This window comes from Quercus robur, chromosome 11 (genome assembly GCF_932294415.1).
Source record: "Quercus robur chromosome 11, dhQueRobu3.1, whole genome shotgun sequence".
In the NCBI taxonomy this organism is placed as follows: domain Eukaryota; kingdom Viridiplantae; phylum Streptophyta; class Magnoliopsida; order Fagales; family Fagaceae; genus Quercus; species Quercus robur.
The window spans coordinates 42,827,801-42,971,979 of record NC_065544.1 but is presented as its reverse complement, the minus strand read 5'-3'; the positions used below and the strand labels follow the sequence as shown (position 1 = coordinate 42,971,979).

The 144,179-nt window shown below is 34.1% G+C and overlaps 8 protein-coding genes, 1 non-coding gene and 1 pseudogene across 11 annotated transcripts in view; 5 read left to right on the top strand and 5 right to left on the bottom strand.

Annotated features, from left to right (window-relative positions):
• Positions 1 to 2,322, bottom strand: part of LOC126704597 (late blight resistance protein R1-A-like) — a 4,070-nt gene extending 1,748 nt beyond the window's left edge. For both annotated transcript variants that reach the window (XR_007648230.1, XM_050403623.1), the window contains exon 1: positions 1 to 2,322. This exon is cut by the window's left edge. Coding sequence is in view for 1 of the 2 variants with exons in the window: in XM_050403623.1 (XP_050259580.1) it covers positions 1 to 2,186 (2,186 nt within the window). In the remaining variant the exon portion in view is untranslated.
• A 24,740-nt stretch (positions 2,323 to 27,062) lies between these two features.
• LOC126704600 (toMV susceptible protein tm-2-like) lies at positions 27,063 to 30,410 on the bottom strand. The gene has a single exon (XM_050403625.1). It carries the CDS (start codon positions 30,171 to 30,173, stop codon positions 27,288 to 27,290), a length of 2,886 nt encoding a protein of 961 aa, XP_050259582.1. The 5' UTR covers positions 30,174 to 30,410; the 3' UTR covers positions 27,063 to 27,287.
• Positions 30,411 to 35,909: 5,499 nt separating this feature from the next.
• On the bottom strand, positions 35,910 to 39,509 carry LOC126704602 (4-hydroxy-3-methylbut-2-enyl diphosphate reductase, chloroplastic). The gene is made up of 10 exons (XM_050403633.1): positions 39,183 to 39,509; positions 38,432 to 38,628; positions 37,875 to 38,054; positions 37,641 to 37,772; positions 37,440 to 37,514; positions 37,244 to 37,349; positions 37,037 to 37,131; positions 36,501 to 36,686; positions 36,278 to 36,364; positions 35,910 to 36,121 (listed from the first exon to the last, which is right to left on the bottom strand). The coding sequence occupies exons 1-10, from the start codon at positions 39,457 to 39,459 to the stop codon at positions 36,056 to 36,058; spliced, it is 1,401 nt and encodes a 466-aa protein (XP_050259590.1). The 5' UTR covers positions 39,460 to 39,509; the 3' UTR covers positions 35,910 to 36,055.
• A 5,199-nt stretch (positions 39,510 to 44,708) lies between these two features.
• Positions 44,709 to 54,237, top strand: LOC126707718 (protein TIC 62, chloroplastic). Its single transcript, XM_050407583.1, is given in 17 exon segments — positions 44,709 to 44,920; positions 45,901 to 46,018; positions 46,114 to 46,186; positions 46,271 to 46,322; positions 46,468 to 46,644; positions 47,767 to 47,848; positions 47,966 to 48,038; positions 48,127 to 48,237; positions 49,860 to 50,012; positions 50,714 to 50,847; positions 51,709 to 51,912; positions 51,988 to 52,002; positions 52,311 to 52,357; positions 52,360 to 52,492; positions 53,231 to 53,428; positions 53,794 to 53,877; positions 53,982 to 54,237. Coding segments are annotated over 16 exon segments (1,800 nt in total). The 5' UTR covers positions 44,709 to 44,745; the 3' UTR covers positions 53,849 to 53,877; positions 53,982 to 54,237.
• A 1,658-nt stretch (positions 54,238 to 55,895) lies between these two features.
• On the top strand, positions 55,896 to 59,768 carry LOC126706365 (uncharacterized). Its single transcript, XM_050405783.1, has 7 exons — positions 55,896 to 56,060; positions 56,145 to 56,241; positions 57,405 to 57,543; positions 58,477 to 58,559; positions 58,706 to 58,840; positions 58,952 to 59,056; positions 59,423 to 59,768. The coding sequence occupies exons 1-7, from the start codon at positions 55,975 to 55,977 to the stop codon at positions 59,549 to 59,551; spliced, it is 774 nt and encodes a 257-aa protein (XP_050261740.1). The 5' UTR covers positions 55,896 to 55,974; the 3' UTR covers positions 59,552 to 59,768.
• An 811-nt stretch (positions 59,769 to 60,579) lies between these two features.
• Positions 60,580 to 60,653, bottom strand: TRNAN-GUU (transfer RNA asparagine (anticodon GUU)). Its single transcript has one exon. It is a non-coding gene; the product is annotated as a tRNA-Asn (tRNA).
• Positions 60,654 to 68,572: 7,919 nt separating this feature from the next.
• On the top strand, positions 68,573 to 78,825 carry LOC126707585 (probable E3 ubiquitin-protein ligase ARI2). Its single transcript, XM_050407303.1, has 8 exons — positions 68,573 to 69,013; positions 69,614 to 69,646; positions 69,738 to 70,014; positions 72,435 to 72,915; positions 75,188 to 75,736; positions 75,816 to 75,976; positions 77,985 to 78,496; positions 78,684 to 78,825. The coding sequence occupies exons 1-7, from the start codon at positions 68,897 to 68,899 to the stop codon at positions 78,116 to 78,118; spliced, it is 1,752 nt and encodes a 583-aa protein (XP_050263260.1). The 5' UTR covers positions 68,573 to 68,896; the 3' UTR covers positions 78,119 to 78,496; positions 78,684 to 78,825.
• Positions 78,826 to 90,649: 11,824 nt separating this feature from the next.
• LOC126706604 (uncharacterized) lies at positions 90,650 to 97,072 on the top strand. Of its 2 annotated transcripts, none has more exons than XM_050406139.1 (11): positions 90,650 to 91,189; positions 91,616 to 91,688; positions 92,051 to 92,134; positions 92,710 to 92,826; positions 93,278 to 93,697; positions 93,846 to 94,249; positions 94,814 to 94,913; positions 95,028 to 95,087; positions 95,168 to 95,254; positions 95,486 to 95,614; positions 96,188 to 97,072. In XM_050406139.1, exons 1-11 carry the CDS (start codon positions 91,104 to 91,106, stop codon positions 96,485 to 96,487), a joined length of 1,860 nt encoding a protein of 619 aa, XP_050262096.1. In that variant the 5' UTR covers positions 90,650 to 91,103; the 3' UTR covers positions 96,488 to 97,072. The 2 variants fall into 2 exon arrangements, with proteins under 2 accessions (XP_050262096.1, XP_050262097.1); XM_050406140.1 differs by lacking the exon at positions 90,650 to 91,189 and adding an exon at positions 91,238 to 91,456.
• Positions 97,073 to 106,084: 9,012 nt separating this feature from the next.
• On the top strand, positions 106,085 to 117,261 carry LOC126705058 (plastid division protein PDV2-like). Its single transcript, XM_050404015.1, has 6 exons — positions 106,085 to 106,507; positions 111,379 to 112,032; positions 114,717 to 114,841; positions 114,961 to 115,075; positions 115,483 to 115,599; positions 116,955 to 117,261. Exons 1-6 carry the CDS (start codon positions 106,280 to 106,282, stop codon positions 117,090 to 117,092), a joined length of 1,377 nt encoding a protein of 458 aa, XP_050259972.1. The 5' UTR covers positions 106,085 to 106,279; the 3' UTR covers positions 117,093 to 117,261.
• A 12,069-nt stretch (positions 117,262 to 129,330) lies between these two features.
• LOC126705057 (probable mediator of RNA polymerase II transcription subunit 26c) overlaps positions 129,331 to 144,179 on the bottom strand; it is an 18,419-nt pseudogene continuing 3,570 nt past the window's right edge.

The following is a 144,179-nucleotide window of genomic DNA, read 5'->3' as shown; positions in this document are numbered from 1 at the left end:
CATAGCCCCTTGGGCAAGCATTTTAATCTAGAATTTCTCATGTCTAGCGTCTCTAGATTCCAAAGGTTGCATACGGATTCTGGAATGTCATGAAGCTCACTAGATGGAATGCTCAAGTACCTCAAAAGGGCCAGGTTTTCAATCTTCTTGGGGATTAAGCAACAAATGCCCATATTCCTGAGCTCTACCACCCGAACCAACTTGTTACCTTCACATAGCCATTTCAAGTAGTAGCTTGTATCAAAAGGACTCTCAAGCTCCCCAAAGCCTATTAAAGAACGACTATATGAAGGCTCACAAGGTTTGGAAGAAAGTTTTAGATGGTTGGCATGGTGAATGGAAATTCGACGAGATTTTCTCATGGGTGAAAGGTTAACATCTGAACAAACCTCAAGAAACTTCTCTTTTGTGCTCTCTGATATACAAAGGTCTCGTAGAAGATCATGGATACGACATGTTTTGACTCCTCCATCTAGCCTTTTTGTTGCAACTTGAATCAAGCTCCGATCAATGAGTTCCTCGAAGTAGTCTTCAGCAACGTCTTCCATATTTCTGTTGCCAGTTTGCCGTATGAATCCCTCAGCTTTCCAAAGTCGGATTAGCTGCCTCACAGGTATCTCAAAGTCTTCCGGATAGATACCAAAATATAGAAAGCACGGTTTTAGGTGTCGGGGTAAGTGATTGTAGCTTAGAGCCAATATGTCTGTGCAACTTGATCTATCCTCAGTCAGATACGAATTTACATTGCCGATATATTTTGACCAAGTTCGATATGTTTTCTCCTTATTTGCCAAAAGACCGGCCAAAACCACAATAGCAAGTGGTAAACCCTGGCAACTTTTGACAATTTTTTTCCCAAAAGTTTCAAGTTCTGGGGGACATGTAGCTCCCCGAAACACCTTCTTAGAGAAGAGTTCCCAGCTTTCATCTTCTTTAAGAAATGGGAGTTCATAAGGGGAGTTAGGAGGAATACTATTATTAAGACTACTTGCATCTAATGCTACTTCTTTTATGCGGCTAGTGATCAATATTCTACTTCCATTCAAGTTATCAGGAAAGACACTACTCACCTCAGCCCATAGTTCAGTTTCCCAGATGTCGTCCATGACAAGTAGGTACCTCTTGTCTTTCAAGCATTCGAGCAGCACACTTTTCAATTCATCATCATTCATATCTTGCCATCCTTCCCCATTCATTCTGTAAATATCTCGCACAAAATTCAACAACAAATCAATCAATTTATCGTCTCGTGAATCTTTCAATATATTTTCTTTTATGTCTTCCTCCGCCTTCTTCGTCATCAAGAACTCAAACAATGTATTTTTGCATTCTTCATCTCTCATTTCCTTGATAACTTTCAAGTCTTCAATTACTGTGCCCTGAAATTTAGTCTTATCCGAGCTATAAATAGCTTCCAAACCGTGGAGTAATTCCTCTTTCAATTCGGCTTTCAAGACAAATCTTTTCAGTTTTGGCCTTGGTGTCACACCCTTCAAAACTTCAAGCAATACCTCTCTGATTCTATATTCTTGAGAGACATAAACCCAACCACGGAAATCAAAGTAATTTTTAATATGATAATTGTTGTAGATCTTCCTTGCAAGGGTAGTTTTACCTAAGCCACCCATGCCAATGATTGAAACAACAGTACGTTGCAAATTCCCATCCATAAGCTGCTTCACCAATGCCTCAGTGTCATGACCAAAGCCCACCACCTGATCTTCCTCTACATATCTCCTGCGTCTGTTCAATATCTCCTCTGCTTCTGCATCTCCTCCAGATGGTTCAGCTATCTCTATGCCGTACTTGCTCCTGTTGTCGTAAATTTCCTTGATGACGTTTTTGATGCTCTCTATCTTCTTTGCTACCATGTGAAGGGCGCTTGCTCGGTCAAAGTAATGAATTACCTTCCTCAGTTTGCTTCTTTTCCTGTGTTTTGTCTCTGTCACGATGAATGTATCAATAACATCCTCAGCCTCATAGGCTACGTCCCTTATTTGGCTTACTACTTCCTTCACCAAATTGTCATGTCGTTTCCCCTCAGAATTTTGGAGGAAGATGTTGATCATTCTCAGCTCGTTGTGAAGTAACTTGACTTGATCTTCTACTCCTCCAAGCAATTTTGATTCTTGGGTGAGCAATTGAGTCAGGTTCTCTAACAGGAAAGTCACAACACTGTCTGCCATATCTGCTTATTTTTCCTCCCTAATTGTGAGTAAAACACTAAAAGTTGTATAACAATAACAGATTTTTTTTTTCCCCTCACTGGGAGAGGGCTGTTGGGAAGGGAACTGGGAGAGTCTGGAAGGATAAAGGAGAATATTTTCCTTATCTAAAGTCTTAAAGTCACCATGAGAGTCTTTAACTTTATAAAAGGACAAGGCAAAAGCAATGTTACATAAAGTTCAGTGTATGTGTTTGGATTGCGCGTTTGGCATCCACGTTTTTTCTTTCTGCGTTTTTTTTTTTTTTTTTTTTTTTCCAAGCCACAGTTGTTGACCAAGTCTTCCATAAACAATGCTTCCGTGCACTGTTTACGGAGCCACAAATTACACTTTTTAGCAACTTTTTCATTAAAAATGGATCCCACGGTACTATTTACACATTTAAAAATTATTTCGCTACAGTGTTTTCAGTTTCAATTTTCAATTTCAGCTTCAGTAAAAATAAGCTCAATCCAAACAGACCCAAAATATATCTACAGATCCTTCTTATTCTAACCGGGTTTTTTTGTTACAGGGCTGTTCCTACTGTTGCGGGTAGCCTTTAGCTTCTTTTAATGAAATTTCCAGATTACCAAAAAATATATCTACAGATCGTTTGCTTTATTAAAATGAAAAGGAAAAAGCAATGTTACAAGTAGTAAAGTAGCAATGATAAGCAAGTAGAAATTAATTTGACCCATCTACCTCTCTCCTCCTATTTTTGGATAACTGAAGTATACGAGTTAAGACGAAACTACACTATTAGTCCTTGAAGTTTATCTTGTGTGTACAATTAATCCCTTAAGTTTCAAGTGAATGCTATTAGTCATTCATGACCAATGTTAGTCCTTTTATTAATTGTCATTAGTTTAAGGATAAAGCTTAGCTGCAAAATTAGTTGTAGTAGACTATAACTTTACTTAATATCTTTTTATTGGAGGTGAATTTTGATTCTTGAATGAGCAATTGAGTCAGGTTCTCTAACAGGAAAGTCACAACACTCTCTGCCTGCCATATCTACTTATTTTCCCTCCCTAATTGTGAGTAAAACACTAAGTTGTATAACAATTACAGATTTTTTTTCCTCACTGGGAGAGGGATGTTGGAAAGGGAACTGGGAAAGTCTGGAAGGATAAAGGAGAGTATTTTCCTTATCTAAAGTCTTAAAGTCACCATGAGAGTATATTTTAGTTTCATCTTTAACTTTATAAAAGGAAAAGGCAAAAGCAATGTTACATAAAAGTCAATATGACTATAGATCGTTTTCTTTATTAAAATGAAAAGGAAAAAGCAATGTTACAAGCCGTAAAGTAGCAATGATAAGCAAGTAGAAATTAATTTGACCCATCTACCTCTCTCCTCCTATTTTTGGGTAACTAAAGTATACGAGTTAAGGCGAAATTACACTATTAGTCCTTAAAGTTTACCTTGTGTGCGTAATTAGTCCCTTAAGTTTCAAGTGAATACTATTGGTCACTCAAGTTTTAAAAAGACCAATGTTAGTCCTTTTGTTAATTGTCATTAGTTTTAGAATAAAGTTTAGCTACAAAATTAGTTGTAGTCTAAGGCTACAAAATTACCCTACTCAATATTTTTTTATTGGAGGTGAATTTTGACAAATCTACCATTGGATTACATCTTCTTCTTATATCTCCATACTTGCAAAATTTCTAGAAAACTAAAGATCAATAGTTATGTCATCAATAAATTATTTAAATTGCAAGTTTTTGTAGTTTAAAATTATGAATAAAATATAAGCTTATAAATCATATAGTAAATAATATCTGAGTAATACAAAATTTGATATGTGTATTAAAAGCGTAAAGAATATGCAATTCAATGGTTAGATTTTCAAAATATGTGGTAATATTTATTTTATTGAGTAAGGTTATAACCTTAGGTTACAATTAGTTTTGTAGATAAACTTTGTCTAAAAATTATTTACGTGGCTAACGGAACAATGATATGACATCTTCTTAACTGATGTGACATTTTTTTTAGTATAATTCCACTTGATGAATTTAATACAGTTTCCACATCATGAACTCATTAATTATTATCTAATAGAAAATTTAATAAAATCCTTCATTTTAAAGTTGAATTTATTCAACTATGTGTTGGCTTTATCCCGTACCAAATTTGCTTGTAATTCAGCATTTAGAAACCCTATATTTAGGTGAGAATAATGTAAGAGTTGTGTGTGAGAGAGTGTGAAGATTTGATCAAGAGTGTGTAACAAGAAAGTGACTCGCAACTGACTCACAAGTGGTGACTCACCAAAATGAAGCACACCTGTGAAGCATGCAGGAAGATGAGGAGTCAGGCCAACTGGATCACTACAGGACAAAAAGTACAGTCTGGCCTAGTCTTGTAATTGGCTACTGGAACTCGCGACTCATCCCAATCTTAAGTGGCTCACCAGTGCACCCTATTTTGCTGAAAAGTAACTTTTCACATTCCATCTCATACCCTACTATAAATATACTAATACCCATGAAATGTAGAGAACTTCCAGAAAGAATTTTGAGAGAGAAACCCTAGAGAAAAACAAGATTGATTCATCCACAATCTTATATATTTGATTCTCCAAATTTCTCTACTCTCACCTTCTCCATTGCCATACCCATAAGAGGATCATAAACCAAATCCTTACCTCACCAAATTCAGAGTTGTGAGAAGGTTCTTGGTGTTTGGGAAGCAATTCAAGGGAGAACCAATTCATATTGGTTGATGCAATGAGTTAATTGCAGGATCTAAAAAGCTAAAGAAGACACGGTTTGGCGTAACCTTGTTGTTGCAAGAAGCTTGGAGGGCTTAGGTGCATTGGGTAGATTAGGCTTGAGGGTCTATTGCTATTCATGTATCCCAACTGATTTTCTAGTGGATTATTTACTGCTTGGAAGGCGGCGGAGAGATTTTTCGCTGAGTTCTTTGGTTTCCTCTTCAATAACACATGCCGGTGTTATCTTGTATTTGCATCTCTCTCTTCCTTACTCTTAGCTTTTAATTTCTGCTGGTTATGAGTAATTAATGGCTTAGAGTAGTTTGCTAATTTGGGTATTGCTTATATTTCATATTCCGCACATATATTGTTTGAATATAAGCTTGTATTGAAAATTTGTATTTGGGGATCTAAACATTCACAAGTGTTTTTACACTAAGTGTGTTTTCAATTGGTATCAGAGCGGGTACACTTTGACGGATTTGTATATCCTTAGTGTGATCCTAGACCCCTTGTAACTATGGATGAAGCTATGGAAAAGGCTATGTTGAATTGTGGTGCAAATGTTTGTGATAATGACTCTATGATTATTTTTAAAGATTGTCCTAACAATGAACTCCTAGAGTTATTAAAAACAAAGAAACATGCTAGAATGTTTATTTACATGATAAAGTATCTTGAACACAAGAACCATGTTTTACACAATAGTCTATGTGAGTCAAATTCATTGATTGAGAAATATAAAAGAAGAAATAGAATATTGTGTGACAAGGTTGATCACCTTAAAAAGAGAATTCAATCTAGTAAGAGAATAGAAAATTAAGATGATTTTCTTTTTAAAGATCAAGAATGTTTATCTCATGCTTGCTTGTTTGTGCACACCGCTATGAAAGTATTCAATTCTTGTTTATGGTATCTTGATAGTGGATGTTCTTGTCATATTACAGGAGATAGATCACTATTTAAGTCTCTCAAAAAGAAGGTTGGTGACTATGTAATATTTGGGGATGGAAGGCATGCTCAAGTTCTTGGCAAAGGAACTATTGAGATACTGGGGCTACCTCTATTGAAAGATGTTCTATATATCATAGGGCTTAAGGCGAATCTCTTGAGCATCACTCAAATATGTGATGAGGACTTTCTTGTTCAATTCTCAAAGAAAGGGTATGTGATCATAAATGAAGTAGGGATTTAAGTCTTAGAGGGATATAGGACCACCAATAATTTCTACGGAGTGGTTCCTATGCCAAATATCTCCTATAGGAGTGCCTAACTCAATGTGTTGGGACTTTGGCATCAAAGACTCGGCCATGTAAACTTCAAACAAGTGGCGAAAGTGTCCAAACTTTAAGCCGTTGTGGAGCTCTCAAAATTTGGGAAGGTGGAGAAGACCATTTGCGGCGTTTGTCAAATGGGAAAACAAATAAAGGCAAATCATCAAAAGGTGAATGTGATCTCTACATCACGTTGCTTAGAGCTTCTCCATGTAGATTTAATGAGGCCCACAAGAACAGAAAGCTTAGTAGGAAAACAGTATATTATGGTCATTGTCAATGATTTCTCAAGATACACATGGGTGGAATTTCTTCGAGAGAAATCGGAAGCATGTGAGAAGATGGAGACTCTTTGTAAGAAGCTTCAAAATGAGAAAGGAGTACCAATTGTCAAGATAAGAAGTGACCATGGCAAGGAGTTTAAGAATGCAAAATTTGAGTTTTTTTGTGAGAAGAATGGGATCAAGAAAGAGTTTTCAATTCCTAAAACTCCTCAACAAAATGGGGTGGTCAAAAGGAAGAACTAGGTGATTCAAGAAATGGCAAGAGTTATGCTACTCAACAAGCAAAATCCTCAAAAATTTTAGGGGGAAGCCATGAACACCTCATGTCACATTGGCAATACAATATTCTTCTGAGTGGGAACAAAGAAAACCACATATGAAATTTGGAATGGGAAAAAGCCAAAAGTGAAATACTTTCGAGTCTTTGGGAGTAAGTGTTACATTCTAAATGATCAGGAGAACCTTGGAAAATTTGATGCAAAGAGTGACAAAGATATCTTTCTCAGGTACTCAACCACTAGCTGGGCATATAAAGTCTTCAACAAGAGAACAAAAATGGTGATGGAGTCTATCAATGTGGTTATTACTGATGTCATAACAAACGTACCAATTGATGATAGTGGAGAAGGAACAAGCTCCAAAGAAGCTATCGTTGAGATTGAAGCCCAAGGTGTTGATGTGGAAGAACATTAACTGGAAAGAGAATCTACTCCCGTGAACTCTAGAATGGAGACAAAACCATTGTCTAGATCCCCAAGCCCTCTCACCCCTCTGGAAGTTCATCCTCCTATCTCTCAGAATGATGACGTGTCCACCTCAAAAAAGCCATCATCTAGAGTAGTTAAAAATCATCTGAAAAGTAACATTATCAGTTCTCTAGATGAAAGTCTTCGTATTAGAAAAGGGGACATGCTTGTTGCAAACCATGTGACTTATCATTGCTATCTTGCTCAATTTGAGCCAAAAAGGGTAAAAGAAGCTTTTCAAGGTGAGAATTGGGTGGATTCAATGCAAGAAGAACTAAATCAATATATGAGGAATGACATATGGGAACTTGTCCCAAGGCCCAAAGACACTCATGTCATTGGCACCAATTGGATTTTCAGAAATAAGACCGATGAGGATGGTGAGATAACAAGAAATAAGTCTCAGTTGGTGGCTCAAGGTTACACTCAAGTGGAAGGAGAAGATTTTGATGAATCCTTTGCCCCTGTGGCTAGTTTGAGTCTATTCGCATCCTTTTGTCCATTGCATGTATTACGGACTTCAAACTCTACCAAATGGATGTGAAATGTGCCTTTCTCAATGGGTTCCTTAATAAAGAAGTCTTTGTTGAACAAACCAAAGGTTTCCAAGATCCTTACTTCCTGGATCATATTTTGAGATTAAATAAGGCACTCTATGGATTAAAACAACACCTAGAGCATGGTATAATCGGCTTACAAATTATCTCTTGGATAAAGGATTTCAAAAAGGGTATGCCGACTAAACATTGTTTGTGAAGAAAGATGAGAACTATCTCCTTGTAGCTTAAGTTTATGTTGATGACATAGTATTTAGAGCCACCATAGACGCCCATGCTATAGAGTTTTCAGAAGAAATGAAGAAGGAATTCAAAATGAGTATGGTGGGGGAACTTACATTTTTCTTAGGTCTTCAAGCTAAACAAAGGAAGGATGGTATATTCATCTCTCAAGAAAAATATGCAAGAAATTTTGTCAAGAAGTTTGGACTAGATTCCAAAAAGCATGCCTCCACTCCCATGAGTTCATCTACCAAGCTTATTCTTGATTCTTCCAGGGTAGAAGTAAGTCCAACTTTGTATAGGAGCACCATTGGAAGTCTTCTATATCTCACTGGAAGCAGACCGGACATTGCGTTTAGTGTAGGAGTATGTGCTCGTTATTAAGCAACTCCTAAGAAGTCTCACTTGACAGTTGTGAAAAGAATCATACACTATATTAATGGCACTCCCGAGTATGGCCTATGGTACTCAAAAGAATCTAATGATTGTCTAGCTAGTTACTTGAATGCAGATTAGGTAGGAAGTGTTAATGACCAAAAGAGCACTTCGGGCGGATGTTTCTATCTCGGAAACAATCTTGTATCATGGATGAGTAAGAAGCAAAACTCAGTATCTCTATCTACAACTGAAGCCAAGTATATAGTTGCTAGGAGTTGTTGTACTCAACCTCTTTGGATGAAGAAACTTCTTCATGACTATGGGATTCCTCAAGAAATGATGAGTGTGTTCTGCGACAACACTAGTGCCATAAATCTTTCCAAGAATCTTGTTTAGCACTCAAAGTCCAAGTACATAGAGATTCGCTAGCACTTCATTCATGATTTGGTGGAAAATAAAATTGTATGTGTTGAATTCATTCACACAGACAACCAAAAGGTGGACATCTTCACCAAAACTCTCAATGGTCCTTGATTCGAATCTCTCTATAAGACCATCGGAGTCAGTATCATTCCTTGAAACTAATGTGTGTTGTGTGTTTTACATATCTATCTTGAATTGTTCTTAATTGAGTGAAGTACACACTACTTTGTTGGTTTCATGTTTTTAATGTTTTTTGCTATTTAAAGGCTTTGGTTGTTTGTTTGATTTTGATCATTCTTTACTTTGCTTTGTGTCAAAAATCCAAAAACACATAAAGAGTATAAAATCCAAAAAGTTTGATCAACGGTGTTGTGCATTGTCACATGCATGTTTAGCCTTGTACCTCCGTACTAATGGATTTGTGCATTAATGAGCTTAGCTTATTCTCTATGAACATGTATCTTTGTGGGAAACATCTTGACATTCATGTGATTGTTATAAATAGATCTTCAAACTTGTCATGAATGATTAATCAATAGTTTTTTGTTCTTGAGACATGCGTAGAATTGTGCCTATATCTCTTCCCACTCTTTTTTTTTTTTGTTTTTTGCTTAAAAGCTCAACTAATGTCAAATCTCGAAAAGAGATAATGAGCTGAAAAAGTCATTGCACAAACTAGTATTTGACTAGGAAAAAGGGAAAGTGACACGTATTGACTATGTATGGTGACAAAAGCCAAAGGCTTACTCATCAAATTTAAATATCAAAAATTTCAAGCATTGATCTCAAAAAGAGATGTCAAGATAAAAATGATCAAATGTTATCAAAAGAAAAGAAACCAAATGAAAAGCTTCCAACTCAGTGTAATCAAGTTTATGTGGGAGGTCATATATGTTCATTTCTACAATTGAGATAGGTCACTCTACTTAGTGCTAGTTGTGTATGACTTGGTTGAATCGATCATTGAAACTTCACATTAAACTAAGGACTATCTCATAATTGATACCCACTCACATCACACATGTCTATGTTCAATGAATGCCTTATTAATTTGGGTGTGATTATAGTTGATTAAATGTGATGTACATACTCAAGCATCTGTTGATCAAACCCAAAAATATTTTTAAGTATTTTAGTTGTTTTTGAAAAGTACTTTGATTTGAAAAAAATTTCACAAAAATCCAAAAATTGCAACTCTACATTTTTCGCGACTTACTCGCGAGTCATGCTCAAGTTGTGAAAAATTGTGCTCAAGTCGCAAGTTCAACCTAAGGCATTTGCGACTCACTTGCAACTGTTTGGTGAGTGTAAGTCCTAGTCACAAAAAAAGACTTAGAAAAATTTTTCAAAATCAGGGTTTAAGGGTTTTTGGCTACTCACTTGACAACTCATTTGTGAGTCAGTTGAGTCACGAAAAACGCGTGTTTTGCACAAATAGGGTTAAAAATCAGACAATTTTTCAAAACTTTTCACTTTTCCTCGCATCACATGTTTGTCCCTTTGTCTTCTCCACCTCTCCCTCTCTTAAAACCACCATTTTCACTCCAAAAACCTCCATTATTCTCTTCAATCTTCACTCCAAATCCAGGAAAAGGTATAGGCTTTCACTCCTTTTTACTTTATTTCAAGTTTAAAGCATTCTATTTCATGAATTTGCTGTTTTTGTTGAGATATTGAAATATTATTGAAGAACATGGGTTTTTGTAGTTTTTGATGAAATTGATATATGGGTTTTGTTGAGAATTGTAAGGTTGAATTTAATCAACCATCTTGTTGGCTTTATTCCGTGCCAAATTTGCTTATATTTCAGCAATTAGTAACCCTGTATTTAGGTGGGATTTTTGTAAGGGTAGTGAGTGAGATAGTGTGAAGAAATGCTCAAGAGTGTGCAAGAAAAACAGAGACCCGTGACTGAATCTCGCGGGTGACTCACGGCTACAAGCCACCAAAAGCTGCACAGGCGCCAGGCATGCCAGAAGTTGAAGCGTCATGCTAGTTGGAGCAATACAGGACAAAATAGGACAACTAGTCGTTCAGTTATCTCGCGGCTGGAACTCGCGACTCAGTCAAGCCGCGAGCCAGCCCTGTTTTGAAAAACCTGACTCTTCACATTCCATTCTCACCCAAGTATAAATACCTCTCATACCCACGAAAAAAAAAGAGCTTCCAGAAAGAATTTTGAGAGAGAAACCCTAGAGTAAAACAAGATTGATACATCCACAATCTTCACATAAAAAACTCTTCAAATTCCTCTACTTTCTTCCTCTCCATTGTTAAATCCTTGAGAAACTTTTTACCAAAACCTTTTTCTCACCATATCCATTACTATGAGAGGGCTGTTTGGTGTTCTGGGAAGCAATTAGGAAGGAACCAATTTCACATTGGTTGATACTATGGTCAAGTAGCGGAATCCGGGAAGCTAGAAAAGAAATAGGTTTGGCGCAACCTCGTTGGAGTAAGAAGTTTGGAGGGCTTAGATACACTAGGTAGATTAGGCTTGGAGGGCCTATTACTGTTCATGTATCCCAACTACATTTTCTAGCAGATTACTTACCACTTAGAGGGCGGTGGAGAGGTTTTACGCCGAGGGTTTCGGTTTCCTCTTCGATAACACATCGTTGTGTTGTCCTTATATTTGCATTCGATAACACATCGTTGTGTTGTCCTTATATTTGCATCTCTCTTTTCTTAATCTTTTCCTTTTATTTTCTGTTGTGGATGTGATTTTAATTGGTTTAGATTGTTTACCAATTCTGTTTATAGCTTGTTTTTATTTTCCACACACTTATTGTTTGTCATAAAGCTTGAATTGGTATTTTTGTTATTGGGGGTCTAAATGTTCAAAAGTGTTTTATACACTATTTGAACTTTCATTTGGAATCATAGCGGGTACACTTTTATTGGTTTCATTACCATAGTGTGATCCTTGACCCCATATTGAGATGGACCGATCTCAATCCCTAAATGCACCTCCATATTTTGATTGTAGTAATTATGCTTTTTGCAAGGTTTGCGTGAGAGCATTTTTATGTTTCATTGATGAATCAGTTTGGGATGCTATTGATATAGATTGGACCAGGCCTGAGGAAGCCAAATCCAAATGGGATAAGGCAGCACTCACCGCATCTAATGCTAATAGTAAAGCACTTAATGCGATTTTCTGTGGTGTGTCTCTAGATGAGTTTCACAGGATTTTTCACATTACCATTGCTAAAGAAGCATGGGAGATATTGGAGACCACCTACGAAGACACGAAAAAAGTGGAAGACACCAAGCTGCAGATGCTGACCACTCGATTTGAAGAGCTCAAAATGAGTGAGGATGAGTCCTTTCACTCTTTCTATAGCAAGCTGAATGAGGTGGTTGTCAGCAAGTTCAATTTAAGGGAGAAAACGGAGGATTCTAAAATAGTAAGGAAGATCCTTCGGTCATTGCCGGAAAGTTTTCGTGCCAAAGTGACAGCGATTGAAGAGAGTAAGGACCTTGATGACATCAAAGTCCAAGAGCTGATTGGTTCTCTTCAGACTTATGAAATGTCAATGCCCACTCAACAGAAGAGCAAATCTTGCTCTTAAGACCATTAATGAAAAGTTTGAAGTCCATGACTCATCGGATGAGGATGTGGTTGACAAAAATGTTGCATACCTTGTGAAAATTTTCCAAAAATTCTTGAAATTCAAGAATAATGATAAATTTGGTGATAAAGGGAAATTTGAAAGTTCAGGAAGGGAGAAAAGGGAATTCAAAAAGAAAGATGGAAAAGAATCTCAATCTACACAATGTGTCACTTGTTTTGAATGCAACGGGCATGGACACTTTAAGAAAGAATGTCCGAATTATTTGAAATCGAAAGGCAAGGTGTATGCCATGACACTGAGTGACTCGGATTCATCCAACTTAAATTCTGAGGAAAGCTGTGACGAAGAAGGGAATTATTCTTCTTTTATGACTATTGCCCATGTTGAGTCTTCAAACGAGTTGAATTTGCTTGTACGAGAACTTGGAGAACATAGTGATGAAGAATCATTGGGGGTTGTTGAAGAATCAGATGCTGAAGAAAATGAAAGCACGGCTAATCTTCAAGAGAATTATAACTCACTCTTGGAGAAGTCGGGTGAGTACACAGGGTGGCTAAGGCAGCTGCGAGAAAGATGAAAAAGGCAGAGGAGGACTATAAAAGTCTCCTAATTCACTATAAGGAGGCCAAATGTGAGATAGAGACACTGAATGGTAAGCTGTCAAAAGCCTACACAAAAGTGAGATTTCTTGAGTAAGAGGTTGTGCAAGCAAATGCCAAAATAGAGAGGGTCTCTACCAATAAGCTAGATGATGTTATTTCATCTTAAAAGCATTTTTCAGACAAATCCGGGTTGGGATATACCGGAGGGAGTAGTTCATCTGGAAATATCACCAAAGAAGTGAAGTTCATAAAGGCCAAAAAGCCATTTGAAGTTGACCCTACTGCTGAAAAGCCCAAGATGGAGGAGAAGAGGAATGTGGAGAACCAACGGATGTTGAACAACCCCCGTAATCAATCTGTGGGCAGGTTTGAATCCCGAGCCAAGTCTCATCCACGATCATAAAGAGGTCCTAGATCGAACTATGTGTGTCATCACTGTGGACTTCAAGGGCATACTCAACCAAATTGTCAAAAACTAAGAGCAATGAATAGTGCAACTGCTCCAAGGTCACAAGGACATAGAAATGACAGGAGAAATTAGGCTGGTGAACCATCAAGAGATCAAAGTGGTGATCCCGGAATGATGGACGTAATGAAGATGATGGGTGCTTTCACCAACTGCTTGGAAAGCTTCACATGAAGGTTTGAAAGCCCTATCTCTCGTACCCAATCCTATAAGGAAATCACCCCAAATGCAAGTGACGTGTAGGTGAAAAGGGGTACTCATGCATAAGCATTACAACATATCCATGCATCAATACTTCCTATGCTTTGTGACTTTGTTTGGTTGTTTGCTTATTGATTGTGTGAGTTGAAATTTGTTTGTTTGTTTTTGCATTCTATCATTCAAAATTTTTTTAATGTTGCTTTTGATAAATCTTTTCCTTCTTTTGTGTCAAAAATCCAAAAACCACATAAAGTAGAAAATCAAAAAGTTTAATCGACATTGTTGAGTTTTGTCTCAAAATTTGTTTTACCTTGTACCTTTGTGCTAATAGCTTTGTGCATTTATGAGCGTAGCTTGTTCCTTTGCACTCTTATCACTATGGAAGACATCTTGAAATCTATGTGACTGTTGTAAATAGATCTTTAAACTTGTCATGGACGATTAGTGAATGGTTATGTTGATCTTGAGACATGCAGAGACTTGTGCCTATATATCTTCCTACTCTTTATTTTTTTTTTTTTTTGCTAAAAAGAGCTCACCAAATGTAAATCTCCAAATGTAAAGAGATATTGAGCTGCAAAAGTCCGTTGCATATACTAGTATTCAACTAGGAAAAAGGGAAAGCGACCAAAAATAAAGTTTATGATTTTTCAAAAAGCCAAAGGCTATCTCATCAAGGTGAAATATCAAATATCATTCTCATAATGAGAGGTAATTATTTCAAAAGGATCAAAAAGATCTAATGTTACGATTGAAAGTGGAGCCAAATCTAAAGCTCTTAGTTATGTAATCAAGTCTTGTGGGAGGTCATATATGCATACTTCTATAATTGAGATGGATCACATGATCTAGTACTAATTATGTATGCCTTGGTTGAATTGATCATTGAAACTTCACATTAGACTAAGGACTATCTCATTGTTGATATCCACACACAACACACAAGTTTATGTTCAATGAATGCCATATTTATTTGTGTGATTGTACTTGATAAAATGTGTTTTCACGTGCTCAATCCTTGTTGATTCAAACACTAAAAGATTTTTGAGTATTTTAGTTGTTTTTGGAAAGTATTTTGTTCTCACAAAAACTGAAAATTTCAAAAACAGTGTTGTCCTATTTTGGCGACTCAGTCATGGGTCAGACAAGCCATATGCCACAATCGCGAGCTCGCGGGTTAGTTTTGGCGACTTGTTCGTGAGCGAAAGGTCCAGTTGCAAGGGGTACACAGAGATTTTCGCGGCTCAACTCGCAACTCCCTCGTGAGTGAGACTTCCAGTCGCGAAAAACACTTAGCAAATTTTTTCAAAACTTTTGGCTTTAAGTGTTTTGGCGGGTGATATTGGCGACTCTCTGCCGACTTACCTGAGTCACGAAAAACGCGTATTTTGCACAGTAAGGGTAGTTTTTAAAATCTTTTTCAGTTTTCCTCCAATTTTTTGTAACTATTCACTTTCTCTTTCGACTGAAACTGACCCAAACACTCCGTGTCACTCTCTACAAACTCCATTCTTGCTTCATTTCTTCTCAAATCTTCAAGAAAAATGTATGGGTTCTCACTTTCTCACTCGGTATTTCTTGTTTTTTGAGCTTTTTCCTCTTGATTCTATGTGTTGATATTTTGATTTGTGATGGGTTGGTGTTTCGGTGTTGAGTTTTGTCCGTGTTTGGCTTGTTGAGGCTCTTGATTTATGTGATCTTATTTAGGTTGCTAGATTTGTTCATTAATATTTGTCTTACTCTATGCTTAGGGTTTGTTGACTGACTTATACCCATTTTGCTTGAACCCACTTTATTTAGTTGTTTCAAAATGATTGTGTTTTATTTGTTGGGTTATATTGATTTGATTCTGTGTTAGTATATCTAGTGTGTACTTCTGTCTTGAGTATTTTGTGTCATTTCATACTCATCAAAATATATGTCTCATTGACATATGTTTGTCCTTTGGGTGATGTTATACTCTGCAGCATTAGAACTTTTCTGCAAAATGTTGTTTATTCTTGAGTGTCTACCAATGGGTACACTCATTTGAGTTGTTGGTTTAAGATTGGAGCCTTTTCCTCTATACCTGACTTTTAAGCCATCTTTAGTCTTATTGCTCTACACTTATCTCTTTATGACACTAACAGAGTACTGATTTTTTATATACATGTACTGTGCTTTGTGGTTGTGGCCTTTTCTGCTTGTCTATAGATGGCTCCTTCATCCCTAAAGAAGAAAACACCTACCAAGAAAGCAGATAAGAGAATGAAAATGGACCATAATCTGTTTAGGTATGTTTCCCATTTTGAGAGATACAAGAATTTTTCTTAAAGGTAGGAATCATGCAAGAAAGGTATGTGGATTTGGAGGATTTGAGAGACACCTTATATCCCTAATTATTTTGAGGGGAGAGGATGGGAAAAGCTGCTAAGTGATTTACCAGTTATGTGTGAACCCTTGATTAGGGAGTTTTACTCCAATGCTGTGATAAGGGAAGATGAGTTGAGCTGCTGGGTTAAAGGAACAGAATTCACCTTAGATGCACATGACATTGATGATGTGCTAGGTCTTGAGGGGTTAGAAGATCATGAGTTCATCAACTATAAGGATGGGATGCTTTCTATAGAAACTGTACAGAAGAGGATTGGTGGACAGACATAAGGGAAATGCCTTAATACCACAGCCTTTCCAGTGGACATGAGATGTCTCACTATTATCATGATGTTTAACCTGTATCCTATAAAGAAGTTGACTACAATTAATAATGCCAGAGCTATTTTTCTGATAGAGCTCAAAGAAAAGACATTCATTGATATCAGCTCCCATATATATGATACTATTGTGGATGAGACTAGAACCACTTCTAGCCCTAAACTGATCTTCCCTAGCTTACTCATGAGGATTTTCAAAAAGAAGAGTGTTGCAATCCCTCGTGACATTAGTCCCATGTCTACACCTTCAGTAATTAACAAGCAAACCTTCAAGAGAATAAGTGTTCATCTTCCAAGTGAAGAAGATGAAGGTGATGAAGGAGAGAATGTCCCAATGGAGACTGAATCAGAGGCAGCAGGTCAGGCATCAACTTTAACACCCAGAATGAGAGGCAAAATGATTAGAGCATCAACTTCTTCAGATATACCTCTAGATGCATTCCAGGTCATCCTGGAAAGACTTGATGGACTTAGAGAGGTCCAGACCGAGCAGTCTGAGAGGATAGCAGCCATGCAAGACCAGCTTAATATTCTCACAGCAAAATTTGACAGCATCACCACATATCATGAGCAGTGACTCTTTGGCCATTCCAGTCAAAAAGGGGGAGAAGTTTTTAAGATTCATGCAGCTCTTGAGGGGGAGTACATTTGAGGGGGAGCAGTCAAAAGCAGTAAAAAATAGTGTTTATCTTGTTTACTTTGTTTATGTTTATAGTTATAGTATTATGTTTTGGATAATTGTTTTTATTATGGGTTTGATACTCTGTGGTTATGGTTTATGTTTCGTTCAAACTCATAACTCATGGATGGTTTTGAAACTTTGGTACTGTTTATATATTGATGTTGTTTTTTCAGTATATAATTTGTTTGTACCCATGTTGCTTTTGTAAGTTTTTAGGGTTTGTTTTCATAGTTTGTAGGCTTTATGGTTTGTACCATGCTTTATGTAGCCTTTATGCTTTGTTATATCAGTACTTCTAACTAAATATCATGTATTTTCTTTTAAGTATTGTCACTCTTGTGCCCTTATAGGATTGTTCCTAGATGCATATACTTAGTGTATTATGCATTGGTTGAATGTTGGGCATATAAGTGATTTGTATTGTTCTTATTAGCTTGTATGTCCAAATGTTCATTCCAAGTGTGAATGAGCATTGTGGTCACTACCTTGTAGTGACTGCTTATTTGATCAAGCCATGGTTTATTTCTTAACTCCATCTTTGCTTGATCACATCTTGCCTGCTTCATATGCATTTCATGTTTTTCTGCATACAATGATCATGGTGTATTGTTGTGTTTCAAGAGATTCATATTCATATGATTCAAGAGCTTCACAGTTTCTAAAGTTAAGTGTGAGTGAGTTTTGTTCAACTATTCCCAACTCACATGTTAAGTCTAGAGTCTGTTTTAGGGTTTTGTCACGGAATAGCCAAAGGGAGAGATTGTAAGGTTGAATTTAATCAGCCATCTTGTTGGCTTTACTCCGTGCCAAATTTGCTTGTATTTCAGTAATTAGTAACCCTGCATTTAGGTGGGATTTTTGTAAGGGTAGTGAGTGAGATAGTGTGAAGAAATGTTCAGAGTGTGCAAGAAAAACAGAGACTCGCGATTGGATCTCACGGGTGACTCGCGGCTACAAGCCACCAGAAGCTGCACACGTGCCAGCCATACCAGAAATTGAAGCGTTATGCTAGCTGGAGCACTACAGGACAAAATAGGACAACTGGCCATTCTGTTATCTCGCAGCTAGAACTCGCGACTTAGTTAAGCCGCAAGGCCAAGCCGCAAGCCAGCCCTGTTTTAAAAAACCTGACTCTTCACATTCCATTTTTACCCAAGTATAAATACCCCTCATACCCATGAAAGAAAGAGAGCTTTCAGAAAGAATTTTGAGTGAGAAACCCTAAAGTAAAACAAGATTGATACATCCACAATCTTCACATAAGAGACTCTTCAAATTCCTCTACTCTCTTCCTTTCCATTGTTAAATCTCTGAGAGGCTTTTTACCAAAATCTTTTCTCACCGTATCCATTACTGTAAGAGGGTTGTTTGGTGTTCTAGGAAGCAGTTAGGAAGGAATCAATTTCACATTGGTTGATGTTATGGTTAAGTAGCAAAATCCGAAAAGTTAGAAAAGAAATAGGTTCGACGCAACCTCGTTGGAGCAAGAAGCTTGGAGGGCTTAGGTACATCGGGTAGATTAAGCTTGGAGGGTCTATTGCTGTTAATGTATCCCAACTACATTTTCTAGTGGATTACTTACCGCTTGGAGGGCGGCGAAGAGGTTTTACGCCAAGGGCTTCGGTTTCCTCTTCGATAACACATCGTTGTGTTGTCCTTGTATTTGCATCTCTCTTCCCTTAATCTTTGTCTTTTATTTTCTACTGTGGATGTGATTTTAATTGGCTTAGATTGTTTATCAACTCTGTTTATAGCTTGTGTTCATTTTCCGCACACTTATTGTTTGTCATAAAGCTTGAATTGGTATTTTTGTTATTGGGGGTCTAAACGTTCAAGGGTGTTTTATACACTATTTGAACTTTCAAGAATGATATTATAATGCTTGTTTTTTATGTTTCTGTCAAGATTATTACATGCTCATGCATTATACAATGTTTTGTGTTGTGGTGGGCATACTATTTTGTTGATAAAATGTCTATTTAGATGTTTTTGTGTGTAATTTTGGACTTTGTCGAGTACAAAATTTAGGGGTAATCATGTTTCCATGTTTGGAGCAACTAATGGTTTTGTATTTCACACTTTACCCCTTATATGATTTCATGCCTGTTATATGCACACTTTTCCATATGATGCACACACACAAAATTTTTGACATGTTGTGTGTCTAATACCATGATTATATCATACTTTTATGTTTAGCATCTTCACATGTCATTTTTTTGAATTTCTCTTTAAATTTCAATTTTTAGGGTTTAATTCATAGTTTTTGTTTTTGGTACTAACTTGTGTCTAACCGAGTTTATTGCCGTTCATCGTGTTCTGTTTTTGTGGTCTTCACTGCTATGTTTTGTAAATGACTCCACGAAAAACTGTTGCTTAACGTGGTGACAAGAGAAAGCGCAATGATGACAGATTGTTTCGCTCCCCTCAACATTTTGAGAGATATGCCCTTCAATTCAAAACAGCTCCAATCATTCAGGAGAGAAAATTATATCTTGATGATCTCAAAGAGTCCTTCATTCCTAACTTTTTTGAAGGATGGGGCTAGGATAAACTTCTTGGCGAATTCCCCGGAATTTGTGATCCTTTGATCAAAGAGTTTTACGCTAACGCAACACTCAGAGAGGAACACAAAGAGTGCTGGGTTAGAGGTCATGAGTTCACCCTTGACATTGAGGACATTGATGCTATGCTTGGATTTGAAGAACAAAATCATGAAGGGTCCACTCCATTCAAGGATAGAATGCTCTCTATAGAATCTGTGCAACTTTGCCTTGGTAGCCATAAGGAAGGAAGAAGCCTCAACGCAGCCTCCTTTCCCCCGGATTTGAGATGCCTAGCATATATCATGATGTTCAACTTGTATCCGGTCAAGAAGTTGTCAACCATCAACAATGCTAGAGCCATATTCCTCATGGCGCTTCGTGAGAACACCTACATTAACATTAGTGCACACTTGTACAACATTATTGTAGAGTCCACAAGGATGACCTCAAGATCAAAGCTTATTGTTCCAAATTTTATAATGAGGATTCTTCATAACAATGGTGTGGAGACTCCACAACACATAGGCCTAATGCCTCTAACTCCTCCCATCAACTCTCAAACAATCCTACGAAGTAGGGTTCGACTTCCTGGAGATGAACATGCTTAAAAGACTAAAGAAGCACCTCTTGTTGATACAGAGACTGAAGTGGAAGAACAACAACCTCTTCCAACATCATCGTCATCAGTTCCTCCCGATACTTTTCAAATCATACTTGAAAGGATTGATAGTCTTCGTGATGTAGCAGATGAGCATTCCAACAAACTTGTAGCTATCTGAATGTGTTGACAGCCAAGTTTAACAGCTTTACTCACCAACCTTAGCCCTTTAGCCATTCCAGTCAAAAAAGGGGAGTAGTATGGTAGCTCTTAAGGGGAGCCTATATTAAGGGGGAGTAAATAGCATTGGTTGCTAGTTGGTTTTATGGTTTTATTATGGTTTTCATAGCACTTTGATTTAGTACTCTATGGTTTTAGTATTTTGTTTTTAAAATACTTGGATACTATGGATACTTGGATATTTCAATTATTTAGACTATGTTTTTTATGTACCCTTGCTTATGTAGCTTAGTACTTTTAGTTAATGTCTTGCATTTTCTTTAGTACTCTTGTGCCCTTGTTGGATCTTATATCCTTGATGCAACTTAAACCTAATGCTTCTTGTTTTAATGTTCTTGCATCAGTTGAGTGTTAGACATGTAAATGATACTTTGCATTGGGATTATTTGCTTACATGTCTAGATGTTCATTCACCATGTGAATGTTCATTGTAGTCACTATTTATAGTGATTGTTCTTGCCTGGTCAAGTTATGCTTCATTATCATTTTCATACTTGCTTGATTGTATTGTGCTTGCTCCAGATGCATTCTAAATTTTCCGCTTACAATGAACTTAATGAATGCATTTTGTGACATTGTTTTTAGGAGACTTGTTCGTACAGTTCAAGAGCTTCACAGATATAGAATTAGGTGTGAATGAGTTTTGGCAACTGTTCCCAACTCACATTTTTAAGTCCAGAGTCTGTTTTAGGGTTTTGTTACAGAATAGCCAAAGGGAGAGATTGTAAAGTTGAATTTATTCAACTATGTGTTGGCTTTATTCCGTGCCAAATTTGCTTTTAATCCAACATTTAGAAACCCTATATTTAGGTGGGAATAATGTAAGGGTTGTGTGTGAGAAAGTGTAAAGATTTTATGAAAAGTGTGCAACAAGAAGGTGACTCACGACTGACTTGTGAATGATGACTCACCAAAATGAAGCATACATGTGAAGCATGCAAGAAGATGAAGAGTCAGGCCAACTGGATCACTACAAGACAAAAAGTACAGTCTAGCCTAGTTTAGTAACTGGCTACTGGAACTCGCTACTCATCCTAGTCGCAAGTGACTTGCCAGTGCACCCTTTTTTGCTGAAAAGTAACTTTTCACATTTCATCTCATACCCTACTGTAAATACCCTTATACCCACGAAATGTAGAGAGTTTCCAAAGAGAATTTTGAGAGAGAAACCCTAGAGAAAAATAAGATTGATTCATCCACAATCTTATATATTTAATTCTCCAAATTCCTCTACTCTCACCCTCTCCATTGTCATACCCATAAGCAGATTATAAACCAAATCCTTACCTCACTAAATTCAGAGTTGTGAGAAGGTTCTTGGTGTTTAGGAAGCAGTTCAAGGGAGAACCAATTCATATTAGTTGATGCAATGGGCTAATTGCGCGATCCGAAAAGCTAGAGAAGACACGATTCGGCGTAACCTTGTTGGAGCAGGAAGCTTAGAGAACTTAGGTGCATTGGGTAGAATAGGCTTGAAGGGTCTATTACTATTCATGTATCCCAACTAATTTTCTAGTGGATCATTTACCGCTTGGAGGGTGGCGGAGAGGTTTTTCGCTAAGTTCTTCAGTTTCCTCTTCGATAACATGTGCCGGTGTTATCTTGTGTTTGCATCTCTCTTTCCCTTACTCTTAGCTTTTAATTTTTGTTGGTTGTCAGTAATTAATGGCTTAGAATAGTTTGCTAATATGGGTATTGCTTATATTTCATATTCCACATATATATTGTTTGAATATAAGCTTGTATTGAAAGTTTGTATTTAGGGGTTTAAACATTCACAAGTTTTATATACACTAAGTGTGTTTTCATTTGTTGTTCCCATCCTTAATCCCTCTCTCGTCTTCGGTCTTTGCCCAATCTACAATGGTCACCTCTCAATATACCATCACTATCAATAAAAACGATCTAGGTGAGATCCACTCTAAAAAATCAAGCCTAAGTGATCCATATACCTAAAACTACCAAAACTACTGATGTTAAAGCCAACAATGGTTGGCTGTGAAAAATTCAAGTTTCAATATTGTTGCTGTAGTGTAAGAGAGAAAGTGGGAGTGGGGTGGGTTTAGTTTAGATTATCTTTAACTATAACAAATACAATTGTGTAACCATGGGAGATTCAGATTTGAAATGCCCTAATTAAATCAAAAAAAAAAAAAAATAGGACATTTAGATTAGAATAAGATTTGAAAGGAACTAATTTAAAGCTAAAAGTTTTAGGAAAATTGTAGGTATATACTTTGGAAAAAGGTTTTGACCGATTCATATAATATATATATATATATATATATATATTAAAAAAGCTATTCATCACACATTGATTTCAATAATTTTATGACCATTTAAAGTTTTAAAGTCAGCAAATGTTTTAATTTTTGGCTAAGGACAAGCAACGAGTCTGGCTTTATATATATATATATATATATATATAGAAAGAAATAAAAGTTTTAGACACACATTTTTATTTTTGAATTAGAAAGCTGCAAACTTTTTAAAAACAATTTTCTATTGTCTTAAACACTTACCATCTATTGCTTCTTACTACTCACAAAAATATTCTATTTTTTACAAAATTTTCTAGGAATAGAAAGTACTATAGAGAGCTTATATCCTACGAGCAGTGTAGGCTCGCAAGAATAATCAGCAAAAGTGGCTGGGCTATTGTATCCTGGGAACAACATGCAGAAACTATTTGTCTAACTACATCGGATATACCATAGACGGCACGATTTGTCTCAAGACAGTGACTTGGTCCACGCCTCATCTCTGCCCCCTCTTTTGGTAAAATCAAATTGTATAATTTCCAAGGAAAATTCATGTATCATCTCTCCTTTATTTCCAACAAAAAGAAACTAAAACTTGGCAAGCTCCTTTCAAATTCAAGCATATGAAGGCCAAGTATAAAATTGAAAGGCCTTATTAAAGTTGGGTTGTGAATAATCTCATTGGTGATCCAAATCCTCTCATCCGAAAACTGTTTCCTCGCCTCATAAGCTATCTGAAGAGCTCGTTCAACACCCCCTGCAAAAGCCATACGCTTCTGCCAATTTCACAATAACATTTCCCCATTTATACTCATATCCATTCTCCTTCAAAGTCTTTATGATGTCACTTGAAATTTTCCACACAAAAATATTGGGCCCATTTGGTATCCCTATTTGAGCAATATTTTTCACATTTCAAATACACTTACACACATTTCCACACACTTTTTCACCTCACACATATATCAAAAATACTCAAACAACGTTACTCAAACTCATCTACTAAACACCCCCAATTAGCACACAAACCAAAACTCCCCAATCAAAGCACCAAAAAAGTAACATAAGGAAAATGCTGAAGTCACTACAATGATCAATGCCACATCATAGCATAATAAATATTACTTTTTTTGTGTTTAGAAGTTAGGAAATCATAAATTCACAGCAACATTTCTCAATGAATGAAATCATAAATTCCCTCTTCTTTTTTATTTTTTATTTTTAGATAGAGTTTCAATTTATGACGTCCGCTTCCGATGATAACTCTTTATCATCAGACCAAGACATCAATTAGTTTTTGGTGTAGACGAAGATTGAATCTCAGATCTCTTATACAACCATCAAAGACTTTACTAGTTGAACTAACTGAAACTCACCATAAATTCCCTCTTCAAAGCTCATGATTATATAAAATTTATGCACAAAGTGATAGCTATTAAAAATTCAAACCCATGTAGATTTTATAAGTACGCCTATCAATGAAATTCGCGCTTAAAATAACCTACTTTCTTTCTAAATCATTTTCACTAATAAGAAACACAATTCGACAAAATTAAATAAAAAGTTTCCATTTTTAGAAATTTCTTGATTGTTTTCTCGGGAACCAAACGGAGGACAAAATTAGAAATTTAGCTCAATTTGATATGAACTTTTAGACCGAGAGACTGAGATTCACTGGTGTAATCGTGGTTCATGAGCTCGAGAGTCTCTTTCTTGTGACCGAACCCTTTCCATTATAGTTCTTCCTGAACAAAAAAATCTGATCCCAACCACAAATTTGAAATTGAAACAAAACAAATAAATAAATAAAATCAGTTCTTGAATTATATATTTTTTTCTTCTTCTTCTTTCTTTGTTCTTTGGATAAGAAAAAGGTAAGATTAAGTTTGATCATCACATTATCAACGGTGGTGATGGGTCGTAGCCGTAGCGTAATAAGCGCACCAACGGCGGTGATGGTAGCAGCGTACGAACTCAAAAACGCTTCGAATTGGTGGGACCAAATCGACGAATCTCCTCTCTGGCAGGATCGTATTTATCACCTGAATTTATGAGCAAAAAAGAAAAAAAAAAAAATATATATATATATATATATATACACACACACCTGAATTATGATCAATATACATAATAATGTTATATTTGATCATTCTGATCTAGCTATGACTATAATTTACGTTCGAACACCTATTATATAATCATGAATTTTGCTTTTACATTTAAAAAATGACTTAGTAATTTTCAAAGTTGTACTGACATCTTTAGTAAAGGCGTATTTCCTGCATCAGTACTTTTACATTGGACTTAAGATGTGTTAAATTGCTCATTTTCTTTTCAATTAATAATTTCATTTTGGATTGATAATGCAATTGTTGAAACCATGATTCCAATTTAATACATACTCATCTGTTCCACTATTTTCTTTCTTGAACAACTAAAAGATTTGGGCCTTACAAGATGGAACTACAGTTATCATTGGAGGAAAAATTAATCGAACAAAGGCTGAATTTCCAGGGGAGATGAACAGCTTGCTTGATCGGGTTCCAGAAATAGTTGAATCATCTCGTTCCAAGGAACCTGATAAAGTTAGTGGGATGATAGATGCAATTTTAAACTTTGAAGTAAAGCAGAGAGTTGGCTTGAATACAATTACAATCTGACGTCCAGCTCACAAATTAAGGGCACCACTCCATCCCAATTGAACTAAACTTTTGGCACAGAAGTTGCATTCATTTTTCTAAATGTATAGTTGCAGGCCTTTTTCAGCTCATATTGCAGATTCCAAGGCGAGGTTTTGAGACACAAGTTTTAAATAGTCTTTTTCCGCTGAATCGCATATCCTCCAACTATTTCACTTACCATACATACATGATGTAAATTTCAGACTGAAAAAAATGTCATAAACACAATATTATTCTTTATTGCCTCTAGGTCTACATTGCTTTATTTTTTGTGATTGAAGGGATGTTGTTTGATAATTCAGACTCTTAAAAAACCGATATTTTATCACTGCCCTATTTTTATCAATAACTTCTGTCTTTGATTGCCAGATGGTTGATAAATTTCTTTCCTCATTTGAAGTACTTATATTATTGAAGTCAAACGTATAATTTTTAGTATTTGATAATTAAGTATTTTTCAATGGGTGTTGTGACAAGCTTGTACTTGAGTAGTAATGGGTGCTAACTGGCTAAAGTTTGACAATTGCAGAGAAGTTGTGGACTAAACGTAGACGTGTACAACCCCATTGTATGATCTAGTCAAGCCCGAAGTATGCTATATTATCCTTATTCAGGTTCATTCATATATTAAAAAACCTAATCCATTTTTTTAGTGCAAGTAATTTGTCTATCAAACTAAATCACATTAATTACATGTATTTCTCTTGAATTTTTAATCCTCTATCTATATTTTTTTCCATTTACTTTAACAATTAAAAATCAATTAACAATTAGCTGTAATTTGCAAATCCACACAAAAGGATAATTAAAAATAATAACTTTAGGCATAAGCAGATTTCCAGTTCTGGAGCCAAAACTGAGATGAGAAGCAGCCCTAGTAAATGATAATGTGGAACAACTCAGGATTGAGCAATGCTTGAGAAGTTAACAATAAAGTCATCAATAAAGGTCTGTGATTACATACCTATTATATTTCAGCATGCTTGTGAAACATGCCCTAACATCCTCAGAAAAAAAAAAATTAAAGTACCTTCACTTTCCATCATATGGTAAGTGGGGCAAATTACACAGAGCCAAGAACTAAGAGTCGGGAATTTCAACAACTTTGTTGTACTAGAATTATGATTTTTCTCCTGTGTGTGTGTGTGTTAAGATGTTCCTCATTGACATATCAAGTGAGCTAGCTTTTTGCACTTCTTTATGAAAGTTCTAATTCCATTCTTTTTTTGTCTCCTAATCAATGTAATTAACTACTTGGTCCATAAATTATTTAGCCAAGAGCAGATAGAAACAAGCCTTGTGAGTTGCAATTGAAAATTTTCATGCTTGATTCACACATCTGCAACGGGTGTTACACAATGATATACATAGTAACATAAGGAAAAAGATTGTTAAGCATTGAAAAAAAAAATGACTAAGAAAATAGTGCAATAATAGACATCCATAAAAATAGCATTATGGCAGAGTAACTTGATTGATTCCACCAGTTAACTAATAATTACTAGTTTTTTAACATATGACAAATTCGTTGACGCATTGCATTCCCTTTTAAAGATATCTTTGATGAATCATCTAGAAGACAACTAACATCCATATTTCAGAACCAATGTCTATCACTTGGATTCAACTTTCCTTTCCAACTTCTTGTAAAAAAATAAAAATAAAAATAAAAAAAGCTTAAGAAATTAATATAACATAATTGAATTCAGACACAGACTAATTAAGCTTTTCAATTTAGTAGTGTCCCAATCTCAAGATTATACCTTCCCCCAAACCAAAACGGATTTATCACCATATGTCCATAAACAAAAAACAAATACAAAAGCAAAACAGTAAAGGCTTAAGTTACCAGCTAGGATAATCAGGGAAGAGAGGAACACTGATCCCTCAGGCCAAAGAATAGCACAACAGATCAACTACTTTTCTCAATTAGTTGTTGGGAATGGGTCCAGACTCCAGAGGTGGATAGACTTGGAGCTTACATCCATCCCTCATCTGCAACTGTTGAAGCATGTCTGCCAATTTTGGATCCGGATGTAAAACTTCCACATCCCTCAAGGCACTCGAGCACCATAGTTCGTCCAGGGGAATCACAAAAAAATTGCAACACTCGATGACCAAACGTTGAAGCCTTGGCATTGCACCTTTCTTCATGTTCCATATCATATCAGTTACCTTTACCATTTTGAAGACTTCGAGTTGACAAAAACTACTTTCATTGCAGTCGAGGTAGAAATTGGCACATCCAACTACTTTGAGTATTTGAAGGTTGGTAAGGCTACCCAACACTGTCCAGATAGATACAGAAACAACTAGCACATCCAGCAAGGTTATCTTTGTTAGGATCAGCTGGAGTGAACTTGGATTTGAAAGATTTAAATATTTACAAATCTTCAATGTCTGTAGATGACGCAAGGGATGGATGCTTGACAAAAGCCCTGACTTTACCTCTCTTGAAGAATACAATCCTAATTTTCTTAAATTAGGAAATCTGGCCTTCGCCAAGAGACTCTCAGTGTTGTGATTTAAAGCTATACCAGTAAGGACTTGAAGATTGGGTAAAGCCGCTTCATTGTCGGTTATAGGTAGAGATGTTGGCCCATCCAAGTAAAAATGTCTTAATTTTTGTAACTTCCATATCCCCTTGGGCAAGCATTCAATTTTAGAATTTCTCATATCCAACGTCTGAAGATTCCAAAGGTTGCATATGGAATCTGCTGGAATGACATGACGTGCACCAGATGAAATGCTCAAGTACCTCAAAAGATCAAGGTTTTCAATCTCTTTAGGGATTAAGCAACAAATGTCCATATTACTGAGCTCTACAACCCGAACCAACTTGTTATTTTCACAAAGCCATTTCAAGTCATAGCCTTTGTCAAGAGGACTCTCAACCCCGACAACCCCTCCAAAGCCTATTACAGAACGATTATTTGAAGGCTCACATGGGTTGGAAGAAACGTATGGGTGGTTGGCAAAGTGGATGGAAATTCTTCTGCGTTTGCTCATGGGTGAGAGGTTAACATCTGAATGAACCTCAAGAAACTTCTCTTCAGCACTTTCGGATATACAGAGGTCTCGTAAAAGATCATGGATACGACATGTTTTGAATCCTCCATCTAGCCTTCTTTTTGCTACTTGAATCAAGCTCCGATCAATAAGTTCCTCCAAGTAGTCTTCAGCAACATCCTCAATATTTCTATTCCCAATTTGCCGTATGAATCCCTCGGCTATCCAAAGTCGGATTAGTTGCCTCACTGGTATCTCAAAGTCTTCTGGATAGATACCAAAATATAGAAAGCATGGTTTCAACCGTCGGGGTAAGTGGTTATAGCTTAGAGCTAATATGTCTATGCAACTTGTTCTATCCTCAGTCAGATATGAATTGACATGGCCAATATATTTCGACCATGTTCGATGTGTTTTCTCCTTATTCGCCAAAAGACCCCCCAATACCACAATTGCAAGAGGTAAACCACGGCAACTTTTCACAATTTTTCTCCCTAGAGTATCAAGTTCTGGAGGACATGTAGCTACCCGGAACACCTTCTTTGAGAAGAGTTCCCAACTTTTATCTTCATTAAGAAATGGGAGTTCATAAGGGGGAATAGGATTACTACTATTAAGACTACTTAAATGTACTGCTACTTCTTTTATTCGGCTAGTGGTCAATATTCTACATCCATTCGAGTTATTAGGAAAGCTAGAACTTACCTCATTCCATACCTCAGTATTCCAGATGTCATCCATGACAAGTATGTATCTCTTCTCTTTCAAGACTTCAAACAGCTCACTTTTCAATTCATCCTCAGTCATATCTTTCAATTTTACTCCATTCTTGCTGTAAAAATCATGCACGAAACTTGACAAAGATTTTTTCAAATCCTCTGTTTCTTCTTTTTTTTTATCGGTACAACCATCTTCCACTTTTATGCTTTTCCAGAACTTAGACCATGCCTTTGTGAATTCTTCATCATTCATTTCCTTGATGAGTTTCAAGTCCAGAATTTCTGTCCCTATCAATTTTTCCTCATTCAAGCTATACATAGCTTCCAACCCATGGAGTAATTCCTCTTTCAATTCAGCTCTGAACATCACTTTTGGCGGTGGTGTCAGTCCCTTCAACATTTCAAGCAACAGCTCTCTGATTTTATATTCTTGAGAGACATACACCCACGCACAGAAATCAAAGTAATTCTTGACATCGTTGTTATTGTAGATCTTCCTAGCAAGAGTGGTCTTACCCAAGCCACCCATGCCAATGATTGAAACAACGTTAAGTTGCGAACTCCCTTCAATAAGTTGGTTCACCAATTCCTGTGCGTCATGATCAAAGCCCACCACATGATCTTCCTCAACATCTCTCCTGCGCCTGTGCAGTATCTCCTCCGCTTCGGCATCTCCTCCAGATGATTCAGCTATTTCTATGCCATACTTGTTCTTATTCTCGTAAATTTCCTTGATGACATTCTTGATTCTCTCTATCTCTTTTGCAACCTCGTGAAGTGCGCTTGCTCGGGCAAAGTAATGGAATGGCTTCCTCAGCTTGCTTCTTTTCCTGTGCTTTGTCTCTGTCATGATGAATGTATCAATAACATCCTCAGCCTCATAGGCTACGTCCCTAATTTGGCTGACTACCTCCTTCACCAACTTGTCGTGTCGTTTCCCTTCACTATTTAGGAGGAAGAGGTTGATCAGAGACAGCTCGTTCTTGAGTTTCCTGACTTGATCCTCCACTCCACCTAGTAATTCTGATTCTTGAATGAGCAACTTAGTCAGGTTCTCCAACAGGAAACTCACTACACTGTCTGCCATGTCTGCTTATTTTCCCTTCCTTGTGGCTAGAAGTAGAACACTAAAACGTGTACAACAATTACAGACTTTTTTTTTAAGGGGAGAGAGATTGTTGGGAAGGGAAAGTCTGGATGGATGATGGAAAGTTTTTCCTTCTCAGTCTAAAGACACTTTGAAGAGTTTATTAGACAAAAATTCTTAGCATGAAGTGGAATTTGTGAAGAGCGAGCATTATGTCAATTGCAATTCCAAGGTCCTTGAAAAAAAAAAAAAAAAAAAAAACAGAGAGAGAAGCATTATCCAATGTCCTCTCTCTCATAGGCCGGCTATCTTTTACTTTCATCTTTAAAAAGAACAAAAGTCAGTGCACAGTTGTTGACCGATTTTCATCTCCACCGTATGGTAAGTGGAGCTACATATTTTAATGTCATGATACCAACTTATTTTGGCATATCGTTTTAGAATGTTTTAGGATGTTTAAAACATATATTATACAGCATTAAATTATCAAGAGTAAATTACTAAATGTCAAATGATACAAATTATTTAGTTTTAAGTCTTAACATTAATTATTCTCAACAAAAAAAAAAAAAAAAAAGTCTTAACATTAATAACACTTCACACGGTAAGAAAATTTATAATAAGTCATTACTCACACAATAGTAATTAATAAAATAATATTTTACTAATTGCTATTATAAAGCCTGATATAAATTAATGAAATTGATATAGTGATTTTTAAAAAAAAAATCTAAATAAAAGGGATTAGATTGGTTAATTTTTTTAAAGTTTCAAATTTGAGTTTTTTTTTTTTTTTAAATAAATTAATATGTTGAAATTTGGGATTAGATTCGTTAACCACGAAGCTTCTAGGAAGTTGCACTCCCACCTACTACCCACGTAAATCGACACCTAATATCACACTTCAAAGCCTTTTATCATTTTCAAGAATCAAGAGTCATCTCCACTCCCATCTACTATTATTAATGTATTGTCTCTTATCTCTTTGGAACTTGAGATTGGATTTTTTTTCTTTCTTCTTCTTCTTCGTCATCTCATCGACTCATCGTCTCTTTCTCCTTCTCTAGTGTTTTTTTTTTTTTTTTTTTTTTTTTTTTTTTTTTTTTTTTTTTTCTAACAAATCATTTGGTGCACACACATTTTCTCTCTCTTGTATATTGGCATTTTTTTTTTTTTGGATAGATACGCCCTCGCTAGAACTATCAACTGAGCTAGTTTTCGTCCTGCTTGTGAAAATTCACATTGCACTTATTAATAAATAATTTAAAAAAAAAATTTTAATAAACTGTTTGTTTGGAAGAGTAGAAAAGTAGAAGGATAAAAAATAAAAATAAAATAAAAAAGTGAGAAGATAAAAAAAATTTTAATTTTCCCTCGTGGTGTTTGGTTTTAGGTGGAAAAATGAAAGGGTAGAAAATGTAGTTTATATAAATTTACTTTTATGTCCCTATTAGATTAAAAAAAGAACAAATTATAAAATAAAATAATTTTAAAAAAAAAAAAAAACAAAGAAGGGATTAACCAAAAAAACAAAACATATAAAAAAAAAACGAATGAACACGACCAAAAAAAAAAAAGAACAAACGAATGAAGTAAAAAAAAAAAAAACCAATGAAGGAAATTAAATATTAAAAAAAATGTAGCAGTTGAATAGAAAATGACAAAACTAAAAAAAAAAAAAAAAAAAACCAAAAACAAAGAAGAAACCAAGCAAAACCCATTTTGCTGGTCAAAAAGAAGCAAAACCCAGTTAACATTGAGCAACAGCACACCTGCATATAAGTGTTTTAGTCCATAACATGGCAACCGGTCTAGTCATGTCAGGGTCAGGTCGAGTTAATCAAGTTGCAATCTAAACAGGTTGGGTTAAAATACGAGCCATTCTAACGGGTTGAAAACATGTTGAGTCAATCGGGTTGCGGGTCGGACAAGTTTAGGCTGACCTGTATTTTCAAATGAAAAAAAATAAAACTTAAAAAAAATGTCAAATTTTTAGAATGAATGAATCAAATCAATCAAAGAAACGAATTGTATATAATACCCTTTTTTTCATTAAGTGGGCACCTACTATTATTAGACTATTTGTGTTATTAGTAAACATGTAAAAGAAAAAAAAAACAAAAAACAAAAAACCAAAAAATATAAAACTTTCCATATCTTTCCAATTCTGATAGTTTTGTACATAACTAAAATTCTTTACACTCATAATAACAAAATCTTCCATGTTAATAACTCATAGACATAATGCTTATAATTACAAATTTACAACTTGAGAGAGAGATAGATTTGAAAGAGCACAAAAAGTATATATCAAGTTTACACACTTTTAATTCAAAGTTCACTAATGATATGGACTTTTAGACTTTTTCTTTTACTTTAGTTTTGTATTGTGCTAGTTAGACTTAGTGTTAGTAACTTAGTCTTAGTATTTAACTTAGTGTTAGACGTTTAGTAGTGTAGACGTGTAATTATAAATGATTTTGTCTTTTGTATTTTTTTCCTCTACCACTTAGTATTTAATTTAGTGTTAAATGGTTAATAGTGTAGACGTGTAATTGTAAATGCTTTTGCCTTTTGTATTTTTTTTTTTTTTTCCTCTACCATTTGGTATTTAACTTTGTGTTAGACGTTTAATAGTGCAAATATATAGTTGTAGATGCTTTTGCCTTTGTTTCTCATAAAAAAATAAAAATAAAAATAAAAATAAAAAAAAGATGCTTTTGCATTTGTATTTATTTCCAATTAATTAATATTTTTTAATAAATAGGGGCATGGCCACTGCCACTAGTGGCTACTAAATGGCTTAATAGTGTTTGTGCAGTACTTTATGCATTTAAGATTATACACCTAGCACCTTGGTAAACATTTTAGTAGACCTAAAGAGAAAATAGTTGGGTCCCACCAGTTTTTTTTCCTCCCTTTCCTTCAACCAAACACTCACAAAAAATGTTTTCTCTCCTTTTTTTTTCCTTCCTCTCTAAAATCCACCCAACCAAACATAACTTAATACTAGGAAATATTAAAAAATTATCAAAATTTTAGTTATTTCTTTCTCATAAAAAATATTTTACCTCTGCAAATATTTTACCTCAAAACAAACAAAGCGTTAGTGACTTAGTTTATCATTAGAGCATTGCAAAACAAAATTCCTTCAAAATATACTCAAATACTCATCTCTCTCAAATAACAATATCTCTCTCAAAGCGTTAGTGACTTAGTGTAGCACAAAAATTTTAGATGGATGATTACACTGCACAATATTGTGAGTGTCTATTATATGTTCAAAATGCTAAAAAATAGGCATGATTTATATTAAGCCTCCATGATAATGCTAGTGTGAAAAGAGCAATACTACACAATCGCATATCCTAGGTGTAATGGTCACTCCACAAATACAAGTATTTGTAGGGTGTGCAGGGCAAGGGCCACAGTTCAAGTCTTAAAGAAAGAGCTTCACACACATATACATTATTAGGTTAGAATAGAATTTCTATCTTAAAAATAAAAGAAATAAATAAATAAAATAAAATAAAGAAGAAGAAGGAGCAGTATCACTATATTAGGATTTGAGAATCTCCGGTATATCACCTTCAATTTAGTTTCTATAGCAGCATAATAAAAGCCAATTAATTGCTCACCACAATCTTCATAACAAAGAAAGCCAACTCAAGTAAATATTTTTTTTATAGACCTGATTAGTTTGAGTTTTTGTAGAGTGGAAGGCAAGAACAAGCTAGGATTTTTTTTTTTTTTTTTTTTTTTGAGAAAAAGCAAGAAACGAGATTTAAGTCTTCAAAAGAAAATTTTATACACATATATACTTAGATTATGCTAAATTTTGATTTCTATCTATATAAAAAAAATAAATAAATAAAATAAAATAAAATAAAACAACAACAACAACTACTACTACTACTATAAGGTTGTTACCCCATCTACACCGCGAGATCTACAACATCAATTACAGCAAAATAAAATGAAAAGAAAAAAGGTTGCTAATCTAAGAATACATTGTTGTCCATTAGAAATTGAAAGTAACCTAAACAACTATCGTCAAGAGCAAAGAAAAATTGTTGATGAATGATGTCAGTGTCGAATTGGACAACCCATAAACAGAGATCGACAATTACTGTCCATAAATCCAAGCACCCATGGCCCACCAAGACCCTCCAAAAACCCAACAACCCATCTACAACAAATAACCCAAACACCACCTAGAAGACAAACCATATGTTCCTTTTTGTACCAAACATATAACAAAAAGTAACATATATACACAAAAAATTACTGTGAAATATCGCATATCTCCATAAAGGAAATCATAATAGAGAAAGTCACCAATTATAGATCTACATTATAGGTAGTTGGAAAAACAAAGATTCCAAAGTATAAGTTAACAACACTACATAGGATAGGAGATGCATATTCAGTAACAATACTATAATAGACTAAACCCAATGGGTTGATCATAAAAAATAAATAAATAAATAAATAAAACCCAATGGGCTCCTCATTTAACAATTTTAGGGCCTCTCGTTCAAAAAATAGGGATCTTTGTCTTTGAAAATATTTGTCGATTATATCTAGTGATTAATTAATAGTTTTGAACCCAAACAGAGACAGAACCAATAAAATAATCCTCTAATTTATTTAACAATTTGATAAATAAAAATATAAAATATTATGGACAGACAAATGTCATCTCCATTGAAGTAATTAACAGTTTGGGAGATAAAAAAAATGTTCAAAACATCTTAGACCTTTGCAACATGAGGTGAAGGGTGTTGGCCAGCAACACATAAGTCCATAACCAGATTGTCTGGACCGAAATGAACCGAATCAACCAAAGTGAATCAAAATAGATCGAAGTGGACCAATGATTACATTAATATTACATTCCTAAAAGTCTAGGGAAACACTCTTAATGTACATGTACATGTACATTTTGCCACAGAAGCCAAGTAGTAATTAAATTAATTTTCACAAGTACCAATGGGTAAGGAATGGAATTCAATCTTGACAAATGTATAAGTTATATCAAAATGTGCGGTAAGATAGACTCATTCCTATATTCCTGCACGCACGTTAAAGTGCACTAACATCCCCAGAAAAATTACATCACTTTCCATCATGTGGGGCAAAAATTATATAGACCAAAGAAATTAAAGTCAGACACCATTATTGACTGATGATTTTCAAGGATTTGGTTATTTTCAACTACTTCACTGTACTACAATTTGATCTCTCTCTCTTCATTGAGATGTTTCTCGTGGACAGCTGTATCTTGGCTAGATTGCTAGAAGTATCAATTGCACTAGTTTTCGTACATTTTTTTTCGAAAAGTTCAATTGATCTGAAAGCAACTTGGACATATTGTTTACACCAAGTGAAAGTAGGTAAATTGAACAGAAGTTTCGAGCAGACCAAGAAGCAGACTTCAGTGTCAAAACAGATGACAAATTCACCAATGCCCTACACCCTCTTTCTAGTAAACGTCTTCGAAGAATCAACTTGAAAACATAATTACCTCTAGATATCACGTACACAAGTAATGCTAGAGGCTTTTTTCACAACTTGGTTTGCAAGTTGCTGAGGTGAGTATTACAAAATAATTTTTACATGGCTCACCACTGACTGACATCATGTTTATTGTGCACCAATCACAACATACCACCTCAGTAGTTTTGAAAATTTTTGGGTCACTAAGCATATTAATTAAAAAATTCAAAACATGACAGCCACAATAACCATAACTTTCAATACAACATAAAAATTTGATGGTACATTGGGACTGCATAACATAGATTCTTCAATTATACTCCTGTTTAGTTGTATGGTTACACTGACGCTCTGGCAAATGTATACATCTGAAGCTAAACTAATTACACAAGTTGCAAGGCCTCTTCACGTTTGATGTCAAACACTTTGATAAGGGCATCCTCAACAACCTAGTTAAAATCCAAAAGGACATTATTATATCACTTCTATAGCCAATATCATTAAAAAATCAGCATAGCATATAATGGCTGGGAGTTACCCTAGCTTATGACAAAGGATTGCCATGGTAAAAAAAAAAAAACATTCTTCTACTGTAATAAAATTACCTTATCTGGAGTAGAGGCACCAGATGTTACACCAATTGTTATGGGACCCTCTGGTAGAAAGTTTTCTTTCTCAACCAACTCCCCATGCTATTGCCCAGTCACATTGAAACAATTCAAAGACAAGTATTTAGAGAAAACGAGGGGGGGAAGAGAAAGAAAATGAGAAAAAGATTTGAAATTTAATATCAATTGAAACATTGGACCTCTATGCATTCATACTCACATTCAGCTTATATGCAATTTTGTTGCCAGGACCTATTCTCTTCTCACTGTCAATCCAGTATGAGGGGATTCCACGCTCTTCTGCAATCTCTTGTAGGTGCGAGGTGTTGCTTGAGTTCCACCCACCAATCACCAACATTAGATCTAACTTTTCCTCTACCAGCTTGTACATTGCATCTTGGCGCTCCTGACAATGAAACAAATTACTAAATTAGTTGAAGTCCACCTGAAAAATCAGAAAGCCTGGACATAAACATATTGGGTGGCAGCTGTCTCAAGGCAGATTAGCTTTTGGCTAAAATGCAAGTTGGTTACGCTACACAAGGGCATATGAGTGGGTAGATGAAGGGCTGCTAATGGGTGTTAGGAGAACATCTTCTCTCTTCCTTGATTGTATTTTAGTACAGCCAACAAGGAGGATAAGGTGAAGGTGATCATACGAAGAAAGATTACATATTCTTAAAATTGTTGAACACAACATTTTAATATAATTTTAATGGAAAAGCAATTCCATGCACCAAGAAAGGAGAAAATTACTTGAGTAGCATCACAAATGGTATTGAAGCTTAAGAAGTGCTCATTAATATTTTCCACTCCATACTTGCGCATCATTGTCCTTTCTACTAATTTACCTGTCAAATGATTGTTTTCCTCTTTTTGGGTAAGTGAAAACTATATAAAAATATCACAAGTAACAACTTCTTGTAAAAATAGAAACTGAAGTAGTTTAAGTGCATAACTAACCAATCTCTTCTGTTTCTCCCTTGAGCATTGTTGTCTGATTTGCAATGCCAAGCTTTACCAGGTCACTATCTGGATCAAACTCCTTTGAAACTGCATATTTAAATTTCTGCAGGCAAGCCAGTGATTATCACTAAAACCTTGCATTATACCAAAAGTAGTTGACATTAAAGCTCAAATCAGAAACAAAAATCTTTACCTTTAGAAATTCCTCTTTGGTTGAGCTAGATCCATTAAGTTCACCCCCAAGAATGTAGTCACACACATACATTGCCTGCATTCATTAAAAAGTTCATAGTAAAAGCATATTTCTTGAACAAAAATGTATGTACAGTTCTACACCAAAAACAATGAAATATAATAAAACAGAGTAAAATTATTATCTGCATCTTGGACATACTTCTGTCATATTCTTGACAATAATATACTTCCCAGCAAAAGATGCAGTTGCTACTGTTTCCTCATGAGCATATTTACCATGAATGATTGAGGTGTAATCTCCTTTCTTGTGCTTCTCAACAGTATTCCAGACCTACACACAAATTTATTAAGTATCATCTGAATATAAAAAGGAATACTATTTTTTTTTTTTTAAATGCATGACAAAACAGAGGCCAATGTCTGCAAAAGGTACCTTAGACACCCATGGGCAGGTTGTATCAACAATTTGTACATTTTTGTCACTCAAAGTCAACATCTCATCCACTGCAGCTCCAAAAGCAGGCAAAATAACAACATCACCCTTATCAACAACTTCAAATTGCTTCTTCCCTTCCTCAAGGGGAATATTCTGCACTTCCATCTCCTCCAAACGCTGTGATAAAGACATAAAACTTCATTAGCAAAATTAGTTAAGACCAAATATAGAACAAATACCATATAAACCGATGACAAACTTCTCACAACATATTACACAATATCCAAACTTAAGGAAATTCCCTGAAGTACCTAGAGAAAGGACTATTTTCTTAAAAAGTCTCTTATTATGCAGTCAGTAAAGTAGTAAACTCATGACTAACATAATTATCAGCTATATATAAAACACCAAGTAGTTTCAAAAGGCATATAACCACAGTTGACTACTTCCATTTTTCTCAAAATTCAGCACCAGAAAACAGCAAAAAGAAACAAAAACTTGGCAAGTTCCTTTCAAATTCAAGCGTATGAAGGCCAAGTATAAGATTGAAAGACCTTATTAACAGTTGGGTTGTGAATAATCTCATTGGTGATCCAAATCCTCTCATCCGGAAACTGTTTCCTCGCCTCATAAGCAATCTGAACAGCCCGCTCAACACCCCAGCAAAAGCCATACGCTTCCGCCAATTTCACAGTAACATTTCCCCATTTATACTCATATCCATTCTCCTTCAAAGTCTTTATGATATCACCTGAAATTTCCCCACACAAAAATATTAGCACACAAACCAAAACTCCCCAATCAAAGCACCAAAAAAGTAACTTAAGGAAAATGCTAAAGTCACTACTATGATCAGTACCACATCACAGCACAATAAATATTACTTTTTGTTGTGTTTAAAAGTTAGGAAATCATAAATTCACAGCAACATTTCTCAATGAATGAAATCATAAATTCCCTCCTTAAAGCTCATGATTATATAAAATTTAAGCACAAAGTGATAGCCATTAAAAATTTAAACTTTAATTCAACCCCATGTAGATTTTATAGCTTTCAATGAAATTCGTGCTTATTATAATGAAATTTAAGCTCCATATAAGTAAAAAATTCGCGCTTGAAATAACTAACTTTCTTTCTAAATCATTTTCACTAATAAGAAACACAACTCAACAAAATTAAATAAAAAGTTTCCATTTTTAGAAATTTCTTGATTGTTTTCTCGGGAACCAAACGGAGGCCAAAATTAGAAATTTAGCTCAATTTGATATGAACTTTAGACTGTGAGAGAGAGAGAGTGAGACTCACTGGTGTACTCGCGGTTCATGAGCTCGAGAGTCTCTTCCTTGTGACCGAACCCTTTCCGATTATAGTTCTTGCTCCTCGTCAAGTTCTTCCTGAACACCTTCGCGTCGAAATCGGAGTCCACGGCCACCGACGCCGACGAAGATGAAGAAGAATCATCGGCGGTGCACTTAACGGAGAGCGGCTTTCTGCAACGGAGAGCCGCGGGTCCGGCGAAACTTTCCGGCGAGAAGAGGTCTGTGCGAGTGGGAATTCGACACAGTTGCAGAGAAATCGCCATGGTAGAGAGAGAGAGTGGAAGTGAGAGAGAGAAAAAGGGGTGGTGCGCACGATAGCAGAGTGATTGATTTTAGGTACGCAATTTCGTTTTATATTTATTCACAGCCACAACTCTCTCAAAGTGCCAATCAAACTCACTCGTGTTTCATGGCATTTTTAAAATATTTCATGGTGTTTTTTAAATGCGTTTTTGTGTGTCTCGTTTTTTTCGTGTTTTCTGTGTGTTTTGGCTTGTTGTGGGGTTTATATGATTCCTAATCAATCGATCACAGCATTTGGGTATTTGGTGACATTTGGTGAAATTACGGTGAGTAGTATTAGTTTCTACAATAATTTTGCAATAAATTACAGATAATAAATTATTATAGGTCAGAGTAAACTAAATTGTTATTTTTTTTTTATCAATAATAGTTAATAACAATTTATTATATAAATATTATAAGATTTGTTGTGCAAATGTTATAATTATAGCATTTCTCTTGCACTGTGGGGCATGTTTTTTTCATGATTATTTGTTTAGACTTTTTGCCAAGATTATTACAAATGTGAGGATTTTGTCTTTAGTAGGGGGACAAAAGAAGATTTCTGTGGCAAAATATTGTTTATAGGTTTTTTTTTGTTTATGACTTATGACTAATACTGATGTTATTTGGTGGAACTTAGGAAAAAGAAATAATTTGGTAAAACTATTGTTGGATTAAGGAGGTTTTTTTTAATCTGAAATTAAAGAAGAAGAAAAAGGGTTTTGGTGTAGATTCATCAAACTCACATCACGTGGCGGTAAAAATAATCCGATTAAGGAGTGATTAAGCATAAGAAAAAATTTGACACTGTAATTCAACATTTTGAATGCAGAATTGACAATATAATTTGGTATTGAAAATGCCAAATTACAGCAGTTGCCACATGTCTATTACCCTGCCTGAAATTAAACTTGTGAAGGAAAGATAGTTAGATAAAAAAGAAAAGAAAAATCATTAAAAAAAAAATATGTGAAGGAGGTCTGCATTAGTCGGTTACAAACTAGCTAGAAGCCTAAAACTAGAAGCCTGATGGAAATAAATATGTGGTTGAGGTCTTCTGATCTAATTAAAAAAGATATGGGTATCAAATACTAAAATATTAATATAGCAACTTTGTGGAAACTAAAAGAAACTACGCATAACCTCTTTCAATTAAAGACAATGGGAAAGCAGCAAAACTTTAAGCTTAAAGCTTAAACTACATAGAAGATTCCAATTTCAATTCCAATTCAACCTTATACTTAAGCTTTTGTCATTGCCTCTATCCACACACCAAAAAAAAAAAAAAAAGGCTTCTCTGTCCGTGCCCAAAAATAATCAACGGCACTAACAAATTGGCGGCAAGTAACGGGTACTTTATTTCGAGTAGGAGTTAAGATCCGTTTTGAAATTAATAAACTAAATTTTGAAAATTAATACATTTTAAATGAATGGATAAAATTTCTAGACTGTACAATGGAGTTGGTTAATAACTCTAAAATATCCTAATATAATACTAACATGATGAATATTGAGTAGAAGACATTTATATACTCATATTCTTGGGTTTTATATGGGTATAGACTATAGAGAGTCTATAGACCACAAAAAATAAAAAAAAATAAAAAAAATGAGTTATTTTTTGACAATATAATAAAAAGAAAGGTAAGGCTTTCAGTAGCCCATCAACCGGCCCCTTCTGACTCTCAATCCTCCACCATGCACTCAACCAAGATGCTAATTCACAAAAAATTATACGAAATATTTGAAAACCCCTCTCTTGGACATTATTTAAGCAACTCGGATTTCTTTCTGTATTTGTGGTTGTGGAAGGGAAGTAAAGAATATCTGAAGGGAGTATACCGGTTTTTTGAGAACATATGTGTGGGGACACAAAATCTTTAACGGCCCATCAACGATGTTGGGCTCGCACACGGAAGGTCCCCCACAATAATATTTGTAGAGAGTGGGCTTGAAAGGCCAGCGTTGGGTCACAGGGCGACATTTCGGGCCGGACTATAGGTGAACCGATATGAGATAGAGCTTTGGGCTGGATATTCTGGCCATCAATCTTGTATCTAGGAGGGTTCGGCTCCTCGGATCATGTCCGAGGAGCGATGGTGTTGTCCCCGGTTACCCGTCGGAGGGGTTTTTATGTGGAGTCCGGCGTGTACTATCCAGACATTCTCGTTCCTCAAGTCTTTCTCCAGAAGCTAGATGGGAGTCCCCCCCTCTTTTGGTCACATAACATTCTCTTTTATACTAGCCTACGTTCGTCGTCCTTCGTCCACGTGTAGGGTCGATCTTTCCAGGGCAGATATCTGTCCCATCAGTCTAATCCCTGAATTGGGGGAGATGGTCCATAAAGCCTAAAAATCCGGCTCTATTTGGGGCGGTGTCATGTCAATGAAGGGTATTAAGGACTATTTCCGTGAGATATTTTCTGATCTTTCAAGTTTGCTTATATCCCATTCTCGTCAATGGGCTTCTGGGCTTTCCGAGGACTGAGCGGTCCTCGGACGTATCTTTGAACCACATCGGACTCACTATTTTTGGGCTTGGGCCCTGGCCTCCTTTAGTTTGGTGACCTGTGGACTCCCCATAAGCGAGCGAGCCGGGCCCATAGACCATTGGGCCCCACAATATGCTTTTGATTATAAATATTATATTAGACGGAAAAAGTTTACTTTTTTTTTTTTTGGTAAATGATGATACATTAAACAAAAACTAAACAGAACTACAAAAATCAGGACAAACCCTATCGAAAAACATCCCATTGAGGTCATCCTCATACACAGCAATCATGTCCACAGGCGGACTATCAAATAAAGAGAAATCAGGAATCTAACTGAAACTCATTCTAGCAAGTCTGTCAGCATAGCGGTTAGCTTGGCGGAAGCAATGTTTAATCTGAATCTGAGACATGTGAGAAACAAGCAGTCTGCAGTCATCCAAAATAGGGGAGATAAGCTTGATGCTGAATCCGTTGTGCTTGCTCTAAAAAACCCTTCCTTTGCGAAAAAGTTTACCTCCAAATTGATTTGGAGGTAAATTCTTCCAATCCAATAAATGATGATTAATAGAACCATTCACATGTTCTTTTGGTGACATTACTTAATTAATAAAAGTTTGAAGGAAAACTTTGTCCTTCTCAAAGACGATGCACTTTAACTTTTCCACCCATTCATCTTCGATATGAAAATGTGTTAAATGCTCATTCGTTATTGATATCAATTTATGTTTTATGTATGTCTATTATTGTTAAATATATGTGATTTAAGCTTTTAGAGATTTTTGTAAGCAATTTGAGCTTTTGTGTTTACTTGTTTTGTTTTTCATACGGTGCACATAATGTATTCATACATATTTTCAAGAAAGACAAGTATTGTTGTGTTCTAACTTCTAAGTGTTATTGTTCCTTCAATCCGTGTTCATTACGTGGTTTTTTAGGATTGTTTGTAACGGGTACAACATATTTTTATTTGTAATTAATGTCATAATTTAATTTGTAATTAAGTTTTGTCAAAAAAATTGCCAGATATTGTTAGGTTTATAGGTTGGCAGATTCCACTTGTAATATTAATTAAGTTTATAATTAGTTATTATAATTTCAAGATTAAGGCTGCGTTTCAACTAAAAAGATTCTACGAAAAAACAATTTACAGCATTACAAGTGTTTAGATCAACTAAAAAACCCGGTCAACTTGAAATCATTTTCCCTTTGATTGTAAAATAGAGCTGATTTGGTGTAAAATGAAATTCACTTTCATTTTCCCTAATTTTATTTTCCTCCTCACTCATTCGAACCAATGAGAGATTTGAGTTAAGTTGAACCAAATGAGAGTGACCAATCAAACCAGTCTTCGCAACACACCTATAAGCCAATCAGACAATCGTGATCCAGTCAAGTGACCTACCCATGAATCGATCGGACCATCATGACTACCCAACCACTAACGCCAACCACTATGACCACCCACCCAACGAGATCTCATTAGTACCTCTAGATCAAACTACCGAATTTGTCATCTCTGCCTCAAGCTTGTCTTCATTGCCTCCAAATTGAACCATCAATCTACTAATTAACCTCTCTCTCTCTCTCTCTCTCGTTTCTTTGGGTTTATATTGGAATTTTCTATTATAATATTTGTTTGGAAGTTGGGAGAATGTGAGAAGCTAGTAGAAAATGTGTTTTTTAGAGCATTTTCAAAAATACAACCAAACACCTGAAAATATTTTCCAAAGCATTTTTTTAGAATGCAACCAAACAATTAAAAATATTTTCTTTTTCAAAAAAAATTTTCACTTGAAAATATTTTACACTGAACCAAACCTCTCTCTCTCTCTCTCTCTCTCTCGTTTCTTTGGGTTTATATTGGAATTTTCTATTATAATATTTGTTTGGAAGTTGGGAGAATGTGAGAAGCTAGTAGAAAATGTGTTTTTTAGAGCATTTTCAAAAATACAACCAAACACCTGAAAATATTTTCCAAAACATTTTTTTAGAATGCAACCAAACAATTAAAAATATTTTCTTTTTCAAAAAAATTTTTCACTTGAAAATGTTTTACACTGAACCAAACACAACCTAAGTATCAAAGATGCAACTCAAAAAAAAGAAGGAAATAAAGACTTTGATTGCCATTCGATCAATTCAATCAATTGAAGCATAGTTTCTTTAGACTTTTAGTTACAACTCAATCAACCGAAACTACTAACCCTTTATTAACACATTAGGACTCTCTAAATATATATATATATATAAATTTGTAACTCCCATAACCTTTCATTTTACTAACACATTTTAATCCAAATAAATAACATAATTATAGGAAAATTTTGACTTTTATTTTTCAATCAATAAAATGCCCTCTCTCACACACAAACACACACACACACACACTCTTTTTGTTAGATAAAAAAACTAGAATTTTTTAGTATTGAATATAAAAACATGGCTCCCTTGAACTGTCCAGTGCTCAAAGTGCACTACTAGTCAGTAGTCACTCCTCATTATCGGATTGGTGTGAGTGTGGCTCCCACAAAAGAACCTCAGCCAATCAGTGAGGAACAAATTTGCCACCAAGCTGATAGTAGCTGTTAATTTAATATATTATTACCAGAAACCGGAACAAATTTGCAGTCGGCATGGCACCTTCTGTGGGACCTATCATATCCACATGGAGTGGACTGAGTGTGCCACAACTGCCTAGCTGAAAGAGCACCAGAAGATTGATTAATATAAAGTTTCTTTCTTTACAATTCTTCAAAGACATTGCCTAGCAATGGAGAGTTGCTCCCTACATTCACAAACTGTAACCACAGTTCCATCTTCCCCTTCCCTAAGTGGGCTCATTGAAAAACCTTTTGTACATGGTCAGCTCATCAAACTTCCCTATTCCAAGAGTTACCCACATGCCAGAAAGCTAAAAATTTTTAATGTCAGAGCTCAAGCCTCAGGTACGTAGTTATCTTCCCACATTTCATTCACTTGTGAATTGGGTTTGTTATTTCATGAACAAATGGGCTTCCTTGCCCTTGAATAAGTTGTCATCATCTTTTTTTTGATGAATAATGTGGCAATCGTCTTTACTTGTTTCACATCCTGTGTGTAGTACTTCTCAATTGACCCCTATAAAGTTGTTTCCTATTGATCCAATGAGTTCTGCGGACAAATGTTCTAGATAACATAGATTATATTGGTGGACAGGTAATTTAATGGCAGTTGAGCATTATGTGAAGTCATAGTACAGGGAGTGCTGACCTCTATACATTCTGCTAAGATGCAGAAGAATGGTCATAGTTTTTAAATATTTTAGGGGAAGTCTCCAACTTGACTAAGTAGGGTGTTTCTATATCATGTCAATGAAGGAGGTCCGAATGCAATTTCCCTTATAAAAATAAAAAAGAAGAGAAATACACCTCATGTGGTGTAAGTAAATAAGCATATGTAATGTGCAGATACAATGATGTAGTCCATATGAAAATTGGATCTTTGTGTGTGTGTGCAAGAAAAAATGAAAATGAATAGAAGATTTGCTTCTTTGTTACTTCTGATGATATCATTGGAAGTTTAAGCAATGGGCATCTGCAAATATGCACTGGTCAACACACAATTATGCTTTTGTGTTGCTGAACTTGATACATACTTGATATGTGTTTGTGTTGTGCATAAACACAAACTGTTAAATGAACTGACAGAGTTGTAAGTGAAGCATAAGTGATGCAGATCATGCTGCTGCAAGTTCCTGTAACAATATTACTTGCAGTTATGTGACTTATGTCTTTAACCTACATATGAAAGAGAATTATTTTGCCATTTCTTCTCTCCCCCCCCCCCCCCCCTTTTTTTTATCTAGGATGTGCTGATGTGCCGAAACTAAACATTATCATTTTTATGTATCATCCATTCCTATGTGTAATTCTTGTTTTTCTACAAGGCACAACAAAGGTCCAGTCAGAGGCAGTTGGAGCAGTGTCAAAGAAAGAAGATTTGAAAGATGAAAATCTTGTATTTGTTGCTGGAGCTACTGGTAGAGTTGGTTCACGAACAGTGAGGTTACTTTCTGCTTCTAACTTCACTCTTAAGTAAAATTATTTTTCAACTTGATGCCTGGTATTTAAAACTATTAAGCTGTTGTAATCTTCTTCAGGGAGCTTTTGAAACTAGGGTTCCAAGTCAGAGCTGGCGTGAGGAGTGCTCAGAGAGCAGAAACTCTTGTGCAAGTACAAGTTTGATTGTTAATTACAATATTCTACTACCTTTTCTCTAAAATATATTGGTAATGAGAAAATAGTAACTTATTGCAGAGTGTTAAACAAATGAAGCTAAATGTTGAAAATGCAAGTGAAGGAACTCAGCGTAAGAAAATAAAGCTTTGAAAGTTTCACTTTTGTCTCTGTGTTGTTGCTATTTACTTTTCAAAATTTGGGCAGGATATGAAATTGCCATTTAATAAGATATGCTCTTATAGTAAATAACAGGTTGTTTTTGGTCTTTAGCCCAGCTGTAGAAAAGCTTGCACTTGTGGAATGTGACCTAGAGAAACGAGATCAGATTGGTTCAGCATTAGGCAATGCATCAGTAGTCATATGCTGCATTGGTGCCAGTGAGAAGGAGGTCTTTGATATCACTGGACCATATCGAATCGACTACCTGGCTGCCAAAAACCTTATTGATGCAGGTGAATGAAGATGCCGCTGATCATAGCTTTGCATGAGCTAAGTAGTTTGGGCTAACACCCACCATAGTTTTGCAAGATCAGGCTGAAATTTCACAATATATTATTCTGTAAGCCCTAAAAGAAATCTATGGAAATAGAAGAATTAAATGGCCTAGAAGTACTTGAATCACAGGATTTTCTAATTAATTATATTTAATAAATCTGATATAAAATTTTGGATTTTCTCTTGTGGAATTATGCCTACATCAGATATACCAGCAGGACTAAACAATTGACATTCTGGCCAACTTGTGCATAATTCTCACTTGACCATTTTGGGAAAGATAACCTTGAAACCATAGTTAGTTTTAAGCTGCATGAACTGTGTATTGTTAAGCCCCTGGTCATGAATCATCATGCTCCAACTTGGCTTGGCCTTGAGATGGAATGGGCTTCTGAACTCAGGCAGGGCCAAAAAAACAGCTTATAGTATCTTCTTTTTGGGGATGAAACCTAATTGAATTATATATATGTTTATATATTTATATGTACACACATAAATACATTTGAATATGAATGCATACATGTATATGTATGTGTTTGCTTAGAAGGTATTAAGTGAAAATTTCATATTTTAGAAGAAAGGACTAAACTAAATCTATAGGAAAGGTTCTTGATTCAATTTCTTTTTTGGACTGTTAAACATGTTGAGTTTTAATTAGACATCATTATTTCATGTAAGAATATATAAAGTTTTAATTAAAAAAATTCTCATACAATATTGACTGCTCTAAAGATTTATGACTTCTATATAAAAATGGTCTCTATAAGATATTTATCGCTTTATTCTCATTTTATAACATAATTTTTGCTTCCTTAAAATTCTTAACCTCTATTTTGAATTTAAAAGATCTGAACATTTTTTTTGTTGTTGGGGGGGGGGGGGGGGGCAGGTGGGGGAGAGGGAGTTCAGGCCCTGCTTCTTTGTTTTTTTGAAATCTATTGTTTGGGAAGATGGGAAGGAAAATGCAGTGTCACTGTGTCAGTTGTTTTTTCATTTTGAGAATGAAACTTGATTAACCAATTATATTTTCTTATAAGCTTGAAAATGCAAGAATTTTGATTACTGCTTTTACTATGCAGCAACTGTTGCCAAAGTTAAACACTTCGTTTTACTTACCTCACTGGGAACAAATAAGGTTGGGTTTCCTGCTGCTATTCTGAAGTAAGTCGTCCTCATATTTTGCAGTATGTTGCTTATAGTCATTATTAACAAAGAGAATTATATATACCCCTCTTCATTAGGTTTCTTATATTGATTGTTCTTCTCTTCTGCTTGTAGTTTGTTTTGGGGAGTCCTGATTTGGAAAAGAAAAGCGGAAGAGGCACTACTAGCCAGTGGACTTCCCTACACTGTGGGTGTAAACAATATTAAGTGCAGATAAATTTGTCAAACTATGGGCGTTTTTGTTGTTCAATTACTAATTTAATAGTTTTCTTCAGATAGTGAGACCTGGAGGCATGGAGCGGCCTACTGATGCTTACAAGGAAACTCATAATATAACCCTCTCACAGGAAGATACTTTATTTGGTGGCCAGGTGTCCAACCTTCAGGTGCTCTTTCTATACATTTTTTCCCAGTTTGCAATAATAGTTTAGCCTTGAGCGCAACTCTTAAAATGATTTTTTTTTTCTTGTATTGATAACTCGTAACATTGTTCAATTCATTCAGTATTCAACAAGTCTTCTTCTATGTGAGTGAAGAATGACTAAAAAGGTCTATGAATGTGGTCCTGCCAGTCAAATAAATATTGTACGGGTGATAGCTATGTTGCCATACACTTTTACTTTCGAGGTTTGAAAATTCTATACCTTAAGTAGAATCACATTGCAATGACCATTCACCTTATAGGCTATTAAGCTCAAATCGCAACAGACACGACAAAAATATGGAGTAATTATAAATAGATAGAATTTTGTGATTTGGGGTTAGGAGGAGCGCATTTACACGAACAAAGGAAATAAAACATTCACACAAGATGGCAAAATTTATCATTGTCAGCCAACTTAAAGCTTATGAGTTATGTCCATGGGCTACTCTTAACCAAAATCTACTATCAACGATACAAATTTCAGCTGCTCTCAATCAAAACTCAAAAACAAGATCAATGATTCACCACCCACTAGATTGATGAAGAATCTCTCCAAATTCTCACAAACACAAAATAATTTACAAACATCACAAAAAGACAAACCAACAATCCAAAAGCCCCAATACATCCAATAACTCTTTCTCACACAATAAACAAACACTCAAATTATTCTTCAAGTAACCTACTTCATGTTTCTTATAAGAGTTTTCTCTTCTCCCCATGTGGGAGGACCCCCTTGTGCCAAAGCCACCAAATCCCTTGCAACAATGCCTATTTGTAAGACTTCAATTCTTTTCCTTAATGGGCAAGGAATACCCAATTACTTCTTCAACAAAACAAACTCTTTCCTTCCATATCAAGGAGAATCATTTTCTTCCACACCAAGGAAAAACATTCCTTCCACACCAAGAAATCCTAAACCAAGTCTTATTAGGAATTTGAACAAATTTCTAGCATTGAAATTTATGTTTATTTATCTGAGCAGGATATAATTGAAAGTGTGTCTGGTCTTTACGATGTTATTCCTTTCTTCTCTTGTTCTTTTTTTATTTTATTTTATTTTTAAATATTTCTTTTGCTTTAGGAATTCAAGAAAATAATTGAAATTGAAGGTTTGGGTCATAGTATTTTTAAAATTTTCTGGGGAATATCTTGAATTAAATTTAAATGTTGAGCCTTTTCAAATTGGAAAACTCAACTCAACTGATATTGAATGTTATGTTCATTAGGAAGAAAAATTTTCAATTATTGACAAAATAGTGAAACAGAAAGATCCAATGCTAAAGAGTCATATAATTCTTCACATACTTAGCGTCATTTCCAGACCAAAGAACTTATTGCAAGTCTAAACCTGTGACTTTTTTTTTTGACATTGCATCTGTTTTATGTATTCTGGATGTTCCTTCTTACTACCCATGCATGTGATATTCATATACTGCATTGATCGATCGCTCGGTACAGTGTCGTGTCATATTTTACTTAAATTTTCAATATGCAGAATTAATCTTGACATCCACATCTATATTTGGTCAAAGAAACTTGTCACTTTCCCATCAACAACAAAAGCAACTTGCATTGATGCAGGTGGCAGAGCTTATGGCAGTCATGGCCAAAAACCGCAGCCTTTCATACTGCAAAGTAGTGGAGGTAATTGCAGAGACAACTGCACCATTGACTCCCATGGAGGACCTTCTTGCAAAGATACCATCTCAACGTGCTGAAATTTACTCACCAAAGGTTATTTTCTTGCCTAAGTGAGTGAAAACACTTACTGTATTCCATGGACATCAAACATGCTTGAAGGACTTAATGATTGGCTTGAGCTACTGAAGTGAAAATTCAAGCTCAACAGGACAATACTTTTTAAATTTGACTGCTAAGGGTAATCTAAGCCGAATGTGTTTTATAATTTAGCATTTCTACAGTATTACTAGAATTAGATAAGTCATTAACTTGGAGGGCTAACCCGAACTTTTTTTTATGGTTTTGTCATTAGTGATATGAGAACTTTCACCTTTCTCTCTATCCTAAGTCCTAACTCTAGTGCCCAAATGGTATAGACTTTCTGCTACTCTTCTTTTTCAAGCATTGCCTTTTGAACTTTTGTGAAAAGGAGAAAGTATTGAAAATCCTGAAGCAGAAATGGCTCCTCTATAGTAGCCTCTACTCCATATTCAGTCAGGAGATGATCAATATACTGGGCTAAATCCATATTAAGATGATGGTATAGGAATCTTAATGGACAGCGTGGATCAGAGGTCCAGATTTTACTGATGACCTATGGCTTGGGGGTGGGGGTTGAATCATAGACGACTTGCCTTGACTAGAATTGATGAAAGATCAATCAATTGATTTACCTCTCTCATTGGATAGCTCAAATGAAAACTATTGCTAAATACTTTAAGAGCCCAATTCAAAGTTTCTTCTGGTTTCATCAGGAATCAGGTGCTGCAGGTGGGCCTGGTTCATCACCATCTAAGACTGTCGAGTCCAAGGAATCAAGCACTCCCATCAAGAAAGATCCTTCTGTTGCAAAAGCATTGGCAACAGAACCACTCTCCCCTTATGTTGTGTAAGTATATATATTTCATCCTGCTTATTGTATATGGAATATGATATATCAGTAAGAAAGAGTGAGTTGATCCAAGTTGAGGGAAAAAAATGTAGAGGAAGGCCTAAAATCACATTAGTAGAAGTAAAAAAATGACTTGTCAATTAAGGGAGTAACAGAGAGTATGTATGACTTTAGATAGAATAGAATGAAGAAAAAGAATACATATGGCATATGGCCAACCTAACTAATCTATCGAGTTCCATAGCCAACCCCACAATTTTGGGACTAAGGCTTTGTTTGTTTGTTTGTTGTTAGCAACCTCTTATTTATCTTGTCTTCCCTTTTGCCAAAGCTATGAAGACTCAAAACCACTAACGTCCCCTATGCCAACCCCAAGCACTACTGCCAGTGCCACCAAACCTATTTATGTAGATGCTAAACCAGAAGTGTCAAAGTCCACTCCTTTACCGGAACCTGCAGGAATCATCTTTGAAAAAGAACCTACTCAGACTGAAGTGAGGAAACCAAGGCCTCTCTCGCATTATACATGTTAAGCTCACATACTTGACATCATTTATTCTAGAACTTCTCCTTTTTCTTTGATATGTCTGTTTGACAAAAGAGATTGTTGGATGTCCCAAAAAAATTTATTAGAGTCATCAAATTATTTTTTGCCACCATTGAATATCATCTCAGAGGACTATATAGAGAATTTTCCATAGTTAAAAAGATTGAGATATCTTTGAACATCTTTTGCATTTATACCAAATGTATGTCAAACAGTGTTGAACTCTGACCACTAAATTAGTTTGTGGGTCATAAAACACATTTCTTGTCATTGTTTTTATTGTCTTTGTTGTTTCTGTTGTTATTTTACAGTTATGATGATCTGAAACCACCTGTATCTCCTACTCCAACTCCACCTGTTGTTCAGAAAACTATAAACATTATCAATGATGTACTTTCAAAGCCTGATACTTCAGATACTGAAACAAGTGCAACAGGGATGAAAACTGGCACCACTGAGACAAAACCTGCCCCAGAAGAACGCCCAGTTAAAAGGCCTCTTTCACCTTATGTTGCGTAAGCCATCTCTGATACTTTCCTGTTGAATGATATACATGGGGCAAATTCTTATGAGCTTATTTAATTTGATAGTTATGAAGATTTGAAGTCTTAATGGTTAAATGATTAAATTCACCATCTACTAGTGATTTAAGCTTTCAGGATAAGTGGTTATTTATCTTAGTATCAGAGAAGTGATTCTAAGGTCAAACCTTGTCTCCACTTTACCTCTTATTCAAAAAGTTAAAAATCCCACATGTTGGACCTCACTTATTAAGGGAGAGTCCATGCCCACATATGAGAGGGAGTGTCAAAAATTAATTAATTAAAAGTTTCTCTTTCCTATTAGTTTAAGTTGATTCTTAAAAAAATAAAAAAATAAAAAAGTTTTTGGTATAAGTGGTAGTTTATCATACACCACCTAGCTCTCCATCCCCAGCACAAAGTGGTCCCAAAGTAACATCTAAGGTGCCTCAACACCAGTACAAGTTGTTTCAACATCTACTGGAGGCAACTACGTAGCAAAGACCATTGTGACTGGTGTTATTGAAAAGGTTCCTCCACAGAGTTCAACTTATCATGATTCACCCTACCCTGTGTAAGTCTATGATCACTGTAATTATAAAAGTAATCTGCTACTATATTCTACACTTTTAAGGATGCAGTATACAGTTTGGTAGTACAATTCTTCTTCTTTAGATCTCGTCTCCTTTTTGTTCAATCTATAAAGTGGAGGCTATACGTTTAAGGTCCATTACTCCATTTGTTCTTTTAAGACCATTACTTGTTAAAAATGCATGAAAGAGGATTGCAGTCTACCAACAAGACTTAGTTAAAATATTTAAGATATAAAAGCAAAGACATAATAAATCCAGACTTTAAGCAAATTAGTTACTGATACTTTATCTTTTCAGATGGCTTCTTTGTGCAGCATATAGACTAAACAAGTGGTTGTGATGATCCTCAGTGATTCAAGATTAAGATGATACCTATTTGTTCCCTTTAAAACATAGGTTTTACAGAAATTTCCCCTGGTTGTATCCCCCTCCCCAAAAAAAAAAAGTCTTCTGCTAAATTATTTGCATCTGCCTAAAGGTTGAAGTCAATATTTTATTATCATTTCTAGGATCCTTAGTCACTGGACAAGCTGTCAGAGTGATTAAGTTTGTGTCCAGATTTATGCTTATAATATAAATTCTGTTTTATTTTCTTATCAGCCATGATGAAAAGCCTTGAACTCCAGGCTGTGGTTTGATATAACCTTTTAGTGTATTTTCCTTACATCTTACTCTTTCTTTTATGATTCCTGCACATCATGTGCACACTTTGTTTTCAGATATGATGACCTTAAGCCTCCCACATCACCGTCTCCTACTGTACCAACTACATCACCCCTTCCAACATTGGAGGTAGATGGCCATTACAACATGGCTAATTTGTCAATCAACAACATAGCTCAGTCTCCAACAGAAGATAAACCAAGGGAGCAGCATCACACAGGACCAAATCCAAGTCCACTTTCTCCTTTTACTATGTGAGTTTTACCTGGTTTTCCATCTTTTCTTTTTTCATTAGAAATGTTTCCATGAAGGTTGTGTGAGGGGAATTGATTAGACCATTCCACTCTGGAAATATTTTTCCAAAGCATAAATTAATACAAAATCCAGGATGTGATCATCCCAGTTGCACATAAAGGAATAAACTGTGTACTTATTTTCAGATGGACCAAGTTATTGGTGTTCACCAGAGAAAATTTTAGTTATTTAGATTTAGACCTATACATTTGGATGGTCTAAATTTGCTTGCTTTCAAACACAGTTCAAGTTTAGGTCACGGTCAATTTATGCAATCAGGGGAATAGTATATTGTGAACTGATCTTTTTTCCAATAAATGATCAGGTATGATGACTTGAAGCCTCCAACTTCCCCAATCCCATCCCCAAGGAGATCTTAGAGAAATAACTGCCAATCACTTTCAACAAGGTAATAATTATAAATTTCTGAGACCCTTTTTCTATGAATTGAGTATACATCCTTTGAAGCTAAAGCCCTTATCACATAAGTGACTGAGTACATGACTGGAACAGAACCATTGAAGTATATCGCAATGTTGCAGTGTGGAGTCTATACAGGTTTACTTGTAATTAATGAAGAGGCAAGCAACTGAGATTCCGGGAGTAGCTTCTAAGGATAATTCTTGTTAATGCCAACATTAATCCTTACCTACAATTATTCCTTTTCTACATTTTTCTTCCTTTAATTTTCTTTGCAAGATGTGAAACAGCAAGTTCAGCTTGACTTAATTGAATAATAATAAATCATGTTTCTAATAGTTTCTTATAACATCTTTCTCTTCTTTTGTTCTGAGATACTCTGCACCTATCAAACTCCCTTGAGTTGTAAAAGATATTTAGCATGATTGATATGCAACAAACGTGGTGGTGTCAATGCTGAGACTGCCTGAGTTGGTTAGCCTAAGATTATAATTCTCTTCTCTTCCTCTTGTTCTGTGGATAATTTGCATGTTTTATTCAAATGATTCCGGGGACATTGAATCATGATATTTGTCTAGCATTCCATCTTTTTTTCTTTTTTGATAGGAGTCTAGCGTTCCATCTATTAGATGGTTTGGCTGTCAATGTCCTTATATTGATGCTCTGGAGTCTAGATCTGTTGTCTCTTCTTTTGCCGTGAGTCTATTTCTAATCTGGGATTTTCTGACAATTTGATTATAGTTGGAGCAAGATATGTTTTTCTAGCTTCCTTTCATGGCTGCGAAAATATATATCCTAAAAAGGTGAAAAATGCTAGATCTCGTTACAAGCTAAAGGCAAGCCTTAAATTCATAAGGATTCCTTGAATCCACCAAAAATAAACAAAAACTCAATTTTACTGGAAAGTTGTTGTGAAAAATCGGTTGTGCAAAGATTAAAGAATGGAAAAGAGAGAAATCAACACAAAGAATTTATGTGGTTTGACAGTGTGCCTACATCTACAAGAGCAAGCAACTAAAAACATCCACTATATGAGAAAATGATGTTACAACATTGTTTACATATAACAAAACCCTACTTGATGCAAATTCCCAAAATACCTCTATTACCTATTTGATGCAAATTCCCAAAATACCTTTATGCACTGTAATGAGAGTAACAAGAGGGGCAACTCATTCCACTCATCAGGCGCCCAAGCTAACAACCCATAAACAAATATGAGTCAACTTCAACAAAAAGTTAATTGTTCATATTCATGTTGCATATTGCTAACTATTTTCCAAGTAAAAATAATTCTAAATAGATTCCAATTGATAAAGAATCATAATATGACTCTAATTTGACTAAGAATTCCTTAAAACACCCAAAATCAAGAAAATAAAAATCCAAAAATTACATAAAAATATCAAAAATAAATAAATGATAGATTTAGACATATAATCTCTTTTATCAAATCCCTCCATTGGAATGAAACTTGACCTTGGGTTTTTGTCTAGAAATTTAAATCTTTTGCTTCAAATTACAAATATATTTTGGACGTTAAATCAAAATTTTCTTTTCCCATAAAATTAATAGATTTTGTTGTATTGATCTTTAACAAATTAATTGGATTTTATAAGAGAGTTCCAGTTAACTCAACTAGTTAAGTTTATTGTTGTTAAATAAGATATCTAAGATTCAATCATCACCTACACTAAAAATCAATTAGTATCTTGATCTTATGATTATGAGAATTATGGATTATAAACTCACCATCTATATAACTTTAGCTGCATCTTCCATATTAAGTAAAAAAAACTAACCCCAATATAGTAACATTCATTGAAAATTGAGGGCCTTGAGGCAAATAATATAAAGATAATATGTATTATTAAAAAAAAAAAAAAAAAGATAATAGTCTGTGTCTGGGTTGGGCCAAATTATAAGTTATAAGCTTATCGACATCTGTTGAGCCTGTTAACGGTCCAGGTTCGATATTATCGGGTCGGGTCGGGTCCATATCTGAGAATTTTTATTGTGCAGCAGTGTTTAAGGTTTCTCTGACTAAATTCGAGCAAGAAGAAGAAGATTACCCGAAAATCAGAAAATGGGTACAAATCAGAACCCAAAGGAAACGCAGAAAAATAGCTTTGGTCCCTCCTCTGCCAAGGCTTACCTCGATCCTCACTATTGGTATCTCTCTGTTTTTTTTACTCTGTTTCCTTATTTACCACTAGAGTTTTCATTAATTTCCTCAACTGCTTCTTGTCTTTTCAGGGATGAGCGTTTTTCTAACGAGGAACATTACGAGTGGTTCAAAGATTACTCTCATTTTCGCCACCTTATTCAAGCCCATATAAAACCCAATTCTTCTGTACCTTTTCTCTCTCTGTCACTGCTTTTATATATAATTTTTATTTGGCCTTTTGATTGGTATTGCATGTGTTGAATTTACTAACTTTTAAGTTGTGTGGTTAAAGAATCTTAATGTTTGGAGTAAAGGGTCTAATTAAGTAATGAGTTTGAAGTATATAAAGCTATGAGTTAGTAAGGAAATTGGAGCTTAATTTGAGTTTCTGATGTTCTTGTGCAATTTATGAGCTAGTTTTGGTGATGTTTTCATGTGGGTTTTTTGTTTTGGCTTGTTTCTTTTGGAAACTTTTGCATTTTGTATATGGGACTTGTTGGATTTTAATGTATCTATTTCTAGTTTGATTAAACACAGTGACATAACTTGGTATGGAGACAAGTTGCTTTTTTTGGGATTTTCTTAGTATTCCATGTGTTAAATTTACCAACTTTTTAAGTTGTGTGGTTAACGAATATTAATGTGTGGAGTAAAGGGTCTGATTAAGTTATGAGTTTGAAGTTAATAAAGCTATTAAGTTGGGTTTGGAGATTGGAGGAGCCTAATTTACTTGCTGACCCAATTTGAATTTATGATATTTTGTGCATTTAATGAGCTAGTTTTGGTGGTGTTTTCATGTGACTTTTTGAGTTTTGACTTGTTTATTTGGTGGAAAGTTTTTCCTTTTGTATATGGGATTTGTTGGATTTGAATATATCTGATTCTTGTTTGATTAAACACATAACATGGTATAGGGACAAGTTCTTTTTTTTTTTTGGGGGGGGGGGGGGGGGGGTTGGGGAGGGATTTGCTTAGTATTCCATGTGTAGATTTACCGACTTTTAAGTTTTGTGGTTATTGGTTTAAACTTTAAAGAATCTTAATGTATGGAATAGAGAGTCTGATGAAGTAATGAGTTTGAAGCAAATAAAGCTATAAGTTAGGTGTGGAAATTGGAGGAGCCTAATTTACTTGATGACCCAATTTGAATTTATGATGTTTTTGTGCAATTTATGAGGTAGCTTTAGTGGTGTTTTCATGTGGGTTTTGAGTTTTGACTTGTTTCTTTTGGAAAGTTTTGTCTTTTGTATATGGGGCTTGTTGGAGTTGAACGTAATCTGATTCTAGTTTGATTAAACAAATAACATGGTATGGGGACAAGTTAGAGATGATAAAGTTGTGTGATGAAGGTATTGGAGCTGGGTTGTGGGAACTCACAGTTGTCTGAAGAGTTATACAAAGATGGGATCACTGAGATAACATGCATTGATCTGTCAGCCGTTGCGGTGGAGAAGATGCAGAAGCGATTAGCATTGAAGGGATATAATGGTGTGTTGATTGATATACCTACAAACTTCTTTATTTAGTAATTGCTTATGTGCCTGTATAAGGACTCATTTCTCACTTATATGTGTTTGAACTTTTAAGCCTTAAGGTAGTCTAGTTAAATGAAATGCTTTTCTAAAAAAAAAACTTTCTTTAGCATTCAACACAACAGTGATTTTCATTTGAGTAGCAGTTGTTTTGCCTGAGGATTGCTGATCCTGGCAAAGCATACATTATGGAATTTATGGCTTTTATGTAATCTGCCCTTATATATAATTACAGCAAAATCTATTCACTTTGGGGGAACTACTTGTGATTTGAATGAGCTTGCTCACATCTTCAATTAAGAAAGGTTGGAACTCAGTAAATTGTATACTTAGATGTTTCTCAAAGCAAATAGAGAGACAAGGGAATTCATACTTTTCTTGTCACAAACTGTGGAATGCCAGATCTGGAGATGGATTCTTCCTCTGTTTGGACATATTTGTCAATGCTGCTGAAAAGTTTCTGCCAGTATTTTTTCTAAACAATTAGTCTACTGACAACTTTTTTCATGACTACTGAGGTGGTAAATTATTAACGATAGTAAGTAAAGTGGTATTAGTTGTGGGTCCAAGTGAATTCAATAACACATTGCTACAATAACAAGTTGTGAAAAAAAAGGGAAAAATGTTGTGCATATGGCATTGTTGTTTTATAAATTACGAAACTCAGAATTAGGTTTGGCTAAGTAATGCCTGTCCAAAAAAGAATCTAGTAAAATGAACTTTTTTGCACTGTGAAAAGATATGCTTCTTCACTTATTTATAATGAAAAAGTAAAAGAGCATTTTCTCTCAATATTATTTAAATTAATTGTAGGAACAAATTTCTTCAGTTAGAAAGGTTAATTTTTAACCTTAGTATTGTTCATTGGTTTTGTCACCTGTTTCACCAGAAATAAAGGTTCTGGAGGCTGACATGCTAAACCTGCCCTTTAGCAACGAGTGTTTTGATGTCGTCATTGAGAAAGGAACCATGGTAAACATGCAATTCGTGATGTTTTTCGTTTTAGATGTGCTGGAATTTCTATATGATGCGTTGAATTCTCATAATTATAAACTCTCCACTACGTAGTCTATAACTTTTAATTGGTCAACTATGTATTATAACTTTTGATTTTGAAGGATGTATTGTTCGTGGACAGTGGAGACCCATGGAATCCGCGGCCCGAAACAATAAATAAAGTCATGGCAATGCTTGAAGACGCTCATAGGGTTTTGAAACCAGATGGGATTTTTATCTCAATTTCTTTTGGCCAGGTATCTGAACTGATATATAGTTTTTGTTTGTTTTTTGTTTTTTTTTTCCCTTTCCCTTAATTTTTTTTGCTATTAATCTTAGTTCTTACCCTGAAATTATATCTCTTACAGCCACATTTCAGGCGTCCTTTATTCGATTCTCCAAAATTTACCTGGTCTGTTGAGTGGAATACTTTTGGTGATGCATTTCACTATTTTTTCTATGTCTTGAAGAAGGTTAGTCCAGATAAAGCCCAAGTCTTAAATTTTTTGTATACTTGTTAAGGATATCTTTATTATTGTGAGCCATTTTGGAAGCCAGAAGGTATTGAAGCATTCTTTTGTTTTCTCTTGCATTTGACGTGTGTATGTTTTGTTCACTATGGCATTTGAAAAGAATTTTTAATCAGGCATAGAATCACGTTTCAATATTTTGCTTTTCTATAACTTTTGGTGATGCCTTCATCTTTTGTCATGAATCTATTCTGGGTTAAATTTGTGCTGTTGATATGTTCTTATTGGATTCAATTCCAACGGTTTTAAACTATTTATATGTCAATTAAACTCTTTGTGATGTAAAATGATAAAAATAACATGTTCCAGGGAAGGAGATCATTGGATGGAAAAGTATCTAGTGAGAGGGTCCAGCCACCATCAATTAGTCTACTTCATGAAGAGTTAGAAAGTGAAGATTATATTTTCCGGACCAACATTGATGAGATGAATTCTTAAAATCAATTGTATTTTTGCTCTATTTTTCCCCCCTTTTTCAAATTTCCTTTTTGTAACCTTGATTTGATTTAATCAAAGTAGACACTTAAAACAATATAACCATCAAAACTATAGTTCTGACATCTGTGTGATATTGATATGAATGCGAAGAGTAAAACCATCTCAAGCTGATGCTGCTATGGCATGGTATTGCCAAAGCTTATGGGTTCCTTTCTAATTGGTGCCTTTTTTAATTCTTGTCGAAAATTTGAAATTCAATTACAAATCTTAAAGCTGCCAACGGATTGTTGCAATTAGTTAAAGATCTAGATTATATTTCCCAATCGTTTGAGATTCATAGATAGAACCAGGTTGCTTAAAACTATTGCCAATGTTGAGTCCCGAATGGTGGTTCTGGGATGTGTATAATAACCGTGCTGTTCACAGCAGAAAGCCGTCTCTCTCAACGGGTTACAGGCTAGAATTTTAGTGCCATTCAAAGTGAGCAAAAACAAGAACAAAACATTTTATGGTAAGGCCTTTTTAAATGTGAAAATCCAGACATGTTGTGCAGGTAGCAGCCTTAGAAAACCATGTAGAATATGATTCATTACTCAAGGACTAGAACCTTTTAAATCTTCTTCTTCTTATTATTATTAGTATTAATGTTGTTTGTTTTAATCATTAGGTTAATTAAGGAAGGATAAGAATTGACGCATTGAACTTTCCATGACTATGATTTTTATCTTTGCATGTAATTCTTAAAAAAATTCAAACAACTAATGGAAAAGTAATTGTGGCTGAGGCAAAAGTGAAAAGAAACAGCAAAGACTACCCCCTCGGTGGAATTAGGAAATTGGGATATGACTCTGAAAGTTAATGGATTCGTTCTTCTTCTTTTTTAAATGATTGGATTTAACTTTTAAGCAATTATTTCTCCTCCTTTCGAATTGGGACCTTGTGATTAGTTGGTCACTTGGTTGACACCGTGGTTTTGACTTTTGAAAGGAAAAAAGGCAATAAAAAAATGGGAAAATAATATAATAATGCGCTAGAGGAAGGGCTTGAACCTTCGACCTTGTGGTTAACAGCCACACGCTCTAACCAACTGAGCTACTCCAGCTCTGACATACACCCAAATATTAAAATGCTTTTTTGTCGTCAATGTATTTGCATAATATTTTAAATAAAAATTATATATATGTCTTTGGACTTTTTTGAGAAGGTTTTGTTTTCCCTCGGTTTATTTAGCTTATTTCACCACATACAGGATTTAATCTCAATTATTTCTTTTATATAGTTGTAATATAGCCTTAGCTTATTTGATTCTTCTTCTTTTTTTCTATCTAACTCTCCTTCCCATTTGTTTTATAAATTTGTTTTGTCTTGCTGACAAGTGTTTCTCAGAAGAAGCAGCACAGACCACAGAGGCATTTGCCTCTCTTTCTCTCTCTAGTGAATGCTTCGTTGCTCCACAGCCACAACTGTGTGAGTGAGACACTTTCTAATTGAATCATAGTAAAAAAGACAGGCACACAATATTATGTGTATTTTGTTATAATAACACCATTGAATGCATTCTATCATTTCTATGTGAATCTTATGGTTCTTTTCTTTTTATTTATTTTTAGATGAAAAAAGGACTTTTCCGTCTTATTAATATATGATTGGCTGGTTATATTCCTCCTTGAAATCAAAGTCTACAATTCTGTCCTTAAAACTTTTAATTAATTATTGGAGGGTGTCAACCCTGAGAACTAAGGGTCTGTGGAGCTTAGTCGGTCCACCAGTAAGAAGGAATAAGTCAATCACAAAGCTCTAACTCAAAGCTATTTGGTAAAGAAGATCAATCAAGCTCAAAAACCCTCCACCACTAGTGCAGTCAGCCAAAGCGCTTCCTTTTATAGCATTATTATTGATGGTGCTAAAAAGTCATATTGTTATTTTTAACACCACCAATTACAAAACTATGGTTGCATTGGTGGAGCCAAAACCAAATAATTTGGCTTCTCAATTACAATGCACAACTACTTTTGGCTGTGCATTGTAGCACAAATGTAAAAAAAAAAATATATATATATATATATTTTTTTTTTTTTTAAAAGTTGTGTTCACATTGGTTCAATTATTTAAATAAATTTTTTTTATCTTTTCTTTTATTTCCTTCTCTTTCAGTCATTCTTCCTGTTGCCCTCTCTCTACTCAAACTCCCTCATTTTCTCTCTTCTGCCTCACTCCACCTTTGTTGATCCGCTGCCCAGCCGCCACAAACCCACCTTGCCGACTCGTTGCCCAACCGCCAGCCCAGCTCCAATCCACCCCTAGCGCCAACCCATCTCACCAATCTCCCCAGCTCTGACCCATCTTGCTGATCTGTTACCGAATCTACAGGTACTTTCACTCAGCTCTGTCCCTTTGTCCCTTTTTCTCAATTTCCATTTGGGTCTTTGTGTGTGGTGTTTCTTTATGGCACTAAAAGCATGGATTGTCTATGTTTCTTGCATCTATAGTAATAATTGCTTTCCAATTGTCTTGAAAGCTACATCCATGGGTTGCTCTTTGTTTTACAAGTTGCTTCTTGATGACTCAGATGAAGATGAGATAATCAAAGAAGTTGCTTCTTGGAGAAACAACTGCATTACAAAGTTTGAAAAAAATTTGTTATTGCAGTGGTTGATGTTTTCTTTAAGAAATACTTGAGAAAGCCAAACAACAAAGACATTGATAGATTGTTAGCTCATGGCGAACACTGGGATTTTCCAGATATGTTAGGTTCAATTGATTGCATGCATTAGAAATGGGAAAGTTGTTTAACTGTATGGAAAAGTCAATATTGTGGTCATATTCATAAGCTTACTATTATTTTAGAAATAGTTGCATCATATTATCTTTGGATATGACATGCATTTTTTGGGTTTCCTGAGTCAAATAATGACATTAATGTGTTAGAGCAGTCTCATATATTTTCTGAGCTTGCACAAGGACGTGCTCCTACAGTTAATTACTCAATCAATGGTCATAACTACACATTGAAATATTACCTTGCTTATGGCATATATCTAAAGTGGCAACATTTGTGAAAACAATCCCAACTCCACAAGAACAAAAACGAAAATTATTAGTAACAGCCCAAAAGGCGTATAGGAAGGAAGTTAAGCATGCATTTGGAGTGCTTCAAGCACATTTCACAATTGTTTGTGGACCTGCATGATTTTTCCATCTTGAAACACTCCAGGAGATCATGAAAGCGTGCATAATTCTCCATAACATAATTGTTGAAGATGAACGAGATGATAATGAAGTGGTAGACTTGGATTATGAACAAATTGATGGAGTGGATGATCCTCCTATACAAGTGTCATGTAAACAAGTTGATGGATTTATGGCATACATTCTAAGTTATGAACGCATTAGAGATCGAGAAATTCATTCACAACTTCAATCGAATTTTGTTGAACATTTATGGCAATTGCAAGGCAAGTCATAGGAACCTTTTATATAAATATATATATATATATATATATATGTTGAGAAGCATAAGTCATAGGAACTTCAGCGTCTGAATTATTGATGTGAGTTTTTGTTGTAATTTGATATGAGTTCTGTACATGAATAATCTATGGTCTACATTATTCCAGCTATAATATGTGTTCCATTTTATATGTTTTTTAATAAGGTTCCTCCACTTCATAGTTTACATTATTCTAAAATTGCTTCCTGATGATTGAGAAATTGTTTAGTAAAAAAAAACCTGTATATATATAATTTGGGGTTAAAAAAATATTATTGTTACACTAGACAATTATTTGTTATCATGTGGTGGTGGCGGCAGTGGCGATGGCATTGGCGATGGTGGCGATGGCGGTTACGGTGGTTGTAATTGTTGTTTATTATAGTGAATATATTATTTTATTGTAGTGGATATATTATTTTATTATGTTGTTTATATTATTTTATTGTGTTGAAAACTAAAATAAAACCACTGATATTGGGTGTTTTATAAAGTAAGAAGATAAAATAGATAAAATAGCTTTTTGTGGTGCCAAATAGCTAAATTTATGGTTCCATTAATGTGGAAGTTCTTAGCCAACAAGATTAGGGCAATGAACAAGGCATAAGCCTTCCCTATTGAATTTGATTGCTTGTGGAGATCAAGTATATCTCTAATCACCTTAGCATTTAATGTTGACACTTACCGTCAATCGCATTACATTCTATTTGACAAGTGTTGTACTTTGCATTCCATAATAATAGAGGAGTGTTATCTCATGTTTTATTCTATTTTAATACGTCAAATTATACGTGTCATATTATAAGGAACTTAAATGCGAAAAAAATAAAAGTATTTATTTAGTGAGCTTAAATTTGATAAGGACCTGGTATAAAACCCTTAGTTTACCCCTCCAATACCACGATGCCACATCAACATTTTAAAAATAATTGAATAGTGCCTCCCACACACGATATTTCCTCCCAATTACAGAAAATCAAATCCTATTGATTTAAAAACTCTTGCTCCTACCATGGAAGAACCACCACCTACAACTCCACAAAAAACGTCAACAAAATCTAGAAAAAGAGGTGACCATTCAACCCATCCCTCCAATTCCATTAATACAAAAAAAAAAACCAAAATCCCTTTATCAAACAAACCAAATCTTAAAGTTTTTCTACCCAAAATATCGCCTATGTTGCCTAACAGTGGTTCGTGATGCTGGTGAAGCTACTGTTACTCCTTTTGATGCTACAACTACTTCTATTTTTGCCACAACCTTTCTTTAGTGATTTTAGAGCTTGCCTGCTATAAGAACATCTCCATCTATCTAAGAGCTTGAACAAATAAATGAACCTTGCACGTAACCTCTAAACTGAAAATCTTTTGGAGTTTAGCTTGAAACTTCTGCTTCCATTACATCTTATTCTCCTGCGGTCCTACCGTTGTCAACCTTCCATTGTAGTAGGTTAGGAGCTTTGGTTTTTTACTTGAATGGGATTTGATTTTTAGTAATAGGAAGAAAGCATTGTGTGGGAGGTTCTATTCATTTATTTGTGCAATGCTGTGAAATATTGATGTGGTACCATGCTATTAGAGGGTGTAAACTAAGGGTTTTACACCTAGTCCTTATAAAATTTAAACTCTTATTTAGCATCATATTTATGTTAAAGTTTAAATTATTATTTATGAGAAACAAATTTTAATGTTCTTTAGCCATTCATTTAATGTTCACACCTATCATCACTCACATTAGATTCTATTTGACCAGTGTTTTACTTTGGAGCCCATAATAAGAGAATAGTCTCCTCTCATGTGTTTACTCTGTTGTGATATGCCAAATTATACTTGTGTTTTAAGGAGCTTAAATACAAAAAGAAACAAACGTATTTATTTAGCATCATATTTATGAACTTTAAATTTTCACATTATTTTAACCATTCATTCTTAAGCGACTATTTTAAGATTTGGTAAAGATCAATTCAACTCAAAAACCCTTTGCGACTATGGCAGTTAGCTGAAGTGCTTCCTTTTAGCCTATAATATTAGGGCAATGAACAAGCCATGAACCTTTCCTTTTGAATCAAATTGCTAGTGGAGACTTTAGTACCAAATTCATCCCTAATCACCTTAGCATTTAATGTTGACATCTACCATCAATCACGTTACATTCTATTTGACAAGTGTTTTACTTTGCAATCCATAATAAGAGAAGAAAGAAGTGTCATTTCATGTTTACTCTATTAGTCTATTGTATAATGTCAAATTATGCTTGTCATGTTTTAAGGAGCTCAAATGCGAAAAGAAATAAACATATTTATTTAGCATCATATTTATGTTAAAGTTTAAGTTCTTATTTATGAGCATTAAACTTTAATGTTCTTTAGCCGTTCATTTAATGTTCACACCTACTGTCAATCACATTGCATTCTATTTGACAAGTGTTTTACTTTGCAACCCATAATAAGAGAGGAGTATTATCCTCTCATGTTTTACTATGTTTTAACATGTAAAATTATATGTGTCATGTTTTAAGGAGCTAAAATGCAAAACGAAATAAACGTATTTATTTAGAATTATATTATGTTAAAGTTTAAATTCTTACTTATGAGCATTAAAGTTTAATGTTCTTTTAATCTTTCATTCATGAGCAACTATCTAAAGATTTGGTAAAGAAGATCGATGCAACTCAAAATCCCTCAGCAACTACTCAAACAAAGTGCTTCCTATTAGCCAACAAAATTAGGTCAATGAACAAGCCACGTGCCTTCAATTCCCTTTTGAATCAAATTGCTTATGGAGATTTTACTAATTACATCCCTAATCACCTTGGCATTTAATGTTGACGCCTACCATCAATCACATTACATACTATTTGACAAAGTGTTTAATTCTGCAATCCATAATAAGAGAGGAGTGTCCTATCATCCTTTACTATGTTGTAACATGTCAAATTATACATGTCATGTTTTAAGGAACCATTTTTTTTTGGGTGAGAAATGAGGGTATCTAGATTCCACTCCAAAACTCTTCAAGTATTTAACTATTCCCTCAGGTGTATATAGTCCTCTGATTTCACACACACTAAGTTATTATAGGAAGGAATCCCTTAGAGGTGGCCCTAAGATGCTAGTAAGAGATTTTGAATCTAGAATCTTGTGGATATCATAAAGCCTTAGGAACCAATTATCCTTAGAAGCTTAAATACGAAAAGAAATAAGCATCATATTTATGTTATAGTTTAAATTCGTATTTATGATTATTAAATTTTAATGTTCTTTAGTCATTTATTATTGGGATACTATTTAAAGATTTTGTTGAAAATATATTAATTCACTACATCTATTGAGTTGACTGTACGGACTTTAATTAGTGGGCAAGTTATTATATGAGAAGTCTGAGCATTACTCTCAAATTATTCATTTATCTTTTTTAATATATTAGACTCTACGTCTCCTACTTAACTAGGATTGGTGATTAAGTAATCATCTTTATCTCAATTGAAGCACCCAATCCATTGATTATATATAGAGATTTTGAATGCCCTCTCGTATACCTAACTCGATGGACCTTCTCCATTTATCTCCTCTTATATAAAACATGTTCTCACTTTCTCCATCTATTATTATATTATAATTGTGGTTGCTGTTTTTTTTTTATTATTATTTTTATAAATCTTAGTTTTGTTTGGTAATTGATTGTGGATGTAATTGTGAATTTTTTGTTGAGAATAAAACAATAAACAATGAAAGAAAAGAGTGAAATTTAATAAACAAATAAGGAATGTGAATGACTTTGGAGACGTGACAAAATTGTTGCTCTTAGACAAACTTTTCCCATGTACACGAGTTGTTAATGGATTACTTCGAAGATGCAATCAAGATTTTTGGGTTCTTTAAACAGCAATTTTGGAGAGTTCACATGATCATTGTGTTTCTAAAATTGTCTGATTTTGCAAGAAAAATCAATTTTATTTTTAAATGAGAGTTTAAACAATATATATATATATATATATAGTTACAAATAAAGTGTTATAACTGTTAGAAAATTGTTAGAAACAATCACCCAATGTTCACAAATGTTAAAATATCAAGTAGTGCAATTCTTGACCATTAATTTTGCATAGTCTCACCTAACATTCGATCGACCTAATTTTGAGTGAGATCAATGAAATTGTAAAAAAGAAACTTTCGGTTAACATTCACTTAACCCAATGTCCCAAAATATTATGAAGTTACACAAATGCAATTTTCTCTTGTTTTCTATTATTTCTTTCTCTCTTATCTTCTAAAAGGATAATAACACTCTTCCACTATCAAAGTGGAATTAAAATAACATTCTTCTACTACCAAAATGGAATCAAACTTGTGTTACAACCTACTTTGATATAAAAAATATTTAACATTTCCTTATTTTTCTCAACTCCTCACAAATTAAATCAAAATCAAAATTGGAGAAGGGAAGCAACCTATAAAGAGGGAATCAAAAGGGAATCCAAGGTATTTTTTTCTAATACATGGGTATTTAATATTGAGATCATTTACCTTTTAGAAGTGTATACCCTTTATGTGGTAATTTAACATGAATATTCATGCTTTTGCACAATGAATCAAAAGTTTTAATGCATACTAAGTTTGAAACTAATGATACAAATAATCGTCAGTTGATTCCTTCGTGTTCGTGTAGGTCAAATGGATAGTGATATGAGCCTTTTAAATAAAAGACCAAACAATAGGACTCAAAGCATAGGTGTGGTGCGAACCAAGAACCCTCCGATGATTAAGTTAGAGAAGAAAATCGAATTAAGAGAGTAGAGTAATATTGTTGAAAAGTGTTTTGTGTATTAGGGTTCCTTTTATAGCCATTTTGTCTTGTAACAGTTAGGATCTTTATAACCATGCATTCATTGTGTTTGTAATTTTCTAAGTCATTAATAATTGATAATCATGGCTATTAACTATTAATGTATTGTTGGTTGGTTACAAAATCTTCTCTTTGTCTTTAATATCATTATCATCATCCACTATTGATGGGGCAAAAATTTGAGTTGCATATCAGAAAGGGTTGAAAAAACTGTGTTTTAGAATTTTGATTTATTTACAATGATTTTCTCACTTTAAGTGAAACTCTTTCTTTACTCTCTACTAATAATAGCTCTTTATCATTATCATCATCTACTATTAATTGGGCGAAAATTTGAGTGGCATATCCAAAGCACTGATCGATTTTTGGTGTAGACAGGGATTGAATCTCAGATATTTTATTTAACCATTAAAGACTTTACCAATTGAGCTAACTAGAACCCACTTTTTAAAAATATATATATTCATGCTATTTCATTACATTCTAATTTGGGTGGACGCATTATTTTGTTGCCAAAATGTTTTGAGAATTTGTTCTACTCTTACAAAAACTAGTTTAAAAAAAAAAAGTCACAACCCAATCCCACTCCCACAAAAGGAAAGCGAAAAACGACGCCGTTTATAGTAAAAACTTCCGTTAATTTCCACAAAGTAAAAATCTATTTAAACCTCTGATTTCTCTTTCTCTCTCTCTCTTTCTTTATCGCTGTCTTTCTCTCTCTTTCAAGCATTACTCATTCTTCATGCTCTTCTATTCGCATATGCTTCCTCTGTAAGCTTTTTCTCGCTCTCTACCCCATTTCTCATCGCCGGTTCGGTCATACTCATCGGAATCCCCCCTCGTTTCTCGTCGGAAAACCCATATTCTCACCACCGCCGATCCGAATCCGCTCCCCAATTGACCTATATATTATATATTTATATCTATATAGATAGAGAGAGAGAATTTTTTTTTTTTTTTTTGGGTTATTAAGAATTTGATTGATTGCTTTGATTTTTGTAATTTTATCTATGGAGGATGGTATGAGCAGCGATGAGGACTATTACTCCGATCGGGACTCGCTTGATGGCCTCGAGAACGAGGACTCTGAGTTCCACTGTACCCCTCCAAAGGGTCCCACTACGAAGGTTATTTTGTTATTCGATTTTGTTCTTTTTTTGAATATGGGGTTGTCTTTGATGGTTTTGGAGTTAGGAATTTTTGTTTTCTTTTGTGTTTTCTGGGTGTAAAAATTGAATCTTTAAGTGGGTTTTGGTTTCTTTTGTACGGCGATTGCGTGTAATTGTTCTTGTTTTGAATTTTAAGAATTGGGGATTGCTGGGTTTTGAGCTTAATTGATGGTATTCGTTGTGAATTTGGGTTTTTATGTGGGGTAGAGCTTTGGAAATGCTTTGATTTTAGGTTTAATCTTGATGGGTATGTTGGAAAGACGTTCCTCCGTAGTATCATCATGACTTTCGAAGTCGTGTGCGGTAGCAATACCAAACCAAATACGGCGAGTATTTGATCAATTTTGAGTGAAAAAGCAGTTGCCTTTGTTGAATATATCAACTCCAGTGGAAGAATCAAAACCCTTTTAAGGAGCAAACATGATTTTACTAGTTTTTATAGATTGTTTGGAAAATGTCACGTATTTTTTTTTTTTTGTCTATATGCTATTTTTGTCCACACTTGATTTGGAAATTGACCATTTTTTCTGAACTTTGGTGGGTTTTTTTTTTGAACAGGTAATTACAAAAGAATCTCTTTTGTCTGCTCAGGTAAGGATAACAAATGGTCTTTTGCATATTCTTTGCTCCTTTTTAAAGGTTTTGTGATATTGATGTTTTGAGTTGGGTTGCATTAATGTAGAGGGAGGATTTGCGGAGAGTAATGGACTTGCTATCCCTTAGAGAGCACCATGCCCGGACTTTACTAATTTATTACCGCTGGGATGTCGAAAGGTTGTTTGCGGTGCTTGTAGAAAAAGGGAAAGCTTTCTTATTTGATCAAGCAGGTGTTACGGTGGTGGAGCATCAAGGTCTTGAGTCACCGCTTGGTTCTACAATAACGTGTGATATCTGCATGGACGATGTACCTAGTGTTGAGGCAACAAGAGAGGACTGTGGCCATTGCTTTTGTAACAACTGTAAGCACTCTTCCCTTCGTTTGCATTTTCTTGTGCTATGGTGCAGTATACTTTGAAGTAGTAAAGTCCTTATTTCATGTGCTGAATTATTGCATAGGGCATAGCTAGGCTGAGATTGACTCTTAATCACTTTGACGATATAGTTTTAGTGGATGAAACAAGATGGAGAGTTAATGTCAAGTTAGAAACTTGGATAAATCCTTTATAATCGAAGGGATTTTGAATAAGTAGGACTAAACCAAAGTACATGGAATGTATGTTTAGTAAATGTAGAGACACAAATTAAGGGTTCTAAGACTTGGATGGTTAAAAGATACCAATGAGTGAGTAAATCCCATAATTTCTTAGACTTGGATTGTTAAAAGATACCAAAGATTGAGTAAATCCCAGAATTCATAAATATAGAGAAGGATGTGAATCATAGGATAAGAATAGAGTGGATGAAGTGGAGAAGTGCATCAAGAGTTTTGTGTGATTGTATGGTATTTATTGAGCTAAAGGGGAAATTTTATAAGTATGTTATAAGACAAGTTTTGCTCTATGGTATCGCATATTGGGCTATTAAGAAGTAGCATGTTCATAAAATGAGTTTAACTGTAACTGAAATGAGAATGTTGAAATGGATAAGTGGAAATACAAGGAAAGATGAGATTCCAAATGAAGAAATTCACTTAAAGACAAGGGTAGCTCCTATTGATGAAAAGACAAGGAAGAGTCACTTGAGATGGTTTGGCTGTGTAGAGAAGTGCAATTAATGCACTAGTGAGGAAAAGTGAGTTGATTCAAGTCAAGGAGGACCTAAAATAACATTAGTAGAAGTAATAAGAAATGACATGTTAATTAAAAAGGTGGTAGAGAGTATGATTTTGAATAGAATAGAATGGTGAAAAACAATATGTGGCCAACCCCGGTTTGTCTGTTAATGATCCATAGCCAACCCCAAAGTTTTGGGACTAAAACTTGTTTGTTGTATTCTATATAATTCTCTCTCTCTCTCTCTCTCTCTCTCTCTCTCTATATATATATATATAAATATATAAACGGGGTAAATTATACCAACATCCCTTGAGTTTTTAGGAATGACACTTACCCCTAAACCTTTTTCGAAATGACACTGCCCCTCAAGTTTGTGATGAATCTAACATATTAGTCCTCATTCTCTGATGCTGTTAGTAGTGTGAATATATATATATATATATAAAGAGAGAGAGAGAGAGAGAGAGAGAGAGAGAGAGAGATTAAACTGGGTAAATTATACCAACATCCCTTTAGTTTTCAAGAAACAGCGCTTACCCCCAAACTTCTGTCGAAATGAAACTCCCCCTCAAGTTTGTGATAAATCTAACAAATTAGTCCTCATCACCTGATGCTGTTAGTAACTAATGGAAAATTCCATTTCCCCCCCCCCCCCCCCCACCCAAAAAAAAACCTGCATTTATAAACTATAAAAATCACCATTTCATGGCAGAATGAGATCCATATCACCATTTCACACCAATGGCCACGCTCACAGCACCTTCAACCCATTGCTGTCATTCCACCATTGAATCCTAAAATCTATAGCTCTTGCAATACTCCTCAACTCCTTAATCAATTTCATGGATTCCAATCTTCTATATTTCCAGTGATGCTGCAGAGATGGACTGGTGAGGTGGTTCAGCTTTAGATGAAAAAGAGAGAACAAAAAGAGAGAAATGAAAGTGGGGAAAAGAGGAAAGGAGAGGAAATATTGAAAAAGAAGGATTTTTTTGGTAAATAAATTAATATATTGAACATAGTGGGAACAGTTGAAAATGAAGGATTTTACTAATAATCCAGCGATTTTGGAACTTTGCGCTTTATTTTAGAGGCAACTAATTTTATAGTAAATAAAAAAAAGTAAGGGTACAACAGTAAATTTAGTAATAAGACAAGGGTAAATAAGAACATTTTGTTTAACTAAAGTGCATGTTAGTCCATAGACAATTCTAGTGGTTGTTAATGGTGTTATGGTCAAAGTTGGTTTTGGGGTTGAATGTTATTTCAGTTGAAATTTGGGGATGAGTGTTGTTTCGTAAAACCTCTAGAGAGGGTGGTGTAGTATGAAGTTTTTACTGTTGTTTGAAGTATTTTTATGTGTGTGTATATATATATTTTTTTTGCTAAGCTTGTATGTCGTTGAAGAGATGCAACACTTTAGAGTATGAACATGTATGGTCATAGTGATATCTCTCCTAAATGGAATTTCTTGATGCTCATGCTTTACCATAAGTTGGCATTAGTTGTTATCCTCCATATTCAGAGTGTTCATCATCGTGAACACGATGTTCTTCTATATCAATAAAATTCCTATTACCTATACCAAAAAAAAAAAGGTTGTTATCCTCCATTTCTTTCACTATATTTCAAATTTAATCTTGTGTTGATGCTTCATTTTTTAGGTTGGACAGAGCATTTTATGGTGAAGATAAATGAGGGTCAAAGTAGGCGCATTAGGTGCATGGCACACAAATGCAATGCTATTTGTGATGAAGCTGTTGTTAGAAATCTAGTCAGTAAAAGGCATCCTGATATGGCAGAAAAATTTGAGCGTTTTCTCCTTGAATCATACATAGAGGATAACAAGAGGGTTAAATGGTGCCCAAGTACTCCACATTGTGGGAATGCAATACGCATTGAGGATGACGAATTCTGCGAGGTAGAATGTTCATGTGGTATGCAGTTTTGTTTCAGTTGCTTATCAGAAGCACACTCACCGTGTTCATGTTTGATGTGGGAGCTTTGGGCCAAGAAGTGCCGAGATGAATCAGAAACAGTTAATTGGATAACAGCTCATACAAAACCGTGTCCAAAGTGTCACAAACCTGTGGAGAAGAACGGTGGTTGCAACCTTGTGAGCTGTATCTGTGGGCAAGCATTTTGGTGAGGGTTCTTTTCCTTTTCCTTTTTGGCTTAATGTGAGGGTTTTTTTCTTTTCCTTTTCTTTTTTATCTTTTGGTTTGACTTTCATCTGTTCTTCATTTTTTCAATTTGATGTCTACTATTGTTGTACAAGCTGCTTTTGCTTTTCAAAATTACCTTTACATTTATGGTATGTTCTTTTATTGTGATAATATTGCCTTAAGCTTATACCTGTAGTTGCAAAAAATCTTGTACTGTGAGTTTTTCCATGTTATATCTCCAACCAAAGTTCTGTTACATTGATTATGTTTTATTTATTTACAATTGTCTAGTAGGCCCAGTAGAGAGAGGTCTTAGATGTCCTAATTTTTGGAAACCCTTTCCTGTGAGAGAGAGAGAGAGAGAGAGGGCTTAGATGCCCGAGATCTTCTTGGCTCCACTGTGAGCCCCACCCCCTCTGTGGTCTCTGTCTCCATCCCCTCTATGTGTCTCGTGCTGGCCTAGATCAACAGTCAGACCTTTCTCTCTAGCCCGTTAATGGAAGTTCCAGCCAGATCTGTCCAGATTGGATCAAATCCAAACTCCTCATGTACTGCTGGTGGTCTCCCATCCCTCCAATTTGCCTCTCTATTTGAAGTTTCTCTCTGTCCACTCTTGTGAGGTTTCTCCAAGTGAGTCCCCCTGGCCTCCTTGTGGGGTTTGTTGCCTCCCTTGTGGGTCATGCGCCTTGGTGGTTTTCTATGCACAATGATTTTGCCTGAGTTTTTTGTTTGGGTGCTTTTATGGTTGGCCCTCATTGAGCTTAGATATTGAAGTTGCATTTCTTGATTATATTGCTGCTGTGTTTTCGGGTGTTTGTTTTAGATTTGCTTGTGATCTTCTTTGAGGTCTGTTTCTCTACCAGCATATGCTCCTGTAAATATATTTTTGGCAATATAAATCTGCCAATTTATCTTCCAAAAAAAAAAAAAAATTCTAGTAGACCTATGACCACATTAATCTCATAAGTAGCACATACTTCCTCCGTCCCAAATTGTTGGTCTTGTTTAGAAAACTAGAAAACCCAAATTTTTAAGGGAACATCATTTATTGTCTAGTTTCTTAATTAAAAATATAAAAGTTTCCAAAATTACCCTTAAATAAAGTTCTCAAAAAAATTTATGCTTGGGTAAGGGCATAATAGGAAACTCAATAAATTAATAGCTTTTAATTTTAGAAACAGGACAAAATTTTGGGACATCCCAAAATGGAATTACAGGACCAACAATTTGGGACAAAGGGAGTACCTAGCAGCGCATGAAGTTATATTTATATGAACACTGTTTTCAAGGCAATCAGTATTGGCACAAATGGCACTTCCTCTTACAAGTTTGGGTGGAGGGTGAGGTCATGTGTTCAAATCCACGAGGTGCATTTGTAACTTGCCAATCAAAAATATGTTTACACTTTTTGCAGTAAGCTTGATGATTATATCAAGATCACCTTGCTTATGGGGATGTTAATTATAATATCCAGATCACCTTGGTTGTAATATCGCTAATCATTTTGCATGCTAAGGTAGACAGTTTCCATTTATGATGTTGGGGAAACCCATTATGGTATTTTATCGCCAAACTTATTGGATTGGCTCAATAGTTCTGCTGTTGTTGTTATACTTGGATAGTTATAGTCTTGATTGATAAGTTACAGACATGTACACACAATTAGTAGGCCTTGAATCCATGACCTCACCCTCCATCCCATTATTATGGATGGAGGAAGTGCCATTTAAGTTGGAATGCATTGGCACTAAATAGGAGAGTTATACTGAAACATCTGACCGTGTCTTATCTTAAGTTCACTTGCTTAATTAGTGCTGTGTTGAATCGGAGCTTCTTTGCCTGCTTTGATTTCCGTTCAGGTTCATATGGTCATCATCTCTTCTACCTGTCATTCCCCTTTCTTTTCATTTTTTTCCCTTCTTGGTTTCACATGTTATGAAACCACTCGAATGGCATCTCCTCCCCTTGTAAAGGTAAGGTTGAGGGTGAGGTGGAGGTTTGAATACAAGTGGGTGTTTGTGCAACTTACCAATAAAAGAATACATTCTCTGTTACTCTATACTTGTTTAAAGTTCCAGATCAAATGTTTTTGGTGGCATCCCTTGGGAAGATTCATGCATGGGTTGGTCACATAACTTCTACCTTCTTTTCTTTTTCATCATTCCAGCTACTTCTGGTCTTCCTTTTAATCATTCTCTCTCTGTTATTAAGTTTGATGCAAATACTTACGTTCTACTTACTTTTGGATGCAGTTGGCTGTGTGGTGGGGCCACTGGCCGAGACCATACTTGGTCAAGCATATCTGGTCACAGTTGTGGTCGCTACAAAGCGGAACGAGAGAAAAAATCTGAACGTGCAAAGCGGGATCACTATCGGTATATGCACTATTATAATCGTTATAGAGCGCACACAGATTCTTTCAAGCAGGAAAGCAAATTGAAAGAGATCATACAAGAACGGGTGTCAATTACAGAAGAGAGGGATTCGAGGCTCAGAGATTTCAGCTGGGTAAATAACGGGCTCCTCAGACTTTTCAGATCCAGGCGTGTTCTTTCATATTCATACCCATTTGCATTTTATATGTTTGGAGATGAGCTGTTTAATGATGAGATGACGAAGGAAGAAAGGGAAATAAAACAGCACTTATTTGAGGACCAGCAGCAGCAGCTTGAGGGAAATGTTGAGAAACTTTCAAAGTTTCTGGAGGAGCCCTTTGATCAATATAGTGAGGATAAAGTGATGGAGATAAGGATGCAAGTTATCAATCTGTCAGTGATCACAGATACTCTCTGTCAGAAAGTGTGAGTATCTTTACTGCTTTCACAAAAGCTTTGACTGTATGGGACTCTTGAAACTCATGCACTCATAAATCTCCTGCAGGTATGAATGCATTGAAAATGATTTATTGGGTTCTCTCCAATATGGTAATCACAATATTGCTCCTTACAAGTCAAAAGGCATAGAGAAGGCATCAGAACTTACTGCTTGCTGGAAAGCCAATAATAGTGACAAATATCCACCTTCAGATTGTGGCGCAAGTGGTAATAATTTCGTGACACTTACATGGGCATATTAGTTGGGAATAACTAGTAATGTTTCTGTGCCTGTCCCTATAAATATCAATACAAAACTTTATTAGGTTGTGATCTTTTGTCTTGATTTATTTTAATATTTTTTGACAGTCATATATATGTATTGGTTGGGAATAAAGTAACTAACAAGTTAATCTTGACTCAATATTGTTCTGCCTATAACATGGTCATATAAAACTTAATTAGGTTTATCGTGATATCTGATGTTAATGTTGCTCTGCCTATAACATGATCTTATACAAATTTATTAGGTTTATTATGATATTTTAAATCCACGAGTTTTTGCTCAAATATTACTTCCTCCCATAAGAACAGGATTGAAGGTGAGGTTGTGGGTTCAAGACCCACTTGGTATGTGTGTACTTTACCAATTAAAAAGAGTTTATTATAACATTTGACATCCATGTCTTTGTACAAGTAAAATATTGCAATGATTAATTCCGTTGCTTTAAAATGTTGCAATGCTTAATTTTGATCCACAAATGCACTGATTTGGTATCATATGCCTCTAATTTGCTAGAACAGATTTGGAATTATTATTGAGTCGATAAACTGCCATCCTCTTTCTGTGAAAAAAAAAAAAATCGGAAAAAAGAAAAGAAAAGAAAATATTAGAGCATCCACATTGGTGGAACTATAATTTTAGCTATTTGGCTCCACCAAAAGCTACTTTATCTATTTTACCTTCTCACTTTACAAAACATTCAACATCAGTGGTTTTATTTTAGCTTTCAATACAATAAAATAATATAAACAACACAATAAAATAATATATCTACTGCAATAAACAATTCATCTATTTATTATTATTTTCTCTATTCTTCATTGTCCTCAAGCACTCACAGCACCACCACCAAACCCAACAACCCCAAATCCAGCAACCCCAAATCAGCCAAACACAGACCCAGCAACCCCAAACCCAGCCACCTCCATCAGCACAACCAACCCAATCACAGCCACCCACCACCCACTGCCACAACCACAACCTGCCCACCACGACTCAAATTAAAAAAAAGAAGAAATGAAAAGAAAGAAACGAAACGAAAGAAAAAAGAAAAAGAAAAAAGAAGAGTACAGGCGATCTGAAAAAAAGAAGAAGAAGAGTACAGGTGATCTGAAAAAGAAGAAGAAGAGTACAGGCGATCTGAAAAAAAAAAAAAAAGAAGAAACAAAAAGAAAGAAAAAAAATTAAAGGGAGAAGAGTACAGGCGAGATCGGCGGCGAGTGGAGGAAGAGATGGCCTGAGATGGCTGGAGCTGGACAGTCGGTGGCTGGGCAGGCAAGGTTGAGGAAGAGAGAAATCTGAGGAAAAAAATCTGAGGTTGAGGAAGAGAGGACTGAGTTGCATCGGGAATAAAGGAGAAAAGGAAAAAAATTATTTAAATAATCTTTATCAATGTGAATGCAAAAATAAAATATTGTTTTTTTTTTTTTTCCTTTGAGCTACAGTGCACAGCTATCTTTGGCTTTGCACTGTAGCTGAGAAGCTAAAATATATACATTTAGTTCCACCAATGTGCTCCTATTTTTTTAATAGGTGGTGCTAAAAATAGCAATTTAGCTTTTTAGCACCACCAATGTAGATGCTCTTACTACCAAAACTTTTAGTAGCTTTGTGGGTTGAGAAGGTACTAATAGCCTTGCGGTGTGTATGTGAGAGATTGAGTTCACATGTTCAAACTTTGTTGGACTCTAAAGTTTTATATGGAAGATTTCAATATGAAATCTAGGTTTTAAGCTGCAAGTCTGTAACATGATTTTGCCTTTAGTAGTTAATATTTCATTTCATTTCATTTAGGGTGCAAAGTTGGGATTATTTTTGTTTAAATGTAAACAAATGATTTCTCAGATAAGCTCTTGTAAATATAAATTAGTATAGGTGCAGTTTAGATGTTTAGTCATGCTAATGTATATTGAAGTTTACCTGACGCACTGTAAATGTTTGGTGGGACTGCAGAATTGGATCGACCTTCAGGCTCTGGGAGTTCAGATGAGAGTGGATGTTCTTCCAGGAAGCGTGCTAGAAAGGATTCTCCTGGAGGTGGCCTTTTTGATCTTAACTTGCCAGCAGAGGTCATTGACAGAAACTGAATTTGAAAGTTGCACCCTTCATATAAATACAATAGGTGTACAGCTCTGACATAAGACCCATGTTTCCTTTTACGGATTGATCAATCTGGACCGTAGCACCCAAGAACTCAACCTTTTCCCCTTTTTTTTCTTCCTTTTCTTTTTCTCCCCTCCATTCTTCTCTCTTTTTTAGCCTGGGTTTTATGAATCTATTTTGTTATGATATTCTCGAAGAGAAATTTAGAGATTTAAGTGCATCTTTCCTTTCCTCTTCGAAAATACAACATTGTATATAGCCTTCGATTGGGCAATAGATATGTAAATTTTCTCCTGAGACTTGAGGAACCCTCTTAGAAACCTTCTGAGATATTTTCATATTTTTCGATGCTGGAAGTAAAGGTAACTTTGCTGAATCTTTATTTGATTTTTTTGTGTAGTTTAATGCTGTATTGTTTCTGGTAGGCTTCCTTTATGGATTCTGTTTTTTCTTCTCTTCTGTTAATGCTGCTTATATGGAGAATTTAGTTTCCCTTTGCAGAATGGTCTAAGGTCTATCATGTGATTCTTTGTTGATCTGCTTTTTCAGGTATAGTGATAGGAGTTTTAGCCAACTGAGGCAGATGAGGTTATGTGTATTCTCAGAGTTCTAATCCTCTGTTTCTCATCTGTTCAACACCTGATATGTAATTGAAATCTCTTTGATTTTGAAAACAATGATTTCTCAGCAATATTGTTCATTTGCATTCAGGAGCATGCATATATAAATCTAAGTAATTCAATTATAAAAAAATGGGATTCTGGAGCTTTATTCCAAATTGTATTATTCTTCGAGATTTAAATTTAGAACACGTCTAGGAATCTTTGAAATTCCTTGCCAATGAGGTGGTAGGCTCGATCTGGGTTCATCCCTCATCTTTTCTCATTGATCTTCATCCTTGTTTTGGTAAGTACTAGTGCATTTCAACATTGTACTGATCTAAATCGTTCAAATGTGCAGATCCCCACGTAAGGTTCATGTCTCACTTAATGGTAACAGGTTGCTACGTAAGGTTGAAAATAATTTGGTCATAGTTTTCCTCCAACTCCAAACAAGAATGTCCTGTATCCCATTATGTGATTGTTTATAATACTATCTACTTGTATTATTAACATCCATTCGTTAAATTTAAACAAGTCAGATGACTAAAAGTATGGATGGTTTTTTTAGGTTGTCACATGGTGGGGGGTTTGGGGGAAAGTACCTGGCCAAATAATTTTGCCTCATCTCTTCTACAAAGTAGGAAGTAATTCATTCAACCAGACGTAACTACAAAAATTGAAAATCCAATTTCAAAATTGTAGAAAACTTGTCTTCTATTTATTAATCTACTATTATTCAAAACTTACATTTGCATTCTTTCGACATGAAGTTTATAGGTGCAATCTCAAAAATGAACTCTTTGATCTTGAGCATATGGAACTCGGTACATTAATTTTTTTTTCCTCTTAGATAAATGGTGAATTTAGTGAACGATTTAGATCAGTTCAATGTTGAAATCACATTAATATCTTAGATAATTAGTGAATTTAGCTTTCATATATGCATGGAAGTCACATTAAACTCTGCTCTTTCCTTTCTTCCCATTTCGAAGTATCTCTCAGACCACTATGCAAGGTTTACAATTAGGAAAAATTTTGGGTAATTTTGATTTGAAGCCTTAAAGAGTTTAAAGTTTAAAAATATAGATTCATGCTCCAAACATGACTTAACAACTTGATTGGAGCCATCTCATTATTGCTCGGTACTAATGAGTCCATTAAGTGCCACAAGGACCATCATGTATGCGAGTTAAGCCAATCAACTCCTGCCATGTCACTTAAATGATGCCAAGTCAATTAAACAGTAATAAAAAATTGTTAATATATAGATTATTTTGTAGCAGGTAATAATAATAATAATAATAATAATAATAGAAGGATAATAAATCTAATTTATAAATACGGTTTATGTCTAGTGCATAGCACAAGTTTCACCCCTAATTTATAAGTTCACAAATAAAAATTATTTTACCTATTCAACTCCAATAATATAGTTTCAATCAATAAAAACTGATTATTAATTTCAAAATTTAGTCACTTTTTGTATGAATGAATCCAGCACAAATAATTTCAACTATATTTACTCATAGATATGTGAAGGAGTAAAAAAAATTTACTCATAGTATTTACTATATAAGTATATATGGGAAAAAGATAAATTAATCAAGCTTGTGAAGAAACTCATAATTCATAAAGATTAAATTTGTCAAGTATGTATGTGAAGTTTTTTTTCCTCTTTTATGTACGTAATTAATAGATTAGCAGACAATTAGAATTATTGGATTATAAAGTTGAGGATTTATGCTTATTTTGAGATTTTATTGAAAGAGATAAAAAAAAAAAGAAATTAGAAAATAATTTATTATTATTATTATTATTTTTTGGTATTGGGAAACAAATACGGGCCATTCCACACGTGTGAACTTCCATGACTGTTACTTCCCGCCACTGCAAATGCCGTCCTCATTGCCCTCCATGATCACGGTCTCCGACGCCGAAGGCTCCGGCAACAACTCGACTCGGCTCCTCCGGTCTCAGGTGGTGGCCTCTTCGTGCCCGCATTCGGGTTGCTCCGTTCTTCGAGTCTTCCAGGGTTTTCGGGCCGGATCCTGATCCGGTTCGGAATTTGAACCGGTCAGACTCGACTCGGGGACAGGTATGCATTAAAGAATTTACAAGCAAATTGCTTGTGTTCAATTCAAAGTATCAGCTTTCAGTTACTAAATTCAACAATTTTTTTATTTATTTAATTTAATTTAAAAAATTTTAATGGGGGTAATTTAATTTATATAAATTTTCATATTTTCTAGTGCTACTAGAATTTTTTATATTTTTTATTTTTTATATTTGTTTACTGGGTACCAAACGGTTATAGAAAGAAGTGTTACAAGGTTTTGATATTGGTCTTAGAATTAAAATTTGGGTGTCTTTGATAGTTGGGATCCTGTATTTCAAAAGTTTTAGCTATTTTATGTGTTGGACAAAGTTTTCCTCCCGACCGAGTTGGAGAAATCACCCTTTACTTGGGGGTGAAGCCATCCACAGTATTAAATCACATGATTCATTAAATCATTTAAACATGTTACGTGATAATTAAGTACGTCATGTAACTAAAAGTACACACAGATGCTCGTTTGAGTTGCCCGTGTAGTGGGCTGGGAGAAACTAGAAAAATTTTGTCTTGATGTGTTTGGTGTTCACCAAGATTTGTTGGTTTGCCTAGTTTGTTGTGTTGGTTATAGTGGTGTAAATGCATTGCATGTTTCTGGTGAATGAAACTGCTGTGGTGCGTTGTGGTTTCAACATGCAAAGTTGTGATGTCGTGGTGTCTATTTTGTAGTCAAGAAGCACAAAGCCACCCCCGACATGCAGCTGTTTCAATACCACTGTGATGGTTTTCCTGATGAGAAGAGGTTCAAAGGAAAGAAAGGTGTTGATCTACTTTTGGTACTGCTGCTTCTCCTAATATTAGAAATAAAAGAAAAGAAGTTCTCAATATTTATATTTATATACCATTATTGTTTAAAGTCAATCTTCCTACACAAGCTTGCATCGGATTCTTGAGATATTAAGCCTTAGTTTCTGTGCTAAATAGTAAAAATTAATCATTTCATCTTCTGAATTTCACTCATCTTAATTTATCTGGTCCTTTCATATCCACCATCTCAACCTTATATATTTGATGTTACTGCTGCAACAACTATAAACTAGGTGGAAGGCATGGAAATAAAGCCTCTATTCTTGAAATTTGATTGATGGGAAGGGCTGCGTTTCCAAATTGATTTTTGTTGGTTAAGATGATTTCTGTTTGAATTTAGTACACAAAGAGGTTGTGACATTATAATTGGCAATAGGTTGAAAGATTCTTATAGGGAGGAGGTGAAGGTTGTATTAAAGCTCAAGAGGGGTCAGGTTGAAGTTGCTGCAATTGTAAAGAAGCCCATCACATTTAAGGGAAGTGTTCAGGGGGTAATATACGCTAAGATGAAAAATGGTGAAAGTTAATGTCTCTAAGAACAAACAAAGCCGATAAGAAAAATTGTCAAACAAAATCGGGCATGTGGCCCTATCACCTTTGGAAAAACATGAACAGGGGTGAGTTATCTAAATAATTCACGTTTCATTACGAACTGACTTCTGTTATTCTGAGGGAGCATACACCCTTGACAATTCTTTTCACGCTCCTCTGGTTTTCATGAGGTGGTTTTGTTAACTTCGTTTACTTCATGTGACGAGCTTGGTTTCCCATATGTTCTCAGGAAACTGAGATTGCTGGAGAATGTAAATATGATCCCTGCCTGCACTTTTGAGGATCTAGTGAATAATATGGAACACAGACGCAAGGCTAGATCTCAGATAAGTTGATATTTCTGTTTATAAATTTATTCGTTGATTTTCATTTGTTTAAGTTGGTTCTGCATTTTGATCAATTTGTTGATAAATCCATTACTGAATAAATTTAAATTGTAGCTTAATATTTGAATTTTCTGCATGAGTTATTTTCATCGTCTGAGGTCATTGCCTCCTTAATTGAAGTTCTTAGCCAAAATAAAAACAATAAATAAGAAAAAGGAAAAAAAGAAAAAAAAGAAGAAGAGAGTTTGAGCATCTCATGATGCCCTTTCAATTTTTTTGGTGCTTGTATTCTGTTCTGTGGTGTTCTTATACACAACACCTTTCCCCATGAAAAAGTTTATTTTGATTATTGATTTTTTTTATTGATAAGTGAAGAAGGGAAAATTGATAAAGCCCAAGAGTGATAGGAACTAGCCCAAGCCCAAGTCCAAGTCCAACACCTAGCCCATTATTTTTGAATAGAATATGTTATTTTTTATTATTGAAATTTTATAGAATGTGCTACATTTAGGAGTAACTATGTATCTTTAATCAGTTGTAATTGATGTTTCTTCTACCCTAGTTTGAGATTGATACATTAATTCACTGAAGAACTCAAATAACTGTTGATGGAAGTCATTCTCAACAAATTGAAAGTTACATAATAGATAATACATTCAAACCAACCACACCCCCCCCCCCCCCCCCCCCCCCCCCCCCCACTTTTTTGGCAAGGGAAGGGTGATTGATTTGGGGACTCCATGAAATCATTGGCTCCAGAGAGGGGCAACCACCCTTAGGAACCTAAAACCCTTTATGCCTCCTTTTGAAATATGGGTGTGAAGGAGCACTTGGATGATATCTAATACCAAAATAAGAAAAAAAGGAAGAAGGGTTGGGCAGGGTGAAGATAGATGTAAGCATGTTTCAAATATGGTACAGGAGATCTGATCTTCAAATAAATTTTTCTCTCCATGATATGTCTCCATAACAGTGGGGGCACTTAAAGCAACCCTGGCTTTCCACTTATCTTTGGTTATTGAAGGGGTAGGACCCTCACTGTGGCACTTACATTTTTTTTGTCCGCTGTGGCCACTTAAGATATACAGATAAAGTAACTTTCCATGTGATTGGTTCCTGCAAAGGTTTAGCTATATGTGCAAAATTTTATTTATGAGTCAACTAAAGGTTGTTTTCTAATACTTCATGGTGTTTATTGCTCCATAGTGTCTAAGCTATGGAGCTTACACCAATTAAACCTTCATCTACCCCTCCCCTTCTCCTTCCTTTTCCAAAAAAAAGGTTCTCTATTGCTCCATGGTCGTAATAATCCTCTCATCCCTCCTCCCCATCTTGTTATACCATTATAAGATATGCATGTTATGAGTTTACCTAACAGATTGACTAATAGATTGTTTTACGAGTGGTGGATTAATTTTTTGGACCGTTTTCTTTTTATTTCATGGTCTCTATTGCTCCATACATGTGATAATCAACCTCCCCTCTGAAAAATGGGAAAAAAAAATCTGAAAGAATGATATAAAATGATAGTTACTATCCTATATTAAAGTTTTAGAGTATGAGAATTTCTTTCTAGACCTTATTTATTCACATGTGCCTGGGGAGTGGTGTGATCGGTTGAGATGGTGGTTGAATGGGAATGGAAAATTTGATGTTCGTTCTTAACTTCTTATTACAATGCTATCCATGGTCCTAATGGAATTTCCTTCCCTTGGAAAAGTATCTGGTGTGTTAAGGCCGTCAAAGAGGGTGTCCTTTGTTTGGACAGCTGCTTGGGGTAAGATTTTTTCCAATGACAACCTTATCAAGAGGGGTCTTTTTAGTCTGTTGGTGCTGTATGTGTAGGTGTAGTGAAACGGTGGACTAATTTTTGATTGGGAGATCAGCTGCTTGCTTCTTTTTGTGGTTCTTTGTTTGACTGATCTTGGGTTTGGGAACTTGTATCTGGTGATTCCCTCCCTTTGTTTCTTAGTTCGCTCCTTTTTCCTTTTTTTGTAATTAATTTCTTCTTTGTTTCTTTTTTCCTTGTAACTTTTGGACTGCTTTGTGCATTTTTTGCCTAAAGTAGCTTTTTTATATACATCTTTCTTACTTATAAAAAAAAAAAAAAAAAAAAAAGAAGAAAAAGAAGATGTTTGGGGCTTATTGGGTGTTGCTGTCAACAGTAGCAGGCCTATTCTTTGTGCCAAGGAATTGGGTTGGGAAGCACTTGCATCATGTTTTGAATCTTATTCTGTTATGCTTAATGTTGATAGTGTGGAAAGAATGTAATAGCCGCACTTTTGAGGATATTGAAAGACCTATTGATCAACTGATATCCTTGTTGATTTAAACCTTGTTTGATTGGTCTTGTGTGTAAGGTATTACACATTGTAATTCTATTTTTGAGTTTCAAGACTCATTTTGTTCATCTATACAATTCTTTGTAATTTTTTTTCAGATTATTTGTGAACATGAAGTAATGTTCCCTTTCAATGACTGTGCCTATATGAATCTAAGGGGTAACAACCATCATCCATCCTGCCCATCATATTATACAATTATAAGATATGTGTGGTATGAGCTTACATAATGGATTGGTTTGCAAGTGGTGGATTAATTTTTTGGACTGTATTCTTCCTTATCTTTTCTATTTTGGTAAAGAGAAATAGAGATAATTAAGGTTTGCTCAGAGGGAAACCTATACCTCCAAGTTAGATTAGTGAACAATTTGTAATTTTGGAAACCATAACTCTCCTTTTCTTTTTCATTGTCTACATTTGAATTTATCCATGAACTTTCAATTACATAAAAATAATTTTCAACTCCCTAGAATTTATCAACATAAAAAATCATAACTTATCCAAGTCTTAACTAATTTATTTGAATTAACTCAACATATCTTTATCATAATAATGCATGTGTAGATGTGCTGCGCAAGAAGTTTTTTTGGCCAAAGCAGCAACATGACTAAGAGAGAATTGTTAGGGATGAGACACAAGTCACACTACAGACAATTCATAGAATGCTAAAGAAAAAGTTTTTGGCCAAAGAAGTGGCATGGTGAAGAGAGAATTGATAGGGATGAGACACAAGTCACACTATGAACACTTTAGTCAATCATTATTAAAATTTTATGACTTTGGCTAATATTTGTTGCATTAGTGGCTATTCTGCTGATGCTATAATTGAATTGTGACGGTTCAATGCTCTTGGATAGCTAATATTAGCCTGACAATTTATCATATAACGGGTAATTGTACTAATCCATGTTGTTTTGGACTTTGGGGTTTCATATCATATGCCTTAAAAAATTTATCACATTTCTTATCCAACTTTTCGTTTATGCATGTTCAAATTGCTTGCTTGCTCTTAGATCGATAACTTGATATCATAGCAAGTTATTAAATATGGACTGGATGACCATTGGACTATAAAAATGAATTAAGTTATATATTGTGTGCAGATTAGAGACAGGAGTAGAAGAAGAAGAGCCCAAACCAGAAGAAGATGCTTTTTGCCCTTATCATTGGCATTGACTAATCTACTGTCATGCCTTGGGAAAGTACACACTTAATGTGTTTCTCGTCTGGGTTTTGATGCCCTAGAGATCCTCTTTCTTCTTTGCAAGACTCTCTGCTCTTTCATGGGCTAAGAGATGGGACCAAATTTTCATTAATCTCGAAGAAAAGATTCTTTTACTTTCCTTGAGAGAACCTTCACTTTACTTCGGGGGATGCAAACATGGTTTAGAAATATTAAGTTAAATGCATATTTTATTGCAGGCGGGTGGTAACCAAAGTGAGCTCCCTTGGTTGACATAGAATCACTTGAAGTGGCATGTGTAGCACCAAAAACTTGTACTAATAGGTTTTCAAGTTACTTGCTTGAGTAGAGATAACAAGCTGTGCTCTTATATTAGAATAACTAGTTAGGCTGTTTCAAAACATAAACTACATAGATTGTTTTTTAATACATTTTAAGTGGGGGAGAGGGATTCAAACCTTGTATATCTCCATTAGAAACTTGGAGAAATACTATTTAACGTGGAAGACAGTCATGGCATAAACTGTATAGATAAAAAGTCATAATGTTCTATCCTCAATTATTTTTTTTCCTTGCTCCCACTATAACTAAAAGGGGATTGTATGATTGGATTTGCTTGGTTATGCTTTTTTCCCTTTTATTTTATATTTTAAAAATTGAAAGTGTTGTTTGACCTAATTATTTTTTTAATGGAGTAGTTAAAGAAAAGGCTTGGCTATTTTAAATACATTTACAATAGACAAATGCATCTTTCTAAATCTGACCTTTTTCTTGTGATTATCTCTTGCACAAATTCTAATGACTTTGGTTTTTGTAGAATCTTTTAGTTTACAATTATACTAAGCCGTAATCGAGACAACATTTTTAATAAGCTGCAAGTATGTCTGTCAGTTTCTTTGAGAATTGGAAATTGACTTGCTCGAGAATGAAAATGTTTGTTTTTTTCATTTACTGATTATTAATTGACATCGAAATATGAAACACAAACATGGCTGTGACTTCTATTTTGTTTGGATCTCAGTTCCATTACTAAATTACATGGTTTTTCTAGTTGACAATTGGCCTCATGCCAAATTAGAAACTTCTTGAAATGTCACGCTCTTATAACATTGTTTAACTTAACTGCAAAATATAGACTATAGTCATATCTTATAGTATATATTTTTAAGGAACTGAGAAGTACATTACAATTTGATCCATGAAGCCTAAAACACGGCCTTCACTTGCATTCAGAATGGATAGCAGGTGTATGTATATCCTTGAAGAAGCTGATTTCAAATACATAATGAGAAAAATTTGAATGGCTCTCCAAATTGCAGGATTGGCAAAGAGTAATTTTACATGATCAATTGCTCTGTTTGTTTTTCCTTTAAGGAGAAGAGAATCCACTTTGTTTACTACATAATAATTGTAACTTGTCATTAGGATAAGACATAAAAGGTGATTAACATAACAATCATTGGTTAACGTTAAGCTACAAATATGAACTTATAGCATGACAGAAAAATTTCCTAGGTTATTCTATGTGGTCAAATAATAAAGAGGAAACAATTCAAACAAAAAGGTAATAAATAGAATATCTTGAGCTGGTTTTAAACATCTATGAAATGAATTGTTTTTTTTTCCAAAAAAAGACAAAAAGGAAAAAAATAAAAAGACATTGGGGGTACACTACCCAAAACATGTAGGAAACAGCATTGTGCTCAAATCCCAAACCCCATTTTCTCAAAGCCCTCAAGGAGGATGTATGTCCTGAAATTAAATGGCCATCCCATCAAATTGCTCTACTAAAGCATGTTTTTTCTACAAATTTATGTGAAGTTTTCCTTTTTTTTTAACAAGGAAAATGCTAATGGATGCTCTTATGTTAATGAATAATAATCTATTTAAAGAAAACTTTTACCCCCAAAAAAAAAAAAAAACAATGAATGTTTTGACAGTCGTTTTCATTTTCCATAAAAGTGGTGTCAAAATTTTCCTAAAATGAATTATTAACCATTTCCTTAAAAGTACTCGTTAACATGATCCTTTTAATAAAACACCAAAAAAAAGAGGAGGAATGATTCCATGGTCAACACTCATTAGTAACATCTAGTATTGAGCTAAAGGTTACATCTATTCATTAGCTCAAACCTACTGCATAAAGGGAATGTTTTTATTTTGAATTCTAAGTATTTGGGATATGTCAAGGATTAAAAGTCTAGTGCCACTTCTATTAGCTTTAGAAAATATAATTTGGTTTAATTTTATTTGTCACTGCAAGGATTATACCAAAGATAAAGTGGGATGAAACATTTGCATGAATCAAGTGGGATTCATGTAAATTTTACAATATGAATGATCCAGATCAGTTTGACCTCCTGATTCTTACATTTAATTGCATGATATTTATAAGAACTCTAAAAATATATCTAAATAGGCTAATATCATAGGTGGCTCCTATCCTTCAAGACCTTACAATGATCACAAAGTTTGAACTGCATGGGAATATCAACCTCCATTTGGGCAAGTTGGACCCAAACTACATGTGCTAATTGTCACCAATCTGCTCTAAAAAGATTTCTAAAACATTTTCAAGTTCCCTTTCTTCATTCTTTGTTCTGGATAGCAGTATAGCACCCTCTCCCAAAAAAAGGCAACAACCTTTCTCAGCAAGTTTTTGACTAGACAAATTGGTTGAATACTCATTGTCTCAATGAGTTAAGCCAATTGAAAGCCCACCAAACCAGTCAATTTCATGTCAATCACACGTTGATTTAACTTTAAACATTCACCTTTCAGCCCTTTTTAGGCTACCTTTCTTTTTTCTAAGTGCTGCCTTTTAAGGCCTAGGGACCAACACCACTGCAATCCTCCTCCTAATGTTGCTATCAACTCTCATCTTCTACGCACCACCGAACAGAATAAGAAAATAACCGAAAGAGTAGAAACGGATATAAGATTAGATATCTTGGATCAAGATAATAAAGTTGTGTAATTCAAAATTTTCATGGCTATATGATTTCTAGTGCACTTTCAAGTTTCAACTATGAAAAATGAGGCCTATTATGCTGGAGATCTTTTTAATTTTTTTATTTATTCACAATTATTGAATGACATGAAATATTAAGATTATTCCTTACTTTAAAGAAAGGAAAAAGTATTTTCTCTAAAATGGATTGAAAGAATATCCTCCAACCCATAATATTGTGTGGGTTCTAATGTCATAAAAGTCATTAAAATAAATTACATGATAATAAAAGCAATAGGTTCATATCAGTTTAGAAAAAAAAATTTGGCCTTAAATAAATGAGAAGTGTTATGTTCATGATATTTTCAAAACAAATTATAGGTGATTAGTTTTTATTGGTTGTAATTTGAATTTACCACTGAAATTATTTTTTTGCCTCACCAATAACAAACCCATAACAACCTATCGCTTAAGATTTATTGTGAAAAATTTTAGCCATAGCATATCTCTAAAGAAATAGGTAAAAATATTCATGCTTCACCTTTTAATTAGTTTACAATTTTGCTATAAGCTATTATCCTTTCAACACCCCCCCCCCCCTCCTTTTTAAAACACACTACGTATAATGGGCAGCGAATGTAAAAAAGCATATAACATGTCAATCTAATTCAAAAAAAAAAAAAAAAAAAAATTCTAAAACGTTATGTTATAAGAAAAGGTTAACACAAGGTTAACACATAGTAAATTGAATTGAATTTAAATATCTTGTTATAAACGAACCAAGTGGGTTTATTGTAATTTTTTTTAAATGAAAAATTTCTGAATTTTTTTTAGATAATATTATATATAGAGTAATGATTATCACATACTTAACTGTAGATTAGACACCATACACATTCACAATTAAAGTTATGAAATCGTGTTAGTATATTAAAAACACAATTTTACAATTTCACAGTTTGAAAGGGGGTGTATAAGGAGTGTGTGCAATGGCGAGGGAGTGTGTAACTAGATTTAAATGTAAAAAAGCATATAACATGTCAATCTAATTTAAAAAAAAAAAAAAAAAAAAATCTAAAACGTTATGTTATAAGAAAAGGTTAACGCATAGTAAATTGAATTGAATTTAAATATCTTGTTATAAACGAAACAAGTGGATTTATTGTAATTTTTTTAAAATGAAAATTTTCTAAATTTTTTTAGATAATATTTTGCACAGAGTAATGATTATCACATACTTAACTGTGGTACAGACATATACACATTCACAATTAAAGTTGTGAAATCATGTTAATATTTTGAAAACACAATTTTGCAATTTCACAATTTTAAAGGGGGTATATAAGGAGTGTGTGCGATGGCGAGGGAGTGTGTAACTAGATTTAACATTTTTCACGTAAGTTACATGACATAACAGCCATACAGGGACTGCACTGTGTGAACTTTGAACTGTAAGCAAGTCCAAGTCCCTTGAACTCCCGCTATATATATATATATATATATATATCTTAATCACCAACCTGTCTGTTGTCACTTTGTTCCTATTTAAATGGCCGAGTTTTACTTTTGCACATCATCTTCAATCAAAAGCCACGAACTGTCTTCTTTTAATGCAATACAAAAAGCCCACCATTGCAAAAGCTTCAAAGGTGGTATAACTTTCTTAGACAAGGCACTAGTCAAAAAAATGACCACCCTTTTTAAGTATTTTGTACTATATGTAGCACTAGCACATAAACTTTACGATGTTATCCTTGCACTATATTTCTTAGGTCCTGCATATCAAAAGGACAAATGGGGTTGTTTTCTCTGATTTGAATTACATATATCTGAGAACCCCTTTGGTCCTTGAACCGCTAGATTTTGTTGAGCTTTTCAAAAACACATACCCGTGAGCAGTCTCATTCCATCAATATGTGCTAGGTTGCTTATAAGCAGGGTTTTTGCTGTTACAATTAATGTTCTTTGGATGCATCTGTCATGCTGTTCTTTTTCCTGTTTAGTAACTTTGTCGATATCTGATGGTAGTATCTGCTGGCACTAATGTTATTTCAGTGAGTGTTTAAACCGTGTGGTTAAAGCCAATTTGATACTGTCATGCATGAAATAAAGTGGCAGGTTTCTAGTTTGAAGCCATTCGACTTCATGGAAGTAAAAGTTTCAAGACACAAGCGTTCTATGAGGTAGCTTCACGTGTTTCATTATCATCATTTTTGTTTAGCTTGTCCATTTTCATATTCTGTGTACCAATGTAGGCTCAACTGCTTTTGTCTTAGTGTAACTAAGAAAGCGTGCCACCATAGCTCTCAAAAAGTTTTTAGATTTTTTTCACTAGCAAACCCCATTAACTGTGGGATACTTTGCCTTTTGGTTCTCTTAAGAATTCAACTGATTTTATTTGCATCTATGTAAATAAACCTTAGGAAAGAAATTCTTATGTTTCAGTCAAGGTAGAAATATTAACTCCTCTTATCACTTTCATAAGAAAAGGCTAGTTCTTCCTTTCTTGCTTGCCTGCAAGTACATTCAAAGACAAAATGTCATTTAACCTTTCATAACATATTTTGCTGCATTGCCTAGTGATTTATTTTGTTCCTTTACAATGACAGTGATCCAATTAAAAAAAAACTCAAGGAAGACAAATCAAATAGCATCTCTGCATCTCCTTATCGAGTTAAGATGGTAAGAGGTTAAATTCTCTGTTTTGCAACTTGCTTTCCTAAGTCTTGAACATTTTGGTGAGGGCTTCTTCTACTAAACCAGAAGTTAATTTTACTCTGCCCCCTAGATATTATACCCTTATTATGGTGCAGTGTCCACTTTGATTATGAGTTTATAACCATTGTACAAACTAGTTTCTTTTTCATATATGTTGTAATTTTCTGATAACATTTACTAGAGAAAGTAGTCATATTAGATAGGTCATGAGCACTCATTCAGAAGTCATAATTAATTCCCTGCTCATTTACAAGTTTGGTCTAATTGTTTTGCTATTATAATTTCCCATAATGATTATAATCCATTTTTTTTCTTTTTCAAAAAAGGAATTCGGACAACCTAAGGCCTGTATTGAAGCCAAGAAGAAACAACCCCCTAACAGTGACATTCAAAGTTCCTTGAAGCAAGAGGTATATATCTTTACTTATGTGAACTCATCACTGTGGCTTATTTAAGACACTTTTTGAGTTTTGAGCAAAATAATGGCACATCTGGTTACTGAATAAGACATTTTTGCATTCAATACTCCATTAACCTTTTGTTCTTAATCTTTGTGAAATTGAGAATCCCATAAAAGGACATCTTATATTGTGCTTCACTTTTGGCTTCCTGCAGCCAACACTATGACTGCATGGGAAATACATAAATACAATATACATGGAAGGGATGGGTACATTTTCAATCTCAAATAACCTGCATTATGCCATATGTAAAATAGTTAGTCTAGGCTGGACTCAGATTATTGATAAACAACTCCCATTCCCAAAGCAGTGAAATGTGATACAACTAATTAGCTACAAGGAAACTGGAATTTCAGTGCCCAAATATAAGGTGGCTGAGACAGAACGTAAAAAGGACTTGAATATAGAAGTGTCCTTGCTATGTATAGTTAGTTAAGCTTCAATCCCATGATCAAGATCAGATGTCCTCCTAATCCGCATCCATTGAGTTATTTACTATACCTTTACATCTCCCTCATGTGTAGGTTCTGCAGCTTCAAAGACGATTACATGACCAAGTTGTGGTACGGCGAGTATTAGAGAAGGCATTAAGTTATCGGCCTCTTTCACATGATGCTATGATAGATAACTCAGTCCCCAAGGTAATTTCTCTTTGTAAAATGTGTATTTGTTGCGATACAGATGGCCGTAGATCACATTGATCACTATATTGTTTATCGGGATGCATTTTCTGTGTGTTGTTCTTTATTAGTTAGCATGTGCAGTAGAAATTCCAGAGAACTTCATTTGTGATACACTTCTTCGGTTACATGAAGAATTCGAAAAAGAAAAAAAAATGTCAAGCTGAAAGATACATTAGATATAGCCAAGTAAAAGTAAATAATGGTCTCTTTACTTGTCAACTTGGGACTTCGGCAAATCCTCAATAAAATTTGAAATGGAGAAACAACAGAGCTTGAGGCTTGGTGCTTATATTTACAATTTTTATCTAATAATATGCTAAGTTTTTGAATTATTTCTAGTACTTGGCACATTTGAATCTGCTAATCTTGCTTCTAACAATCGTTTGATAATTCCTTTTCTTGACATCAGCCTGCCCAAGAACTGATCAAGGAAATTGCAGTGTTAGAACTAGAAGTTGTGTATTTGGAACAGTATCTTCTTTCTTTGTATCGGAACAAATTTGATCAACAAAAATCATGTGTGTCAATCGTGGAGGGAAGATTGAACAAAGAAAGGTTTCGAAAAGTACCTGAATATGATATTATGTCAGAGAAAGAAGATCCAGTCACCCACTCCACTCATCATACGTTGCCTCAAAATTCAATTGGCAATCCACTACAGGAGTGCAATGACATTTGGGGGACACAAAAGCAGCTGGATTCTAGTATTCATCGCAGCCACTCATCACTTTCTCAGCGTTCAGCTTGTTTATCTAGAACTTCTCCTCCTATGAAATTTTTAAATAAAGGTGTAGGCTCGTACCATTCCCTACCTTTGTCAATGCTGGAGGTAACTTTCTATGCAAATATTAGTATATTAGCCAAGATGCCATTAACATTTTCCTTGTACAGTATTCCACTAATCAGTAGTACCAATAGTTGGCTTGAATGACAACATGGGTGTAGCTAATTTGTGGCTTCAAATGTTATCTCTTCAGCAAGCTCAGACTACTACTTCCAGTGTAAGTTTGGCGGAGCATCTTGGGACCTGTATCTCAAATCATATACCAGAGACACCAAACTGGCTTTCTGAGGAGATGATTAAGTGTATTTCAGCCATATATTGTGAACTTGCAGACCCACCTTTGATCAATCATGACTACCCTTCTTCCCCTATTGCATTATCATCATCACTAAATGAATATTCTTCACAAGGTCAGAGTGATAAGTGGAGCTCACAGTGCAAGAATTTTTCATCATTCAATTCAAACTTTGATAACCCTTTCCACATTGAGGGATCAAAAGAGTTCAGTGGACCTTACTGCACCATGGCAAAGGTGCAGCTGATATGTAGAGATCGTCAGAAGTTAAGAGAAATTGAATACATGCTACGAAGATTTAGGTGAGCCTTTCTTACTGTAACAATCCTTATAACCTTTGTCATGCTATGTGGTCTACTTTCAGTGGGTCTTTGCTTGCTTTATGCTCCATCTGGTATCTAAAAAGAACACAAAAAGGAATAGGAAATTGGTAAACAAGATTCTTGTCAGCACAAAATGAGCATCATGAAAATATGGTTCTTTGGACCAATATTCTATAGTTTGATGCAACGCTAAGCTGACTTGAGCTCTGCCTTTGCGTCAGCAGCAGTTTTTTCAGTGATTTAAAATTTGCATTAGTGTGTTATACTTATACAGTATGTTTAGACTTTTTCATGGTTATGCTTTCTGAAGATGTACAATCAGCATTAAAAAGTGATTCCTTTGTTTTATTCTTGGTTTCTACTAGTTACCTCTTAGTATAAGCACTACAGAATCTTCTAATGCATTAAATGGAAAATAAGGTTTTTGTTGGGAATTCTTTTGTGAAGTGTGATGATATTTTTGACTTTCAGGCATCACAACCTCTGCTCTCATAACACTTTCCTTGCAATTACTAATGAGGCTAAAGAACCATTCCCTTGCAGGTCACTTGTTTCTCAATTGGAAGAAGTTGATCCTAGAAAGATGAAACATGAGGAGAAGCTAGCCTTTTGGATTAATGTCCACAATGCACTAATAATGCATGTAAATTCCTATAGCCAAGAAACCCTAAATCTCATGTTGCTGTTTTTATTTTTATTTTTATTTTGCTTGAGTCTGTTAGGATAACCAACCCATTTGTTGTCTATTGTCCAACAGGCATTTTTGGTCTATGGGATTCCACAGAATAATCTTAAAAGAATGTCTGTACTACTTAAGGTGAGTAGTGCTTCTCAGGTATATTCTGAAGGGGGGAAAATGGTGTATAAGTTGCTTACATAAGCTTGTGCCTGATGCAGGCTGCATATAATATTGGGGGTCACACCGTAAGTGTAGAAATGATACAAAGCTCTATCCTGGGATGTCGATTGCCTCGTCCAGGACAAGTAAATCCCATTCCTGATATTAATATCAAAAGATTAAAAACCTGTTTGTACTTGCCATTTAATCTATAAAAAAAAAAAAAAAAAAAAAAAAAAAAAACCCTGTTTGTACTTATGATCCTGTTTATCTGGTAGAGATTAGTTGTTGGGCTCAACATGTTGTTATTCATTTATGATTGGAGTTTATATACCTCCTGCTTGATTAGGACTGATTTAGCTCACTTTTGCTTCCAGTGGTTGTGGCTGTTGTTTTCCTCAAAGACAAAATTCAAGGTTGGAGATGCACGGAAAGCATATGCAATTGAGCACCCTGAACCTCTTCTACATTTTGCACTTTGTTCAGGAAGCTATTCTGATCCTGCGGTAGACCTATATCCTGACAGTGTTCATTATACTATTTGTCTCCTTGGAAAATGATTTTAATTGCAAACAAATGTTTCTTGAAGTTCATCCAGAATTAACAAATCTGATGTTTGACAATTTTTTCCCACATAATTAAGATCATTTAATATTCTGAAAGTTCAGACTTGTGGGCATAATTCAAAAGTTTCTTCAATGGCATTGAATGAATTTCTTGCTTACATGACACATTGTTATTACTTAGTAACTTGCTTCTCTGTTTTGGATTTTCAAATAATTCCAGAAGCTGCAAATTCAAAATCATATGCCTAAGCTGAAGTCATGCCTCATATGACTCCACCACACAGCTGAATGTTGAAATTGTTGTCTAAATGGCCTACCTTGTAGGTCCCAGTAGGTTGACATTCATTGATAACGAATTTGTCAAAGCTGAACCGAATATAGGGTCTAAGTTGGGTGGCACTTAATAAAATCACTTGGACTTAATATAGTATGACAGGAATGGAAGTGAGATTTGTTATTTTATAGCATTCAATTTTATCCTAGGATCTTTCTCAATGACTGTTCTTTATTTAGGTCCGCATATACACTTCCAAGAGAGTATTTGAGGAGCTGGAAGTTGCGAAAGAAGAGTACATTCAATCAACCTTCAGCATACGTAAGGATCAGAAAATCCTTCTACCAAAGATTATGGAGTCTTTTGCAAAGGATTCAGGTTTGTGCTCAGGTGATTTGGTGCAGATGATTGAGCATTTTGTACCTGACACTCAAAGGAAGAGCATTCAGCAGTGTCAGCACAAAAGAACTTGGAAGGGAATTGAGTGGACCCCTCACAACTTTACTTTCCGCTATATGCTTTCAAAAGAGTTGGCTTAACAATGTCTTAGCATAATAAATGCTCAAGATTCATAGTATGTGGCAGGTATTCCAGATTGTTTTAGCCTTTATGGCTATTTTTGTTCCTCTATATTTGAGCAACTGCAGCTAGCTTAGTTAGTTCAGAATGACAGTTGAACATAGCTGAACCTTGGCAAGAAAAACGAATGGTAATGGTGATCAAAGAAGGTCAAGATTTTTGAGCTTGAGAATATCTAAAAAATACATCAAACGAAATGTTTTTTGGATCAGAAATTTCAAACTTGAGCTTATTTGATCACCAGTCTTTGTTGAGTGGAGAGGATGTGTGATTTGGCTGTCATTCCCAGTCATCTTGGCAAGTTCTTTTGACAGGTATTCATGTACAAACAAATGAAAGCAGCGAGGGATAGGTTGATAGAGTGGTAGCATGTAGTTATTGTAATATGATTGTTATTTGGCTGGATTTTGTAATGTAAAGTATCTCATTAGTGTTCAGAAAAATATCTTGATGCTGTCTGGCTATTTTTCATATTTGTTCTGGCCTATTTGTAAAAAATGCTGAATGAATGTCAGAGATGAGTTGTGGATGGTCTTTGAATCAAATGGCACCTCCTACCGTTAAGGTGAGATCGAGATCATGGGTTTAATCCTATGCGTGTTCCATAGCAATGTATTTATTTATTAATGAACATTAATAAAAGGTATTTCTAAATCTTCTAAAAATGCTTTTCTATCAAAATAAACTAGTTTCTAGCATACAAAAGATAAGTTGAAGCAAAGTCACACTCACAGTCAATTGACAGAGTAGGGAAGAATCAGAGTAAGTGAGGTGGAAAACATGATCCTAAACAATGCATGCTTTGAATGGTTATTTATTTCTTTTGCTGAGAAGTGCAAGAGAAATTTTGATCTAATTACACTGCTGGAAAGTTCAAGTGTAAGGTGGTGGAAAAAATTATCTTTAACCAAAAAACATAAAAGAAAGTTAAAATATAGATAGTATTGACAAATACCATGACATAAACATAATCATTCAAACAAAAGAACTGAAAATCTAATCATTACATAAACATGAACATAATCATAATATTAACTAACATAAATTAAAATTTTATTTTGTTAATATATTTGATCTTGTTGTTTTAAATTGTACAAAAGTCATTCCAAAGGATCTTATAATTATATAACTATAATTATAAATAAAATAAATTAGAGATCCTAAATCAACTACAACACGAATAAAATAATACAATAATATTAGAAAGATAATCAATGATTACTTCTTCTCTAAATTGTTCTACCATAGCATTCAATTATCAATACCATCGCTCAAATCAGTTTTTTCATCTATATAGATGTATATGTTGGGTGCACGTGACACCCTTGGATTCCAGCCCGCATGCATTGTCAAAGCTCATTTACGAGCTTGCTTCCAAAAGTCTTCAAGTCAGCCATGCCTCTTAATAATCTTTGCTTCCTCAAGCTTCCAAAGTCAGTTTTTGGTTTAATGCAAAGCTGAGCAAGTGTCTAACACGCTGAAGGAAGAAAAAAAAGAAAGAAGCAAAATGACTAGGGTCATTCGGCCTTGAGTGGAGAGCTGAAGCTGAAACAGAGAGAGCAATATTCGGCCATTTTGTGTGAGTTCTAGAGTGAGCAAAAACACAGAGATATTCAGCCACTTGAGAGGTGTAGTCCATGCGAAGAGATAGAGAGAAACACAGAGAGTGTGAGAGAGTGAAAAAGAAAAAGGAGACATTTTTCTTTGCTCAAGTTACACACAAGGAAGATAAATTGATGGAGTTCTTATGGAGTTTTTGAGTGTTACAATCATGGAGAGTTAGAGTATTCAGAGGAAGATTTTGCTACTGATTTTGTGGTGAGATTGTATTTACTCATTGAGATTTATTTGTTGCATATCCAATTTATTGTGGACACAAGTTTAACATAAACTTGATAGTTGTAATCTTTATTTCATAGTAGATATTTTTTGAAACTGCCCCGTGGTTTTCCCCTCTACACTAGAGGGTTTTTCAAGTAAGATTTGGTGTTATTGTGTGGTTGTGTTTATGTGGTGCTTGCTGAAATTTTTGTTTCTATAATATTGCTATTGTTTGGTAGTCATTAATTTTAATTCACATATAGGGATTAGAATTTTCCCCCAACAGTATAGATACGTTGTAGGTGCAGAAACAACCCCTCCAAGCATCCTCATACTCTCTTCTATCCCTTTGAAGATCACAGCGAAGCTCTCCTTAGAGAAAGTATCCCTTTGATAGCTCTTTCTCCTATATATTTCTTGGTTTTTCTCATCTGAATTTTGTTTTGATTAATTGCCTGGTTAGGGTTTTTTTTTTTTTTTTTTTTAAAATTTAATTTAATTTTATTTATTTATTTATTTTTTTGTAATTAGTTTCTATTTTTTACTTTTATATATATATATATATATATTTTTTTTTTTGTAAGTTCGTAATTTGTCTACGTTAAACAGCTCTTACATGTCATAACATTAATATTACTTGCTGATTGTTAGGGACATTCTTGTGACAAGGGCCGAAAATGTGAGAACGGCTTAAATTTCCTTTTGGGTTCTTTAGATGTGTTTATTGTGAAGAATCAAACCCAAAATTCCAAATATATAATGAACAAAAGGCTAATGGTGCTTTAACAAGAGAAAATCAAAATGTTAATAACAAAAGTGCAGAAAAAGCTTAAAAACATAACAAGTTTGAAATTTCAATCCACAGTTACCAAGAAGAGGGAATTGAGAGAGGTTGTAAGGAAGAGAGGGAAGGTTCCCTTGTACCCATATTTCCATCCCCAAGTTTCGGAATTGTGAGATTGTTGACTGGTTGAATGAGATTTTACTCTGAAGTTTCAGATATGTGGATAGAACATGGCTAGTTCATTTTGAATCTAATTGGGGCCTTTTTGTATTGAGCTTGGGGTGCTCTAAGTGGCTGTTTTTGGTCAATCGAAGAGGTTTTGAACCCTCAGGTATGAATCAAAGAAGTTATGGACAAATTTGATTTAATTGGGTAAGAGGGATGCCTTGCTTTTTGCATAATTTGAGAAATAAAGTAGCCTAAATTCATGGGCTGATGTTTCCTAAACATGGCAAGTCCTTGGAGATTGTACTTGGTTGTTGCAGCAGACCAGGCCAGCCACTTAGGGTTAGCTATGTGTTTTAGGCAAAAAATGGTATAGCAGAAAAGTTGGGCAACAGTCATCTAGAGCATAAAAACTGTTTTGGGGTGGAAATTTTTGGTATAAGATCTCCTCCATGAGTCTAAGGTGCTACCAGTGTCTCTTGCCCACTTGGTAGCACATATGTGTTGAGCTCATGCAAAAGGTTCAAAAGGAACCGACCCATACCCTTCAAATCACACTTTCTCGATTTCCCCTAATAAATAGCATGGGCTTGGGCCATGTTTAAAATAATAAAATATAATATAATACATGAATTGAGTCCACAAGGAAGTTGGGCTCGGTTGAATTGGGCTCGTAGAAAATGTGTCGTGAAAATTGGTATCAACACTGATACATAAGATATATATGCTCTTGCTCTTATTGTTTAAAAGCATGTGAATTCAATTTGTTGCACCAAGACATAAAGGTTCAAGTTCATATTGCATGCAATTCATTTATTTTAAATAAAAAAATAAATAAAAAATAAAATAAAAACCTGACTTTGTTAAACTGATAACCCATTAATTTTATTTATTCATGCAAAACTAAATTTTGTATAGGCCTTTTTGGACCTGATTTGCTATCTTATTAATTCCCATTCTATAGGTTTGATCTGAGTAATTAATTTTATATATAATATAGATAGTTGTTGTTCAAGGACTGAAGTTTGTTATTTGAGGACAACTTGTTTGTAACTAATAGAATTTATAGTTTATACAAAATTTTGATCTATATTTCTTATTTATATATAATATAGATAGTTGTTGTTCAAGGACTGGAGTTTGTTATTTGAGGACAACTTGTTTGTAACTAATAGAATTTATAATTTATACAAAATTTTTATCTATATTTCTTATTAAAATGATTTACCTACTGAAAAAAAAAAAAAAAAAAAAAAAAACTAATGCAATATGGGTTCCAATTAGCTCAACTGGTAAAGTCTGTGATGGTTGTATAAGAGATTTGGGGTTCAATCCCCGCCTACACCAAAAACTGATTGGTGTTTTGGTTTGATGATAAAGAGCTATCATCAGAAGCAGACGCCATAGGTTGAAACTCTCTCTCTCTCTCAAAAAAAAAAAAAATCCTAATGCAATGTTTCTCCTTTCTCCTATTCTCAAATGACTAGGATGCGGCCAATTTACAATTCCATTAAGGACATTCACCCCGAAATGAAAAATTGGAAAGTTAAAGTTTTAGTAACTAAAAAAACAATGCCACAAACATCAACGCAAGGTGTCAGCGCATATCAGAGGCTTATATTGATTGATAATACTATACACATAGTTTGAATAATCATTCTAGAGGCATCTTATTATACTTACTTTCATTGGATCCATACAACCTTTGTTGTAGTAGATATAATTTTATGACAGTTGGATAATACGCCAACGATTGCTAATTGCTAATGTTACTGATGAGTATGAAATATATACAACAAATTACTCTCATATTTACATTTTTAGTTACACTGATTATAAATAATCTTTGTTTTTTAGATGATAAAGGTTTTACATGATAAAGGGAATTAATGAAAGAAAGGAATAGAAAAAATCATTGAAGAATCAATTCCCGTGGAAGTTAAATGCTACAAGATGGGTCCAAAGTCAAGCCAAACCTTGAAGAGATCCAGTCAAGCAAAGAAAAAGAAAAGAGAAGAATAAAAAAAAAGCCCAATCCAGGCGTGAAGTGTAGAAAGTATAAAAGAAAAGAAAGATTGAATATTAAAGAATGAGAAGTGAGGCCCAATACTAATGTCCAGGACATGTGGCCTACAACTAATAATAAAGTCCTTGTTTGACTTGTACTTAGGATGTGTCCGGCGGCTTCTCTCTTTTAAGTGCTATAGGTCCGTCTTTGTGTGATATATAAAATATGAGCAAGGCTGGGAGCTGAACATATGCAGCGCCGCTACCTTTTTGGTGTAGTTTTACTTTATTTGTTTAGTTTAATATTTAGTATTTTATTTTTATGTTTTTTTTCAATTATTATGAGTAGCTAAATTTATAATTAAGGTTGAAGATAAAATATTGTTAAGGATTATCAGTATTTTTTATGTGATTTGATTTTTCCTACAATAGTTTTTTTTTAATGATTTAAATTGTTCTTGCTTCATATCAATTGACTAAGATGTGATTCTAGATATGAGTTCAATCATGTTTTTCTCATGATTTAGAATTTATCTTAATTAATTGAATGCTTGGTTTATTATTTCTTGTTTGTTAACAGATATAATTGATGATTTAATTTTATACTTAAGAAGCGAAGAAAAACATGCTTTTGATTTTTTAAAATAAGGATTTTAATGAGAATATTTTCCATGATAGTAAGATTGATTTCTAGATTACCATGCAGTGGGTTGGGAAAAATTAATGATCATAAATATATGCTGATATGACTTACAAGATGGATTCCAAAACCTTAATTCATTTCTCTTGATTGTTTACATATTTTTACTACTTTATATTAAAAAAAAAAAAAAAACCTAATTCTTGATAGTATATATGAACAATTTTTTTAAAATGTATTGCAAAATCTACTAAAAAGGCTTTTCTATTCTAACAAAATAAACTAGTTTCCAGCATAATATGTTCAAGCAAAGTCATGATCAAACTTGATAAAGTAGGGAAAATTATGAGTTAAGGAGATGGAAATCATGATTATGAAATAACATGTACTTCAGATGGTTATTTATTTCTTTTGGTAATTAATTGTGATGGTGGGCTAAGTAAAGTCCAATTCACCCATGTTAGCCATCCATGACCAAATCATGTCCAGAACAAGCCATGAGGGGGGCCAACAAAAAGTATCATGAGTATGAATAAGGTTCGTCTACAAACCTCATGATCATCTAGGACAACCCAGTCGTCCATGGTTTAGGGGGGGTACAAATGACGGAATAACACTTAGTAAATTTTGAAGGATTTTTTTTACAAACTTTATGCAATCAAATCACGATCTGTCATTCCAAAACATGGAGAGGGTTCCCCGAAATCTACTCCATTTTCTCCATTAATTCCACCCATTTCCCACGATGATAGTGGATCCGAACAAGTAGATCCACTCTTAACTCTTTATAAAAGGATCAAGTCTCATTCAACTGAAGTAAGTTCTACTATTCATTAATTCACAATCCTTGTGTTCTAAAGAAAAAACTGACTTAACTGTCGAAGGGTCCTTGGCCGGTTCACACCAGTCACCCTTGACAGTCTTTTTTTTTTTTTTTTTTTTTTCTCTTCAAGTCATCAAGTAATCACTGTAGCCTGGAGCATTTAACCTACTAATTTTTGTGCATTATTAAACTATAAGTAGTAAAATTAACCAAAATAACTAATCATCACAAACTTAATGCGTTTATATAGATATAACTTTTAAGTATCTTTATCCAACAATATAAAGGAAAGTTGAAACTTACAACACACGAACAATATAGTAAAACAAAAAAAAAAAAGTTATATATCTATAAGAAATGACGCAAATATAAGTGATTCATGCCTTTTGAGTTATTTCTTGGCTCCTTTACTGTATTGAGAGTTCTAGAGGGCCCAAAAGGCCAAATACCATCTTTGGCCAAAATAATTAGCAATCTATCACTGTTTGGGAAATATTTAGCAACATATCACTTTTTTAAAACTTGAGTTTGTGAAACTCGAGTTTGACATGTAACTCGAGTTCCAAAAACTCGATTTCTATAATGGCACCCATTGACCTGGAATTTTTTAATTAAAAAACTCCACGTGGAACTCGTGTTTGAGGAACTCAAGTTCCTTGTAAATAAAACTCGAGCACTATATACTCGAGTTATGCATCATAGAGATATATTGACGTTTGAGAGTGCAATTGATGTTTAAGAGTGCAAGTGGCAGATGAGAATAATTGCAGGAGAGTACCAATGCTAGAGTGACTAGTTATAGAGGGCAACAGGTGTTTCTGACAGTTGAGGGGTAATGGCAAAGAGTTCACAAACTTCTTGTCTTTTGAAAAGCATTAACTAATGTTATACAACTGCATTGATTGAAGACTAAGTTCACTTTGTTGACTTCTTGTTTTGATCAGTACTAGAAAGTTTCTTGGTAACGTGGATGACTTCAATTTGAGAAAGAAAGTTCCTAGGCAACTAGCTGCATTGGTTGAAGACTAAGTGCATAATTGTTGGGTTTCACAGGTGGAACTTGAGTTTTATTTCTGAGTTCAAATTTTCATAGAACTCAATTGTATAGAGCTCCAGTTCCACACTACAACCAACTTGATCTTCACAACCTCGAGTTCCATGTAGACCCTTTAATTTTAAAAAATGCCAAGTTAGCACATAACTTGAGTTTATGGAACTCGAGTTACATGTAAAACTCGAGTTTTAAAAAAGTGGTAGATTACTAAATATTTCCCAAAAAGTGGTAGATTGCTAATTATTTTGGCCAAAGATGATATTTGGCCATTTTGGTTGTTCCAGAGAATAAGGAGTAAATCTTAGTTGGCTTAAGAAAAATTGGTGGCGCAGTGGGGAATCGTTTCTAGCTAGCAAACTTGTTTTTGGTTAGATGGTGAAGTGGATGGAATTTTGGATACAAGTGAGGGTTGGAGTACCCCTTCTTTTATAGTGGGGAAAGGGGAAAAGTCGATCTTACCAACTTTTTCACTTGCGGCAATAGGCTTTCATGAGTGTGCTGGCTGGTTTTAGTTTTTTTTTTTCCTGATAAGGTTGTTTAGTTGTATATGTTTTGATTAAATTCTCTAACCTTGAAGATATGGTGGCTGGAAGCTAACTAAGCATTAATGACTTGTTTGGATTGAGCGGGAGGGAGGGAGAGTAAAGAGAATTAAAGTTGAGTTAGTTGAAAATTAGGCTAATTTTCGGCTAACGCTACTCTACTCCACTCCCTTTCTTTTCCCATCAATCTAAACAATCCATGAAGGGTTGAAGGCTTCAAGCTTTATGAAAGTTTGAGTTTGCTTGGTTGACAACAACCAAATTTCGTGTTAAAATGTAAGTCAAATTGAGAAATGCTACATCATAATGTTTTCATAATAAATTCTACGTGGCATGTTGTTACTAGCTCTAATTTTGCCCCAGTATTTATTATTATTATTTTTTTTTGCCACTAGCAACAACCAGTAATAATATTTCTCAAGCCAAAATAGTTGTATACTAACAAGAGCTTGTATCAATGGCTAAGTTGTGGGCTCCACATCTCCAAACAGTTAGATGTTGATAATGCTCTTGTTGAGTAATACCAGAAGCTAATAAGTTTAGGGCATGTTTGTTAAGAGGATTTAAATATAATTTTTTTTTTTTTTTTTTTTTTTTTTGTTTTGGAAACTATAAAAGGGTGGATCCCACATTTGAATCTATTGTTTGGCTAATGTTTTCTAAATACAATTTTCATAAAATTATTTCATTTTTTTTTGGGTTCAAAATAGGATTTTTAAAACCATTGAAGGATGTTTTTAGGATATAGAAAATGTTTTTAATGACATATTTATAGATAAATTGAAAATAGTGGACCTTGCAGATTTGTTCAAATTCTTTTATCTCTTAAATTAAGAAATTTATTTTTATCACTGAAATTCTCACATTTCAAATTTGAAACTTATCATTATAAAAAAAAGTACATTAGTAATTTAGTTCTATTCCCACAATTCAATTTTGAAACTTATCATTATCTAAAAAACAAAAAAGAAGTAATGTACACATTACTTTAAGTAGAATCAAAATTAATAATAATAATAAAAAAGAATCTCGAAGTAGAAATGTTCTCCCAAACATCATTTTTTCGTTTTCATTATTTTGAAAATTATTCTTAAAAGTGAGAGCCAAACATATATAATGTAAAAATTATTCTCTGAAAACTAGTTTCACATTTAATTTTTTGAAAATAATTTTCATACTATTTTGAAAAAGAAAAAGATGCAAAAATCCTACTATTAAAACCATCTTAGCAGTTTTCAAAATCCTGTTATGAACAAGAAAAATATGATATAATTTTATAAAAACTGTATTTAGAGAACACTAGTCAAATAATAGATTTAAGTGTGGGACCTACCATTTAATGGTTTGCAAAACAAAAAAGTATATTTAATTTCTCTTACAAAACATGCTCTAAATAGTAAAAAAAAAAAAGAAAAAAAGAAAAGAAAAAGAAAGAGGTAAATAGCCATTTTCCCATTTTTCATATTCTATTTTTTAATTTCTTGAAAAGTAATATGTTCATAATATTTTCACAACTTTTTTAAAAAAAAAAAGAAAAAAAAAGAAAAAGAAAAAGAAAAAGAAAAGGGGAAGCATTTTTTTTTTTTTTTTAAGAAGAAAAAAAAAGAAGCATTTTGATTTGATTAGGAAAGTCTAGATGGCAGTTGGACACTTTGACAATAAAAACAACAGAAAGTGAGTGGTAATCCATATCAAGTGAGAGAGCACCACAATCACTTAATCAAATATAAAGAAAATCTCATGGAACAGAGACACTCCCACGCGATTGCTCTCTCTCTTTTGGCGCTTCTGCAGTGCTTTTTCCCCGACTCACTACTCTGAAAACACTGAGACACAAACAAAACTCAGCATTTATTTCTTTCAAAACTTTCAAACCAATACACACTCTCACACACAGAGTGACAGAGAGTGAGAAAATGGAGGAAGAGGGAATTGGGTTAGTGCTGGCAAAAGCCACAGAGCTGAGATTCAAAATCAGCAATTGCATTCACAAGGCTACCACCAATTCAACCAATGGCCTCCCTGAACAAGAAGTCACTGATAAAGATGAAGAAGAAGAAGAGCAAGAACAAAAAGAAATGGAGAGGCTTTTGAATATTTCTGATGCCCTTGAATCCCTCGAGAACCAGCTCTCTTCCTTGCAGGTTTTGCCCTCTAAACCCCTTTTTATTCATTTGGGTTTTTCTCTAAAAACCCTAATTTTGATTGCTCTAATTTTTGGACATAATGTGTTTGTGTGTGAAATGGGGTCTTAGTCTTTGATAGTTCTCTAAATTGGCTCAACCCCACAAGAAGAAAATGATAAAAATTCAATCTTGGACGGTATTGGTTTAGATGAATGCAAGAATTAATTTACATGAAACCCATTAATTATTCGTTGTTCCTTTTCTTCTTATGCTTGTAAAAGAGATATACAAGATCTATAATTGTACACAAACAATGGAAGAGTGTAATTTCCTGTTTTGGGTTTAAGCTTGTGTCTAGAACATATTGGGAATTAAATAAATTGGAAGAGTATTATGATAACCTAGAGTATATGCTCCTGGGTAAGAGCTTAAATTGCCTAGCTTGTCAGTGGTGAATGCCCTTGGATTACCTGGCAACTGGTTCTAGTGGGTGGGTTCAGTTGTCTGGAGGTTTTACTAGCTAGAAGTGGGTCCAAAGGGCTCTTCTTTTGTAAGGTTCCCTGTGTTATAAAAAAAAAAAAAAAAAAAAAAAACCCCTTGAGAATAGAGTATTCTGAATTGTTTTTGAAAAGTAGGCCTTAGGAATTATTGTAGACCTAGTTGAATCTTTTTTTTTTTTTTTCTTTTCTGAATTTCTAATAACTAATTGAATTGAAACTTTTAAAAATGCCCACAAGTTTATTCTTTTGATACTTTTATCTGTGGTTTGAAAATTTTGAAAGGTGATGATTATCTCGATTATGAAACTTGAGATATAGGCTTAATTATTGATGGAAAAACCATGAGGATTTCAATGCACCCATGTAATAAAGTGATTTCTAAAACAAAGGTGATGATGCAGAAATGGTTTCAAGACAACTCTTTTTAGTTTCAATTATGAAAACTACATTTGTATGCTGACTAATTGCATGTTGAGGTCAGGATTTTTTTAATTAGCAAATCACACATGCACCCATCACCCGTTCTTATGGGGGGCTAGGGCTCATTGGCTAGGAAATGGGAATAAGTTAAGAAGAAAATGCGTGTGTCAATTGTTCTTCTATAATGTTATGTTGAGAAGCAGTGAGGCAGTAATATCTACTAAAAAATGAACGCATGCTCTAATTTGTAACATGTACAATTTGACATAGGGACAGGGTGTGAAATGTGGAAACTCTGCACAACAAAGACAAGGGTACATAGCTATAGGTATAGTTGTCCTTGCAGGACAATTGCATGCATGCATGGTTGTGTTCATTTATATCCACATTAAGGTTTGTGCCTGTTAAAAATACTTTGTGATATTTCTCAGATGGTTGATTCAATCATATACAATCATCATATAAACTATTTAACAGGTCATTCGGCTATATAGTTTATATAACAGGTCTTTGGGCTGTAGTACCACCACACCATTTGGGTGAGTTGGTACCTTCCCAAGCCTTAGTGCTTGGAGGAGTAGGGGGAGGGCGTGGGTTCATGCTGCAGGGGCAGCATTTTTCTTATGTAAGTATTTCTAACCATCTCACAAAAAAAAAAAAAAAAGGTCATTGGGCTGTAGTATGTTAAACTCAAAAGAAATTATGAAAGGACGTTTTTTTTATTTATTTTTTATTTTTTATTTTTTTATGTGGACTGGGGATAGGTGTCTTGTTTATGTCAATGATCATGTCATAAGAAGAGTATTAGTATGCTAGTATATGGTGACCTTTTGAATGTTGCATTACCATTGAACATTCCATATAGGCTGATGGTGGATCAATTTAGTTGTTTTGTATTTGCCATAACCTACGGAGAATGTGTATTATTTTCATTATCTCTGGTCATGCCTAACTTCCTCCCAATACTAAGTTGAATGCAGCAAAAGTGGTTAGTGTCCATGTGAGGGTACCTATGGCACATTACAATTTTTAAGCTAGAATACTATCTATTCTTGGAATTTAGATCCTTCATTGCCTTTCAGTTAGTCATGTTGTGAATAAACTTTCTGGTCTATGTATCTCTTCTCCATCAATGATCTTACTGCTTTAACGTATTCCAACTTTAAGTTTACTAGTAAGGAATGTTTTCAATGTATCAATGTAATGCTACTTATAATTAAAAAAAAAAAAAAACATCAATACAATGCTTTACATACTCATCCTTTCAGCTGTATCAAGGTACTTTATGTGATAGTAGAACTAACTATACATATTAAATAGAGCACAATGACATGTGTTACATCCAACATTACAGCGTTACTTAAAATCGGCTGCTATTTAGGTGTTTAAAGTCAAACTGGTGTTTCTCACTAAGAATGCTTAGACAATCACCCTCGTTAAATTAGCATCCATGACCATGCTTGATGTCTGTCAAAATTTTTGAACGTATTTGTGACTATTTTTTATCCATTAGCTAGCTTACTTGCTCAAAAGATTCTTATACTATATATTTGCTTGACAAATTGATGCAAGAAGCATGAAGGTAATTTTATTTTAAAAGTTAATTGTATTTTTATACCATTAGTTTGTTGGATTTTATTTTAGTTCTTATTAGTTAATTAGGTTTTTATTTAATCTCCTAAATTCAAGGATATTTTTTTAATTCAATATTTGAGATTTCTTAAGTTAATTAGAATTAGGGTTTGGTCGCTATCAAGATTTCTTCAGTCAATTATTGTACTCCAATGGAGATAGTTAAGACTGTTTGGTTGAGTAAGAAAATTATTTATTTGAGATTTTCTTTCAATAGCTTGGTGTTGATTCTAGGCAACCCTAGGTGCTGATTTATAGGTTTTGCTCTCTTGCTTGGTGCCGATTCAAGGCAAGTTTGGAGCTGATTCCTAGGTTGTTTTTTAATTTTCTGTCCTTTCAAGTTTAGAGTTGCATTAGTTTTGGTTTTGTTTTGCATCAAATTTGATATCAAAGAAAACCTGACATAGTCTACAGAAAAACCAAGAAAGCCTTCATAACTGCTACCCTCCACAGTAAACCATTCCCATCCCCACTGGCGCAACCCATCACGGAAAATTCAACCTTCAAAATCTCAAATCAACCCCTAAGCCAGCTCTAGTCAAAATTCCCCATAATTCATCCCCCAAAATAAAAACCTTGTCATCAGATGATACACTCATTGTGCATAGCCTCAAACCACTGCTGTTGAAGCCAAAGACATCACCCATAGCCCAGCTGCCTAAACTTCCTTCAAATACTTCTGCCATTGTCATCTTTTCAACTTTGTGTTGCTGTCACCTAAACTTCACATAGCTAGAATAGTTACCTCTACATCTGCATCTTCATCCCCAATCATCATCCTTGACAAGTGACAAACTCATAGGTCTCCTTCACTCAATTTGATCCCAATTTACAGACATCAAACTGTTTGCTGTTGGCGGTCAGAACCTTGATAGTGGCTCCCCATGCTTGTTGCCAAAATTGTCTTAGTTTCTATGTGTGCACCATGAAAATCACAACCTTGGAAACCCACATCTTCTCAAGACTGCATTGCCACCAAAACTTCTCCAGAAAACCATGTCATCCAATGACCATAAGCCAAGCAATGTTGCCGCAGGCCATTGTTATGTTAGGCCAGGTTGGCCTTCCACCCCTCCCTTGCCACCACAAATAACTTGAAGTAGCTGCCTCTCTAACCATCAGTTTTGAAGCTGATGGAAGCTTCATTGTTAAAGCAAAATAACTTATGCCACTTAGCTCGTTAGTCAACCAACCTATTTGGAGAGAGAAACAAAAACATAATGCAAAATCACCAACTTGCACCTCACCCTATCTATTAAACCCAAAACCTTGGCTTGACCCTATCAATTAAAGTCTGACCCAAAATATAAGCCTAACCCATACAATGGGAAAATAAAAAAACAAACTTACCCCAACCCGACCAATTGAAAAAACAAATTGTTCAACCTGACTCATCTAAAAAACAAGTCCTTGTTTTTTTTAAAAAAAAAAAGAAGTCCAAGCTTAATCTTGGGCCTGCTTTAAGCCTCACATGGTTCAAGTCTGCAACCCATCTATTGCCGCCATAGCTACACTGAACGGGGTCAAGTTTTTGCCATCCCAGAGAGTTATTTCGGACACCAAATTTGACATATCAATGTTGATTGATCTGGTTTGACCTAATTGATCATAATTAATGCAGATGGATGTTGAGACTTTTAGGATTTAATTCTCTTCCCTTTTATTTTCACATTTGATGAAATTGATTACAACTTATTTTTTATCCATTGTTAGGTTAGAGATTTATTTCTAATTAGGTCCCAAAATGCATCTTTGTAAGCAGTTAATGATGGGTTTATAAAAATTTTGGGTGGGGATTTTTCCCCCCGTGCTTGGTGTTGATTCTTGTGCAATGGGTTCTTATTATGCTTGGTACATATTTCAAGCAGCCATAGGGACTCACTTTTAGGTTATATTTTTCTGTTTTATTTGCTTGGTGCTGATTCCAAACAAACCCTAGGTGTTGATTGATTCTTAGGTACTATCCCTCTGTTTTAAGCTTCTTTTTGTTTCCCAAACACAACTCTCCCTTGTAGAGTTTATTAAAGTTTATTGTCACGCATCACAAAATTTTGTGCAAAATTTATCCATGGATGCTCTGTCTATTCAACTCTATTCTGCTCAACCCACTCACACAAATGCATTAGCTAAATTTGTCACAATAAAGAATTAGTGATATATCCTTCGGGTTAGGCTTACTGGATACTAGATTTGATGATGACATATGTTCATTAAATTACAATTCATAAAAATAGTTATCATAAGTTCTACATAAAACCTTCATCAACATATAGAAGACGTTTGTAGAATGCAGACATGTAATTTTTTGGAAAATATTGACTATTCTTTAATTCCTAGACCTTGCAACTACAACAACGATATGAAAGAGAAGTGGCCCTTGCTGAGATCGAAAATAGCCGTAAGATGTTACTTGATAAGCTCAAGGAGTATAAAGGAGAGGATTTGGAAGTGATACATGAAGCTTCTGCTTTTGCTGGTGAAACAGTGGAGCACAACAATGATCTCCTGCTTCCTCCATATCCAAGCCGCCCTCCACACTCACTTTCTCTAGAGAATGGTTCTCTACCACGGTTCCCTTCCACACTTAAGTCTATACAAAATGGAATTATAACCAGCGATCCAATGATAGAAGCGAAGAAGAATGCCAGTGAGTTAGAGGCGAGTCAAATGCAAACCGGGTCCAAAAATTCAAGGAATGGGCTGGGATGTTTTGTAAGTGCAGCAGGCAAGACTGTGCTTACTCTTGTTGGTGTGGTATCTATCTTAAGCTTGTCTGGTCTTGGGCCTAATTTTGCAAAAAAGGATAACCTTTTCAAGTTTTTGGGCCAATTTCAGCAACCTTCAGCTGAGGAAAAGAGTTCAAATATCCAATGTCCACCTGGGAAAGTCCCAGTGGTGGAAAATGGAAAAGCTCGGTGTCTTGTGAAAGAGAGAGTTGAAGTGCCATTCTCATCAGTTGTTGCTAAACCAGATGTAAACTATGGGTGTGGGTAATTTGTATTCTTTCTTCTTTTTGTGTATCACATTTCCTTGTGATATTAGGATTGAGTTTTCTTCAGTGGCCTATGGTTGTCATCATTTTTGTCATTAGTGATCTATTTGGCATGGCCCTGGTCTTTGGAATATGCATTGCACTATTCAGGGTGTAGCCAACCTTCTTAAAGGAGCTTTGAGCCCTTTGACGTTGCTCAAAGAATAAAGAAGTGCAATGATAATATTGCAATCTGTATGACAACATTGATGACATAACCTTCAAAATATTAATATCAAACTATTAGTAAGAGCCTCCCCAAGATGACGCTGCGGAATTGAAATTGTCTTCTTTCTGTTTGGTGGATTGCACGTCTTCTATTCATCAAAAAAAAGGACTGCACGTCTGCTATCTACAAACCCCAAAACATTTGTTCCGGGACGCCAAATCATGGTACAAACAAATAAATTTTTAGTAATAAATAAACAAAAAACCCTAACTTTCAAGACTTAAGTTTTTAAGGATGGTTTTTTATTTTTACTTTTTTTATTATTATTATAGGTACATAGAAAAAGAAAGAGGGGGGGGGGGGTGTCAAATTACATACTTGGGACATTACAAAAGATGCTATTATTATTGAGCTATTGAATCTCGAAAGGTAAGCTAATTTGGTTTTGGTATGGGTAGATAGTAGGGGAGGGGGAGTGGGGTTCAAACTATAGACATGAGACATCACAAAGGATGTTATTATTAGTGACAGCTTTAAGAAATTTTTTTTAGATGGTCATTACGAAACTTAAATTAAACAAAACTTATTAAAAAGAGAATTTGAATATACAAGTTATTGACACAAAAAAACACAAATACATGAAATTTTACAATTTCCTTTTGTGAGTTTTTGTATTTTAAAATCGCTACATAATAGTTCTTTATTAATTGTCATTATTTATTGTTAATGTGGGTAGGTGTGCCCATTTTATTTTGTTAAGTTCGTATAATATTTTTATTTTTATGTGGTTGTCATTATCTATTTGTTATTATTTTTATAAAAATATTTCAAACTAAATGAAAAAAACTCAACTTTCTAGTACTGTATTAATTGTTGCTTTACATGGTTACACTTATTTATACATAAATAATACACTAAGTGTTTATTTAACCAATCAAATACTTGAACAATCACTAACTTTACTATTTTTTCTTAATCACTAACTTTATAACAAATAGTTACTATAGCATGATAATAATACACACATTTGTAGCAAACCTTCTATATTTACTAATTATTAAATTATATAAAGTAATATTATATTTATAGTACACATGCACACAAATTATAATAATAATGATAATAACAACACACACAATTAGTATCAGATATACACTTTCACACACATAATATATAAATATTTAATAAAGAGAAGCAATTACAACTCACAAACACCCACTTTGTACTCTTAGAGTCGGTGATGCCTAAATAGTCCGATAAATAAGAGAGATGAGATGAGATTCATGAGAGAGAGAGAAAGAGAGAGAGAGAGAGAGAGATATCTGTGATATGTATTATTATTTGGTTTTGGAATGGATTAATGTGTGTTGTTGTTTGGTGTTGGACTAGGCTAATATGTGATCAAGTCATCAAGCTGTGCAGGATTCAACCCATGGTGTGCAAAAATATTTTTAAAGATAAATTAAACTAATGATATATATATATATATATATATAATTTCAAGTGAGAGGGTTCAAGTGAACCAATTGAAGAACACGTAATGGCACCCCTGGAAATTATCATTGAGCTATTGAGTTATTGAATCTCAAAAGATAAGTTAATTCTATTATATTTTGATAAAAATAGTTATGCACATTTTGAAGGGGTGAATGGTAACTTATTGAAAATAAATGAAAAAACCATGTATAGCAAATAAATTGACAATTTCAATACTTAGGAACATTGCCTAGTAAAAAAAAAAAAAAGGATTCAATAAATTTGGGGGGGGGGGGGGGGGGGGATTGTTTATATGTTTACTAATTGGGTAGTTTTTATTCTCATAGGGTAACTGAGCTGTAGACTCATCGATTTGGGGATTAATGTATTTAGAGATTTCAATAGAATTCACCACACTATGGCTCTATGAGATTTTGAGAGTGTCTTAAGAATAGAAAGTGAATTAATTTAACTAAAAATTGAGACACAACCTCCTTAAATATTCTTTTTTCAAAAGAAAGTCAGGACAATACACGATCCAATGCTCTAACCTGATGGTGAAACCCTTGACCATTAGGTCAATACAACCCATTTATAATTTACAAACCAAAACTATTTTCTCCTTGCCACAAGCAGCCTCTGGTTTTTAGGCATGTGGTAGCAAATGAGACAACGACTACTAGTCTGCTACAATATTTAATTGTCTGTTGTTGTTTTCTTTTTTATTTTGATTAGCAGCTGCTACCACGTGTTTTTTCGTGCAGACAAAGTAGACGCCAAAATGTGGCTCTTCATGGGAGACGCCAAAATGTGGCTCTTCATCCCATGAAGAGCCAAATCCTATCTACGATATTTCAAATCCTATCTACGATATTCATTATGGTTTATAGCATATAAACCACCCAAGATTGCTCCACATCCCATAACACTAATTTCCAAATCTCTAACTAATTCTTGACCAAAAAAAATTCCAATTGCCTTCAAAACTTGAGAATCTAGCAAAAGACCATGAGCACCTCGGAAGTGATCACAGGGTTCACAGAAGAGCAAGAAGCTCTGGTGGTGAAATCATGGACTGCAATGAAGAAAAATTCTGGAGAATTGGGTCTCAAATTCTTCTTGAAGTAAGCCAAAGTTAAATCTTTTCTATTTCCATCTTAATTTAATGTCTTATTGTTTCATATCAATAGCTGTTTGAACATATGGGAATTCAAGAAAAGTATTGGACTGAATTTTTTTGCAGGATATTTGAGATAGCACCTTCAGCTCAGAAGCTGTTCTCCTTTCTGAAAGACTCAAATGTTCCTCTGGAACGAAACCCAAAGCTTAAATCCCATGCCGTGACTGTCTTTGTTATGGTAAGCTTCCTTAATTGTTTGTCACATACTTTCTATGAAGATTGATGAATAGAAATTCTGTCCTATTTTCTTGTGTTCTATTTTATACCCCACGATATTATATATTTAAATAAAAAAAATTCGGGGTTAGGAGAATATATATGTAATAATGATTCTAGTTATACAATCTAAACTATTGAGTATTGACCTCAAAAAAAAAATAAAAAGAAAAATTCAAACTTAAACTATATGATTTCTCTCTCTCTCTCTGTTTTTGTTTTTTTTTTTAATTTTTTATAATAATGTTTAGTTATAGGTTTAGTGAAACTGAATCCATGTTATAGTCAACTATAAATAGTTATTATTCTATAAAAGGCCTATTAATCCTAATCATGACATAATTATTTTTGGATGATTTTGTATTGCAGACTTGTGAATCAGCGGTGCAACTTCGGAAAGCTGGGAAAGTTACCGTGAGAGAGTCAACCTTGAAAAAAACGGGTGGTGTTCACTTCAAAAGTGGGGTGGTTGACGAACATTACGAGGTACGGAAGGCACAAGAACATGAGAAGTTGTGAAGTGTCAAGAGTTAAAACAGTTAAATTGTGAAAGGAAAAAAAAAAAAAAAAAAGTTCATATCAAGACACCCTCAGTCTTCATAGGTTGCAATTTATTTATTTATTTATTTTTATTTTTTTTTAATTTAAGTTTATAAACCTAGATAGAGTGGATTTTGGGTGTCTTGGGGTGTAAAATAGCAACCGGCAGGTGTTTACTCCCCCCAAATGCTAGTGCTTATAAAGTACTAACATTTGGGGAAGCAAAAAAAAAAAAAAAAAAAAAAAAAAAATCTATTTTATATCTTCAAATGCCACTTTATTTATTTTACTAACTCATTTTACAACCCACCTTACATCCTAATTTTTATTTTTACATACAACTCAATAAAATAATATAAACTACCTAATAAAGTAATAACAAATACTATCTTTCCACTTTCTTTTTCCCTTAACACACAACCATAAGATTAAAATAATTTTTTTTTTCTTTACAACTTATGAACAGTAAGATTGCTTATATGCAACCTTACTATAGCAAGGTTGCAAAGTTTTTTAAGTTTACAAATTCAGATAGAGTGGATTTATGACATCTTGAGTTGTAAAATAGCAATTAGGGGGTGTTTATACCTCCTATGTTAGTGCTTAACATTCCCTTGTCAATAAACCATTGGGAAAATTATATAAAAAGATACAATGTTTTTGCATTGTTTTAAATTATGTCCTAACTTTTCAATTATGTCAAGTTTTAAATCTATAAAACTATTTAAACTTTAAATTTGAAATTTTTTGTCTATCTCCGTTATTTATTTTTAATTATTTTTAAAATTTTGGACAATTAATAATCAGGTAAAGGAAAATGAGAATCTGTTGATATGATTTTGTGTTTCACTTAAGTAATCAATTTTGATTTTCCTAACAACAACTTTTTTACTCTAAACAAAATGTTCTTTCTCTAAACCGAGCTTTCCCTCTCTAGCTACCTTCACATGCCTACCAAACTGATTTATAAATAAGCCCTTAAGTAAAACATTGATTTTAATAAATTATTTCTAGTTTTTCTTTGCTATATTACTGCCTAAAATAAATGAAATGAATAATGGAGATGAAACAAAAAATTTAATTGAAATTATTTCATAAATTCAAGACTTTACTTGACCAAAATAAAAATCCTGAGACCTGATCTAGAACAAGATATAAACTTCCGGTATTTTTATTTAATTTTCACTAAATTATATATATTTTTAAAAATCTTGTTGATATTTATCATATTGTTCTTGTGGATTCTTTTTATGTGTGAATAGGTAAGTAAATATTTCCATGACTTCGTAAATGGTTAACAGGTCACAAAGTTTGCACTGCTAGAAATCATAAAGGAAGCAGTACCGGAAATGTGGTCGCCGGATATGAAGATTGCATGGGGGGAAGCTTATGATCAGTTGGTTGCGGCTATCAAATCTGAATCGAAGCCTTCCTCTTAGACTTCTGGAATATATAGAAATAAGCATAATCTCTTCCTTTATAGAATGAGTTTGCAATATTCCATGTAAAAACACAAGCGTAATTTGTGTATCTATGTGCATGTATTCATGTGTATTTTGGGTTTATATTATGGATATCAATTTTCTAAGTAAAATATGTTTTACTTAATTTTTTGTGCTTTTGGGACTTGGCTAGAATTCCTGCAGGTGATTTTATCGACCTTGTTAACTTAAAACCTCCAACTGTTAGATAATACAAAAAATATTAATTATATTATTTTTTCTATGATTTTTTTTTTTTTGATAAGATTATTTGTTCTATGATGTACCTATGGTATGTTGGATCATATATATATATATATATATATATTGGGAAAAAAGTTATAGTGATCTAAGAGTCTATGTTATATACCCTACTTGGTAATAGACATGGCAAAACGGGTCAGAATTTTCTGATATGACCTAACTCAACCTGAAAAATATTCGATTTGAACTCGAATTTTTGTCCCAAAGTAAAAACGGGTTGACCTGTGACCTGGCCTAATTTTTGTGACTCGACCCGTGAACCGAACCATTTTTTTAAACTTTTTTTTTGGAAAAAAAATAAAAAATAAAATTGAGACAATATTGGTTTAATGGTTTATTATTGTGAGCCTTAAGGTAATAATTGAGATCTTCACATAACTGCATGCAAATGAATTGAAAGATGAATGATTGAGACATGCATTCTGTAATGAGTAAAGATTTTTAGATATCAAATAACAAAGTACATGTTAAGATAATCTGGTTACAATTGAGTTAGTTAAAAATATTTAAAATTATAAACATATATGTGAAACATTCATAAGTGTGAAAAGACTGAAGCCAAAGTATCAATGAAATGAAATATATATATATATATATATATATAGGCAATGCTCAGAGAAAGTCTAATTAGAATTTCAACTTAGAGTCCAATTTTGCGCCATGTGCCCTTAATTATTTATTTTTAGAGAAAATTTTATTTCCTAATTTTAGAATCAAATGTGGGACCATATTATAAATATTCATCCAAGTGAGTTATTTTTTTGATACAAGATAGAAATTCTACTTTAGCATAATCTAAGTGTATATGTGTGTGAAATTCCTTCTTGGAGATTTGAACCCCGGCCTTTGCCCCCCCTCAACACCCCACAAGTACTTATACTTGTGTAGTGACCATCGCATCAAGGGTATGCGGTGGTATCCAAGTGAGTTATTGAGTACAAAAACTAAAGAATTTAGAATCAATGAATCATAAAAAAACTGCTTCACAATAGCAAAAATTAAGAAGTAATAAAAAATAAAAAAATAAACATGGAGAGTTTACATTTTATACTTAATAATATTCTTACAAGACTTTTTAAAGAGTTAAAAAAAATAAGAATGACTATCAATAGTATTTAAATTATATATAAGAATTATACTATGCATCTTATTGTATTTCTTTAAGCCCTCGTTTAGGAGGAGGGAATAAAATGAAATAGAAAGGAATAAAAAAGAATAATTTTGGAATATTCTTCTCTTCTCTTGTTTGAGAGTTTGAGTGGAATAGAATGAAATGGGTAAGAGGGAATACTCATTCCTCTCTATTATCTTAAAACCTCAAATTTTATTTCCCCCCGAAATTAGGAGGAATGAGAGGGAATGAAATTAGATTTAATAAATTTTTTACTAAAACTCCCAAAACACCCCTATATATTCAACCCTTTATTTTAAAATAGGGAGTCTAATAGTAATATTGTCATAAAATGATTTCATTCCATTCCCACTATGTTACTTCCAAACAAGATTACTTGCATTCTATTCATTTTCATTCATTTCCATTTCTTTATTTTAAAACATCCAATTAAGGTTACTTAATTCTATTTCATTCTATTCTTTTCCATTCATTTCCTTTGCTTAAATACATTCTATTCCATTCATTTCCATTCCCTTATGATCATTCCGTCCCATTCTCTTGTAAACTTCTAAGCTAGTTAGCATAAATTATGAATGCTTGGACTATTTTTTAACAATTCATATCTAAAATAAACGGCTTTTCTAAATAAATTAAGATATTTCCTAGAATGTGTGTTGCTTAACAATGATATGATATTCATAAAAGAAACCATGTATAAATAAGTAAATAATTAAACTTTAATGTATATTCTCAAATTGAAAGAGAGTGCTAACCACAATTGATAATAAAATATAAAAATAGTTTTCAAGATTATAAGAGCGTGTTTGGTTTGTCAGTTTAAACACTGAACACTAGTGTCCAAAAACAAAAAAAAAAAGGCGTTTGGTATGCCATTCCTGTTTAGGGATTGTTTGGAAAACAGTGTTCAAAAATCAGTGTTTAAAATGATATTTTTGAAATCATCTCCGGCCTGTTTTTAAACAGCAAAAACTAGTGTTTCAGTGGCAATTGTGTAATTATCTTGAACATTGTATGGCCCATCTAGTCAAACATCAAAAGCTGTATTGTCTCCTCAATCTCACCCATACAGTCCCAACGGCATTAAAAAAATATTTTTTGAATAAAAAAATGTTTATTTCGGTCAAAGGTGTCAGTTTTTATTTTTATTTTTTATTTTATTTATTTTTTAAATCAAACACACATACCAAACACATTTTTATGTTTTTTGAATACTAAAATATGTTATTTAAACCATGATACCAAACACATTTTTTTGTTTTATAAACACTAAAAACATGTATTTTAACAACACTTTTTAAACTACAATTTTCACATCTTTTTAAACAACAATTTTTGAACTCTATGACCAAACGGGCCCTAAATTTCTTATATGCTTTTATTCTTTGTCAAATAAGTTATCTAATAAGGCATTTGTAATTTTGTTTTATGTTTTGGGATTTTGATATTGTGTAGAAATGAAACTTGTGTAAATGTTTTATTTATCCTTTGTACTATTCTGTTTTGGTTAGTAATGTTGGGATTTGTATAATCTTAAAATTATTAAACAAGTATTAATTTGTTTACCTGAGCTCATTCTTGATATGAGTGGAGACTTCAAAGTAATGCATTTTACATCAAGTAATTTGTTGCGTGACTTTCTAAATGGCAAATACATGTTATTTTCTTAAAAAAAAAAAGGCGAAAACCACATTTTTGTCCATACATTTTTAGGCGATTCTCACTTTGGTCCATATCTTTTATTTGCACCCCTTTTAGTTCCTATTTAGAAAAATGTCATCCATTTTAGTCCTTTTCGTCAGTGTCCTAACGACAAAGTCCTAGGTGGCAGACGAAACTATTAAAATAATAATAAAATTTTTTATTTTGGCATTACAAAAATGCCACGTTAGTGTTTAAATTAAAAAAAAATTAATTTATTAATTTTAACTAAATAAAAAAAAATTAAAAACAGAATTGAAAACCAAAAATCACAGGAACTGAGATCTAAGTGTGTCTTGAACAAGAACAACAAAAACATAAACCCAGATCTAAGAACACAAACACAGATCTAAGAACACAAACCCAGAAATTAAAAAAAAAAAAAAAAAAAACCAACAAACAACCATTCAAGACCGAATTCTCCAGCAAATCACTAATCCACATGATTTTCACAAATCAAATCCATACACCCAGTAAACAAACCAATCTCCAACAAATCCATAAACCTATATTTTTATAAAAAACAAACACAAAATAAACCCAAAAAATTTAGCTATCTTCCTCACCACCACCAAGAATATCCCTCAAAGACCTATACACAATCCCCAGCTGCTTTGAGCACCCGAACATGGTGTGACTCTTGCCCAAACCCGTTGGACCGTACATCATAATGGTGCATTTTTCTCCTAACTTCACGCTATGGATTCTTGACTCCACAAACATCTTGTAGAAGAGATCAAGGTCTTGGTCTTCGCAAAGAGAAACCCCATCTAGGCTAAAGTCCCAGTAGCCAAAATCGGCTCAAACCCGAATGGAATGGTTGTTTGAATTAACATTCAAAACCAAAGTGGGTTTTTCTTTCCGATCTGGGTAGTCTCGGATCCGAGCAATTACTTTGACTGGGTGTTCTTGTGGGTGTGTGGTTTCTTTGGCCGGTGTGTTTGGATTTGAAGATGGGTTTGGTTTGTTCGCATTGTTGTAATGCAAATGGAACTTGGATTGTGGTGTTTTGATCTGGGTCAAGTGGGCTTCATTTACTTTTGAAGATGGCGTGGGAGCCATTAGAATGAGAACCAAGAAGAAATTTCAAGATTGAGTTTAAAGACGACTCCAAGAGAGACAAATAATTCTGTTTGTGTTCTTAGATTTGGGTTTGATTTCTTGTTGTTCTTGTTCAAGACACATTTAGATATCAATTCATGTGATTTTTGGTTTTTAATTCTGTTTTTAATTTTTTTATTTAGTTAAAATTAATAAATTAATTTTTTTAATTTAGATGCTAACATGGCATTTTTTAATGCCAAAATAAAAATTATTATTATTATTTTAATAGTTCTGTCTGCCACCTAGGATTCTGCCGTTAGGGCACTGACAGAAAGGACTAAAATGGATAACGTTTTTTTAAAATAGAGACTAAAAGCGGTGAAAATAAAAGATAAGGACCAAAGTGGGAATTGCTTGAAAATATAGAGACGAAAATGTGGTTTTCGCCAAAAAAAAATTCATATGAAAAATACAGGTCAACCCGACCCAACCCGCCCCGCAATCCAATTAACCTAACCTGACCTGCCAGTTTGCCATGTCTACTTGGTAATATATGGAATGTGGAATACATATGATATGGAATATATACATATGAGTTTCGTTTTGTTAAGATTTTAAAAAATCGGTATAAAAGCGAGAAAAGAAAAAAAAAATTGTACATATTATTTATTCCCTAAATTAATTGTACATAGTGTTATATTACAGATTTGAATGAAAAATTCAAAATTCAAAGGATATATCAAAGGTGTCCACTTTTCCTTATTTCCAGTATTATCCTTTATATGTTCAAGGAGAGAATTGGATTCAACCAGACTACTTTAAAGGGTTTTAGCGATCCCTTTCCCTCTCTCTTTTGTGTGTGTGTGTTTGTTTCTCAAAAGAAAGAATGGGTAATTGTCTCATATTACTTAAGAGAATGTGTTCTTTGTAATATAACTTGTCTTATCTTCCCTTAAAAGTTACTGTGGGGCCCAATAGTTTATGGGCCAGGCCCACTTGCTCATGGGGAGCCCGAAGGCCCAAGCCAAAAAAAAGGTTATGGCCCAAGCTAAAAAATATAAGGCAAAAAATGGCCCAAAGATGCAGCCGAGGACAGTTTAGTCCTCGACAGACCTAAAGCTCCATTGAGAAGAGGGGTAAAAAAGAGGTCTAGGAACAAATTTGTAAGGAGGTCTAAAATATCTTGGGTAAGTTACCCTTACTACCCTTCCCAGATAAGACTCTATACCTAACAGAACCGGATTCTTAGGCTTTATCAACCATCCCCAACAATTGCGGGATTAGACTGACGGGACAAATATCAGTCCTGGAAAAATTGACCCTACACGTGGACGAGGGACATCGAACGTAGGCTGGTATAAAAGAAAAGGTAAACTAATCAGAGAGGGGGGGATCCCATCTCGCCTGGGAGGAAAAACTCCAGGGATGAGAATGCCCGGATAATATATGTACACCACCACAAAAAACCCCACCGCCGGGTAACCGGGGAAAGGCATTAGTGCTCCTCGGACAGGATCCGAGGAGTCCAATCCTTCAGGTTATGAAGTTGTAGGGCTTGGATATCCAGACTGAAGCCCTTTCTTACCTGAGTTCCCCTAAGATCCGGCCTGGACCAACGCCCTATGACCAAAACGATAGCCTTTTAAGCCCACTCTCTACAAATCGTATTGTGAGAGATCTTTCATGTACGAGCCCAATATCATTATTGGGCCGTCTAGAAATCGTGTCCCTACAATTGGCGCCGTCTGTGGGAAAGGCTTGCGCGTTGGCATAGGTGGCGCATGAGTCAACTCTCTAGCAAGCAGAGATTCGCGAGTTTTTCCTCATCTCCGGTGACCTGCAGTTGTCGCTCCGATATAAACTTGTGCCAGGGCTTACATCCTGTAGTGCCAACGGCATGGGCAACTCTAGGGGCTTCCGACCTCAAGTCAGCTCTCCCCGTCATGGTCAAGGGGCTGACCTGCGAAAAAAGCAAATAAGTACTCAAAAAAGTTTTGGACAGAACTAAGGCCTTGCATGGTCCTCGGACTCAAGCTTATGGGGAAACCAAGTACACAAAAGAAAAAACATAAGTTTTGGACAGAACCAAGGCCTTGCATGGTCCTCGGACCCAAGCCTATGGGGAAACCAAGTACACAAAAGAAAAAACATAAGTTTTGGACAGAACCAAGGCCTTGCATGGTCCTCGGACTCAAGCCTATGGGGAAACCAAGTACACAAAAGAAAAAACATAATTTTTGGACAGAACCAAGGCCTTGCATAGTCCTCGGACTCAAGCCTATGGGGAAACCAAGTACACAAAAGAAAAAACATAAGTTTTGGACATAACCAAGGCCTTGCATGGTCCTCGGACTCAAGCCTATGGGGAAACCAAGTACACAAAAGAAAAAACATAAGTTTTGGACAGAACCAAGGCCTTGCATGGTCCTCGGACTCAAGCCTATGGGGAAACCAAGTACACAAAAGCACAATCGGAGTTCCCTACTTCCCAGTCAACTGCTCGGATGGATTATTTAGAGATTATCAGTCTCGGACGGTATTCACGCGCTTATCACAGAATATTCAACTGTTACCCCGGTTAGTTTCCTAAGTTTGATTTACTATGAATTATCGTCATAATACCTGGTAGTATTGGTAAATTAGAATTAGTTAGATTATGTTTCAAGGTATCCTGCTCTAAATATCCTTGAAGAAACACACACATGGAGCACACCCATTCACAAAGTAGTGTTGCCAAAAGATCAGTACTCAAAACATGTAAATAAATTTCTATTTTTACTAAAACAAAGAAGTAGTACAGCGTACAATGAAAGCTGGAATCAGCTTATGTCAGAGCTCACTACATAATTGAGTAAGAAGATATAAAAAATAAAAAATAAAATAAATCCGAAGAGCAGTACAGATGAGAGGTTGGCTTTTGAAGCTAACCACATAATCAAAAAGAAAGATACAAGAGAATAAAACAAAGCCGAGGAGGTGGCACAGAAGAGAGGTTGGCTACTGCTTCAAGACCTCGTTCTTCCTCAGTGCTTTTACATGCCCATAACTCAGGCAGCAAAAGAACCCAGCCTGGGGCCCGCAACCTCGAAGAAAAGATGCAGAGAGAACCCAACTTAAGCCTGACACCGCTGAAGGAAAGGTGCAGGGAACTGGAAGTTGAGGAGCTTTCTCCAAATATTTGCCTGCAACAAGGCAGAGGCGCTGATGGCGGAGAATCTTTCTTCTGACACACCAAAATTCTGGCATGAACAGAACCTGCTTCGGATTTTGACTAAAAGAGGGAGAGACACCTTTTCCCCTCGGTCGAAATGGAGTATTCTCTTGAACCTATGCTTCCTGTGCCCATACCTCACTATTTTGAGTCTCAGGAGGACACGGCGCTTCTGTGGCGGAGAGAGTTCCTTCTTCCCAACCCTCGCCTCAAACATGTTATGCTAAGGGAGGACAGCACTGAATATAGGAGCTGTGATTTGGGAGGAAGCTGAAGGAGTTGTGTGTAGGTAAAGCAACTGTCTCTCCCATTTATTTAAGAGAATAAGGTGGTGGCATTTAATTCACGCAGCATCCCAAGGGACGCTACAGACAAAATGGCTCTGGCTCAATTTCCAACGCCAACTGCAACCACAAGATTAAAGGAGCCTCGTAAAGGCGCACCTCGAACACTGGGACGCAAAGGAGTACTGCGTGGCCAAAGACAACAGAAATACCTCTTAACTTGTGGGCCTAGTGAATTCGCGGCCCAAGCCCGTTCTGCATGAGGGCCCCGGGATTATGGCCCACGCCGAGGAATAACCATTGCCGAGGACAACGTCCTGCTCGGCGCCTCGTGAAATACCTGGGAAAAGGGAGAAACTGAACTCAAAAAGTTTTGGACAAAACCAAGGCCTTGCATGGTCCTCGGACTCAAGCCTATGGGGAAACCAAGTACACAAAAGAAAAAACATAAGTTTTGGACAAAACCAAGGCCTTGCATGGTCCTCGGACTCAAGCCTATGGGGAAACCAAGTACACAAAAGAAAAAACATAAGTTTTGGATAGAACCAAGGCCTTGCATGGTCCTCGGACTTAAGCCTATGGGGAAACCAAGTACACAAAAGAAAAAACATAAGTTTTGGACGAAACCAAGGCCTTGCATGGTCCTCAGACTCAAGCCTATGGGGAAACCAAGTACACAAAAGAAAAAGCATAAGTTTTGGACAGAACCCAAGCCCTGCGTGGTTCTCGGACTCAAGTCTATTGGAACGCCAACTACTCGGATGGGAAAGTCCTCGGCTCAAATACTGTAAAATGTTAAGGCCAGTGTGTTAAGATGGCAAAATGACCTCCTATTCAGTAGCCTAAGGAAACTGTTCATTTTGCGGGCGACATGTCCTCGGATAGTTACTTCTTACACTGTATCGAACACTCAGTCCTCATCTCGGATAATTTTGAGGTAAGTGTCGTCCCTCACTGGTCGGCATTGCTATGTCAAATAATTCTATTAAAGTTATGGTGGCATCTTTTTATTAGCAAGTATTTTGGCCTTAGTTGTCATTGATTCAAATGCTATACTATTGTGCCGAGCAGCGCTTGCAAATTTATAAAAACATAGAGACAGAACATGCGAAGTAAAATAACGACAATTTTTATTAATATGAAAAATTATTATAACGTACAAAGAGGGGCTTAAACAAGCCTATACATATAACATTAGTAATACAGATAAGTATAGTTATTCACAGTCAGATGTCTTGTGAATTCGTCTTCAAAGTCTCCAATCTCTGCCTCAGTGTTGCTCGTATTGAGGGAAGAACCTTCTTTAGAAAAAGATGAAGGAGAAGGAAGAAGAGGATGGAAGAGATGAATGATGAAGATGGAGGAGATGAATGAGGAAGATGGAGGACATGAGTAAAAGAAGGAGGAAAAGAAGAGAGAAGAGATGAAAGGGAAGAAAGAGAAGCAAAGGGAGGCGCCAGTGAACAAAGAGAGGAAGAAGCAGGAGCATTTAGTCCCTACCCCAATCCTGACTCCTAACACACTGGTGCCATGTTAGATATGCTCATGAGAGAGCGGGTGGTGGTGATAATGGATGTCTCTGACTCGGTCATGCCGAAAGTGAGATGTGACGAGTCCCTGCTTCGGATTTCGGCTAAAAGGAAGGGGAGACAAATCTTGAGTCTCCGCCATCCTTGCCCTGACCGAGCCATGTCGAGCTTTATTAGGACATGGTGTTTTTGGGAATGGAATGGTTTATTCATGGTTGACTACTGTGGTGAACGTATTATCGGATAAGGTATAACCAGAGAGAAGAAGTGAACTCTGGGAGGAATCTGAGGGATTCAGGTATGAGAAAATCAGCCTTTGTCTTCTCTCTTTATATAGGGGACGAGGAAAAGGGTACATAATACGTTTAGATCTCCAGGGAAATCTGCAAATAAGAATACACCCGTTTCGTTCCCCCACGCCATCAATAACCGTTAGATCTGGGAGGTCTCGTAAAGGGAAGATATTAAAGACGCGCTTCGGATAACCAAACGGCATAAGGGCATCGTGCGCAAATTAAGGGGAACATCTCGTAGACCGGTACACTCCCTGGGCTAGTAAAGAGTCGCGTCATGGTCGACGACGTCAACGCGTCTTTGGTGGTTGACCTTCCCCATAGTTGAATTCACATTAGTCTAGAACTCAGGTCTTTGTTTAATTTATATTTATAACTAATTAAAGATTTTAAATCTACAAAATACTTGAGGTGCGCTTGAAAATGTTTTTTTATTAAAAAAAATAATTATTTGGCAATTTTGAGGTTCTTGTTGCTGATGAGTGATTAGTGTCGATAGCCCAGGGGCGGAGTGGTGGGGGGACCATTGCCCTCCCTGACCTTCTCAAAAATTCTAAGGCAGTAGTGCTGTAAAATATAGTAAGAGGTTCCCACGTGACAGTTGACACAAAAGACAATCTACTTTTTATTGTTATTTATACTTATTAGCTTGTCAACAATATGACAATTTTACATTCGCACGACAAAACTTTTATTGCATAATGGGTCCCATCAATAGTACTTTTTTTTTTGGCACACTACTTTGCCAATTACGGCTGAAAAAAAAATAAATAAATAAACTACATATTTATCCCCATTCTTTATAGCATATGTCAATTTGGTCCTTAACATTTTAATTGTGTCAATTTGGTCCCTAACCTTTTAGTGTCGTGTTAATTTAGTCTTTATAGTTATATTTTGGATAAAAATTGATGACATGTCAAACGGTCAAAATAAAATTATAGCGTATTGTCACATCAACGAAAGCTAATATTTTATTTTTATCATTAAACGCATTATCAATTTTCATCCAAAAAATAATAATAAGGACTAAATTGACACGGTACTAAAAGAAAAAACCTTTTTTTTTTTTTTTTTTTTTGAGAAAGAAAAAACCTATGTTTATGTGTAATGTGCCTACTTTAGCACCTCACCTATTGGTTTCCTACTTACAATTTTTTCTCTAGTTATCAACATTTTCAATATCAACATTTTGAATATCAACATTTCAATTGTGTCAATTTGATCCCTAACCTTTTAATGTCGTGTTAATTTAGTCTTTATAGTTATATTTTGGATAAAAATTGATGACATGTCAAACGGTCAAAATAAAATTATAGCGTATTGTCACATCAATGAAAGCTAATATTTTATTTTTACCATTAAACGCATTATCAATTTTCATCCAAAAAATAATAATAAGGACTAAATTGACACGGTACTAAAAGAAAAAACCTTTTTTTTTTTTTTTTTTGAGAAAGAAAAAACCTATGTTTATGTGTAATGTGCCTACTTTAGCACCTCACCTGTTGGTTTCCTACTTACAATTTTTTCTCTAGTTATCAACATTTTGAATATCAAACTTGAGTTCTTGAATTTTAACAACTTAAAAAAGTAAAAATGTCTACATGAAATTTTAGAAGCATTCATGGCATTGAGTCGCATATAGCTGAATAGAACTTCATAAGAATATTGCAATATTCTCAATATTTTTACATTGCTTTATTAAGTTTATTTTTCCAATTTATTTTAAAGATTCAAATTACATGTTTAAATTGTGTATATTTAGTATTGATTAATTTTACCTTCAATCTCGTTTTATAATTTTGCCCCTCTTGACTTGAAATTCTAGCTCCGCCACTGCGTTGGCTTGTGGAGTGTTGCTTTGGGTTGGGGAGATGAATTAATTTGTGAATCTGTGATTTATACAAGGAAAGAAACTAAGAATGCAATGGGAAAGATATTAGTATGACTCATGAGTGATGATTTATGATTGATTCACCACTAGGCTTGTTAACCTTATCGTTTTGTTTTGTTTTTTTTGTTTTTTTGTTTTTTTTTTTTGGTGTTTCTATCGGAAAATCATTAAAAAAATGAAATGTTAACATGTTCAGGTTTAAACATTTCTCTAATTTCAATTATTGAAAGCTAAATTGGCTCTAATATAAGATGAAACATGTAATTATGATGAAACTATCAAAATATTACACATAAAATCATTAAAAATGAGATAAATACAAATATTATGAAGTAATATATTACAATAATCATAATGTCTCTTACATTTGGTTTAATAAGTATTACAAAAGAACCAGTAAATAGAATAAATATACAATTGTGCTTACATCTTCAAGCTTTATCCAATGCTTTTCAAGAATCTATTTCCTCCCTTTCTTAGGCTCTTCTCTTTTCTCAACTTCTTCAAGCTACTTAATTTTTCACCAAATTAGTATCAAGTATAACACCAAATTATACCAATTCATCAAAGATTTACAATGTAAAACCAAACACTCTTAATGTCAATAAATGTCATAATAACCCCACCCCAACTATTGAATTATTAAAAAAGTTCAATATGTCTATAATCTTCATGAAAATAAGTATTCCATTGGATTTCAAAACTAACACAAGAGACCACCTCTTGTACTTGGTGAAAATGTGAATTTGGTGCGCCAATAACAAATTGACACTTAAGATTGTTGTGGATTTGGGTGTGAGTGTATGTGCCTCGCTAGAGTTTCCCACTACTAAAAACCTCAAACTTTTTAACACTTTGAAATCACTATTCCCAAATAAGTCATTTTAATTTCTGTTATTAAGTAAATTAACCAAAAAAAAAAGTGTTTTTGTTTTTGTTTTCTTAACTCCAAAAAACAATGTAAGAGGCACAACCGGTTTTGGCCTTTCCAGCCTCCCTCATGTACCCTTTAGTATGTATGATTTGCCGTATTTAGTCACCAGTGCCTCTCGTGAGAACCGCCACCACTACCACCTTTGTTCTTTCCAAAGAAGGCATTCTTGGGTTTTGGGATCTCATGGATGTCCATCACCTGAATCATTCTTTGCCTTTTGGCTTCACCAAAGTAAAACACACAAACACAAATTTATGAACCTAGTAAAATTACAGTAGAGCAGAAAAGAAAATAAGTGAACCATTTTTAGCTTCTTGGTAATTCTCTTGAAGCCTTTTTCTTGCTGAAGCCAATTTTTCAAAGTCAACATCCTTTTATTGTTGTCCTCTCTGTCTCTACAAAATCCCAATGAAGTGATTGAAATTCAGTTAAATAACATTCACAATTTGTTTGGTTAGCAAGAAATTAAAAATATCTCAAACTTCATACTATTAGGGAGCATCATGGGAAAACTTACACCTCCCATTCAATTGAGCTAAACTAAACAATTTGATGCAATTGAGTTTAGTTTCTCATAATTTGGAATTAATTCCTTCAAAACTAATTTTCTTACTCTAAATGATAATCAACCAAACATTGGAGCTAGAGACTCTTAATTTGGTATTCATACATTTTGATGTGCCGTGGCAAATACAGGTGCTGCTTTAGAAGGAGGAGCTTCTTTCTGAGGAATGACTTTCAGCTTTGGCTCGGATTCTAAATTATTCTTATCTAACCCAAAACTCCCATCTGTGCAAGCAAGTTGGATCATTCAAACTCCAAACAAAAACACACTCACACAAAGCTCAAAAGTTGAACTTGGAATCTAATTCTACTACTCACCATGTGGATTTGGAGAGTAAGCAAAATCAGGAACCTACAAAAGAACATAATATTAGAAACCTCTAAAACAAAACCCATTTTCCAAGAGTTTTTTTTCTCCCAGACAAAGCAAATTAGTTGGCCCAAAAATCACAAAAATAAAGAACAAAACTTAAATAGAGTTCCTTAGATGCTATACATTACATTCCCTAATTAATTGTCCTTCAAAATATAATAATGTTTGAACTGCAATGACAAATGCAATAAGTGTTTGAATTTAACCGGAAATCGTACAACACCTAAATAAACTGTTCCTACAAAAAATAAAAGATTTCTTCAACCTGGTGATAACCATTTTGAGTAACTTTTTGCTGAAGTGAATCTCCATTAGCTGCCAACAACAACAATTACCAATTTTAACTTACTTTCTATAATGCAATCTGCACTCAGTTACTTACTCAAAAGAGAAATTGAAATTAAATTCATTCCAGATAGTACAAACAGTGTTACCCATTAAAGCAGAGGATGTGTGTTCCCCAGGTTGATTCAACTTTACCCATTCATCCACAATATCCTTCCACTTCCTAACAACACAAATAAAAATAAACGAATTCAGCAAAAACCCCTTTATTCTTCACATATCATTATCCAATGACTTAAAAAGCATACCAGTACGAACACCAAAAAAAAAAAAAAAATCAATAATTATCAAAACAATTAAACAACCAAAATAGAAAACAATTTCTTTCAAAATGAATAAATAGCCCCTTTGGAAATGCAGTAAACAAAGAAGAAGTAACAGAAAAGCCTTGGTTGCATTCTTACAAAAGATACAGTTAGGAGATGCAGTTTTAATTGAATTTGCTAAAATATGAAAGAGAGAGCAATGCGGCCAATAATTGAAAATAGCAAACTCCACTATCGGCTCCAAACCCATCAATCTATGCTAATCATTCAAAAGAAACACTCCCAAACGTAACCCTAAATCATACTTAACAGCCAAAAACAATAGAACAAAATTAAAAACTTGCTGGTAATGTTTTCGGATAAGTTCTGGTCTGATTATAAAGTCCTCCAGATTTTTCTCTCCCTTTCTAACTCTCTCTGCCCCTTATTAAGGCTCTTAATGAACAATAATAATGTAAGGCACTTTTGGTTTTTAAAAAAACCAAAAATTTACTCCAAATTGATAGGCCAAAAACGTATTGACTCCTTGTGATAGATTAATTGATTAATTAGCCAAGTTTATTAATTAATCAAATTAACATGCAAAGTACGTGGTAGCACACACAAATCACCAATTAATTAAAGTATGCAGAGGAAAATAAATTGATACGGTAATTTATTTACGAATGGGGAAAACCTATACGACAAAAACCCCACCGGGTGATTTTAAAGTCACCACTCCCGAAAATCCACTATTATAAAAATAAGCGGTAACAAGTAAAGGAATCCGAGTACCTTATATCAACCTACAGTTGAACCCTTACCCCAATATCCAATTGGACTTGTTCTGCAGTGACAATCTCTCTTTTCAATGCATGGCTCCCACTACATGACTAACCAATTGCGCGGATCCCAGTACACGACTTCAATCACCAACTAGAGAATGTTGTTAGCTGCAAAGTTCTTCAATTCATCTAGACAATGAAGATCATGAAGTTGCTTGTTCACAAAACCCAACGGTGTACAAACACAGCAGCTTCTTCAAGAACTAGGGCAAACTAGGTTTTCGGTCACACTTCTTCACTCTTGTGAAATTTGCTCTTGTGCAATTGTGCATAACCTTTTACGGCCCTTTAAATAATCCTTATATATGTTTAGAGTTGTGAGAAAAGAAAGCCCAAACATACATTCACGGATTGGATGAAAAAAAGTCCTGAAAAACTGAGTTTTATAAACCTCGATAGATAGCTATCTATTGAACTAGCTATCGAGGCACGGGCTTCACAGCTTTTTAATCCTCGATAGATGCTAGTTGTCGAGCTTTAATGAACAGTACTTTTTTACTTGGTTCTTGGATAGACTTGCATGACTTTGACACTTGAACTTGAAACCTTGTTTCTTGAAGTATTAAATACATCCTAGATCTACCCAATTACAAGTAAAGTGCGTTTTGTCAAAAGATTAGCTAATACATAAGATAGTGACATATGTTCCTAACATTGAATCACATATGTCCTAACACAAATAAAGAGAATCGGTAAGGGGGAAAACCTAAAATTAAAATAAAAACATCACTAACCATTCTTTAAAATGCCAAGAGACAAAGCCCATGTAGAATTTGATCTTCTATAGGGTTTCCCTAGGTTCAACGAAGCCAACATCGTTTAAATTCGTAGTTGATAGTAAACCCTGATCTTAGACAATTTATAAACAGATTAGAATCTTTACTTTGATGAAATTTGGAACTCTAACTTCAAATTGTTACTTATTTGACATTGAAAGTTGCAAGAGACTTGGAGAGAGACAGTGGTTGTGTGAGGATTTGAATAGGATTGGAGTGACGGTGGTTGTGTGAGATTTTGCATCATTCAGCAGGCCGCCTTTCCGTGATGGCAACAATCTGTGGTGGAGGTAATCTGTGGCGACGGCGACGGTGGGAGAATTTGAGTTTTGGGTTTTGATTTTGGAGGAAGGAAAGGATGAGTTTTAGGTTTAGGGGAAGGAGATGTTAGTGTGTGAGAAGAGAAGAGAGATTTTTTCTTTTTCTTTTTTGGTTTTAAAAAGGTATCAGGTTTTGTAACGTGTATTTGGTGGGGGGAAAATTAGATTTACTTTTAAATTAAATTTAAAAAATAGAAAAAAAAAATTGACGTAGAAAATTAAAAGAGTTTCAGAGGTTTCGGTTATATATATATATATATATATTTATATATTAATATTATGTAACAAATTTTAATTTGTCAGAACTATGCTTTGGTTGCCACTGTCTAACAAACAAGATTTCATATGAATCAATAAAGTCAAAGATTTTTTATTGTTTATCATGATGCAGGCTTGCAGCACGGTTCTAAGATAAATAAATTTATATACCATATTACCATTCATATTCAAATTATAAGCATCTATGTTTTTATATTTTAACAATCTTACAATCATTAAAAATAAAAATATCTTTTTTACGTATCTTTTTATAGAGCAAATTACAACTTACCCACTTGTGGTTTGGCCGAAATTTTAGTTGTTTATATGTGGTTTAAAATTTGACACTTTATCCATCTGATATTAGCTCAATTAGAATTATGTAACCCACCCTTGTTAAAAATATGCTAAATATGAAATTTTGTTCCACTTTTATGTCTTTTTCCTCCAAAAACACAAAAAACATAAAAATACAAGATTAAATAAGATTAAAAAGAAATCTAACGGAACACTTGCATATTGGGATTTTAAACCACAAATAGGCAGGTAACTTAAATTTCAATTAAACCTCCAGTTGGTAAAGTGTCAAATTTCAAATCACAAGTAAGCAATTTAAATTTTGGTCAAATCACTGATGGGTACAACAGTTGTAATTTGTCCATTTTTATATTTACATCATATCTTTTGTTTTTCTAAGAAGAATATGGGAAAAATCTCATTTGTATCAAAGTTGTTTGATTTTTTATTAAAAAAATAAATAAATATTTTCATGGCCTATAGCTAGAGGATAAGTTGCAACTTATTTTATTATTTAGCGTATTTTTACTAATATTCATAAGTCTCACTATACTTTTTGGTACTAGTTATGGGTCTCACAGTACTATTTTAGTCAACTTTTACCTTTATCTACAGTACTTTCAGCAAAAAATTTTTAATTTTAGTAATATAAGCGAATCCTAAACAAACTCTTAGTCGCAAACAATACCAACCATCAAATAAAGGCACAGATGGTTGGGTTTTAGGAAACCTCAAAAGGAAAGTTATATATTGCGCATGAGTCAGTGACGCTATGATATCACTTTTTGGATATCAATCTTTTTTTGGCGAAAAACCCATTTTTCGTCCTTGAATTTTCACGTGATTCCCACTTTGATCTCTATCTTTTATTTTCACCACTTTTAGTCCCTATTTAGAAAAATGTGTTCTGTTTTAGTCCCTATCGTCATCTCACTAAATGTAGGGACGAAAATGGGTTTTTCGCCCTTTTTTTTGAGAAACTTTTGTCTACCAAATTAGTCAAAAAAAATTTGGGTATCAATTTACTTGTTTGAAAACAAACACTCGTTTGGATATAAAATACTTTCAAGTTTGACTTTCACCGATCGAGCATAAATCCTTAAATATAAATTCAAGTACAAATAGACTGTTATCCTAATTTCCTTACAAAAAAATGTGTCCAATAAATAAGGATCTATCACCATCATCAAATAGAAAGCACAACCTTTTTCCAGGCCCTAAAAAAAATCGAAAAAATAATAATATTCAATCGATTTACTTTGATTAGCACGTAGATAAACCAATATATTTTTGAAGTTAATTTATTTATTTTGTCTTGTTTATGGACTGGAGTGATGTAGAAGGTTCTTAGACAGGCCAGTATTTTATAGTGAATGGGAGAGATTTGTTGCAATTTTCACACATCAGTGATGGACTAGTTGCGTGGCAAAATCTCACATTAAAATTATATATATATATATATTATATAATAAAAGTTGAAATTAGAAGACGTGGTTGCCTAAGTATCTACACCAAATTACAGAAATTTTTTAAGATTTAAAAAAAAAAATTATAATTTTTTTTGATCTTATCTTCTTCTCTTATAATTTCTAAGTTGATAAAAATATTAATTTAATTACAATCCAGACTCTTCATCTAATCCCCTTTTTTTATTTAAATTATATTATCACGTGTAACAAAAAAACAACATAGTACACGTAAATATAAAGTATTAGATGAAGATTTTGGATAAACATACATCCTAAATTAATTCTTCTTCTCTTATAATTCTTAGAATGATTAGAAATCTAATTTCCACACAATTGAAAATTCTCTCCCTCTCCACCAAATTGCAAAAATTTTGTTAGATTTTTTTTAAAAAAATAGACATATTTTTTTTGTTCTTATCTTCTTCTTCTATAATTTATAAGTTGATAATTTGATTACAATCCAAATTCTTCATCTAATCATTTTCTTATTATAATTTATAAGTTGATAAATAATATCAATTTGATTACAATCCAAAATCTTCAACTAATACTTATTTTTTAATTTAAATTATATTACAACAAGTAAAAAAAAAAAAAAGCAACGTTGTACACTTTAAAAAAATCAGCAAGGTTACATGTAAAAATAACAGCAACTACTCTTAGTTTTTAAATAAAACACTAAATTCTTTGAATTTCCTCTTGCCACTTTTTTTAAGATTTAGACTTCAGCTTTACACTCCCACAAATTAGACTAACATTAAACTTTTTGTTCATATCAACTTCTTCAATGTAAAGTGTATATCTACTAAATAATTCATACTGGATATGTACTATACAGTTCTTTTTCTTTATACTTCTCTTCTTCTACCTACAACCTTTCAAGTATATATTTGTTTACTCTAATTTTTTTTTTCTTAAATTGAATAGGTTTTGTGTATTTTTTGTTTTTTGTTTAACCTAATTTGCTTATGATTTATACAACTTATATGATTATGGTTTGAGAATTAATCATTAAATATGCTTACGCATGATTTTTTAAATTATTTTTTGTTTTATGACATGGGTTCTGATGGTGATATGTTTCTTTCATCCTCTCAATTTTGATTTAGAGAAAAATCTTCTTTTTAGCTTACTATTAAGCATTTTTATATAAATTTGATTATAAATTGTTCATAACAATTTGATTTTTTTTTTCCTGATTGAAATAGCTTTGACTAACTATTAGAGTTGTACACTTTGATCTATAAAAGAAGTCAATCTATCCATTCAGATTTTATTTTTTATTTTTTTATCAATCATTAAATATGGTTTGACATGATTTTTTTATCAATCGTAAAATTTTATAATAAAGAACAATGACAAACAAGAACAAGGATATAGTGTACAAAGAAGTATTCAAGAATCTCCCAAAAATACAAAATTCTCATTAAAGCACAATTGGTAGGTTACAAAATAATAATTTTTTATTAGGTGTTATCATTTTATATTTGATAGTTATTAAACCAAAACAAATTTTCCTTTTTTAATTATAATAATTATTTGAGAGATTATTGTTTATCAAATAACATGTATATTCTATAAGTTTATGATAAAACCGTGCAACGCACGGCCTTTAACTAGTGTGTGTGTGTGTGTGTGTGTGTGTTAATGGTTAAATTTTAGAAAAAATCTAATTAAATTTTAATTGACTTTTAAATTTTGTGCCATGTGTTCAATTTAATTTTTAATTTAGTACCAAATGATTAATTTAGTGTAAAAATCAAAGAGTCTAAATCCAATTAAATTTTAAATTGGATTTTAATTGAAGTCCAATTATTCGCCATGTGTCCATCTAAATTTTTAATTTTTGTGGCAAGTGAACTATTGGATGCAAAAACTGAAAAGTATAAAATCAATTAAATTCTAAATTTTATATATATAATGAGAAGCCATTACATATTTTAGAAATGTATGACTTAAAAAAAGTGTAAGCTAATACCATATGTATAATATAAACCTCATCTCAAAAAAAAAAAATAATAATAATTTGAATCATATAATTGTAATTTCATATATATATTAATAGCCAAAACTCATAAAAAATTCAATTAGATTTTAATTGGATTTTCAATTTTGTGCCATGTGTCCTATTTAATTTTTAATTTTGTGCTAAGTGAATTATTGAATGTAAAATCGAAAAGTCCAAATCCAATTAAATTCTAAATAGGATTTCAATTAGAGTCCAATTTTCTGTAACATATCCATCTAAGTTTTTAATTTTTGTGGCAAGTAAATTATTGGGTGTAAAAACCAAAGAATCTAAAACCAATTAACAAAAACCAAAGAGTCTAGTTATAATAATGATAAGAATGAGAAAATAAAATAATTGAACCAAAATTCATAAACTTAAAATTTTAGGTTAATTGGTATCTTATAGTTGTGTTTGGGATAAGCTTATATTGGATAGTTTCTTTTAATATTTAGCTTATTTCTGCTGCTATTCGTGGGTTCTATTGTACTTTTGATACTATTCATAAGTTCCACTATACTATTTCAGATAACTTCTAGTTTTATCTACAATATTTTCAGTAAAGTATTTTCAATTTTCATTTTCTAGTTTTAGCTAAAAACTTTTAGCTTTACCAGGCTTCTATTGGAATCTTCAAAATCCCAGAGGAATGTAGACCCACAGGCCACAAGTCCACAACGATCTTTGTTTATCAACAAATTTGATGAAGCTCTCCATGCCATTACTTATGGTAATGTTGGTGAGCAAGACGTATGACTCCACGACCTAGAAACCCTTTCTACAAAAGTGGAAATAGACAGAAATGAAGAGCGCTTTACTCTTATTTCCATCTCGTGTATTTACTCGTGGTTGTAGTACTAGTAATTATAGACTATAACATTGATAGTTATGGGTAATTACTTGTAGGAAATCAAGCAAGATAACTCTTGCTTCTCAAAAAAAAAAAGTGAGATAACTCTTAATTATGGACTAGATCGGATCTATTGTGAGCGTACTTACAAGATTGGCCCAGACCAACATTTCTAACATCTCCTACGTGAATATAGTGGATATGGAATGACCAAGCAATTCTTGTACTAATCTCAAATTTATTCTTACGGTGAGTATAGTGGACATCTATGATAAGTGTATTTGGAATCTACACAAGTGTTCATCCCACACGTCAAGACTATAAAGCTCACACAAAGATGATCTTAAAAAACGCCTAACAAAATAGTATTGTCATTGGCTCTAGATTAAAGAAAAATGGACACTACAACAAAATGTATTTTTAGTGACGAAAATTTTCATCACTAAATATCCAATTTTTCATCGCCTAGGGCTTTTAGCAATGAAATCTGCTTTTTAGCAATGAAATTCGTTTCATCACTAATACCCTGTCGCTAAAAGTATTATATACTGATGAAAAAATTTGTTGCCAAAAGGTCTAATTATTTTTTATTTTTTTTTTGGCGAAAAAAATATTTCATCGTCAAATGTTTTCCTTGCTAAATACACTATTCAGCAATGAAACTATTTCGTCATCGAATGTACTTTATTTTATTAAATCATTTTTAACAATGAAAATTTCATCACCAAAACTATTTTTTAAACTAATTGGGGTACATATAGTGACAAAAAATTTTGTCACCAAAACTATTTCTTAAAAAATTCGGCAACATTTAGCGACGGAAAATTTCATCACCAAATTTTTTTTTTTTTTTTTCATCCATATTTGGCAACTAAATATTTCATCACCAAAACTTTTTTTTTTTTTGCTATATATGGTGACGGAAGAATGCATTGCATAAGGTTCTCATGGAGTTGTCATTTTTATTGATGACATATAAGAAATGGAATAAACTTGGCCATAGACACAAGGAGAGCTAGCTAGTAGGACTCGTTTGAAGCTCAAAAAGAGAGATGTTTCAAAAACTCACAGAGGCAATGATAGATGTGGATGAGAGAGATTAATTGTAATATTCAAATGCGCTAGTCAAGTGGTAAAATCTTACATTAAATAATAATGATAAAAATGAAAAAGTAACATAATTGAACTAAAACCCATAAACTTAAGTTTCTAGGTTTATTGGTATCTTATATCTTACTGGGCTTCTATTGGAATCTTCAAACCCCTAGATCCACAAGTTCACAACGATCTCTGTATATCAACAAATTTGATGAGGCTCTCTCTAAAGAAAGTTGCAACTCTGAATAGTGATGACTACCAGCATATTGTGTAAGTCTCATGAATAGAAAGTACAATTCATGAATAGTACATTCATGAATAGTAGTAGTGTGCCACCTCTAAGTGTCCACATGAATGGTACCTTGCTTCATGCATAAAATAAAATTTCTCATTAGTTGAAATTTCTCTTGTTGGATGTTTTTGAGGATGATCTCAATGGGGTGTATGTTAGCAGGCTTTGTCCTGAACCTGTTGTTCCCTTTTAGTTTGTTCTAATGAATCGTCTTTCACCAAAAAAGATATGTTGTGATTCTCTATTTTATTGAATAAATTCTTATTACTTGAAAGATAGATTTTAAAAAATAAAAAATAAATAAATAAAAAGGGAACAAAGCGTATTGATTTGTATACGTACAGGTTCATCTTTGAAAGATAAAATTAAATTTTGTCAACTCTACCATATTCTACTCTAGTCTCATTCTTTCACCCTCCATCCACACAAGTATTAGGAAAATTTTCAATTTCCTTTTCTATAGATCATAAACATATCTTTTTTTTCAAGCTAGTATATCCTCAATTTGTTTGAGTTGAATTAATTTGTCCAATTTTTATCTTGGGACTAATTGGGTATTATTTCTTTGTTTGTTTGTTTGTTTCTTTTTTTGGTTGAAAATATTGTGAAGTCTTTTAGCTATGTTGGCTCAAAAGCATATTCACTAACTAACCCATGGCACATGTTTTTTTTTTTTAGACCAACAAGCTTGAGAGGCTTTCGAATTCTAGCCATTATTGTAAAGCCTGCATTAATTTGGGTTAAGATTGGGCCTAAAAGAGAAGGTAATCCGCTGATTTTGCAAACTGGGTCTAAGGAGCTTTTGTCCAAAAGAAGAGAAAGAATAGATTCAAACTTGGTTGGCAATAGGGTGGGGAGTGTTGAAGTTACTTTGCTATTTTTAATCAAATAGTTTCTTCAATGACGAGATCATAAAAAGAGAGGAAAAGAATGAGATAAAAAGAAAGAGGAAAAGGAAGGGCCAACAATGATGGTGCTCAAAGAGGAAAAAAAAAGGTTTTGGAATGATAATATAGTATCTATAAAAATAAATAAATAATAAATAAAATAAAACTACATATATAAATAATATAAATTTTTCCTTAATTATTTATATTATTTACATATATAAATAGTTTCTATTTTGTTTGTGAGATATATGAAATTTTCAATCCCCAAAATACCTAGGAGTGGGATGGAATGAGTTTATGGGTGTGTTATCTCTTTATTTTTGTTATATCTCATTACACTTAGGTATTTTAGTGATTGAAAAATACTTAATTGGGGAAAAAAATAGAAAATTCCTCGAGCAAGTACTTGGCTTATAACTAATGCTTAGCAAGCAAGACTTGTCATCAACAATTAAATAAACACATAATTTTTGAAAACACATAGCAAAGTTACCATGATAACCAACAAAGAAAAGTCCAACTTTGCCTTATTGACGCATAATATACAGGACAAAATATCAAACTTGGATAAGAGTTACAACATTTCTTTACAAAATTGTAAATTTTGAGGTACAAACCTCTAAAAATGGAACATAGCATAACTAAATGTCCAAATATAATAAACCAAACCATTAACACAACATTTAAATATTAAATCTCTCGACAATTCATCAAACTAAACCATGATAAAAGAAAGATTCCAAATACATTCTCGAATAGTCTCACGACTATTGAGTTTACAACCATAAAAAAGCACAACAAAACAAATTTTATAACATAGTTCTCTACTACATGTAGTCTTCAGTTCATAACTCCAATGGTCACCAATTTGTTGCATTAAGAGAGTCCACTACACTAATCTAAAAAGGGAAGGGAAAGGGGGGGAGGGGAGGAGCTATTAGCTGAACAAGAGACTACATCACATAAGATTGTCAAGTGAAAATGCACATTATAATAAACAGTGTATTAAATTTTACAAAACATCTATCAATAGTATGAAAGTAATTCAATAGAGACAGTAAAACCTGTTTTGGAAGTGAACATTTAATAGTATAGTGAAAAACATATAACTTATTAAATAAACAAATGCTCTCTTAAAAGATTTACCCAATTTCAATAAGCTATAATATAGTTACAACTTACAAGAACATCACTTCATCACTGAGTAAACTACTTATATAACAAATAATAATGCACTCTCAATTTGTCAATAACAATAAATAATAATTATTATATAAAATATCAACCAGACTAAGACATCCTTAACAATGGATAGGTGAATCCCATGGAAAACAACCACCTCAAAGAGGTAAAACATAGCTATGGCTCCAAAGTGCAAATAAGAAGAATAATGTCAAAGAGCAAACAATAACAATGCACCACACCACAAGGCAGAAAGAACAAGATAAGGATTTAACTATTGATACGTACTTGGTTCAACGCTTAAAATTTTGTGCGTAAATTTTTAAACCCACTAAGGCAACCCTCAAAAGTATAACATGACAATACACAAATTTCATATCAATTCTATCAAAATTCAACCATATTGATCACTTTGTTGTCCTAAATGGAGAATGACCCAGTTTTCCCAAAACTAGGTTAACCGATATTCATAATTCCTAACTGATTTTTTTTTTTTTTTTTTTTGGTAATTCAGCTTATATTCATTGAAACAAAACATAGTACATTGGGAAAAGCCCAAAACTAGAGAATGGAAGAAACCATCATAAGGAATAGAGAATGGAAGAATCATCATACGGAACCACCTTGCTATAGCAACCAAATTACAAATCTAACTACAAAACCAAAACAAGCCAAAGCAAGTAGCAAAGCAAAAATGCACTAACAACTAAACAACATATCTATACAACATCTAAACTAGCACTTCAATGCAACAACACAGACAACACAATAACACTTTGGCAAAACACAACAACACAAGATATCTAGGATCAAATTCAAATACCATTTGGCCCAATCCTCTAATTACAATAGATGGTAGTATTTAAAACTAACTTCTTGAACTTTGTTTGAAACCCTAGTCTAGCTTCTCTTGAGCTGCTCTTCAATCCAAATTTTTTTTTCATCAACTACGACATTTCTTTGTAGCTAAATGTAGTAGACCATTGACCACCAAGCAAGTTTCTAGGCTATTACTTTTAACCCCTTCCCTTTTAACTCTATAGCCCCCTAAGCAAACATCAAGTTCTCCCACACAAACTGGGCATCAGAAACTAGACACAATTTCATCATGTCATCCCAAACACTTCTAGTGAAAGAACATTCAAAGAAGAGAGATAATCTCTACTTTCAAGACAATTTCCAAAAAAAAAAAACATAAGCTATCACCCAAATATATACCTAGCTCACTTAACCATTCTATCTTGTGTGGGGAGTTTGTTGATTACAGCTAATCAACCAAAAAATAAATGCTTTGAAATAGTTAAATGGAACCAAAGTAAATTTCTTTTACATCATGACATTCATAAATTTACAACCTAAACCATCAAATATCAGTAATGAAACACATCATGGGCCTCTAAATAAAGTTTTTGCAACTTTAAATTAATTACTTCAAAATATTTTTAACGATGTTGTCTGCACGTGAAAGTTTTAAGCCTAAAACCAAAAACTAAGGGAACTAATAATTTCCTCAACACTTTGGCTTTAAAATTAAAATGACTAAAAATTTTCAATAATTATGATTTTTTCCAAATCTGTCAGTATCATAATTCCATGCCAATCTCAAGTCATGTTAAAATCAAGTCAGTATACCCAGGTCTGTCATAAACAGAATTACAACAACTTTTCATATTTTTGTAAAATTTCTTTGAAATTGTCCAATGTAGAAAATTCACGCTTAAGTCCTAACTCAGCCTTTAATTCCTTAATATTTAAGGATTTAACTTCTCAAATCAATTGCCCAATAATCCAATTAAAGTCCCCGATCCAATTAGGCCGCGTTTGTTACTTATTAAATCCTAAGTACCCGATTGTTTATAATCCCAAATTCTCTCATTATTTCAAGATATACCTAAGTGATCTACAACAATAGCAAATCATAATATATCCACAAAAATTGTATTCAATGGTCAATGTTCAATGGTCAATTTTACCCTGAAACTTGGAGAGACTATAGAACCTAGGGAGAAATTCCTTTGAATTCCGGTGAGATAATTGGAGGACATCGATTTTAATGGGGTTGAGGAGTGGCTAAGAGATGAAAAATTTTAATGGGGTCTGAAAGCTAGAAGGTTGCTAGACGATTAAAAGAAGATGAGGAAGATGATTTTTTTTTTTTTTTTTGAAACCTTTGGAGGAAAATGAAACTAAAAAGAAGAGAGCTTGCATATCTCAAATTACGTAACTCTTTGGGATGAATAAGAATAAATTTTATCCAACATAACAAGACAACCCAAATACAAACCATACCATACACACACCAATTGAAGCCATCAGAAGCACATAGCAAAACAAAGGTCCCATTTGACAAGATCAGGAATAAAGCCCATTTTTGGGCCCATAGTACTCAACTACCAGCAACTGCCTTATAATTTTACATAAATCTTAACCCTCAAAAATATTCTTTAGGGGTCTATTTCACCCACAAAAAAAAAAAGTATTTTGCAAAATAAAAATTAATAAATTTTTTAAATAGAAAACATAATCCGTAATAGAACTTTGCTAATTTAGATCAATTCAAATGGATTGGCAGTACTAGTATAATTATTTTAATAATATATGTTGACGCATACATATGTGATAGAAAGTAAAAAAGGTAAAATGCAAAACTGACCTTCTAAATTTCTTTAGATATCATTTCAGTAATCTAACTTTACTTTTATTCATTTCAATCCTCTAACTTTCAAGTTTATTCAATTAAGACTTTTCCATCAACTTTTGTTATATGTTGTGATTAATTTTTCAATTTTATAAATTTTTCTTCAAATTTTTAAAATTAAAAGAATTCAATTAATGATTGAAAAATATTTTCCAGACTTTTTTTTTTTCAAAAAATTTTAACAGAAGTTAACGAAAAGGCCTTAATTAAATAAATCTGAAACTTAAAGGACTGAAATAAATGAAA

What these genes read in the sequence shown, in the direction of transcription:
- LOC126704600 (XM_050403625.1), bottom strand. Translation starts at nt 30,173, where the DNA reads ATGGCAGACAGTGTAGTGAGTTTCCTGTTGGAGAACCTGACTAAGTTG.
- LOC126704602 (XM_050403633.1), bottom strand. Translation starts at nt 39,459, where the DNA reads ATGGCGATTTCTCTGCAACTGTGTCGAATTCCCACTCGCACAGACCTC. An exon ending in CCAAAGAGGAATTTCTAAAG is followed by an intron (nt 37,350 to 37,439) that starts GTAAAGATTTTT and finishes GCTTGCCTGCAG; the next exon opens with AAATTTAAATATGCAGTTTC. An exon ending in AAATTGCATATAAGCTGAAT is followed by an intron (nt 36,365 to 36,500) that starts GTGAGTATGAAT and finishes ACTGGGCAATAG; the next exon opens with CATGGGGAGTTGGTTGAGAA.
- LOC126706365 (XM_050405783.1), top strand. Translation starts at nt 55,975, where the DNA reads ATGGGTACAAATCAGAACCCAAAGGAAACGCAGAAAAATAGCTTTGGT. An exon ending in TCATTGAGAAAGGAACCATG is followed by an intron (nt 58,560 to 58,705) that starts GTAAACATGCAA and finishes TTGATTTTGAAG; the next exon opens with GATGTATTGTTCGTGGACAG. An exon ending in TCTCAATTTCTTTTGGCCAG is followed by an intron (nt 58,841 to 58,951) that starts GTATCTGAACTG and finishes TATCTCTTACAG; the next exon opens with CCACATTTCAGGCGTCCTTT.
- LOC126707585 (XM_050407303.1), top strand. Translation starts at nt 68,897, where the DNA reads ATGGAGGATGGTATGAGCAGCGATGAGGACTATTACTCCGATCGGGAC. An exon ending in ATCTGTGGGCAAGCATTTTG is followed by an intron (nt 72,916 to 75,187) that starts GTGAGGGTTCTT and finishes TTTTGGATGCAG; the next exon opens with TTGGCTGTGTGGTGGGGCCA. An exon ending in TTCAGATTGTGGCGCAAGTG is followed by an intron (nt 75,977 to 77,984) that starts GTAATAATTTCG and finishes GTGGGACTGCAG; the next exon opens with AATTGGATCGACCTTCAGGC.
- LOC126706604 (XM_050406139.1), top strand. Translation starts at nt 91,104, where the DNA reads ATGCATGAAATAAAGTGGCAGGTTTCTAGTTTGAAGCCATTCGACTTC. An exon ending in AAAGTTCCTTGAAGCAAGAG is followed by an intron (nt 92,135 to 92,709) that starts GTATATATCTTT and finishes CCTCATGTGTAG; the next exon opens with GTTCTGCAGCTTCAAAGACG. An exon ending in GAAGCTATTCTGATCCTGCG is followed by an intron (nt 95,615 to 96,187) that starts GTAGACCTATAT and finishes TTCTTTATTTAG; the next exon opens with GTCCGCATATACACTTCCAA.
- LOC126705058 (XM_050404015.1), top strand. Translation starts at nt 106,280, where the DNA reads ATGGAGGAAGAGGGAATTGGGTTAGTGCTGGCAAAAGCCACAGAGCTG. An exon ending in ATGTAAACTATGGGTGTGGG is followed by an intron (nt 112,033 to 114,716) that starts TAATTTGTATTC and finishes TTGAGAATCTAG; the next exon opens with CAAAAGACCATGAGCACCTC. An exon ending in TGGTTGACGAACATTACGAG is followed by an intron (nt 115,600 to 116,954) that starts GTACGGAAGGCA and finishes AATGGTTAACAG; the next exon opens with GTCACAAAGTTTGCACTGCT.